Source organism: Arachis hypogaea, chromosome 18 (assembly GCF_003086295.3).
Source record: "Arachis hypogaea cultivar Tifrunner chromosome 18, arahy.Tifrunner.gnm2.J5K5, whole genome shotgun sequence".
Taxonomy (NCBI): Eukaryota; Viridiplantae; Streptophyta; class Magnoliopsida; order Fabales; family Fabaceae; genus Arachis; species Arachis hypogaea.
The window spans coordinates 6,303,055-6,426,613 of NC_092053.1; the positions used below are offsets into that span (position 1 = coordinate 6,303,055).

At 31.2% G+C, this 123,559-nt stretch overlaps 12 protein-coding genes and 2 long non-coding RNA genes across 42 annotated transcripts; 9 read left to right on the top strand and 5 right to left on the bottom strand.

The window, feature by feature from the left end:
• Nucleotides 1-12,167: 12,167 nt before the first annotated feature.
• LOC112771899 (CEN-like protein 2) lies at nt 12,168-13,522 on the bottom strand. Its single transcript, XM_025816737.2, has 4 exons — nt 13,215-13,522; nt 13,048-13,109; nt 12,769-12,809; nt 12,168-12,683 (listed from the first exon to the last, which is right to left on the bottom strand). The coding sequence occupies exons 1-4, from the start codon at nt 13,431-13,433 to the stop codon at nt 12,463-12,465; spliced, it is 543 nt and encodes a 180-aa protein (XP_025672522.1). The 5' UTR covers nt 13,434-13,522; the 3' UTR covers nt 12,168-12,462.
• Nucleotides 13,523-28,618: 15,096 nt separating this feature from the next.
• Nucleotides 28,619-32,052, top strand: LOC112772820 (uncharacterized). The gene is made up of 4 exons (XM_025817827.3): nt 28,619-28,939; nt 29,017-29,228; nt 31,288-31,558; nt 31,645-32,052. Exons 1-4 carry the CDS (start codon nt 28,703-28,705, stop codon nt 31,957-31,959), a joined length of 1,035 nt encoding a protein of 344 aa, XP_025673612.1. The 5' UTR covers nt 28,619-28,702; the 3' UTR covers nt 31,960-32,052.
• A 1,866-nt stretch (nt 32,053-33,918) lies between these two features.
• LOC112772728 (uncharacterized) lies at nt 33,919-36,268 on the top strand. Its single transcript, XM_025817724.3, has 5 exons — nt 33,919-34,569; nt 34,642-34,824; nt 34,945-35,156; nt 35,259-35,520; nt 35,670-36,268. The coding sequence occupies exons 1-5, from the start codon at nt 34,477-34,479 to the stop codon at nt 36,075-36,077; spliced, it is 1,158 nt and encodes a 385-aa protein (XP_025673509.1). The 5' UTR covers nt 33,919-34,476; the 3' UTR covers nt 36,078-36,268.
• A 721-nt stretch (nt 36,269-36,989) lies between these two features.
• LOC112772658 (ABSCISIC ACID-INSENSITIVE 5-like protein 1) lies at nt 36,990-39,370 on the top strand. The gene is made up of 5 exons (XM_025817627.2): nt 36,990-37,125; nt 37,413-38,352; nt 38,589-38,660; nt 38,964-38,993; nt 39,101-39,370. Exons 2-5 carry the CDS (start codon nt 37,471-37,473, stop codon nt 39,185-39,187), a joined length of 1,071 nt encoding a protein of 356 aa, XP_025673412.1. The 5' UTR covers nt 36,990-37,125; nt 37,413-37,470; the 3' UTR covers nt 39,188-39,370.
• A 4,178-nt stretch (nt 39,371-43,548) lies between these two features.
• LOC112772344 (transcription factor TGA9) lies at nt 43,549-50,625 on the bottom strand. 6 transcript variants are annotated; one of them, XM_025817271.3, is made up of 13 exons: nt 50,266-50,625; nt 49,985-50,160; nt 49,811-49,899; nt 49,274-49,356; nt 48,906-49,124; nt 47,969-48,013; nt 47,746-47,805; nt 47,515-47,592; nt 47,348-47,393; nt 46,091-46,362; nt 45,782-46,003; nt 44,122-44,264; nt 43,549-44,028 (listed from the first exon to the last, which is right to left on the bottom strand). In XM_025817271.3, the coding sequence occupies exons 2-13, from the start codon at nt 50,113-50,115 to the stop codon at nt 43,935-43,937; spliced, it is 1,482 nt and encodes a 493-aa protein (XP_025673056.1). In that variant the 5' UTR covers nt 50,116-50,160; nt 50,266-50,625; the 3' UTR covers nt 43,549-43,934. The 6 variants fall into 6 exon arrangements, with proteins under 6 accessions (XP_025673056.1, XP_072082361.1, XP_025673058.1 ...); XM_072226260.1 differs by having other exon boundaries at nt 50,400-50,536; XM_025817273.3 differs by lacking the exon at nt 47,969-48,013 and having other exon boundaries at nt 50,266-50,544.
• A 3,107-nt stretch (nt 50,626-53,732) lies between these two features.
• LOC112771022 (uncharacterized) lies at nt 53,733-57,316 on the bottom strand. Of its 16 annotated transcripts, none has more exons than XM_072226269.1 (8): nt 56,957-57,170; nt 56,788-56,838; nt 56,592-56,643; nt 56,079-56,115; nt 55,228-55,330; nt 54,716-54,812; nt 54,417-54,587; nt 53,733-54,158 (listed from the first exon to the last, which is right to left on the bottom strand). In XM_072226269.1, exons 1-5 carry the CDS (start codon nt 57,029-57,031, stop codon nt 55,279-55,281), a joined length of 267 nt encoding a protein of 88 aa, XP_072082370.1. In that variant the 5' UTR covers nt 57,032-57,170; the 3' UTR covers nt 53,733-54,158; nt 54,417-54,587; nt 54,716-54,812; nt 55,228-55,278. The 16 variants fall into 16 exon arrangements, 13 of the variants coding, with proteins under 13 accessions (XP_072082370.1, XP_072082367.1, XP_072082365.1 ...); XM_072226266.1 differs by having other exon boundaries at nt 56,079-56,237; XR_011876862.1 differs by lacking the exon at nt 55,228-55,330 and having other exon boundaries at nt 56,957-57,171.
• LOC140181737 (uncharacterized) lies at nt 53,911-55,174 on the top strand. Its single transcript, XR_011876866.1, has 2 exons — nt 53,911-54,206; nt 54,297-55,174. It is a non-coding gene; the product is annotated as an uncharacterized lncRNA (long non-coding RNA).
• Nucleotides 57,317-62,997: 5,681 nt separating the features above from the next.
• On the bottom strand, nt 62,998-66,220 carry LOC140181736 (uncharacterized). 2 transcript variants are annotated; one of them, XR_011876865.1, is made up of 2 exons: nt 66,053-66,220; nt 62,998-63,772 (listed from the first exon to the last, which is right to left on the bottom strand). It is a non-coding gene; the product is annotated as an uncharacterized lncRNA (long non-coding RNA). The 2 variants fall into 2 exon arrangements; XR_011876864.1 differs by lacking the exon at nt 66,053-66,220 and adding an exon at nt 64,796-65,389.
• On the top strand, nt 63,402-65,764 carry LOC112771021 (myb-related protein 2). 2 transcript variants are annotated; one of them, XM_025815556.3, is made up of 6 exons: nt 63,402-63,603; nt 63,702-63,778; nt 64,169-64,226; nt 64,315-64,408; nt 64,519-64,591; nt 64,751-65,764. In XM_025815556.3, exons 1-6 carry the CDS (start codon nt 63,402-63,404, stop codon nt 65,510-65,512), a joined length of 1,266 nt encoding a protein of 421 aa, XP_025671341.1. In that variant the 3' UTR covers nt 65,513-65,764. The 2 variants fall into 2 exon arrangements, with proteins under 2 accessions (XP_025671341.1, XP_025671342.1); XM_025815557.3 differs by having other exon boundaries at nt 64,522-64,591.
• A 2,587-nt stretch (nt 66,221-68,807) lies between the features above and the next one.
• Nucleotides 68,808-69,677, top strand: LOC112773274 (protein BIC2). The gene has a single exon (XM_025818350.3). The coding sequence runs from the start codon at nt 69,074-69,076 to the stop codon at nt 69,509-69,511; it is 438 nt and encodes a 145-aa protein (XP_025674135.1). The 5' UTR covers nt 68,808-69,073; the 3' UTR covers nt 69,512-69,677.
• A 14,799-nt stretch (nt 69,678-84,476) lies between these two features.
• On the top strand, nt 84,477-89,424 carry LOC112771348 (glucan endo-1,3-beta-glucosidase 14-like). 4 transcript variants are annotated; one of them, XM_072226272.1, is made up of 5 exons: nt 84,477-84,972; nt 85,327-86,354; nt 86,456-86,597; nt 89,020-89,061; nt 89,155-89,424. In XM_072226272.1, exons 1-3 carry the CDS (start codon nt 84,897-84,899, stop codon nt 86,525-86,527), a joined length of 1,176 nt encoding a protein of 391 aa, XP_072082373.1. In that variant the 5' UTR covers nt 84,477-84,896; the 3' UTR covers nt 86,528-86,597; nt 89,020-89,061; nt 89,155-89,424. The 4 variants fall into 4 exon arrangements, with proteins under 4 accessions (XP_072082373.1, XP_072082372.1, XP_072082375.1 ...); XM_072226274.1 differs by having other exon boundaries at nt 84,678-85,053; XM_072226271.1 differs by having other exon boundaries at nt 89,020-89,424.
• Nucleotides 89,425-90,222: 798 nt separating this feature from the next.
• Nucleotides 90,223-93,085, bottom strand: LOC112771349 (probable calcium-binding protein CML48). Of its 3 annotated transcripts, none has more exons than XM_025816066.3 (5): nt 92,384-93,085; nt 92,254-92,300; nt 91,426-91,601; nt 91,076-91,094; nt 90,223-90,623 (listed from the first exon to the last, which is right to left on the bottom strand). In XM_025816066.3, the coding sequence occupies exons 1-5, from the start codon at nt 92,886-92,888 to the stop codon at nt 90,510-90,512; spliced, it is 861 nt and encodes a 286-aa protein (XP_025671851.1). In that variant the 5' UTR covers nt 92,889-93,085; the 3' UTR covers nt 90,223-90,509. The 3 variants fall into 3 exon arrangements, with proteins under 3 accessions (XP_025671851.1, XP_025671852.1, XP_025671850.1); XM_025816067.3 differs by having other exon boundaries at nt 91,041-91,094; XM_025816065.3 differs by lacking the exon at nt 90,223-90,623 and having other exon boundaries at nt 90,755-91,094.
• A 2,746-nt stretch (nt 93,086-95,831) lies between these two features.
• On the top strand, nt 95,832-98,363 carry LOC112772414 (rho GTPase-activating protein 5). 2 transcript variants are annotated; one of them, XM_025817357.3, is made up of 5 exons: nt 95,832-96,469; nt 96,717-96,837; nt 96,959-97,078; nt 97,192-97,422; nt 97,601-98,363. In XM_025817357.3, exons 1-5 carry the CDS (start codon nt 96,345-96,347, stop codon nt 98,138-98,140), a joined length of 1,137 nt encoding a protein of 378 aa, XP_025673142.1. In that variant the 5' UTR covers nt 95,832-96,344; the 3' UTR covers nt 98,141-98,363. The 2 variants fall into 2 exon arrangements, with proteins under 2 accessions (XP_025673142.1, XP_025673143.1); XM_025817358.3 differs by having other exon boundaries at nt 95,842-96,469; nt 96,664-96,837.
• Nucleotides 98,364-102,200: 3,837 nt separating this feature from the next.
• LOC112772416 (protein FAF-like, chloroplastic) lies at nt 102,201-103,877 on the top strand. Its single transcript, XM_025817359.2, has one exon. It carries the CDS (start codon nt 102,991-102,993, stop codon nt 103,756-103,758), a length of 768 nt encoding a protein of 255 aa, XP_025673144.1. The 5' UTR covers nt 102,201-102,990; the 3' UTR covers nt 103,759-103,877.
• Nucleotides 103,878-123,559: the final 19,682 nt, after the last annotated feature.

Here is a 123,559-nt window from a genome sequence, read left to right on the forward strand (position 1 = left end):
TTAAGCACACCCGGATTTTCTCCAACATTGACCTTAAGCAAGTGATCTCAAATGAGAATATGAAAGCACATAGATGTGCATTTTGGTCAATACCTAAACGGAGAAAAATATTGTAAAATGACGAACAAAAAGTAATTAATTAACAAGGACCTACAGAGAGAATGTTGTCTTATTATATATTTTTTTTTAAAATAATATATGCATCGTGTTGGTTACCTTCAATAAATCAATAATTAAAGGGAAGAAAATGACGCTTAATTGTTGGTTGATTATGGCTGCCGCATCAACCGATATATATACGTGTATATTTCAATTTTTTTTTCCGTAACAACAGGTATATATATTTCATCATCATAGAATCAGATAGAATGAATATCAGATATTAGATGCTAAATAAAATGCAACGTCTTATATATTATGTTTGCCTCATCCTCAACGTGTTCATAAAGTACAAAATTGTCCAGTATTCCCTTTTACCCATAAAAAATTCTCCACTAAATTTAGACAAACAACTTTTTCTTGGGTAACTACATAGTAGTTGAATGGTAATGTTACGTAATCAAAAAATTATAAACAATAAACAAAAATACATATTTTATAATATTTTTATGATTTAATTATTCTATTGGTCCTATAATTTTGTACAATTTTTAATTAGGTTCCTATACTTTTTTTCTTTTTAATTGGTCCTGCACCAAATTTTTTTTTTCAATTAAATCCCTCTTAGTAGTAATTGGCTTAATTTTATAGGAACCCAACTAAAAAAAAAATTAGCACAGGGACCTAAATAAAAGAACAAAAAAGTGTAGAGACTCAATTAAAAAAAATTTGGTGCAAAGACTCAATTAAAAAAAAAAAAAAGTATAGAGACCTAATTGAAAATTTTGTAAAACTATAGGACCAGCAGAGTAATTAAACTTATTTTTATTTATAAGAGAATATAATTCACTTTTTTTACTTAACATAATTAATATTTTTTATAATTATTTTTTATTTAATTACATAAAGAATTATTAATTTTAAATTCTATTAGAATCAAATAAAAATTATATAATCTTTTTTTCAAATAAAAATTCCAAATTTTTATATTATTAAAAAAGATTAAAAAAATTATTGGAAAATATTATTATAAATTCCAAACTGAATTATAATCTATCCATAATAATAATAAAATTAGGATCTAAATTAAACCTTAAAAAAGAAATTAAAAAAAAAAGAGAACAAGAAAAACGTAATGAAGGTCTTAGTTTGTATATGACATACATATATATATACGCACATGAGAATGGGAAATGGTAATCTCTTCGCACCCATCTCATTGTCTTATTATATGTTTTCATGGCTGCACTCGATGACTGAGTTTTGTATTTAAATTAAAACCATATCTTTAATTTAATTTCTCACACAAAATGCTCACATCCGTAGTTTAAATTATTGACTAGAAACTAGTCACATACACATTAATACAGTTTAAGTAAACACATTATTGTTATTCACCAACTTTTAGTGTGAAACTAAAAACAAACTTTTATTTTGTACAATAAAGATCTTTCTAGAGATTTGCTAACCTTTCACCTATATGCATGCACGTCATTTTTTCACAGAGAAAGGTTAAAAAATCTGTACAATTTATTATTTTTAATGAGTAATTAGTTAATAATATTTAAAAATATAGACTAAAAATATATTATTGATGAATTGGTAGACTAAAAAAATTAGACTAATAATTAAAAGTGTTAGCTAAAAATAATAAAAGGATTAGACTAATGGTTGAACTTTTTTCTTTCCTATATTCTCTATCTAGTCTCTAGTTTTTTATTTTTTATTTTTTGTGTGGTCTCTAACTAATTTATTTCTTTGGTTAAAACGTTTTATATTATTGCTTGATTTCTTTGGTTTTTCATCTATTGCTTAATTTCAAACCGTAAATAAATTAAGGTCCAATTCTGTGACTTAGGTACACAAAAGTACGAAATGGTACATAATTATTAATGAATTAGGTATATATGTATGTTGGGAAGTTATAGTAGCTTCGTATCATTGTCGGGTATTAATTTCATTTGTGTATGTAAATCCATTAATAATCTAAGGATTAATTCGCATCAATCAAAATCCCTCACCTCTGTTTTTGTCATTATTTATCTATCTGTATGTACTATCTGTATATTAGCAAACAGTTCTTGTTGTCCCATGAACACATTGACAAATTGAATTTCTAAACAGCCACTAATTAAGGGACACAAATGAATGGGTGGTCACAATCTGATATATCGATTGTCCCGTATTGAAATATAAATAAAAGAGAAGTCATATTTTGACAATCAATTTTATTTTGTGTATATTAAAATCAGTTACTAAAATTAATTATTAGTATAAAATATATATTAAAATATAAAATATTTATTAAAAATAAATTAAACTATGTATATATATAATATAATAACTCATTTTAATGTAGATATGATATTTTTATTTAACAATGCCAAGTTATTAGTATTTAATTTATTGATATGTTCACACTTATTTTATTAGGCTCTATGAAAAGGTAGGTTTCTTGAGTTCTCTTTTTTCTTTTCTATTTATGTTTCCGTTTCTAGATTAAACTCAAGATTTTTAGGTAGCGAAATACCAAAATCAAAATTATTGAAAAAGTTTAGGGAATTAACTCTACTATTATTTGAATAATATTTTAAAGAGTAAAATATATTTTTGACTTTTAAAAATTGGTAAAAATTTTAAAATTATTTTTAAGTTTTATTTTGTTTTAATTGTTATAAAAGTTTTAATTTACATAAAATATATTTTTGGTGGCTAATTTTTCAAATAAAAATTAGAACCAATTCAACAACAATTATATAAGAATAACTTTCAACACAAGTAAATCAAACATAATTGTTATGCATTATTGTTGGATTGATCTTAATTTTTTTTTTTAAATTTAGCTGTTAGAAATATATTTCACTACAAGAAAAACGTTGAATATCGTCGGATTTACCATCAGAAAACGGTTAAAATTCGACGGTATAAACCTCGCTAATAACATATTACCGGCGGATATAGCGACGGAATAAAGTTGAAAGAAAACAAAATCTATTGAACGTTATAGGCAAAAAATTTCCGCCAGTAACATTGGCGCTATATCATACGTCTCCGCGCTATTTTAATCCGATGGTAATACAAACGAATTTTTTTTTTAAATGATTGGGTTGTTATCATTGATATATTCCGATGGTAGTCTTTTTTATTTTTTTAAATAATATTTTTCATTCATCTATAATGTACCCTGATAATTAATAATCGAAACAGTGCTTAAAATAAATGTGAAATATCAAATATATAAAGTAAAAATACAGAATAATGGTAATTGAAATATTTGAAATAATGCTAATTATATTATATTCTTCTCAAAGTTTTATAAAAAAAATACATATCACAAAACTATATTTATATTAATCCTATTCATATTCATCATCTTCTTCCTCTAGTTTACTATCCTTCTCTTTCGAGGTAGTTTCCTGATCATCGTACTCGTCTTCCTCTTCTTCGTCATCATCAACCTCGTCTTCTTCTTGAAGATTGTCGTCTTCACGTGGTAGTGTGTCGTCATATATTCCAATAGGTCAATTATGTCATCATCCATAACAACGCTACCTAAGAATGATCGGCTCACCAGTATTAATCACTATTTTCGAAGGAGTTGGGTCATCAATCTGGTAAGGTTCCTGACCTTCTATCCTATCATCAAACTCGATGCGGCATCTTAGCTTAATCTTAACGACAACCACCCAACTAAACTTGCATGAACTGGGATAAGACAAATAGTATACCTGTCGTGCATTTTGAGGTAGAATAAAAATATTGTGGTGCCTATATTTTCTGGATATATTAACTTCAGTGATATCGTAGACCTTGTGCTTTTGTATTCCTTGTCGTGAACTTGGATCATACCATTCACATTTAAACACGCACACCTTGTACCTATTCAAATTAGAGGCAGACCAGCTGATTCCCTACTCGTCTACTTCTCCATGTTCCGTCCACATCCAATACGCATTCTTGAACCCGTTACGATAGAGGTGAAGCGTTATATTCGCAGGTCCTAACCACTTAGTCAGCCAATACTTTTCACAAGGACACTTAAATACTCCTTTAGACTTAAACGGTTCCATGTTGAATACATGCCCAACAAACACGTCAACCCCCTCAAAGAACTTAGGTTTTAATCCCTCATCCACCGTTATCTCTATCATACATCCATAGACGATGACTTAGAATCATATTGAAATACACACCTTAGAATTCAACGACCAAGACAAATTATTAAAATTTTTAGAAAATTCGGTAGAATGTACCCTATAATTAGAATTTTCTACCAAATACAGTTATCATTTTCTACAAACCAATTAAAGATGTTTTACAACAAATTAAATGAAATTTTGGCAGAACTTTTCCTTAATTCAGAGACATCCAACAAATAAATATAACAGATTTAACAAAGAAAATAGCTGCAAATATAAATTAAAACAAACACGAATTTAATATCCTAACTGTTCTAGTACACAACTCTTTATAACTCTACAATTTTTTTATAAACAAGGGTTTTGAGAAGGCGCCTCTACATGACCTTCTCCCACTTCCATCCTAAAATGCTATCCTAAGAAAAGTAAGTCCAATATAAAACTTAAATAATTGATTATAGTTAGAGATAGAAAACCTATCTAAAACACGGATGCACAGAATATAGAAAAAACAAAATCTAATTGATTTTAGAAAAATAACACCATCCTAATAAGAAAGAAAACTTATTAAACTCACAAGGTAAAACTAATTAATTCAACAAAATAGACAAAGTTTTCCAACAATGTCGAGCACTCTTAATCTCACCATACTTAACCTACCGTAACTTAATTTAATTTATATTTACATTAAATTAACATAAGAAACCCTAATCACAAACTTCATTACCTTAATTTAATCAATGATTTAATAATAAAATATATAACAAAACCGTAAAGTCACAAAAAAATATGAAAAAACTAAAAACCCTAAACCAAACTCTAACCAGTAACTTTAATTTAATCAATAATTTAGTAAAATACTTAACAAAATTCTAAAATTATAAAAAATCTGAAAAACCTTAAAAAAACTATACCAAATCTTAATCACAAATTTCATTACATTAATTTAATCAATAATTTCATAAACTACTTAACAAAAAACTCTAAACTCACATAAAAATTTAGAAAAAATAAAAAAATTATAATAAAATTATCTCTGATAGTGGCTGTAAGATGCTAGAGGCGTGGTGGTAACACAAGGTGGTAGTGACGACGACAACATCACTATCACCGACGGCTTCAGCGGTGACCGACATCTCCAGCAGCTAGAACGTCCAACGGCGACGGCAGCGAAGGCTCCAGCGAGTTGTGGCGACGCCAGCAACTTCTCCCCTGACTAGAGACCATGAGAGGAGAGAGAGAGAGAGAGAAGAGAGAGAGAGAGTGAACTCACAGAAGTGAGTTGAATTTTAACCCAACATTATTATTGGATTTATCGGCGGAATGTTCCGTTGGTAATAAATTGCGTAAACGCAGCATTTCACTAAAGCGAGTTACCGTCGGCAAAGTCTGCCGGTAAAGTTGTGTCACTAAAATAATATTTTACGTCATTTATCACCGTCGAATTTAGAGTCAAGACATAAAATCCGACGATAATCAATTTGTGGAACCATATCTACTTTGCAACCCACGCTAAATCCGACGGTAATGGACGCTGCTAAATCCAACGGTATTCATCGTGTTTCTTGTAGTGTTTGAAGCAAATCGAAAACTTTTAGGACAAAATTAAAACAAAATAAAGTTTAGAGATATTTTTAAAATTTTTGTCAAACTTTAGGGATAAAAAATATACTTTATCCTATTTTAAAAATTCTGATTTTAAAATTCCAAAAACTAAGATTAGATTTAGAAACACGCGCCACCAAACATAAATCCCTAATCTAACCTCCCGCTCTAATCACTCTCCCACTCCGAAGCCGCGACTGTTGTGCCTCCCCTCCACCATGTCATCAGTTGTGCTCCCCACCGAAAACCGTTTATTAATAAATATGATCTGCTAAAAAGGAGCCAGGTGATCTAAAGAAGCTAATATGATTTTTCATAATTACAAAATGAGTATAATGATAGGTAATTGATTTTTTTAGCCAACATCAATAATTTTTTTAAGTTATTTTATTTATCTTAAATTTTAAATTTTAAATCATAAATTCTTCATCCTAAATTTTAAATTACAAACTCAAATTTAAAATTGGCTAATATTAACTAACTAAATTAGTTACTTATCCTTTTTAACTTAACCATTACTCCATTAGACTCATTTAACAAAGCTAGTTATACGAGTTGACAAATTTCCATATTTCATCGAGGTTGGAATAGTACAAAATACTCTTATTAGCCTCCGAAATGGATTTACTTCAATGTTTAAGTATTTTAAAAAATATTAAATGATGTGAATAATGATATATATATTATATTTTTATTTTATCTTAAAATATTATTATTATTTTTTTCATGAAACCTGGTCTTATTAATTTGTCTCTGGCCGAAATTATTGAAGTCCAACTATTTGAATGGAGCACTTACATTTATTTCTCTAGTGAAGATCCAGGAATGAAGCTTCCCCAAAGGAAGCACTGTTGGTGATTGTCTCTTTCTTTGTTAAATTCCTTCCCAAAAAAAAAATGGTAGATAAAAATGGTTTCAGTTCAATTCGTGGTTGATTAAAAAAAGTAGTCCGCAATTGAAGGACTTAGTCTTTGGTAGTGGAGCTTATAAGAGGGATAAAGAAGAGACAAATTACTCAATGTGTTTGTTGCCTGGACTTAAAAATAGTTTGAAAGATGTTTGGGGTCACACATATGATATTAATAATAATAATGATGACTAGAATTCAATATAGGTGTTCCAACTTCTACCCGTCATGATTAAGATCATGATCCGTTTTCAATATAACCCATAAAATCTTTAAAGAATGGGATGTTGCACAAATTGCACCCACTTAGAATTAGTATATAGTGTTTAATTAAATTGAAGCTTACTCTAAAGTCATCCAACAATTACATTTCCGTGTTGAACGTTTGAGTGAGTCAGTAATTATATAGTATTTTTTTCCCTTTTCTGTTTCATGTTGGAGGAAAACGATTAATTTTTTTTTGGGTAATGTTAGGGAGACAAAAAAAACAGCCAGAACTTGCTTTATTTAGCATTTATTAATTGTCGCAACAATTAATGAATGCTAAATAAGACAAATTATGGCTGTTTTTGGCTAATTTTCTTTGATTACCAAATATTTCCGTTTTTTTTTTAATATCGGATGATATTTAGTGTAATGCATTGTGTGTTTTACTCCGATATCAGATATTAGTAAAAATTGCTTTCTGCAATTTTTAGACAGCAGTAAAAAGATAAAAAAAAAAAAACAGAAAATAAGAAAATAAAGGGGACGACTAGAAGTATGGTGTGAGCAATTTAGAAAGGAAATGACAAAATTTGAGACTTATAATTATAGAGGCTCAAATTTTTTTTATCACTCTCACAAATTACCTTACCATACATCAAATTGCCCCACCATACTTTTAGTCACCTCTCCATTTTCTTCTTTTTTGCTATTTTTTGGTTTTCTTATTGTTTTTTACGTACAAATTATATGGAATAATTACTACTAACCTCTAATATCACAGTAAAATATACAACTATATCATAATTACGCATTATACCAACTTAGCCAATATTTAAAAAAAATTACGAGAAAAACTATTTGAATATTTCTCTGATCCAACATTCAAAGTATTGTATAACATCAGAAATGCACTAACACAGGACATAAATATACAAGACATTATTGCACATATAAAATAAAGTATATAACAACTCTATTAAAATTTAAATTATATGATATTTGGTAATTTTATTTTTTTAAAATATGACATTAAAAATTATTAAAAAGTTTACATAATTTGAATATAGATTACTAATCCTGGTATATATAATTAGCTGACGAGTTCAGCTCAATCAAACTAACAAGAATTCTTGTTTGTATTAATTAATAATCTATAAGCAAATTGTAAGAATTTCAAGCTCAACCCACATTATTATCAAAAGTCCAAGTGATGGATATGTTAGTGGAAGTTGACATCATAAACTTGCATCATACATGGTGGCAAGTCTTTCAAGGACAGAAATGAAAGAAACTTAATTAGTGGCATACTTTCAACACATACATTCCAATATATTACATATTTACACAAATTAAAATTCGAGCCTAGCTAGTGATTCATCTTGGTCAAGGTAGAAGTTTATCTAATATCTCTACTATGGTGGCTAACCGGGCCAATTGACCTTGACCTCCTCAATATAATTCTCATGTGAATAATAATGTAGTTCTAATGAATTATAATTTCAATGGAAGATGCCCAAAGAAGTGGAACAAACTTAAAAAGAGTTTAGGCCTATTTTGGCACTCCATTGACTATGGTTTTCCACATTTCTGGTATCTTTCCAAACAAATAAAGGCCCATGACTTCCAAATCTTTAATCATTACTACGAACCCGTCAAGAAACAATTAAATGCTAATTAATGTGTGGAAAACCAAGATAGAAAATAAATTAAACAAGAACATAGGATGTGTTCCTACTTCAATTGGTTTGCATTTTAAAATAGGAACATTCTTTAGTAAACAGTTTAGGCGTGTATGTTCCAACAATTATCCGGTCATAAAAATGTCGTCCTCCAGATGCACTCCCTTATCTCCTCAAGATTTGTTTGGATTGGAGAAAGAATAAACATGAAATTGGAAGGAAGAGTCTCTAATCTACTTCCTTTAAGAATTCTCACGCATTATTTGGTCTCAGACAAATTTTGAATTTGAATGTGATTATTCATGAAACAAATGAATTAACATTACATCGAGATTTCAACCACGAATTATTTTTTTGTTTGAATCACCGTCGTTTTTTCTTTGGGTCTAAATTTGAATATATAAAATCTAATTGTTGGATATTTAAATTGGGCCTAAGCTATTCTATGGTAGTATAAAGCTCAGTCACTGTGGGCCTATGGCCCAATATATGTTGTTGGATTGTATGCTTAATGTCAAGTATTCCATGACAAAAAAAAATGTACTCGTATTTTATTAGTTCTTCTGTGAGGGTTTACTTTTCTATAGCAAATCAATCATAAAAAGGAATTTGATCCTCTAATATGTTGATTAACATAATTAAGTCCTGATATAGACATATGAAATTTGAGAAATGATATTTCATAACCAATTCTGATTGATGATGGTAAAACTAAATAAAGATAAAAGAAAAAGCTATATATAGATAACTAATTAGGATAGCTATCTGTTCAATTTTTAGACATACTGTATTTCTAATATAATAATAAATAAAACTATTTTTTTATATATTATTAATTATTATTTAGTGTTGGCATCATCTACAGTAATCGATTAAGTTGGTGTTCTTTCTTTAATATATACCGTTTCAAATATGGTGGTGAAACATCATTCATATAACAACCCACTATTAGTGCATCTTAAATTAATTTCAACTTTTTTTTTTATTTGCATCATACATTATAATAATCCACTATTGGTGCATGTCAAAAAGCTACTGTCATTATTGTTCTTAATTTAAGAAAATTTTAAAATGATAATTAAACTACTCATAATAATCATACGTGAAGTCTGGCTAAAATTAATTTTTATGCTAATCAAGAAAGATCCTTAGCTCTTTGGGTTTAGAATTACGATTATTATTGTTATGACAACAATAATGAACCTTTGCGTGATTAGTTATGGAATGCAAAATGTTCCTTGAATAAGAGATCAGACATTGTCTTATTAGCTTATTAGATTGTTCACTTGGGTGTAAGTTTTATTCCTTTTTCTACTGAGCAACTCTTCTTTTGGAATAGTGCTATTGCTATCTATGTCCGATGAGCTATATATAGAGCATTGGTGAAAAAGAATCACTGACACCAGAAAAATAGGCATAATATATAATTGATGATTCCTATAATAAAAAGGTTTCATAAGTAAGTTTTTTAGTTTGTATCTATTTGTATTCCATCATCATTATATCATTTTCCATTTCGCTAGTTCAGTTCAATATACTATAACTTGAAGTAGGGTTTTACAAAAGTTGGAAAAAATTTGGTAATATTTTTTATTTAAAAAATATTTTTTATTGTATTAGATAATTTAGTTAAAATGTTAAATTACTCTTTTAACTCTCGTCTTTACACCAAGAATGAAGATTGATATCTTGGTGTGAGAACAAAAAAATCACCTCTTAAAAATATAGTTATTATAAAGAATTTAATTTTAATGCAGTAATATAGTTATATTTTTTTTATGATTATTGAGGTTGTGAATGTAAAAAAGAGTTATTTTTACTGAGTCATGTTAGATAATCTAAGTTGTTTTGATAATTAAGGTTAACAAAGTTAGTTTAATAACTTAAAAATTGATAATAAAATATTTTAGTTGAAGAAAGAAGAAAAAAATATAAGAAGAAAGTCTTGGTTATAAAATAATTTATTCATTTATTATTTATCTATTTTTACTAAAAATACATTAAAATTAAATTTTTATTAGAAATAAAAGTATATACAATCATATTCTTGTCAAAACATTTTTTGAAAAAAAATAAAAGAACTCAACACTTATATAGTGAAGCTCGATACAAAAGAATATATATATAAAAAAAATTGAAGTGTTCATTTCATGTACTCTTGTTGTATTCCTCCTATTTTTAAATGGGCACACCCTTGAATCAAGCCTCATCACTACTAAACTAATTTTTTGAGAATGATCTTCTATTTGATGATAGTTTTCATATCCCTGCTGTATACACAGATTTTGCACGCTTCATGTGATAGATTTTCATTTACATAATAGGCCACTAGCCACTATCATCACAAATATGATACAAAAGAAAGACTTCTTTTCAGACAAGTATATGCATTGTCTGAGGTGCATGATGGTTAAGCAGTGATTTCACAGTTTCTAAGTTGTTCTAACATAAAAAGGATGTGTTACGTTGACGTTCCTTTCTAGTTTTACTACTATACACGCGCAGCTATGTTGGGCCTTACTTTTTGAATTCGTTGCGTCTCATTCTTTTATCTTTCGGTCCATAACATATCACAGAAAATGAACGAGGCATATCTATCTGTATAACAACTTCAGAATCTTCTCAGACCTTAAATAGTGGGATTTTCATGGACTTGCTTTGCACTTGGATAAAAAAAAAAGTAATACAACCATTATCTTTTAAAAAATTTTAAATAGTGAATTGAATATCCCTCGTTAGTGGTTAAGTTGTCAAACTGCATCGCTCAGTGAGGTTTTCGCATGGAACTAGATGGCATTAGTTTAAACTTTGACAGTATCGATTGTTGACACTCAATCTCTCTTCTCTTCATTAATGAGTTGGAACTAAGATAGAGTTAAAATTTTAAATAAAAATATTATATGATTAACAAAATTTATTATATTTAATCAACATTTATTAATACTAAATAATTTATATACTAAATTTTTAAATTCTAATATATTAGTTTAAAATATTGGCTAATATCAATAAAATATATTAATTTTTTAATATTTTTCAATTTTAAAATATTAAATTTGTAATTGAAAAATAAAAATTTTAAGATATTTAATCATTTTAAATACATCAATATATTTTTTTATATTTGAACTCATCAGTAACAAAAATGAAAAGGACAAACTAATTAACACCAAAATTCCTTTGATCAAAGTGTCTTGAATATAAACTCTTAACAAATTGAATTTTTTCTACGAAGATATATCTTTTTTATTTAATATCTTTTCAGTTAAATTCATTGTAAAATAATACATCTAATTTATATTTCATTATAATAATTGATAATTTTTAATTAAAAATATTAAATGATAAATTTTTTGTTTATTATGCATTTTAGTCTATATTATACTAGTTTCTTTTTTTTTTTTGCATTAAAAATATTGACCATGTTATAATATTCCCATTCTTCTTTTAAACTAACGAACCGCTAATATAAAGTAAATTTAGGAATACTTAAATTTAATAGTGAATATATTAAAGAACAATATGTCCACATGCTTAGACAGAAAAGTTAAGGTCTCAAACTTAACTAATTAGAAAATGAAAGTTAAACAAAGCTTAATTAGCAAACTACAATGCAAACTGATAAAACTTACTTACTAGAATAGTTAGTTAATAGTAGGCCAGCTATTTAGGGAATGGATACCCATAACCTTAGCAGTCTTAAACTTATTCTTGGTAGATCCCATACCATATTAGATATAAGTAAAGCACCATAACAGTGCCACTACTACATGAGTTGCACACATTTAAGATAAAAGATTATTTTTTTGTCTTAAAGATCAGCTGATCAGCGCTTCCTACAAGCGGTTTCTCTTTGAGCATTGAAGAAGACAGCAGCCACAGGAGTTCCAAGATCATTTTCAACTACGAATTTCCTTGTGTTGAAGAGGTCCCTTGAATTGGGAACCTTGCTCACTGTTTGCCTCCTCTTCTGCTTGTAAAGCACCAAAACAAATCTATGTATTCCTATGTTTGGCTTTGGCATCTCATACTTTATCACCTCCTTTCCTGTATATGTTTTTAATTACATGAACTTAGGATGCATTCATTATAATACTATGAAAACTAATTAGTAAACTAACTAATATCTTACCAAATGTTGCATCCGTTGTCCCTGGGATATCAGTCACCATCCTATAATAAGTAATTAATATCTAATTATTTTATGCAAATCACATTAACTAACTTGAATGTCTTAAAAATAAAAGTATACAATTTGTTTGTTATTCTGTGCCCCTAAAACAAACATATACAACTATACATCACTTAATAATTCCTAATACTATAACAACTAAATAAGATCCATTGTTTAATTAAGTAGTTGAACAAATTAATCGTATCAAATTAAAGTGCATGCATGTATATAAGGTACCAGTGTAAGTGTTCTCTTAAGTATGGGTCACTAGGACCAGGAACATCTGGATCTGTCATAATCTGGAACAAACAAATACAATTACAAAAAAAAAGTAAAGGTATGATAATCATGAAATAAAGAGTATATAACATATTAAGTAATGAAATCATCAATCATTAATGAACCAGAGTGAAAGAGGATCTCAAGTCGCCTCCATGAATGTGAACCCTAGGCTTAGCGGAAATTGAAGAAGGGAAGAACTCAAAGCCATTGTAGACATGCTTGTTGTTGTAAGTGACTGTCATTTTCACGGTTTCTGTGAAATCATCGACTACATCTCCAATCACCCTCCCTATAGTAAGTGGATCTGATGATGAAAATGCATTTGATGAAGCCATCATCATCAATTATTTTTCTTATTAGTTACTTATTCAATATAAGGTAAAGTTACCTCTTCAATACAAAGATATATAATTGCTCCAATCTATGTATGCATGTGTGAATGTGATGAGCTCTATAGCTACCAATAAAACCCTATATTTATAGCGTATCCTTTCAAGCTTCATATATAGGAGATATTATTATAATAGTAGAAATATAAAATTAGGAAACAAAGGTGCTTTCATGTTAGTGGTATCCTATTATTAATTAATACTTTGTTTATTTTTTTTAATATACAGTCACGTAACATTTAAAATTACTATAATGCATTACATACATCTATGATTTTATTTTTTCTCTATGTCATGTATTCTTAAATCTTTTCCAAATCATATTTATGTATAATTAAAATTATCCAAATCATTAATCACAAAGTAATGAACATACGTACAGTTATCTATCTAAACACTAGGGAGATGGACATTTTGTCAACATTTCAGAAAAAAGTAACATACCTACATTGAAGAATAGTAAAGCTTTTATATATAGGTCTGTAATATTTATATAGAAACCATACTACGCACAAACAAAAAATAGTTACCAAATTATTCATTTATATAGAATATATATTAAAATATAAAATACATATTAAAAATAAATTAAAATAATATATATTTAATTATTTATACACAAATATATATTAACTAATTTAATAATTTATTTTTTGAATGCATATAATATTTTTTAATTTTATATATTATATTTTATATTTGAATAAATAAATATAACAAGTTAATTTCTAATTAATTAATATTAATTAGTCAATTTTGTGAGTACAGATGGTATGTGTAGTATTAAGTTTTGAGTATTTCAGTACTTCTTTTTTTTTTTTTAATTTCTAGCTTGTAATAAGTTCTTACTTTCATTGTATTGATTTTTTTTAAATATTTGTCATTTTTATTATAAAATATAAATTTAATTCAAATGAAACTTTGCATTGATTCTCATCTTCTATTATTTCTTAGGCCAATTTTTTGTATCTTGATGTCATAAAGTATCATTTTTAATAACTAGAAGAGGAATTTAAGGTGCAAAAGGCAAAAGCATCGTTATCTTTAACTGAAAGAAATATATATATATATATATATATATATATATATATATATATTTTAGAGTTTTTGCAATAAGAGTATAAAAAGGTTAAATTCCAATCGTGGGTGTTATTAGAACCTTACTTCTTGTAGTGACGTTGCCAATTATATGGGTAATTAAAGCAAAAGATTAGAAGCATAAAGTTGTTCCACTCACAAAATAAAATGAATAATCATATTAAGAAAAAATAATCTAGTCATAGTGGTTAGGGTTATTTCACAATCACACTAGAGAAAATTCAAAAGGAATAATTAGGGATTGCTTTTAATATTCAAAGAGCAATAATAATTATTCATACCTTAATCCAAAAAATATAATTAGGCTCAAAATAAACAAAAATTTATTTAATAAAGGTGGTCTTATTTATTTTTACTCGATCTCTTAGAGGTCGGGTGCAACAATCACTACTCAACTTTACTTATTTGAATAAGTAACTACTCTTATAATATCTTATATCCATCTAGAAGGGAGATCTAAACAACTTTCGTAGAGAAGGGAAATGACCATCTACCATTTCCCTTTTAGGTAGAACTACTCTAAAAGGTGGTTATCTCTTCTACTATAAACACACCGACAACCTCAGGTATATTTAGAACCTAATCTACTAAAAACCTGCTTTGAACCTTTGCTAACTTAAGGATCAGAGTCCCTTACAGGTACCACCCTCCACCTCCTCACGAGGAACTCGGATGACGGCACATTGGCATCAATACAAGTCGGACGTGGACCTCAAAGGAGTCTAGACCTCACGTTCAGGCCCAAACCATCTGCTTTAGGTAACCCTCGAAACATTGGTGTCGTTGACGAGACTTGGAAATTTACACCCAACCATGGCAGACGAGTAATTTGAAGACGGACACACTGCATCTAAGTCCAAGCCAGAACCTCGTAACGACAACCGAGCCCTTATGATACCCCTATGACAAGAAGGAACAAGTAATCCTAATGGAGAAGGAACGTCATGAAATCCTCAAAACCGACGACTATAGTCAGAGGTACGTCTACCTGAAAATGAAGAACCTCCACACTCAACTGAGATCATGGACTCGTACACGGACATCATGGCTAGTTGGAGCAACTCGAACAAGAGATCGAGCGACAAAGAGAAGCCGAAATAGATATGCGAAGGGAGGTACAACGTAGAAGGGAACTCGAGGAAAAGCTTCTAAAATTAGAAGCTGATCTACGAAATCAGACCAACAACGTTGAACGAGAATAAAGCCATTTTGGGGGAGAAGATCCATTCATAGAAGTGATCATGCGGGTTAGGGTCCCAATAAATTTTAAAAGCCCAACATGGATCTCTATGATGGCACGACCGACCCAAGGCATCATCTCAGCAATTTCAAAAGTAGGATGTATCTGGCTGATGCGTCTGATGTGGCTCATTGCAAAGCTTTCCTGACAACATTAACCAAAGAAGCAATGAAGTGATTTGATAGCTTACCACCGAGGTCGACGATGACTTGTCTTGATGACCTGGCAAGGAAGTTTCTTACCCGATTTTCAATCTAGAAGGACAAAGTCAAACATGCTCCAAGTCTCTTACGGGTAAAACAAGAAGTTGGAGAGACTCTCCGAACTTATATGAAAAGGTTCAATGAAGCCTGCTTAAAAATATAGAATTTGCCTCCCGAAGCAGTAATATGGGGTTAGTTAACGGCCATAGAGAAGGGCCATTTTTTCAATCCATATCAAAGTGGCATCCGACCTCTTTATATGAAGTACAAGAGCGGACAGAGAAGTATATCAACATGGAGGAGAACTCCCGACTTAGAGATCCAGTCTTAAGGCCAAACCCTCCCTACCAAGCTCGGGATAAGGATAAGGAGACAAAGAAAAAAGAGGAATATAACTCGGAAAAGTTTCGGAGATACCACAACTACACCCCACTCTGAGTTTCTCTTGTAGATATCTACAGGGAGATCTGTCATACTGAAAAACTTTCGCCTTCCTGCCCTATTAAACACAAAAAGATCAGAAGTTGGACAGAATACTACAAGTATCACAAACTATATAGACATTCTACTAATGATTGCTATGATCTAAAAAATGTTATAAAAAAGTTGGCCAGAGAAGGTCGGCTAGACAGATACCTCACAGAAAGATCAGACGACCCAGAAAAAAGGAAGAGAGGTGATGAAGATGAAGATCAGGGAGATCGGCCACCACAAACCCTTGATAGGCACATACACATGATAAATGGAGGATTTGCAGAAGGGAGAATTACTAAATCTTCACGCAAAAAGCATCTTAAGGAGATATACCAAGTCGGAAAAAATTGCGAAATTCCGATTTACCAATAATTTCATTCACCAAGGAAGATGCTCAAGGAGTGACACCTAGTCACGATGACCTTGTGGTAATCTCAACGATCCTTGCTAATGTAAACCTCCAAAGAACTTTAGTGGATCAAGGAAGCTCGGCCGACATTTTATTCAAACTCGCTTTTGATAAACTCGAGTTAGAAGAAAAGGAACTGAAGACTTATCCAGACAACTTTTTTGGGTTAGGAGATACGCCGATCCGACCTCTTGGTTTGATTTTGTTACATACGACTTTTGGTAAAGGTATGAAGTCCAGAACCTTAAGCATTGACTACATTGTGGTCGATGTAGCATCAGCCTATAATGCCTTAATAGGTCAGACCACCTTAAACCGACTGACTGCGGTCGTTTCTACACCTCATCTATGCATGAAATTTTCAACTGCAAAAGGAAGTATTAAAATGAAAGTCTCAACTTAAGGGGCAGTACAAGGGATAAGGAAGTCAATATTATTGAACTTGGTATTATCCGAGAACGGAAAGAACTACGTCCACAACTTGAAGGAAAGGTTGAAAAAGTTCAAATCGGAGATCAGACAGAAAAGATAACAAGTATAAGGGCCAACTTGGATGAAAAATTAAAAGCAAATCTGATTGAGCTCTTACAAAGAAACTCTGACATCTTTGCCTGGAAAGCCTCCGATATACCTGGCATAGACCCCAACCTCATGTGTCACAAACTTGCCGTTTATCCAGGCTCCTGACTATTCAACAAAAGCGACGAAAGCTCGGGCCTGAATAAGCACAAGTCGTAGAAGAGCAAGTGCAAGCCTTATTAGAAGTCAGGTTTACAAGGGAAGTAAAATACCCTTTGTGGTTGGCTAACGTGGTCCTTGTGAAAAAGCAAAATGGGAAATAGAGAATGTGTGTTGGTTACACCAACCTCAATAAAGCTTGTCCCAAGGATCTATATCCCCTCCCTAGCATCGACGCTTTGGTCGACTCAGTTTCAGGGTATAGATATCTGTTGTTCATGGATGCATACTTGGGATACAATCAAATTTCGATGTACAAGTCAGATCAAGAGGAGACCCTTTTCATCACTCCATTAAAAGCTAACTATTGTTATGTAGTAATACCTTTTGCATTGAAAAATGATGGGGCCACATATCAATGATTAATGAACAAGGTATTCTCATTTCATCTTGAAAAATTGATGGAAGTATATGTAGATGACATGCTTGTCAAGACTATAGACGACCTAAATCTCTTGTCCGACCTAGTTGAGGTATTCACCGCAATAAGGAAGCATGAAATGAGATTGAATCTTTTAAAGTGTACCTTTGCAGTGGAGGCTAGGAAATTCTTAGGCTTCATGCTCACTCAAAGAAGTATCGAGGCCAACTCAGACAAATGCACATCAATCTTAGAGATGAAAATCCCGACCTGCCTCAAGGAAGTCCAACAACTAAATAGACAGTTAGCAGCTTTATTCAGATTCCTGGTAGGATCAGCAATGAAGTCTCTACCTTTGTTCTCAATACTAAAAAAAAGAACCAATTTGAATGGACTCAAGAATACGAACAAGCCTTTCAAAACGTTAACATTTTTCTGAGCCAACCTCTAATACTTACCTGACCTGTCCCGGGGGAAGAGCCCATCCTCTATATAGTAGTTACAAGCTGGGCTATAGCCTCGGCATTAGTCCGAGAAGATGAACACAAATAACAACCTATCTAATTTGTCAGCAAAGTTTCGTAAGGGCAAAACTAAACTATCGAAAGATATAAAAGTTTTCATATGCCCTTATTATCACTTCCAGAAGGCTTCGACCTTATTTTTAAGCTCAGACAATAAATGTCCGAACTAATCAACCTATGAAGCATATTCTTCAGAAAATGGACATTGCAGGCAGAATGCTACAATGGGCAATAGAACTATCCAAATTCGACTTAAGGTATGAAACTCGGACAGCAATCAAGTCTCAATATCTGGCCGATTTTGTGGCAGAATACACAAAAGCCTAGGAAAATCTAACAACCTGGAGTTTGTATGTAGATGGATCACCAAACAAAGCTGGAAGTAGAGCAAGAATAATTCTGAAAAATGAAAAAGAAACTCGGATTAAACTTCCATTAAAGTTTGAGTTTCCTGCTTCTAACAATCAAACAGAATATGAAGCATTACTTGCTGGCTTGAAGCTGGCTAAAGAAGTCGGGGCATAAAGATTGATCGTATTTAGTAACTCTCAAGTGATAACCTCCCAAGTCAACAAGACTTATCAAGCTAAAAATCCCAACATGAAGAAGTACCTGAAAGAAGAATGTGAATAATTAGCTCAGTTTTCGAAAACAGAGGTCCGACATATAGCTCAGGAATCTATATCTGAGTTGATGCCCTCTCTAAATTAGCCAACACCAAGCCAGGGGTAGCAATAGAAGCCTGATCCAGGAAACTCTCCACGCACCATCAATATTAAAAGGAGATAATAAGTCAGACACAATGACCATATCCAACCAAAACCTAGGATGGATAACCCCCATAATCGAATATCTTAAATTCGATATTATTCTTGGATAAAAAAGGGAAGCAAGGAGGCTCATAAGAGAAGCACAAAACTATACCCTGGTTCATAATGTTCTCTATAAAAGAGGAGTATCCACACCTCTATTGAAGTATGTCCCAACCTCCAAGACTAAGGAGGTCTTAGAAGAAGTTCATAATGGCATTTGTGAAAATTACTTAGGAGCATGGTCACTAGCCAAGAAAGTTATTCGAGCCGGCTTCTTTTGGCCGACCTTTCAAAGGGAGGCGGTCGACTTCGTTAAAAAGTGTCGACCTTGTCAAAAGTATGCCAACTTTCATGTAGCACCTCCAAAAGAACTTATTAGCATCACTTCACCCTGGCCATTTGAAAAATAGGGTCTAGACCTCATTGGTCCATTTTCATAGGCACCCAGGAAGGTAAAGTTACTCATAGTTGGAATTGATTATTTCACCAAGTGGATTGAGGCAGAATCCTTGGCAACTATCACAGCTCAAAAAAGTCAGAAATTTCTCTACAAGAATATTGTTACCCGGTTTGGAGTTCCATACTCCATTACCATGGACAATGAAATTCAGTTTACCGACTCAACCTTCAGAAGCTTGGTTGCAAGCCTCAAAATTAAGCAATGGTTTATGTTGGTAGAACACCCCCAAGCAAATGGACAAGCAGAAGCTGCAAATAAAGTCGTGCTGACCGGGTTGAAGTGTCCACTACAAGACACAAAGGGAGCGTGGGCAGACGAGCTCCCTCAAGTCTTGTGGGCATATCGGACAAATCCCCACCCAACAACTGGGGAATCACCTTTCCAACTCGCTTATGGTGTATAAGCCATGATTCCTATAGAAGTCACTGAATAATCTCCAAGGGTTAGGTTCTATAATGAAGTGGGAAATGTCCAAGCACAAAAGGAAGAACTTGACCTCCTTTGAGAAGTCCGAGAACAAGCTCGGATAAAAGAGGAAGCATTAAAGCAAAGAATGACTTTGAAATACAACAAGAAAGTCATCAAAAGAAGCTTCACCACAAACAACATCACACTAATCCAAAATGACATCGGAGTTCAGAAGTTAGGCGAGGAAAACCTGGTTACAAACCGAAAAGGATCTTATAAGGTTGTCGAAGTCTTGGGAAAATGTTACTATAAAGTGTCTGACCTTAAGAGGAACTAGCTCCCAAGGTCGTGGCACGCATGTAACTTAAAGAGGTACTACAGTTAGAAAGTGCATCTTACTCTCTGGTGTACTCTTTTTTCCGACTTCATGGTTTTCTCCCAAAAAGGATTTTTTTTTAAGAAAATTTTAACGAGGCACCATAGCAAGGGCAAAGGGTAAAAAGAAGAATCCTTAGTAGCAAACATACTTATGTAAATATTTTTCTTTTATTAATGATAATTCATTTTCTACCAATTTTTCCATTCAAACACATTAATTTAAGTTTGAAAATTCGTAAAAATCATTGCCTGACTTGAGTGGTTGGCAAGATGAAGCGACGAGGTACAAATTAGTGTAAGAAGTTACATAAGCAATTTGTAGTACAACCTTAAAAGAGTTAGACCTAAAACAAAATACAAGAGTAACTTAATAAGCCTGACTACTTAAATTTGGAGTTCAAAATGACTTAGAAAAAAAGTTATAAGTGAAGGATCCAAAGATGACCGACTTACTTTACCGACGTCTTTTTCAACTTAATGAAAATCTTATTTAAAGCTACCAAAACAATTGGATAAAGAAAAAACTAAGTCATAAAAGGTTAAAAACTACAACTAAGGGAAAATAAACACTCAATCATGCAAAAAGTCACCACACATCCAAGTAGTGAAAAAATGGTTTTTAGCAGAAAAAAGTAAAGTGTTTAAGCTACGACTATTACAAAATTAAATTATTCACAAAAGACCCACAGGTCGGGCCATTCAAACACTTAGAAAATAAAGCTATAAAGGGGGAGTCTGATCATTTAAAGTCGAGTTTAAAGCATCTTTAAGCTGAGCAGATGAGGTTGGAATAACTTCAGACTGCACGATAGAAGTAGGGAGAGTTTTAGGTGGAGAAGGGAGGGGCTCATAATCCAATTGAGTGGAAAAAATCTGAGAAGCCTATCTAATTTGTGTCTCTGAGGTCTTCGAATTGAGCATAAGAGTGTCCTCCTCATCTTTAAGAGCAGGAATAATCTTTTCATTAACCACAATATTGTCGGGGTTGATAAGGGAGATGTCCTCCTCGGGAGCAACAACCTAGAACCGAGCCTTTAGATTCTCCACCATCTCGTCCAAGCCTTCGGCTATGGTCTCCTCAAGCTCCGCATATTTCTCCCTAGACTTGGCACGACTTCATCTACCAAGTCAAGCTTCTCCCCGAAGACTCCGGTATAACTCTCCTCAACCTTCTTTTTTAAACCCTTCGCCATGGCTAAGGTTGCCTCCACCTGTTTTACTCTCTCCCGAGATTTTTCAAAGTCGGATAAAAGTGACTTCTTCTCGCCCTCCAATACCTTCTATGTTTTCCTTAAGGACGCCACTTCATCTTAAAGGGCAGCTAAAGTAAGCTGAGTGGCGTTAAGGAGAGTCTTTTCCAACTCCTTCAATAGTGAAGCACACACCCCGATCTCACGAATTCCACCTTGGACAAGTACTTGAAGGTGGCTATTCATAGAAACATCATCCATACTAATGAAACTCTTTGAAAGGAAGTACTTTTCGGCCTAAGTCACTACATCAAAGCCCTGCTCATAGACACCCACTGATTCAGTGGTTTTTCATTTTCTAGGCATCGAGTCGGGATTGGGAGGTGAAAGAGGAATTGTTTTTTCTCTGAATTGGAGAGGGCAGGAGTTGGGTCAGAAATAATTTTTATAGAGGCTGAGGCACCCAAGTTAGACTTAGAAGGGGATAAGAGATCGACAGATTCACCGGCCTCTTTTAGTTGTATATTTCGGATGACAACGTGCTTCCTAGCTAGGGTTGGCAATGGGTAGGGTAGGGTAGGGTTTGGACCCTACCCTAACCCTACCCGTGGGTTGAAAATTTTATTAAAACTCTACCCTACCCTACCCGCGGGTTGAGAATCTCTCAACCCTAACCCTACTCGCACCCTAAAATTCTAAACCCTACCCTACCCTACCCTACCCACAGAAATATCAAATTTTTTCAAAGTAAATATAAAATTCAATTATTTCGAATTTTATACGTATTAATAACATAAAAAATAAAAAACTAATACTCTAAATTACTAAATTAACTAAATAGTTTAGTGGTTGTTCACTTATTATAAGTCATTACATAAGAGAGGTTATGGGTTCAACTCTTACTTCCTTCACTATATAGAGAGATTTTTATAAAATATGTGCTATATATGTGGTGCGGGTAGGGTAGGGTACGAGTTTACTAAACCCGTACCCTACCCTACTCGCAGGCATACCCGTACCGTACCCTACCCTACCCGCAGCGGATAGGGTAGCCTACCCTACCCGAACGAGTTAGATCGGGTTGGGTACCCATGGGTAGGGTATGAATTGCCAGCCCTATTCCTAGCTATTCGAAGAGTTTTCATAGCAGCCTTAGGAGCCATCTTATCTGCACGACATGAAAGTTGGGTTACATTAGCCATCTACAAAAAAATCAATAAAAAATTATCTAAAAAAATTAAGTGAAGGCTACCTAGCTCGGATTGAAATTGGCTTGGATTTTCTAAATATCTCTTAGTATCCAGATAAGGAGTTCGTCCCCAACACTTTTGGAACAAAGCTACTACACTCTCTTCGATCTCATCTAAGTCATCCAAGTTATATTTCACTATTACAGGGCTCTCCTCCCAATATAAAGGAAAAATGATTTCATCTTTCTCACTCAGAAAGAAAGGTCGGACACCCTCAACAGCCCGGATCTTGAAGAAGTAATTTTTAAAATCATGAAAAGAATCGTCAAAAATGGCAAAGACCTTCCTCCCCTGAACAGCTCGGAAGAAGATCTAGCCTTGTTTTTTGGAGCTAAAAGATTTGGTGAGAAAGAAAAAATAAAAGAAGACCTTCAAGAAAGGAGGACATCAAGTTCCTGACAAAGAAGCTGATAAATTTTTAAGAAACCCCAAAAATTAGGATGAAGTTGGGAAGGGACGACGTTACAGACCCTAATGACTTCGGATTTAATGTCGAAAAAGGGAAGACTAACAACTAGTTTTGTAAAAAAAAAAAAATCATACATGTAAATGAAGTGACGTTCTTACCTATCAAGTCGGAGAAAGTATACCCTCTCCTCAGGGTCGGCAACTACAATCTCGCAATTTCTCTCATCCTCCCGATTTAGGCATAACCTATGGTGCCTACGGAAGATTTCAGCATAATTATTATCAATAACTAGGATGGGAGTCAGAACATGTATATCTACTCAAGTCAGGTCAGACAGGACTTTAGAATATATGTTGTGAATTACTGATCGAGACATAAAAGGTATACCTACAATACAAGGAAGAAGATTATCACTACAAGTCGGCAGGATAAGGGTAACAACATAAGCATGTACACAATCAAAAAGAGGTCGAGTCGTCATCAACCAAGATCGTCACAATTCTTGCAACCCTTCGTACACACAACAAATACACTACATTTCCATTTGGGAAAATGACGCCATTTTCAGTAAGAAAAATTGCACTATAGAAAGAAGCAACTTTCACAGCAACAACAAAGAAAGAAGCAACTTTCACAATTAATTTTTCAAGCATACAAAGAATTATCGACAAAAAAAATAATAAAAAAACAAAGTAGAAGTGCATCATCCAGAATGTAAAAAATTTCAAAAGATCAAAGGAACCAACCTGGTGAAAATACGAAGTGGAGTTGATGCACAACAACAGTAAAAATACAAACGATCTAAAATCTCCAATATATGAGTATCCAAATAAGAATTCAAGATAAAGAAATCTTGAAAGGAGAATAAGGATTACAAAGAAATTGTGAGAGGAAATAAAAATGAAGCAATTCAGAAGGGGAAATGAAAAAGAAGAAATAGAAAGAGTTTTTTGTATTTATAAAATATTAGGGGCAAAACAATAAATTCACCCCTCATTAATGGGGCACAGTTACTACGGTAATCGTTGAGTAACGTGCAGAATTACGAAAAGACGCAATAGCTCACAATTCTAAATCACGTCAAGCACCCAACCTAGCCTTTAGAAAAGACAGTCTGTCCGACCAGATATCTTACTCTATAGAAACAAATTGGATCTACAAATGCTTAAATCCGAAATAGTAAGGCTCGTACTCAAATAGGGACACTATTCATACCTTAAGCCAAAAAACGTAGCCAGGCCCAAAATGAATAAAAGCCCACCCAATAAATGTGACCCCATCTACTCCTACCCGATCTTATATAGGTCGGGCGCAATGACCACTACTCAATCTTACTTATTTGAATAAATAACTAACCCCTACGATATCTCTTATTCATCTAGAAGGGAATTTTCCTAAAAAAGGGATATGACTATCCACCATCTAAGGTGGAACTACCCTAAAAGGTGGTTATATCTTCTACTATAAATACATTGACAACCTCGGGTATATTCCGAACCCAATCTACTCAAAATTTGTTTTGAACCCTTGCTAACTTAAGCATCGGAGTCTCTTGCAGGTACCACCCCCACTTCCTCACGAAGAACTTGGACGGCGGCACCTCGACATCAATACAAGTCGGACGCAGACCTCAAAGGAGTCTGGACCTAGGGATGGCAAAATTCCCCGAGACGCGGGGATCCCTGCGGGGACTGCCCCGAATGGGGATCCGATTGTGGGGAATTTTCCCCGTGGGGATGGGGATGGGGGGACAAAATTCTCCCGAAGCAGGCGCGGGGACCCGAGCGGGGATCCCCGCCCCGTCCCCACTATTCCCCGAAATTTATTAATTCCTTGAATTATCCTTAATAGTTTATTCTCATATATGTTTTTTAGTCATTTCTCACACATACATATATATATATATATACAGAAACCCAAAACTCCTAATCTTTATTTGCATAATCCTTCTTCAATTCAGAGATCCCTAAGGCTGTCTATACTCCATCCAACCTCTCTGCAGCCACCTCCCTCGTCACCCTCTCACCGCATCGTCACACTTCACCATGCCATCACCCTTACCGCGTCGTAATTTCTATTTGCGGCGTTCCTTTTCGTAACTCTGCCGTCGTGTCCATTCTCCTCTCTATTGCCGCATCTCCCACCTCGTCCACTGCTTTTTTCTTTGACCCGTTCCTTCATTGCATTATTTCGAAAGAAGTCACCATCGTATCATTTAGACTTTTTGTATAAAATCTTGCAGTTTTTGTATAAGATAGATACTTGCAGCTCTATTCATATGGAAATTAATAATTAGTTAGAACTATTATGTAGATGGGGAATGGGGTCCCCGCGGGGAATGGGGCCCTGTGGGGAATGGGGATGGGGAGCAATATTCCCCCACGGTGGGGAATGGGGCGGGGATGGGGAGCAAATCTGAGGGCGGGGATGGGGAGCAGGGAGGCATCCCCCGCCCCCGCCCTGCCCCATTGACATCCCTATCTGGACCTCACGTTCAGGGCCAAACCATCCGTTTCAGGTAACTCTCGAAAGTAATATTTAGAGTAAAGTATTATTTTGGTTTCTAATATTTGGGTCGAATTTTAATTTGGTTTATAACGTTTTAAACATTTTATTTTGCCCCAAAAATTTTTAAATGTCTTATTTTAATAAAAAAAAGTTTAAACGAGTTCAATATTGTCCCACCATTCAATTTGACACAAACAATTCATATATTGACGAGCCAATAGAATTCGATTTCAATGTGTAAATAAAATCAATCCACCAACAATCACTAATATAAACATTTTTCTTTGATTTTAAAGCGTTGATGATTGATTGTTAGGATTTAAAATTTTGTATAAAAAAAATTTGAGGAGATGAAGTGTTACAAGATATGACTTAATTAACTAATAACGTTATTAACGTCCACATCATTTATTTCGTAAATTATTAGTGTCAAATTTAATGGTAGGATAATATTAAATTTATTTAAAATTTTTTAAAATAGAAATAGGACCTTTAATATTAAAAACCAAACTAAAATTTAATCCAAACTTTAACTAAAAACTAAAATAATACTTTAATATATATATATATATAGAATACGCACTAATTAATTGAAAATTCTGTTTGAAGAAAATAAATAAATAAATAATCTAACATTTTTAATTAATTAGTGCGTAGTATTCCAATTCACCACTTTCATTCCCTCCGATTATTGTGCTGTAATCACTTCTTAATAAGTTGTCACTTCAGCAATTATTGTTAATCAGTTTTGTAGAGAATTGCTAACTTATATTATATAATGCAACACCTCTTCTTCCTCCTCTCAGCACATGCATGTCTTCTTTTTTCCGTTGTCCTCTTTTGCATGCCATAAAGAAAAAAATAAATATTTTTTAAAATCAGATTTCTAAATATCATAGAGCATATATAACTTGTTGACTATTTTAGTTACAGATCATTGGTGGATGTAACAAGAAGATAATTTTTAATCAACGGTATCGTATCGTGTTAACAAAATTTTTATTTAATCTAATCCAAAACTCGTAAGTATTTAAATATACAATAAAAACATTTTTAAATATACTAATATACCAATATTTTAATAATTTTTAATCGTTTGATCTTAATTATAAAAAAGATATAATATATATAATTAAAATCAATCATTAAAAATTACTAAACTGATGTAGTGGTATACTTAAAAATTTTTCTATACAATATATTAAAAATTGGTTCAAATCAGATGTCAATCATACCCTAGCTAGTAGTTAGGGAATAACTTAGCTTGATTCTTCATTATAATGGGCATTTAACTACTAAATCTAAACAAGAATATGGTCTGTTTAACTCTATGCATTATGTATATATCCTCATTTTTAAGGTTGGTATAGTACTATAGTATATGGACTATTATAGTACCTAGTGGGGGCCACCTAGCTAGTTCAAGAATCTCATCTAGGGCTATATTACTTATTAGTTCTCTACATCATTATTTTTGGTATTATATCAATAATATGCGAACATAGTACAACTGGAACTTTTTTATGATAAGTTTCATTCATATATATTAATGAAAAATTTTCAAGTGTACCGTACCGGCGTACCGGTGTTTCAGTTATTTTTAACCGTTGATCTTAATTATAAAAAATATATATAATATATACAATTAAGATCAACAGTTAAAAATCACTAATACACCGGTACGATGATATATTTGAAAATCTTTCATAATTAATTACAACTTACGGTACGGAAGTATCTTAGAGAAAGAGGTCTTTTCTCTTTCAGAGGAGACAAAAATTGTAACAAGATAAAGAACATGAAGTATAATTAACTGAAATTTCTTTTTATTTATTTATTTTTTTTGGGCTTTGCAGTCATTACACCTGCCACTTCAACCCAGCACTTCAACAACACGTACAATTTTTAACATTTCAGTATAGTGGGCCTAACAAAAAATGGGCCCAACAAAAGACAGCCCTGTCGCTCCAAAATAGGTCCAAAATGACCAAAAATATCTAATATAACATAACTATATAAGCATAAATCTGCCACTAAAATCAAATAATTTATGTATAAATTTATATGTAGTTTAATTTATTTTTGTGTATTTATATTTTAATATGTATTTTATATTAGTGACTAACTTTAATGACTGATTTTAATGTGCACGTAACATAATCAATATAAAAAATACATCAGCAAAGCAAGGTTTCTCATGTAGGAGGTGTGGGAAAACAAGAGATCAAGCAATTCAGCAGAAGGCAGAAGTAAATCCTAATGTAACCATTTTCAAGGCTAAACTATTGGAACAGGAATACTTAGAGACAAAAGAGCAAATGATTCCAACACTCCAAACAATTTGAAGAGGAGACAGAACAATTAGTAATTGAAACCAAACCAGTTGGTTCACTTACCAACTGAAGTAAGGGTTCGGTTCGAATTTTGTCTATGCATGCAGCAATTTATTGGTCAATAATAAACCTTTAAATAGAGTTCAGGACTATAGAAGATTAATCCTTTGACAGTTCGGTTGAGACTGTTAGATGGGTGTAGTCCTTGCTTTATACATAATTAAATAGTGATCACCTAATGTTCAAGCCAACCAATCTAATGCTTTGCTGAGTCTTCAGTCTCAATCTCAACCCCCACCAAATTATGCTTTATATAGTTCTTCAGGTCTAAAACTATCATTCACACGCAAATAAGATACCATTGAGTAGATTTAATAAAACATCCTCAATTCATTCTTTCTTTGATTCTAGCTAGTCCATTCCATTATGCTGGGAATAGCAGCATGTATGGTGGTAGTGAGTGTTGTAATTTATGCATATAAAAGAATAATGCCTCCTCCACCAAAGGGTCCTCCTGTTATTACTTCACCAAGAATTAAGCTGAGAGATGGTAGACACTTGGCTTATAGCGAGAGGGGGGTCCAGAGAGAAAATGCTACATACAAGGTCATTCTTGTTCATGGCTATGATAGCTCCAAGGATATCTATTTGCCTCTTTCTCAAGTAAGAACTCCATTTGCCTCTCCAAGGATATTTAATTCGAAAAATGATTGCATATAATGAGAGTGACATACATGCAGGAAGTGATGGCAGAGCTGGGTTTGTACATTGTGACATATGACAGAGCAGGGTATGGAGAAAGTGATCCAAATCCAAAGCGCAATGTGAAGAGTGAAGCATTTGATATTCAAGAACTTGCTGAGCAGTTGCACCTGGGTTCTAAATTCTATCTTATTGGGATGTCCATTGGAACATACCCTGTCTGGGCCTGTCTCAAATACATACCCCACAGGCATGCTAATTAATTTGACCGTAAATATTCACAAATAACTTCTCTAAAAATTTTAGGTTTAATTACTCTGTTGGTCCTATAGTTTCATGAAATTTTTAATTAGGTCTCTATACTTTTTTTCTTTTTAATTGGGTCCCTACACCAAACTTTTTTTTCAAAAGTCCCTCTTAGTAGTAATTGGTTTAATTTTATAGGGACCCAACTAAAAAAAAAAATTGGTACAGAAACCTAAATAAAAGGAAAAAAAAAGTGTAGGGACCCAATTAAAAAAAAATTGTGTAAGGACTCAATTAAAAGAAAAAAAAATATAGGGACCTGATGGAAAATTTTGCGAAACTATAGAGACCAGCAGAGTAATTAAACCAAAATTTTATAATAGATTAGATCTTTGAGATAAGAGAATGGTGAAAATTTGCATGTTATTATTTTCGTATAAAATTAATAATTAATAATTATTAGATGAAAATTTAATGAAACATGTAAAATTATTTAATCATTTTCAATTATTAATTTCATATTGAAAAAATATCTGCATATGGTATCAACTGTGGAGAATGATTAACTGCTTGAGGAATGGAGAATAATTACGTATGGTAAAAGTTGTTTTAGAGTTCTCTCCTGTTAATTAGGTGTTGGTTATGTCTGTTTATGTTGTTTTCTATGAGACCAAAATCTTTGTTCCCAGATAATAATACGCCCAAGAAATAACTGATTCTTAGATTGGCTTCTATGGTGATTAGGGCTGTGCTTTTTGTCTGATTATATTTAGTGCGACATAAACTTAAAAGTAGTATTCTAGGCTGTCTTTATATTGGAGAGGTTATGGTTTTTTGGTGATGGTGTTTTAGATATGTAGGTACGGTGTTGCTTAGGCAGTTAGGTCTTTTGGTTAGAGTTTTAGTTTGGGTTTGCTTTTATTATGGTTTTGAATTTTTGTCTTTCTACCACTGTTTAAATAATCAAGAACCACTCTTATGGATTTATTAAAAAAATAAAAATATCTACATATGAGTCTTTATTTAAAAATAATCAATTAAATCTCTAGATTTATAAAGTCGACTTACTTGATATATTTTTTTAGATTTATTAATACTTTTAATCTTAAAGACGCATAATTCTATAATTTCATCTCAAATTTTTTAGAGGTTTATTTTATGAAAAATAATTGATATTTCTAATTTTAAGAAATTATAATTCTATAATTTCATCTCAAAAGTATTTTTAATTTTAAGGACCTATAACTCTATAATTTCATCTCAAATTTTTTAGAGGCCTATTTTGTGAAACTTAATTGATATTTCTAATTCTAAGAAATTATAATTCTATAATTTCATCTCAAAAGTACTTTTAATTTTAAGGACCTATAACTCTATAATTTCATCTCAACATTTTTTAGAAGCGTATTTTGTGAAAAATAATTAATACTTTTAATTTTAAAGACCTATAACTCTATAATCTAAAAAATACTTTTAATTTTTAATGGCCTATAACTCTATAATTTCATTTCAAAATTTTTAGAGGTCTATTTTCTGAAAAGTAGTTGATAGCATTTGATGGTTGGTGCAGAATACTTTTATTAATTTATAAAAAAATAAAAATATTTACATACGAGTCTTTACCTAAAGATAATCAATCAAGTCTTTAGATTTATAAATTCGTCGACTTACTTGATATATTTGCTAGACTTATTAATACTTTTAATTTTAAGAACGTATAACTCTATAATTTCATCTCAAAATTTATTAGAGGCCTATTTTATGAAAAATAATTGATATTTCTAATTCTAAAAAATTATAATTCTATAATTTTATCTCAAAAGTACTTTTCATTTTAAAGACCTACAAGACTACAATTCTATAGTTTCATCTCAAATTTTGTAGGAGTCTATTTTGTGAAAAGTAATTAATTCTTTTTATTTTAAAGATCTATAAATCTATAATTTTATCTAAAACATACTTTTAGTTTCAAGAACCTATAACTCTATAATTTCAACTCAAAATTTGTAGAGATCTATTTTCTGAAAAGCAGTTGATGCTTGATAGCATTGAGGTTGGTGCAGGCTAGCTGGTGTGTCACTAGTAGTTCCTGTGATAAATTTCTGGTGGCCTTATTTTCCTCCAAAATTGGTGAAGCGGGAATTTGAGAAGCAACTTAAAAGGGACCAATGGAAACTGCGGATTGCCCACTATGCCCCTGGATTTGTGCTTTATTGGTGGATGACCCAGAAGTTCTTCCCTCGTGATTCTATATCTGAGAGACACCCTATACTTCTTAACAAACGAGACCTGGAAACTATGCAGCAAATGTCACAAGTACCTATGCCCAATCAGGTCCAATTTCCATTGCTACCTACTCTCTTAGAGTTTAATTTGTTATATTTACATTCAATAATATAGTGAATCAATTGATGTTGCAGCATAAGATACGGCAGCAAGGTGAATATGAATCCTTGTATCGAGATATGATGGTGCATTTTGGAGACTGGGAATTTGACCCTATGGAGCTTCAAAATCCATTCCCACAAAATGATGAGGCTTCTTATGTGTATCTATGGCAGGGTCATGAAGACAAGCTTGTTCCATTTCAGCTACAAAGGTTCCTTGCAAGGCAACTACCTTGGATAAGGTACCATGAAGTTCCGGATGGTGGACATTTCATCATTCATGAAAAGTACTTGTGTGAAGCTATTTTTAGAGAACTTTTGCTTGGAGAACAACCAAAAATTAATTAATCATTGATTTGGCTAATTAATCAGACCAAACAGAACATGTCTTGATGTAATAAATAAAAAGTAAATAGTCAAATTAGTTTTTAAAAAAATTATTTATTTTTTAAATTGGTCTCTAAAAAGTTTTTTTAATTAAATTTATTTTTAAAGATTTTAAGTTAGTCATGTAAAGTCTTTCTGTCACTTTCATTACTAATGGCGTCAGAATTTGCTAATGTAGCATATTATGTGACACATAACACATACTTAGTAGTCTTAATTGATTATTAATATGACCAGTTTATGAAATTAGATTAAATCAATTTCAAATTGAGAGATTTCAATGTCTTAAGTTTTTTCCTTAATTAGGTTTTGATTTGATCTAATTTTATAAATTTATTATGTTAATAGTCAATTAAGACTTTTAGGTGTATGTTATGGTATCACTTAGTGTGTTATATTAACAAATTTTGACACCATCAATAAAAAAAGTGACGGAAAAACTAACGTGATTAACTTAAAATTTTTCAAAGATAAATTTGATTAAAACAATTTCCAAAACCAATTTGAAAAACGAATAATTTTTTGGGGAAGAATTTGCCTATTTACAAAATAAATAAATAACAATGTAATAATGCTATATGTGTTAACCAAAAAACATTGCTTGAATAATAGGCTAATTTTTCCTTATATGATTGACTTGTTTATCACTTTGCGTGGGTATTCATACCGGGTCTAACTATATATTAGTGTATCTTGTACGTAATTAATGAGATTAGGAAGAATTTAACACAGCAGCATAACATACGTAACTCCATCTCCATCTCTCCTATCTGGGAAAAAGAATGTTCTACATTTGATTCCTGCCACAAAATAATCACATCAAAATTTGTCTATATATATCCACGTTATTATTTTAAGGAAAATTTAGTCCCCCAATCCGTGTCTGACTGTCTGTGTTCTAAAATAATTAAATATTGCGTCAGGCGCACTTTTATAGTGGGGTAACACTTGAATTAGTAAATAGTAATTAGTAAATAGTAAATAACTAACATTTTATTAAAATTAAATTCTCCGCAAGAAGCAATTACGAATTGCAAGCAATATTGTATGAGTATAGATAATCTCATATTAATTATTAAATCAAAACTTGCAGGATTAATCAAAATAAAGAAAGGAGCCATAAAACAATAAAAGTGACGGTGACATGCATCCAGCTAAATATATAAAAGAATATTCTTAAAATATCTTGGTATAAACTCCCGCAACCCTCACCACACAAACATTCATCTTCTGCTATGTTTATACGACCTTACCAAACATAGATAGACAGTAATAGAAAATTAGATTATTATTATTATTATTATTATTATTATTATTATTATTATTATTATTATGATAAAGTATATTTTTGTCCCTAAAGTTTGACAAATATTTTAAAAATATTTCTAAGTTTTATTTTGTTTCAATTTTGTCCCAAAAGTTTTCGATTTGTATTATATATACCCGTGACGGCTAATTTTTCAAAAAATTTAAGATCGATTCAACAACAATTTCATAAGAACAACCTTCAACACAAGTAAATCAAGCATAATTTTCTTGCATTATTATTAGATTCGTCTTAATTTTTTTAAAAATTTAGCCGTCGAGTGTATATTTGATGCAAATCGAAAACTTTTGGGACAAAATTGAAACAAAATAAAATTTAGGGGTATTTTTAAAATTTTTGCCAAACATTAAGGACAAAAAGTATACTTTACCCTTATTATTATTATTATTATTATTATTATTATTATTATTATTATTAAATGGAAAGTGTTATCATCACTCTTGGTCTCTAATTACACTTTGCCACTCTGTATGTGATAGTGTGGTCTTAAACCGAAATTTGGACAATTTCACGAGCCAGCAATCCAGCATTATGAGCTGTAGTAATGGACAAAATAAAACTTAGGCATTTCCATTTTCGATAATCATACAAATAAATAAAACAATTTAATATTTTTAGTAATCAATTTTTTTTCTTTAACCATCAATCATCAATACAACTTGCCATTGTTGTTCTAATTTCATCAGGAATTTACTAACATCTAAACTTATGGTGTACGGTTATATTAAAATGCAGAAAAATAAAAATAAAAATTAATCATCCTAGTGAACTAAGTCAACAGAGATTACTTCCAGTAAGAAAATATATCAAATTTCAACAAAATAAACCCATGAAATATGTTAGACTTGTAAATTTCTACATTTGAATAAAGCAGTTCTAAGGATTAAGGAGATAAGTTGAAGTGATATTACTAAAAGATATTTTTCTTTTGAAAAAATAAAAGAAAAAAAGATGCTTCCTTAATGGAACCTTTGTAAAGGATATCCCCCAGAAGCAAAGGAAACAACTTGAGAAAGTCAAATCAAGTACCTCAAAACCTCTCTGATTTAAACAAACCAAATGAACCAAATTCAGTTTTCATTCCATTCATATTTGATGTGCACACAGAAATAAAAAGCATAGGCTTGGATCTACTAAGTCATCAAGAACAGATGAAAAGATTCGGACATCACCTTAAACTATTGTTCAGTGATAAGAAACCATCACAATCTCAGACAAAACAACTCTGCAGAGGTTTCTGTCAGGTAAACACTGATAAGATTTGTTCATTCTTAATGGTTTCAATATTATATATGTTGTTGGTTTTTTTGTTTCAGGGGACTAAGGTTGTTTCTCCAAACCAAGATGATTTTGCTATGATTTCACCAAGAATTAAACTCAGAGATGGGAGGCACCTGGCTTATCTTGAGAGAGGGGTTTCTAAGGATGTGGCAAAGTACAAGATCATCATTGTCCATGGTTTTGGAAGCTCCAAAGAGATGAACTTTCTCGCACCCCAAGTACAATTACTCATTCCCTTTCAACTTAAACAGAATAGTAGTACTATACAATTAAGATATTCATATGCTGAATAAGGTTAGATGACTGAAAACTCAACGTGTATATATACATATATACAGGAACTAATAGATGAACTAGGCATATATCTGCTGCAATATGACCGAGCTGGGTATGGAGAAAGTGATCCAAATCCCAAACGCTCGCTCAAAAGTGAAGCACTTGACATTCAAGAACTTGCTGATCAGTTAGAGTTAGGGCCACAGTTCTATGTCATTGGAGTCTCAATGGGTTCATATGCTACATGGAGTTGCCTTCAGTACTTACCCCACAGGTACAGATGGATATATAGATTGCAAGACAAAATAGTCTATTAGGATTTGTTTGATATATCAGTATGCATAGTTTAAGCAAAGGAGCAATTAATTTTGTGCAGGCTTGCAGGGTTGGCACTGATAGCACCAGTGATCAATTACAAGTGGCCTTCACTTCCCAAGAGTCTAATAAGAGAGGATTATAGAAGGAAACTTGTGCAATGGGCTAGGTGGCTTGCAAGCTATTGTCCTAAGCTATTGCATTGGTGGGTAACTCAAAAGTGGCTGCCTTCAGCTGCTGTCATTGAAAAGAACCCAGCTTTCTTCAACAAGAGTGATATTGATATTCTAAAAACACTCCCTGGCTTCCCAATGCTTACCAAGGTACTACCTATGAAATTGGTATCTTGTATATCTAAGATTATTCAACATTACATATGTTTTAACTCTGATTGTCATCAATTTGGTGTTTCCTTTTCTGTAACAATTAGATATATTTTAACTTTGATTTGAATTTATGTTGCTTGTTACAGGACAGCTTAAGGGAACAAGTTGTATTTGACACACTTAGGCATGATTGGAGGGTTGCTTTTGGAAAATGGGAATTTGACCCTTTAAAGCTCACGAATCCATTCCCTCACAGCACAAGTTCTTCAGTTCACATATGGCAGGGATATGAAGACAAGGTTGTGCCATCTCAACTTCAGAGGTTTGTGTCAGGGAAGCTTCCATGGATACATTATCATGAAGTTCCAGATGGTGGACATTTAATTGTGTACTATAGGGGATTATGTGAGGCCATATTAAGGGCACTCTTACTTGGACAAGAATACATTGCATATAGGCCTAATAAGTCAGCATTATTTGCACTCAATGGGGTTGAGGAGGATCCTACTTGTAGGGATCATTTAACCCTACCTCTTCATACTCCAAAGGACTAGTTTTTACTTGGTAGATATAGAGAGTTCTCCATGAAAATATTTATTTTGGATTGCTTTTTACATTTTCATTATCTGTTTATTGTTTACATTTTTTCTTCCTTTGGGAAAATTATGTCAATTCTGTAAATTATGTTTGTGATTTGTTGGATGAAAAATAGAAATAGAAGGTGCCTTATATGTAAATTACTAAATTATACTTGGCCATCATTTTTTGGAATCATGCATGTGAAAGTGTTCTGTTTTTGACTAAGTGTGTAACTTGTTAGAAAGAAAGGAAGAATACATGAAAAAGATGGTCTTAAACTTACCTAGAATTTTTGGATTATAAACGTTTGGAAACAAAAGGAATAAAACTCTCCATCAGCCTGAGATGTTCTTCTCCAAAACATGATCTCTTTTTTAGATTTCTGTAGAAAGAAAGGTAAAGTTACATATCCTAAATTCTAAATTCTATCCTTAACTCTTAAACCTTTTAAAAAATAAATGTTAAAAATGTAATTTTATAATAAGAGAAAAAAATGGGCTAATATTAATTAATTAAAATTGATTCCATATATTTATTCAAATTAAAAATATAGGAAGTAGATATAATTTTAAAAATCAGAAACTGGTAAGTATAAGTATGAAGAAACTGATTAGAGATTTTTATATTTTAACTTCTTTCTCTGACCTAATTAATATTGTCTTTGTAACTATGTAATGTATATGAAAAAAAATTAAGAAATTAAAAGAATAATGATTTGATCACAGAGGAATTAAAGCAGTGGTCCAAACTGCTGAAATAACCAAAATAACTGGTCAAACAACCCCATTGCCCAAGCGTTACATACATACATACATACATACATACATACATACATACATACATATACATACATAGATACATATGCATTGATGTCGCCAATGGCAGTTGAAGTCTCTTAAGTGTATATATGTGCAGTGTTAACCCCCTTTTCTTGTATTCTATTCTTCAATTCCCTAACTACATTCCTTTCCTCTCTCTAGAATTCATCACATTCTCTCTTGCATGCTCTTCTTTCTTATTCAGGTATTCTTTATCTTATTTTACACATGCATACATCTCTTCCTTTTCCTTCCTTTACTTTACTTTTAATCTTACTCTTTCAAATCCATGATGATATGTGAGTTATGTTACTTGCTTTTGACATAATCTCATTCTTCTGATTGCAACACATTCAGATGTGTCTTTGCATGTTGCATGCAACTGCTTATATCAATTGTATCATATATATGATTTTAATATTTTAGTAAATCACTTTAATTTTGTTAATTTAATTAAGTGGAATGCTGAATGTCTCTTTAATTCTTCATCAGCTTTTCTGGATCTGAGAGTTGAACAGGCCAATAAGGGGGTTTGATTATTGGCCTGTTGATGCAACAAACAACAATGGCAGTTTCTGGAACAAAAACCATTTCTCATGAAACCCTTACACAAGAATTGTTACAATCAGAAGCAGCAGAACCAGTGAGCAAGCAGAACTCAATCCTCTCACTCACACTTGATGAGATCCAATGCAAGAGTGGTAAGAGCTTTGGATCCATGAGCATGGATGAATTCTTAGCCAGCATTTGGAGCTCTGAGGACAACAACAACAACAACAACAACAACACAAATCAAACCCTTCATGATGAACAAGCTTCTCAACACATCATGAAAAGTGCTGGAACAAAAACAGAACAACAACAACAAGGTTCATTCTGTGTCATCCCATCTCCAATTTGCAAGAAAACTGTGGAGGAAGTTTGGTCTGAGATCCACAAAGACCAAGAACCACAACAAAGGGATGAATCTAACAACATTGGAATGAATGAGGCACTTAGAAAGCAACAAACACTTGGGGAAATGACATTGGAGGATTTTCTAATTAAAGCTGGTGTTGTACAAGAATCAAAATTAACATCAAAATCAAGAGTTGCTACTACAACAATAATGCCTTTAGTATTTCAGAATCATGTTAGCAACATTGCAAGTAGTAATAGACCAATGGATCCAAGTTATGCAGTGAGGTCTCCTATGGGAGTAGGATTCCCTAGCCAACAAAATCTTGGGAACCATGGGACTAATAACAATGGACTTGGAACATATCCAATTTTGTTACAGAATAATAATAGCTCCACAAGGCTTCTGGACTCGAGCGTGGGCAGCAGCAGGAAGAGGGTAATTGATGGTCCTCCAGAAGTGGTGGTAGAGCGAAGGCAGCGCAGAATGTTGAAGAATCGAGAATCTGCTGCAAGATCACGGGCGAGAAGACAGGTTTTGTAGTTACACTGTATGCTTATTAGTCAAGTAACCACTTTGAGTTATGCTTCATTGCTTCACATTCAGCAAAAAACTAAGATTTGTTAACACTAGGTACATGGAACTATAATGTCAAGTCATAAACTCATGCCTACATTAAAAAGCCACTAACATTTGGACATGTTTTTGAGATAAAACCATATCTTGAAATGTTATTTTTCTTTCCCTTATGTCAAAGTCTTGTAATGCAGGCATATACGGTTGAGCTAGAAGCAGAGCTGAATGTGCTAAAGGAAGAGAATGAGAATCTAAAACAAATTCTGGTACTCAATTTGTGGGAGAGTTCTCTTCTTAAATTACTTTTGATTTTTTTCTTTTGTAGCAAATTACACTAATCTCTCTGATGTTTGGTAAAATTCAACCTAAGTCTATTCTATTTCTAAAATTATACATTTAGGTAGCAATATAACACTGAACACAACCTATTAAGTATAAACTTAGCACTAACTTCCCTTAAAAGAAGTAATGCTGAATTTTACCAAACCTCAGGGATATCAGTGTAATTAATTATGAATTATGTTTTCTTATGCTTATTATATTGTTGTGTTGTTTTGAATGTGCAATAGGATGAAGCAGAGCTCAAGAGGAAACAAGAGGTAGTGAGTGTTATTCCAAATATAATATGAGTTATATTTGATACATTGCAGGGTTGTGATTTATGAACATAACTTTGTAATTTGTGCTTTTTATTTTATTGAAACAGATTTCACAGAGGAAGCACACAACAAAGGCACAAAAGAGGACAGAAAAATTGAGGGAAATAAGAAGGACTATTAGTGCAGCTTGGTGAACATGTCAACCGGAACCTTTAAAATTTAATGAGAATAAAATAAGGTGTCTCAGTGTGTGTGCTCTGTATCTTCTAAGATATATATCTTAAGAGTCTGCTAAGATCTTATTATCCTCTCTTCTTCACTTCTTGTACATTTGGAAATAAAGGCATAAAAAATAATTCTTTGGCTAGTTCTTAACATTTTAATTGAGTTTAAGTAGTGTTTAACCCACAATTTTAAGGTGAATTAATACATTTACATGCAACATGGCTTCTATTTACTTATCAGAACATAAATCAACATAGATTTGAAAGGGAAAAGAAAAAGAAATTGGATGAACCAAAGATCTTCCATATTACCCCGTTTTTGTAATAAAATGAAAATAAAAATTATTTTCTTTGGGTCATTGTATTTCTTTTCATTGTACCCCTCACTAGGGGTGGCAAGCGGGAAAGCCCGCTCCGCCTAGTGAGGCAGTCCCAAAATTCCAGCTCCCCTCCTAATGGCAGGCGGGCGGGCTAACTTTGCCAAATATCTTTTTTTTTATTTTTTTAACTATTAAATAATATATATAAAGGCATAAAAAAATCTCTTCTGTTTTTTACTTTTAACTATTATAATTTCTAAAAGTATAAACAAATTATAATTTTTATATTCACAAACATTAAAGTTTTTGTAATTATAAATATCTAATAAATATAATTATAAACCAAGTTTTCATTCCAAACATAATTATAAATATTGTTCCCAAAGCAAAATAAACATAATCCAAAACGTAATTATAAATATTGTCTCTAAAACAAAATAAACATAATTCAAAATACTCAATTTTTATCTTCATTCTCTTGTAAATTGGTTTGGGAGAAGTTGGGTTTTGGCAAAAAAAAATTGTAAAAATACCCCTCACCAAAAAATACTAAACCCGGCGGGAAAGCCTGCCCCGTCCCGCCCCGCCAAAGCCCGCGGTTTAAGCGGTGCGGGTTAGGCGGGCTTTTGCTATTTGGCGGTCTCAATTTTTCAGCCCAATCCGCCTTTTTTGGCGGGTTACGCGGGCCGGCCCGACGGGTTTAGGCCCGTTTGCCACCCCTACCCCTCACTCTTAATTCGCCGCGGATCGGAGTTTTTTTATTATACCTATGCTGTCTACTTTCTCCTTTTTTTTTTAGTCACAGTTCTCCTCTATTTCCTATTGGGTCCACGAGGCCACATAGTTGATCCATTTCATTTTAGATCAAAAGCCCAAAATATATACAGGTAGAACAAGACCTGAGCCCAAAGAAAAACCATCTCTCTGGTATAAGACCACAAAAATCACGTCCAAAAAAAGACCAAAAATATTAACCCTCTTTAGTACGTGTGTATTGTATGATATGGTCAGTCTGAACAAAAGTTTTTAGGAAATTTATTAGAAGATTATTCACATAAAAATATTTTTGTATGAAAATATGAGTTAAAAACTGTTAAATTGTTTAATATATGTGATTAATTTATTTAACATAATATGTATTAACATCTAAATTATTATTTTCATATGAAAATAAATTCATAAAATTTTACATAAAGTGAGAGAGAATTTTGAACGGAAAATATTAGAGCAACAAATTAGTAAGTTTTTTTTTTTTTTGGTTATTGAGAATTAGAAGAATATATAGGCGATAGTGGATTAGATTTTATTAGATTAACACATACCTAATCTAGACGCCCTTATGTAACTTGAGCTAAATTGGACGTAGAAAAATAAATCAAGTTGTTAGTAGCATGCAATATCAAATTGGACGGTTAATTAAATAAGCACGCCGACAATGACCTATATCGCTATCTCCCTATTATTTTATTTCTATAGTTCATAATGGATCCTAAAGTAATTAATAATAATCATGCATGATACATGGCCACAAAAGCCAAACTTAGTCTTATAGATACATAATTATTCTTCTTTTTTTCAGGGATTGATTCTTCAAAGATTGTCAATCAAATATTTTTTAGCTAATATTTAATACAATTTTTTTTTATTATTTATCAACGAAGAAAGAAGAATATTTATTTGTATATCAATAGTAGAAACTCAAATAAATAATAATTATTTATCTCTTTCATTACGTACCGATTTAAGTATCATATCCATAAAAGTAACCTGGCAACTCTCCTTTGGAATTGAATAAATTATTACGATTGGATAACTAACATTACAAGGTAAGGATATTAAATTAAAGAAAAGATATAATATTTACCAATAATTTAATTAAGTTTAATTAGGGCATGCAATGTCACCCAACTTCCTAATACACTAAAGTGGACCTTCATTGGCAATTCTTAATGATTGAATATGTGGCTACCAGCAAATTTAAATGTGACGTGGTTAATAATAAACAATATAATAGAATCCCAGCCGTGTAATAATATAGTGCAATAACACTCTAAATTAAAGTGTGTTTTGTCCATATAAGTAATTATTATTTAAAATTAATTTTGATAATATTTAAAATTGTATAAAGACAAAAGAGATAAAACTATTCGTTTAAATAATAAATATAAAAGGTATTAATAAAGTCGTTGAGCTAATGCTTCAATTTTTCGACCTATAGTAATAAATTCATTTAGTTTTAATTTCTTGCTTCTTTAGGCAGCACGCACGTACATAGGTGATGTGTGATGCTTTTACGTTTTGGTTTGATGACGATTTAATAAGATGAATCGACATAATTTCGTTCAACTTCATTTGTTTCTCAAATCCATGCATGTGTGACTACAGTACTAGATATTCATATTCACGATCACGTAACCTATGTATATTATTTGCACGTAAAATTAATTAGCATACTTACTAGTTGAGAATCTCTATATATATCTACCATGTAATGTCTCAACCTTACTACATTTTTGTCCGCAATGCAAGATGGTATTTAATTTGAGAAATAATTCTAGAAATCAGAATCATACCATGCATACATTATTTTATAAAACAATAATACTAACTAGTTTTTTTGTTTTTTTTAAAATTAAATATCTGATACCTCCCCCTATTTACGTGGCATTAATTAGTGATGCATGCATCTGTATCAAAATACACACAACCTTGTGTCTTCAACTCTTCATATTCAACAAATACAAACAAAAATATCAACTGAACATTTACATTTTCAACACCCGCAAACGTAGGCATACAACCAAAATTCATTCCCTCTTCCTTTTCTTTCTCTCTTTCTTCCATTTTTTTCTTTTTTTTTTAAGATTTTCATAAATTAAATTATTATACACTAAAATCAATTAGTAAAATTAATCACTATATATATATATTTATATATATATATATATATATATATATATATATATATATATATTTATTTATATATATATATATAATTTAACTCATCTACTAATAGCTAATTTTAGTAACTGATTTTAATGTTCTCCTAATATAATTGATTAAAATAATACACTCTTTCATAATAGAGTCTCATAGCACTATGATCTAAAAGTCTAAAATTCAATATTTATTAGCTTTAACAGAGAATTTGTCATAAGACCAATAACTAAAAAAAAAAAAAAAAAAAAAAAAACCCTATGCAAAAACTCATGAAAACCCAAAACAACCCCCTTATATGAGAGTACGTGTATATTTGAACATTGCTAACAACATCATTTTTAAGATGATGTATAATTGAAGGTTTTTTTTTCTTTATTAAACACAATACATTTTTTTATGATAGGATCTCATAATATTATATCTAAAGGTCTAGAATTTGATTTTTTTTTTTTTTGTTGATTTTAAAAGAAAGAATTTTTCATAAGGTCAATAACAAAAGAAAAAGAAAAAGAAAACCTATGCAAAAACTAATGCAAACCCAAAACAAACCCTTGTACGAGAGGACGTGTATATTTGAACATTGCTAACAACATCATTTTTAGGATTATGTATAATTGAAGTTTTTTTTTATTAAACACAATACAAAAGCTAAGTATTTAAACAAGACTCATATATAACGACTTCAATTAATTATTGAAGGAAGAAAAAAACAAGAAGAGTGTTCTTTTTAGGTTTTTAGGCTACAGAGGCACCCAAATTATACATAGTAGCCACCACAATAAGACAATTCTCTTTTTCTTTCCCATTGTGTCCTATGCATTATAGAAATATAGAATACTATATATTGATCCACCACTTGCAATCACAGCCACTACTTTTCCATGCAAATGCAACAACCCTCTCTATTTTCTTCCCCCAATTTGTGCCATCCTTAGCTTCCGAGTGTTTGAAAAGCCATTAAATAAGATATGGGTGATACATACGACATATATAGCACATAATAATAATATATTTCATATATTTAATTAATACTAAAAGTTAGAAGAAAAAGGAAGCAACTAGCTATGGATATGAGATAGGATCAATAATACTTTTTAATGGATCCACTTTATGTATATGACCTCAAATTTAAAGCACCTTTTCATTTTCATGAACTTTTTTTTTTCACTCTAATTCTATGTAGCTACTAAAGTTGCTCCCTCATCTTTCACATAAAATAAATAAACTCAGATTTACATTTACATTAAAATTAAAATATAAAGACACAAATGCACGCATGGGCGCAGAAGAGAAGATTGAAAGAGAGAAAAATAAATAAATATTTATATTATATATAGATATATTCTCTTCTAGTAGATGATGATGATGATGATGATGACACGTTCATTCTAAAGCAGCCCTAAAAAGAAATACCCCACTTGTAATTAACAACAGCTTTTAGGCCATGCATGGATCCATTAGAAGCTGGGGAAGTGATTCTGATGATGAGAAGGATGCACCATTTGCAAGTCAGTGGTTGTTTGGCATGAGTTATCATCGCTCATCAACGTCCTGTGATTAAATTATTATCTAACGATTCTTAACTAATAATTTCGCATGAAATTATCTGTACTTAAATTTAGAAGGAAAAAGATGATAACATACTCTCGTGGCCTTGATGCCCAAAGAGAACTAAGGGCGCGAAGGCGTCCATAATATTCTCCAATGACAATAAAACACCGTGCTGCTTGACGAACTGTTAGTAATCGACATAATTGATGAAGTGTTTGCTGTCTCAAATTATCAGCCTTGCACATGTTTAAAAGAAAAAGTTAATTGTGTAGTTAGAAATTAAAATAGGTATGTTCTAGACATAGAAAATATTCGTCTTATTCGATAATATTATTAGTAGAATTTAGATATAATTGCACATGGTTTCAAAGCGGTTGAAAACCGGTAAGATTGTCTTGGCTATTATATAAACTTGCATTGGACGGTTACTAGTCATGGAATAAAATAATATTATATTCTACCTAGGGTTTGTTTATGATGAGATTATGGATATCATATCTAGCCCCATCACTTTCTGAAACCAACTCCCGAGTGATACATTTTAATTAAGATGTTATATTAGAAGCTAATTATAAGCGTAATAAGTATACATCCCAATGGATAATCATAAACCCTAGTAGCCACAACTAGTGAAGGCAATTTGTCAACCTCGTTACCAATTTACACTAAGAAGAAAAACAAAAGAAAGCAACACCTACTGTATGTCATTATTAAGAAAAATGAAGAAGAACAAAAAACAAAAAAAGAGAAAAGGAAATCAATCATATTCTCAAGCAAAACCAAGATGATGAAATGATGGAGAAATGTTAGCTATGTAGTAATAGGTGGTAGGGATAAGGGGCACAAATTTGCGGCGCAAAATGTGCACGGAGCCAATGAATGAGCAGAAAAAAAAATACAAAATAATGGATTAGAAAGTTACGTATCAACTGATGTTATTATCATCTGTTACTGGAAAATGATATTATCAAATGATTTTGTAAAATCTAATGTCACACTATATAAAATTTAAGTCGGAATAAAAAAAAATCCGAAAAAAATCTTATGAAATTATATGGTAGAAATTCGATTTCTATTTACGAGTCATCTAGTTTAATTTTTATATTTTAACAGATTCATTAAAAATTTGTATATTTATCATAAAAACTTTCTCACTTAATATACTCTATCCCTATCAAAAGTGCCATAATAATTGTCTTAATTGTCGAAAAGTCAAATAGAAGAGAAATTAAAGATATAAAAACCCGTTCCCGGCCCCTTTGGCATCCAATTTCATCAACAACTATAGAGTTTATCAACCAATTAACATTTGAAACCTCATATTAGAAGTCACGTATGCATTCAAATCTTGTTTTGAAAATCATTAGTCAAACTAAAAATGGCGACAAAAACAGATGTCACCTGAGGCTTCACTTCACCAAATCTAGTAGTAAAAGATAAATTAATAAATGAAAAATAATCAATAATCAGTAGTTATCAAAATTTATTATTTTTAGATGTAAATTTAGTTTGTTTAGTTTAGTAATATAATGTATTTTTAACCGACAAAACAAAAACAGTTAAAACTTATTTTATTTAATATTTATTAATCGTTACAAATTGTTATTAAAAATTAAATAAGACAAATTCTGACTATTTTTTATTAATATTTTTTTGTTACCAAATGTTTTAGATTTTTAACTCACACTTTTAAATATTAATGGTTCAAAAATAATAAATTGTGCTATTACTTGTAATTAAATTGTTTAATTACCTGGCGAACAAAGCCTTCAAGATTGGCAAGCTTGCCCATGGCAACAACCATCTGTTGGACGCCGTCGACAATGGGGCCGCCGGCGATGGTGTCGACGAGAGACTGCTGGAGCTGGTCAAGGCCTTGAGAGAGAGCGTCCTCCGCTTGCTGTGAGGAATGGCGCAGGCCATACATTCCCATTATCTGTTGCTCCGCCAGTGGCTCCAACTGTTGTATCAACATCTGTTTACCACAATCTCAACATTAATAATCCCAATTTGTAATTAAGAATTTGAACCCTAGCTAGCTTAATTGAAATGCTATATTAACCGTGATGAGGTCGGAGGGCTTGAAACCACCGATCCAGAGGAAGCAGCGTTCAGCTTGGGAGGTCCACATGCCATTGATGAGATGGAAAACATCTGATTTAGCTGCGACACTCTTCAGCCTGAACAGCTCATCGTAATGTGACAAATATCCATCCACTATCCCTCTCATTTCCCCCTCCGACACCGCCGCCTGCACCCCGTTCCGGAGCTCCCCCATCAGCCGCTGCTCTTCCTCCAACCACCTTCCGTATTCCATGTCAAACATCGCACCTCCTGCATGCATATAAGTCCAATAACCACATCTTACATTATTAACCCTAATTCATTCATTCATTCATTATTATTATTATATAGTGCCGGTTCAAATTTGGATTGGTTTTTATTCATTATTATTTAATAATAATGTAGCTATATCTGTATATTATAAGTATTAAAATGTTTGGTTGATTTGGTGACTGGTGCAATGTGGCTACCACTGAAATTGACCCACCACCACCATTTTTATTCCTTCTCATTAAATAAATAATAATGGATTCGTTGTATGATATACTACATACAAGAAATTTAATTTAATTTTAATAGACTTAACATCGTGAGAAAATAATTTATATAATCAACCCAAATATTGTGTTATTTAATTTTATCAGTTTAAATTTCAGAGATAATGTGTTTACTTTTTCTCATTTTTATTTGATAGTTAACTTTTTTTTTAATTTTCTTCTCTAAATAAAGCCTAATAAAAAGTATCATATAAAGAGCACAGTATCATAATGGAATGATTCTGTGAAAAGCTAAAGTATATAAAGTAGACTTTACATATATCATATATGTTAAGAAAAGGTCTTACAGTTCATCAAATATATATATATATATTATATGCATGATCTAATCTATAAATTCTGGCCCACTATTGTTTCTATCATGTAGTTTAGTCTGTCATTATATAATTCAGATTCAAACAGAATTAGCCATAGGTGTTGGTCAAACTCAAGAGACTTGTCTTAAAAAAAATTAGCTTTCAATATCAAAATTTGACTTTTTATTTGGTATTCCAAGAATTTATACTTCACAAGAAAAGAAAAAAGATATATATTACAAGTAAATAAGGATTCACACAGCAACCATAGTTTCTTATTCCTATGTGTCAGCACTGAGTAATAGCTTCAAGTGTAAAAAGAATACTACAAACCAAAGTTTCAAAGAAACTGCACTTCAACATTATTTTTTTTCAAAGAAATAAAAATTGGTAAGAACTCACCAGAGCTTAGATTGCCTCCAACACCACCACAATCCATGAATAGTCCCTATTAAATTGAAGAGAGCTCAAATAGTAAGAACAAACATATACAAAAAGAGAACTTTATAATTTATATAGTATAACATAATAATTGATGAAATATATTTTAATATATATGAGTTTAGAACCTGAGAACGAGCCCTTTGAAGGTCTTGTTCAAGTTGTGTAAGCTTTAATCTACTTGACTCTAATTGCTGCACATAAGCCTGTTCCATAGACAACAAGAAAAATGTACTTATTATTCATTTTTATTAACATCCAATCATTTTTTGTCACCATTTACAATATATGCTATGCTTTAATCTTATCTCTTAACAACTATTTTTGAATTTGTGCAACCATATAATAATAGGACACACCTTTTTCCTTAGACGGCTTTTTCTTGCTGCCTCTCTGTTTTGAGCCAAACGTCTCAATGTCTGATAGCAAAATAATATAGAAAAAATAAATAAATGTAAAAGAAGTTAACATAGCTTCAATAATGCAGAAACTATATTATAAAATATAATAGAGAAGGAGATATAGATACAAAAAAAAAAGGTTTATGGAGAAATAATAATCTATGCTTTCATATTCAAACACCTTTGCATCAAGTGGTTTCTCTGATGTGGAACCAGCTCCCTTCCTCTGCAACTCAAGGGGGAAGAAAAAACTTATTTGAAACAGATTGATTATTTCAGAATAAATAAGAAAAAAAAAACTTATTTGAAACAAAAATTTATTTTTGCTAAAAACAATCAGTGTAGAATTTGGGACTAGAAAATCAGAAGAAAAATGTTTCCATAGCAGAAGCTTCTTGGTATAAAGAGGGAGGGAAATGAATACAAGTTTAGACCATGTTTAGGTAGCTAAGCTATTAAAGGGTGCTACAATTTTTTTCAATCCAAAATGAAAAAGAAAAGAAAAATATGATTATATTTTCTCACAGAATTTCTAGGAAGAGTTTCTGAATGCTGATCAAGTCCCTTAGACCATTTCTCTTGAGGCATGCAATAATCAATATGATAAGGGTAGCAAAAGGGATCATTTTCAGCCATTGTTTTTTGTGGCTTAGAACTTGAGTAGGAGAAGAAGAAGAAGAAGAATGAGAAGAAGAAGAGGATAGTAAACTTGGTAGGACACCGGGTTTAAAATGAGAAAACTTTGATACTTGATAAGTACTGAAAAGATTCTCCCTTTGTTTGTTTGTTTGTTTGTCAGTACTTTGTACACATCCATCCCTCTCTATTTCTCTCTCTCTTTCTCCATCATATTTCATGTCAGAATATATTCATCAGAAAATCCTTCAGGAATCAGGAAAACTCTGAGTTCTTTTGATTTTCCGATACATGTTGGGATCTGTGCTGTTCTATGTGAAGATAAGAGAGAGAGAGAGAGGGACTGATGTGGAACAGTAATAATTGCATCAAGTTTGAACTTTCCCTGAGATTTTGGGATATGGAAAAGAGTGAAACTGAGAGATTAAACAGTTGAGAAACAGTGTTGTTTTTGTGAAGATCAGAGTAAGCTAATAAGCTACCTTTTCATGAGGTGATTTGGCTTGTGATTGATTCTGTGATGATGAAGAAGGGCCTACTATTCTTGAGGCATCATGATGATCATGTTGAAGGTGGTGCTGATGATCTAAAGAAGAAGGTGTTGTTGCCTTTTTACTCATTGGAGATTCTGCTTCCAAGGGTGGCTCAGTTTTTGTTGAAAGTGCTGAATCAGTGCTTTCTCCTCCTGATTTTGAACCTCCCTAATTGCAAAGATTTAATTTTGATGAGCATGATTCAAACCCAACATGATTAATATTAATATTATTATTGTTTGAACTTGTTACTTGTAAGCATAAGAAACTTTATATTAATAATTTTGAATGGTCAAAGATGAGAGTAGTACTAGTACCCTTGAGGTTTGGTGAAATCTGATTGGCCATGAAGGGAACATTTCTAGTGTAGCTGCAGGTCTGGGTGCTGTTGTGAATAAAGCTGCAAGAATCACAAAAGTAAAATCTGAGAGGATCACCAAACCATAAAGGACTGTTGAAGCCTATACCAAAATAAATAATATCATAGAAAAAGAGAAGAGAAATGAGGAACCTAATCCTCCTCCTTTTGCAGCAGTTATGGAGTCAGTAGAAAAAATAAAGAAAGAAAGAAAATCATGCAAGGAGGGTGAGCCTTTCTAAGATTGTAAGCCCACGCCATCATAGCCTATTGCCTCAGAATCATTATGGTATTGGAAATGGTAACACTCTTTTCTCTCTTCACTTCTCTTTCTCTCTTAGCTTCTCTCCCCAATAACTCTGCATTATTATCATTATTTCTTTTCTTTTCTTTTCTTTTAGACACATTCAAACCTTCTTGAATTCTTCTTCTCCTCCTTCTTATGCTTATTATCTAACGTCACAAAAAACAAAACACAGAAAGGGGAAAACATTACGTGCTTTGCCTTCATCATTTCTTGCCTTTACTCCTTGCAGCACTATTGCCTCTTCCAACTCTCCAAAGTTAAAAGCATGTCCTTCATTACTATCAAACAAAAACATCATTATTAAACTAATTATTTCTAATTAACATCAGATCATATTATAGCATAAGGGAGAAGTTTAATTACATTAAGGTTGATGGATTAGCAGAATTAATTCCATGAAGAACACCATAAGAAGGGACATGGTGATGGTGGTGAGTTGAAGGCCCTGCCTCAGATAAACCAAGTCCTCCTCCTATTATTCTCTGGCTCCCCATGCATGCAACAACTCTTTTAGCTTCCTTACTCCATTCTCTTCTTCCCTGAAATAATATTTAGCATCACTCTAGTATGAATAAATATGTAAAAAGAAAAAAAGTGGTACATATTTATATATGGTCTAAACTTATATATATCTATGTGTTTACCTCTCTCCTATACTATAGTCTATAGATGATGATATCTAATATCTAAGTTTGTATTTGTAAGTTGCCTCAATAAGAGGGTCAAGTCTTTGTCTCAGATATGATGATATATCCTCTAACTCATAGCAAGTAGCAACCTTTTTTCCTTTTATCTTTCATGGGCTTGTGTCTTTGTCTCTGTCTCTATCTCTTTCTTTTTTTCCTTTACTACTTCTCTATGAAGAAACCTGGTTCATTATTGATTAATGCTTTGCCACTCTCTCTAACTTGAAATCATATTTCATTTCATTTTTGAAGAAAAAATATTAATTATGTGGTGCTTGCTTAACATACTGTCCCAGCAAACATGTCTCTAGCCCTTGTGGGCCTTCAAAGGTGGCTCAAATAAAAATTATATAAAAAATAAAAATTTTAAAAATTTAATAAAAAAAATGGAAATTGGACATGTGGGTTCTTGTGAAGGAAGGCACTAGAATCAGTGAGTCCTACTCCATTCTCTCTCTCTTGTAACCGCCTGTGTTTTCTTATTGGTTCCCTTTATGTACTTAAAAACAAATATGACTCTTGTATTTTTCAAATGCCTAGTGGGAACACAATAAATTCAGCAATGAGATAGATTAATTAAGTTTGATGAGACTTTGTTTTTTCTTTAGTATTTACTTTCCCATCAAAATATGGCCCCAAAAAAAGGGTGAAAAAGAAAGGTCAATCTTTGATATCCTTTTGAACCTAGGAGGACATTGCATTATTATTTCACTTTTTACAATTTAAGTTTGTGTAAAAAATATATAATTTAAGTTTTTAATATATTTATTAACAGATAAAAAAAAATTTACTAGTAATATATAACAACTTTAACATGTGTTGATAAAGTTGTGGTACTATAATGCCATGCCATTTCATTTCAACCAAAACATTATATTATTAGTATAATCTTTTGTTCATAAGCATATAGCATATTAGCAACCACTTTGTGTATTTAATCCCAGGTCTGAGATGGATTTGTTTGGTGTTATACTTCTTTGTTGATGAGTCAACATCCATTCCCTGTCACCACCTAAAACCATACCTCGTTAAGATTCCTTTCTACTTATAGAAATTGGAAAATCTGTTTCAGACCAATATAGTACTCATTGGTAATCATGAATTACTTGCTGCAACTTCATCTCATTTTTATGTTGTGCTCACAAATCCACCATTTAGATATCTCTACAACTATCTATTTGACTATAATATGAATAAATGGTAAGACAAATTCGTTACTAAAAAATTATCTGTTTTTTAAATTAGTTTTTTTTTTTAAATTTAAATTTAACTTTTAAAAATTTTAAATTAGTCATATTAATTTTTCTATTATTTTCATTGTTCATGACATTAAAGTTTATTAATATAACACATTAAATGATATATAATATTAGTTTAAATTAATATATTTTTTTATTTATTATGATTAGATGTAGTGTGTAAATTCTAGCAATAATATATCAATATAGAATATATTATAGTGATAATTATATTCAAATAATATTATTGGTCAAACTATTGTATAATAACCTTATCTACTAACCTTCGAAATTTAAAAGTACCCTAGAGAGAAGGACGTTATGACTTGAGGGTACATATATACTTATTAGGCAGAAGAGATGCATACTTTAAGTATTTATTTCCACACTTTCATAGTCTATTACTCTATACATATTAAAATGGAATGGGGCCAACATTATTGAGCACATAAATATATTAAGCAATATATGTCTATGTAGATAAAGAAGAGACAAAGAGATAGAGAGAGAGAGATGAGAGAGACTTTTATTGGTAATGGACCCATGAACTATTTTCATAATAAAGAGGGTAAATTTAAAGCATATATTATATCTTGTGCTCATCTAATACCTTTTATGCACTCCTACCAATTATTCCTCTATGATGCCAATCATAGGTCTTAAAAAAAAAGGTGGTTTGGTTCAAAACATAAAAACCCTCCTTGTGGATTAGGTCAATATGTATTTTTAAGTACATACATGGCTTTTGTTCCCAAAATACCTTACAGCTTCTTCATGTGGAAATGTTTATTTTTGACAACTTCTTAAGACAACTATAGATCATTCCATTCCACGAATCTATCACTTCCTTGAGCCGTAATTATTTCAACTCCATTGTAGAAAGGTGATTGGTCCGAATCAAAATCATGTAATTAATTATTATTTTGTTGATTATGTTCGAACTATGTATATTGTATGCTAAGTCCCGTTACTTGTCGTCTAAGCAAGTAACAAAAATAGCATATTTTATTTTTATTATAACATATTGTTGTACCTCCTACCTAGTAGCTAGGGCAATTTGCATCTTGGTCTAAATATGAATCGAGAATAATGTTGAGCAAGACTGTGACCATTGTCTTTCATTCATTGGAGGTGAAATGGCCATTTGCATATATCAACCAGAGATGTCATTTGTGGTGGGAATATATATACATATATATGTCGACAAAAATCATGGCTTACAATGATTGGCAATGGACCCTAGCTAGAGACCATAGAAAATTGTATATTTTGTATTGATCCCTTTTATATATTTGGTAATATGTTAAAATCACTCAATCAAACCTACAAATTTATACGTCACAAAATATGGAGAATAATGAACAAGAAATATTGAACCGGTGACCCCCCAATTAGTGTTCCCTAAATTGCTTAATCTTTTTATATATATATATATATACAATTTTAATTCACTGTGTAAAATAATTTTATACATGTAGTTAATTATATATTGTCACGCTAGAAAAATAATTACTTTTATATTAACTGCGTGAATGATCTTCCAAAAAACGAATATAATTATACAACTGTATAAAACATTTTACACCATCAATATATCAAATGTCATGTCATGGCATGAGAGTTCGGCTATATTTTTATGTTGGTTGCCGAAGACCTAACACAACCCTCCTCCTTTATCCGGACTTGGGACCAACTATGTACCGCAAGTGTAACATAGGCGGAGTTACCGTCAATCTATCAAAATTAAACAAAATTAAACAGCCACTGGTAGTAGTTCAATAACAAGAGACTTAAATAGTATACATCCAATTCTAGTTCAAAATTGCTGTCAATTGCACAGAGAGAAGAACTATACAAAACATAACCCTTTTTTTAAAAAATATATATAATTTGGGTCGTGAAGATGAAGTTTAGTTTGGCTACAAAAATGGTTTACCTAAGAATACCCTACTCTTTTTGTGGTATGGGACATAGAGGTTCAAAGCCCAATAAGATAAAGGCATTATTACACTACTTTAGCAACCGAGCCTATGCAAGGAGAAGCCTTCAGAATCGGCTTGGATCAGAATCTGCCCCATACTCCTTTTTGTTGCTTATCAAAATCTGCTTTAGTTTTTTTCTTCTTTATTTTTTTATTCAAATTTGTTAACAGAGTCCATACCCAAAATAAAAAAAGAAGAGCAAAAATTTGATACCAGAAGGACAGCCAAATTGTACTACTTGGACATAAGCGTTGTAATCTTAAAAGATTAATTAAATTTGTAATTATAAACTCTGAACCCTAACTCCTAAATCAGGAGTTTATGCAAAACAAGAGGAAAATCATGCACAGATAAGACATGTAGTGGTTACCTAAGCTTGAAGGGAAGGAATTTTATATATACACCCAAAAAAACAAAAGAAGGATCTTAGATCCACCACCGGACGACTGGCCAGAGTATGTACATGTGTGGTTCTGTGCGTGCGCATGCACATGCGTGTCTTGGATAGTGAAGGATGATCTTGAATTCTGAATCTTATCATCATCCATCGATGGCGGAGGTAAGGCAGGAGCTCAATATGCTGCATGATAAGATGAGGATGCAAGTTGTGCCTAAGAAGGAGCAGCCCCACCTGCAGTTATGCAACATGATATATATATATATATATATGAACATAAAGGTTATTACTCAATTCTCACAACTACTGTCCAGAACCTAAAGCTTATTATTCAAATCACCAACAATCAAATGTTTCTTCACTTTTGAACAGATATTCTTGTGTTCATGTAAAACTTTCCTTACAAACTCAAATGTGGCTCAACCTTGAACCGATACCAAAGGACTGTGTAAGAATATATAAATCATGCTAAACAACCATCAAGAAAATTACCGGCGAATCCTGCACAGGCAGAAGAGAACACTATCACAGGTGGTGCTTGAATTGCAGAGAGGTCTATGTCAGTACCATGTTATCAACTTCTAACCGGAGTATGAAAGCAAAGGTACAATCCTAGGAATCTTTCTCCACCACATAAGTAAAAGCAGAATGACACTTCAATACCTATGAAAAGTGAATTTTATATACTCCAATGTGCAAATCATGAGAGATAAAAACAATAAGAACCACACTGCAAAATATATCATGCTGCAAAGTGATTGAACAGTTACAAATTGCAAAATCACACTAACAGGAAATGGATCCAGCAAGAGGATAATTTTGGCACGGTCGGAGTTCGCTGTTAATTAAAATGCATGAAGATCTTCCTGGGAAAGCAACCAACGTTATCTACATTCAAACAGAACCGATCCAAATTGGAAACGATAATGATGGTACAAATTAGAAATGATAATAATGGACAAGATTGTGTAGACAGTAGGCAGCATCTTTAGAGGCTCTGAAAACTAAAATAAAAATGCCTCAACAAAAATGTTTCAAAGGTGGTGAGTCAGAAAGCAACTTTTAGAAAGGCTAACTACAGAAAACAACAAAAGCTTAACCCTCCCAACACATTATCCTGTCCCCTCTGCTCTGTGAATATCAAATACCTACCTAATACAAAGACTTAGTCATTGACAAAAGCATTATGTATGCAGTAGTCATGAAAGGAATGAACTGAAACTCACAATAAGTTCTTCTATTTCAAGGTTGATTTATGATTCTCTTGCTAATTAAAAAGAATGATCAAAGTCAACTTACTTACATTTAAAGTGGCAATGTGATTCTATAGGTCAAGGGGAGGAAGCAAGAGCAGCTAGGTCAGCCATTGTTCCATTGATGCCAAAGGAAAGTTTGCAAGGCACCTCCTAAGAATACGGAGGCACCACAATCATGCAAGAATAGTTTAAAATTTAAATACCCCAGAACACTCTCAAGTTAAATTGAATTGAAGTCCCCATTCTAGTTTATAAGATGAGTTCTATGATTCAAAATTGTCTAGACTTGCCCTGAGTTTAGGTGAACTCTCAAGTTTGATTGCTTTTCCCTAAAAGAATTATTTTAGGTAGCTAACAGCTTTGCTTCGTACACTAAGTTGTTAATAAAAAACGAACCACTTTGCCATGATGGGATGAAAATATGAAGAAATCACAGATTCTTAGCGACGATATCTTCATGATTTTGAATTAAGAGAACATGTATCTTTTAATGGTTGTATTTTTTAAGTAGGTCATATGTTGCTCTTAAAACATGCAAAAGAATATTACCAATTGTTTAGGATTCTTAATTTTAAGAGTTCTATAGCCATAGATATAACATCTTCAAAGATTTAGAAACAGGGAAAACCGGAGCCGAACAAAAAGGAAAAGTAAAGAAAAAGTAAATATATAAAAAGAGAACTAAAAAAACCTAAAGATGCATTTGGTTTGTGTTTTCATTTTCTTTTTTTATTTCTAGTATTTTCAAATCCTGTTTTCTGTTTCCACTTTTTATTTTCTCTTTGTTCTTCGCAAAATTCTGAAAACAAAAAATATTAAAAATAAAAATAGAAAATAAAAGCATAAACCAAACGCATGAAAAGGAAACTCGAGTGGAAATAAAAGGTAATGAACTTACACCAATGAGAAAATGCAACCACATAGGTCCGGCAATACTGCATTAGAGAAAAATCAAAGTGCTTTTGATAAATAGAAGCATTTGATACGTGAAACTTGTAATCTTTTTCAGTGGATGGAATGGAACATTTAGCATAATCTTCTGAGAAAATGAGCAAACCTACAAGTTTATTATTTAAAATTAAAACTCTAGCCTATTACTATGAAAATTACAGCTTTCCGAATGGAAGTGGTGATATTTCCATAATTACAAGTAAATCAAACTTTGAGAATCTCTCAACCCCAATCTATGTCCCCACTGAACTTTAAATGTAATGCATCTTAATAGCCACAAAGACCTAAGCATTACACATGCATGTTATTCCATCACAGCCAAGCTCATATATGCAATTCCTCTTTTATGGTTTTTAGGTTAAAAAAAAGGAAGCTAACATGTCTAGTGAGACAAACATACATGCACAATACAGATGTGATCAGAAAAATCAGTCCCCAAAGGATGGGAAAAAAAGCATACCATTGTTGAATCCATAAAATGCACTTGTAGTGGCACCAATAGCATAACCAATCTGCGCAACATTAAAACCCACGAACAAAGATTACAACTTTAAAACACCCATATAATTAAAAATAGTAAAATTCAATTTTGATGGCAGGGGATTGCATCCTACACTACACTCAATATTTCTTCCCATTTTATTTATTTTATTTACCATACAAAAGCTATCCCTGATGAAAGGGAGAACAGTCCAATGAGCAGTTTCCTGAAGAAAACAAAAAGAAGGTGAGAATAAAAAGCACATGCAATGTTTGTTGAAAAAGAAAGAGAAAGTGTTATAAGAATCCTCAATACTGAGTAGCATAATAGGATAAGACATATACAAACGAACGAACGACGTCGTTTGAAAGCGGAGCTGCGCAGTGATGGCGGTAAGATTGGAGGGTGCCATCTGCCATGTCAGCCACAGTGACTGGTGCTGCCTGCTGCGATTTTCGTGTTCGGAATCGGAGGAGACAAATCTAATGTGTGTAGTTTTAGTGTTTTACACTTTACGCTTCTAAGTTCTGACTTTTTTTTTTAATTTTTTTAATCCCCTAATAATTTCTCCAAGTCCAAGGGTATAATTCAACTTTTTTGAGTTACCGTAACAAACAAGATTGGAGGTTTAATCAAGGAAAAAATTGGTATTTATTTTATAGGTTAACGGCTTAAAAAGTAGTGTCTATTTACTAAAAAAAGGTTAAAAATTAATTTTTAATTTAAAAGATATAAAAATAAATTATTCTTAAAAATTCAAAACTTACCACAAAAGGTAAGTTAAGCAAAAGTTAGACAACAATTAATAGACACCAAATCTTGCTATAGAGCCAATAAAATATTTGTACAATGTGTATAATAAGTTATATAATTTAAAAAATGAACATCACCATAGTACAATGGGTTATATAATTTAAAGGGAAAAAGACAAATAGATCTCTGACTTTTCAAATTTTTGACAAATACATCCCTGACAAAATTTAAATACAAAAAAATCCCTGACTTTAACAAACAGAGGACAATTTAGTCCTTCTGTCTATTTGCCTCTCATACACCAAACGGAACTGGCTGATCAGATGTCCGTTACGGTGCCACGCTGGAAGTAGAATAAAGTTCGAATGACAAATAAGTCCTTGACGTCATTTTGCAAATAAAGTTCGAAGGACAAATAGGTCCTTGAGAATTTTTTTTTTCAAAATTAATAAACTCCTTTCCTAAATGCACTAATGCTAATTTAATACATAAATGATGCACAAATGAACTAATGCTAACTTGATGCATAAATGAACTGATACTAACTAATGCCACTGGTATGATGAAAACTGAACTAATGCAATTTACAAATTCTAATATAATACACAAATACACTAAAACTGAACTAATGCAATTTAAGAAAAAAAAAAGTAGAAATAGAACAAACCCAATTTCTACAATTTTAATACAAATAATTTAAATAGTAGAATACAACAAGTTAACTATATTTCAAAATACAAGTATAATTTTATAAACTAAATTCTCATAATAGAAGCATAATGAAAAAAAAAATCTCAATGACCTATTTGTCCTTCGAACTTTATTTCCCTTCCAGTGTGACACCGTAACGGACACCTAGACACCGTTTCAGCCACGTCAGCCAATTCCGTTTAGTGTATGAGAGGCAAATAGACAGAAGGACTAAATTGTCCTCTGTTTGTTAAAGTCGGGGACTTTTTTGTATTTAAATTTTGTCAGAGATGTATTTGTCAAAAATTTGAAAAGTCAGGGACCTATTTGTCTTTTTCCCTAATTTAAAAAATGAACATCACCATATTATTCAGAATAATCGTACTAGGGATAATATAATAAACATCTCATCCCAAAAAGTTTCAACTGATGAGAAAAGATAACACTAATGGTTATATCTCTAATACTTCCCTAAACCTCCATTGTACACATTGTACAAATATTCTATTGGCTCCCTATACTTTCTTATAGGGACCATAGAATTGGCCTAATTTATAATTTAATTTCTATGTGCTATTAAAGGCTAAAAAATTTTACATAGAAAAAAAATTTATATATAATTATTTTTATGTAAAGTTTTTAATTGATAATTATTTAACCATTTTCAAATAACAATTTTAAATATGTAAGTTTTTGTCACCTTACATGGAATATGAGTTAGTGGTGGACAACAATTAATTTTCATGTCATTTATTTTTGAAATTAATTTTTGTCTAATAACAATAAAAATTAAACTCTTTATTATTCTATGAGAAGGGAGATTTTTAAACTAAAAGCTATTTATATGTCACAATTTAAAAAAAAAAACATCAATAATCTAAAGATTTATTACTTCTGCCTTTCAAAGAGAAAGAGAATTAATTAAATTACTTCTTCTGTTATCACAATTAACCATTTTCTAATTGTAGAGACATTATCTATCTAATTTTCTATGATGTCATTCTGATGAGCGTCTTACATTAGTTTCTACTTTTATTTGTTTCTCAAACAAACAGATATATTTTTTCATCCATAATTTAGCTTTGGACTGCCATTGGTGGCACTTTATAACTCATCCTTTAATATAGAATCATATTCTCTTCTCTGTAGGGTATATCTGCATATCATGCATAACATTCAAGCCAGTCTCTATTGAATTAGATATCCAATCAATCAAACATAGTCATATTCAAAGATGACAATGTTCTAAACAGAAATGGAATAGATGATCAAGCTAAATAAAATTAGCTTATAAAAGTAATCATTATAGCAAAATTAAATGGTTAGAAAAGTTGAGAACAGTGCAAATGTCAACCAATTAGCCAATTTTTATTAGGAGAAAAGTTGAAGGGAACATCAACTTCTAATCTTGTTAAACATAAATTACATCTAAACATAGCAACCTGCCACATATGATATCATTATATCAATGCTAATTAGGACTTAACACATTCATAATAATGATATAAAAAAAGAAGCATCTGATTGCAATAAGTATAAAGCTAGGTGGGGGAGTGAGAATCCATTTTTTGTGGCTTTTGGAGAAGAAGAATATAACTACATTCTTTACTTGAGAATATGATTTTATGGGCTTTAATAATCTGGTGAGTTAAGATTCTCATGTTCTCATTCCATAAGAATCTTTGAAAACTTTCATCATTTTCCTTACTTTTTTTTTTCTCCCTCTCTTTTCCCCTCAAGGAATATCATTCCGTGGTCATTTCTCGCTTTGCATTTCTTCAACCAATGCCATCATGCATGTGGCTCAACCAAAGTTCATATTAATCAGTACTAGTAACCGTCTCAATGATGGTTTTTGCTCATGATTGACCATCTAGACTACAATTTGATTCCCACTTGTCAAGTGCTTCTCATTTCAAAGTTTCTTCTTGCACTAACAAGTGAATCTATCTTATTGCAACATGCAGGGGAGAAAAAGCAATGAACTACATTAACTTCCTGTGTAATGTGCATTTAGGCTATAGTTTTAGAGATTTAAATGACAAATCAAAGAGTTAGTATCATTATCATGCATGTGTGTGTAATATCGCCTAGCTAAACTTAAAAGAAGTAAATATATTTTACTGAAAATTAAAAAGAATAAAATTTATGTCCCATGTCTCAAGGTGGGACACCCCACCATGTTGGAAGATAAAGGCAATTTGGATACTCCTAAAAAGAGATAAGTAATCCATTGTTCTGTACAAAACATACTCTTTAAAGATGCCAACGACTTGAGAGTAGTAAAGTTTCCTAGAAGCATGAACATGATATCTATATATATATATATATATATACACCCTCAAACAGAATCAAAAGCATGCATTATGCATGCATGGTTTTGAGCCAAAAAGAATTAAAGAAATGACTTGGACTTGTATCAACAAGGTTATCATTGTATGGTTCTGATTACATTAAAGGCAATTAATCTTCATCATTAAGACAATAACATCTCTAATTGCATGGTCAAAAATGATATAAAATTAATCAGCACTTCATAACTAAGACCTCGAACAACTGGTGGAAGCACAAAAAGAAGCAAGCATAAAGGTCAGTTCTCTTTATTCTCTTCCAGTAACATCCTCGATTTTATGCATCTTTTCTTTTCCAGAGTCACTTGGGAGAAAACATTGAAGAACTCTTATATTTCAGCTATGAAATAATACATTCTATACACAAAAAAGAGTAGAATTTCTTGGGCTGCATATAGAGCTATAATTGTTTCCATTGTTCTTTTTGAACGAATTTTATAAATCATGAAAGACTTGTAGCAATGCCAAAGATGACAACTTTAAAATTCAAATGGATCCTCTAGCCGAGTGGTTATACCAAGTCCATCTAAGGAGCAAGTAAGGTTCCATAAAAGGCAGAAAAAGTGGCAAATAAATCTTCATTGGCCAATTTATTCCAATCCACATGCCAGGAAACTATTTAGAAACTCAGCTTTAACTTTGCTCAAAAGTCTCTCACAGATTCGCTGGCCGCATTATATATTCTCAAAAATCAGAATCAAGAACAAGAACAGGAACATGGAGTAGAAGTGATATGAAGATACTATTCAAGGAATATTTGGCCTTTTTTTTCCTTCTAATTTTAGTGGTTTCTATAAGTTGTCTAAAAAATGTTTTATCTTAGTATGTCTTTAGCACCTGATGAATGGAGTTCAGCATATCATATTCTTTTGATAAATAGCACACTTTTGATAAACAACACTCTCTCCTTCTACAAGTGGTTTTGTGTTTATTTGACATAAAATTTATTCTATATTAGCTGTTAATCATTTAGTTGTTATATTCATGGGATTTTATTAATCACCCCATCTTACACCACTTACTCTTATTGTACAACACTAGGACATCATTATCTTTACAATTGAATAATGCAGATTTTCATGCAGTTGACACATGCATATGCATTGCCTGTGGAATGCACGGTTTTAATTAAAACTGAATCAGATTCTAATGCATTTATTTCTGTTGTTTATAGTGGTTTAGCATGGTATATGCCTTGCATTTACACTTCCTAGCTATATCTCCAGATGTGCCTATCTGTTTTATTTGTATATAAAATTCAATAATTGGCCAACTAATCTACCATTTTCTGTTTCTTAAAGAGTATATCATGTAGGTCTAAATGCATGGCTCTATCCAAAGAGCATCCACTTAATGAAAAAATTCTACGTGGATAAGAACAAGTGTTCACAACACTATAAAGTATAAAGCTGGTTACATCAGGAATGAAAAAAATGCATTGATTCATAAATGAGAATCCACTACATTAACCATGGTACAAGTCAAGGGCAATGTGGAAGGAAAGTAGTCCTATATATATTGTAATAGACTAATAGTACTGCAATTAACCGAATGCAAGTATAAAAGCAAGTACAATTCTGGCTTTCCCTTTTTCTCTTAGGTCCCTTATGCTTAGGATTCTAGAGGATGGGGCCTGTGTTTTTCTGCCAAAGAAAGAATGAGAAGTTCTGGGCCCAATTTTCTCTTATTTTAAACGGTGGGGGATGAATAAGTACCAAACTTATTGAAGGAGACAAAACAGAACGTATTCTTATTCTATTCTTTACCTCCAAACAGTCCCAATAGGAAGCATCTTGCCACAATATATATATATATATATATATATATATATAATTTACTAACCTTCTCTTGTATCCAATGGTGCCTTAGTCAATCTTTCTTATAGTTTCACCAATAAAAACCAATTAAGATATTTATTGATGTCTTTGTCTGCAAACTTTACCGTTGATAATTCAACCACCCTGTATATCATGCTTATAAATAACTATTATCCATAATGTTCATTGAGGACTAATAAAAATGACACCAAGTTCAAGATGTGGAATAAAAAATTTATTAGACTTCTTAACTTCTAAGAATCTTCCTCTACATCAAGATATCAGATTCCCTAGAACTAAGTCATATATATATTAAACAAATTTGGGAATATGATTCCCACCTTTACTTGGAAAAAAAAACGTATAAGAATGCACATTAGGTTAAAATTTGAAGGATCAATTCTGGAACCTAATGCAGTTAGGAAAATGATAGCAGCACATCACTTTCTCTTTATAAAAATTATAATTTATGAGCAATTCCTCCACAGGAAATACAGAATGTACATGGATATAGTCTGTCCAATAAAAAATTTGCAAAATTTTATTTCCAAAGTTGCACTGCATAACTAAACGAAAAATGCTATGAAAAGAATCCAAAATTTTGCTAAAATGACGTGAGATATTTATTTACTCTGAACTAAGAAAGCAAGCCATTATGTATACATCTAGCAAATATTTAAGTTTACCACACAAAGTTTTATGTCATTGTTTTAACTAAAATGTACAGCACCATCTGAGAATGGAAAGTGGAAATAGAGAACTTAGGCCCACAAGTGAACAAAAGTAGGAAGGAATATGATATTTTCATGTCACCACACACAAGCATTTGAGTTTGTTTTTCTATTGGTTCTATCCAAGATTCTATGGGTTACTAACTCCCCACTATTTCTCAGATATAAATACCACCCCTCAGCATGCATTCCCCTAAAGAGAAGTGTGCATGCATTGGAGAAAGAAGAACAAGAACACAGATTTTACACAAAGTCTTCCACTCATTAGAATCAGAAACCAGTAAGAATAGTTGAAAATCGAGCACTATCTAGTTGCATCTTCCAGAGGAAGAAAAGTGATCCAGAGAATAGAAGCCATCAGGTAAAATACTAAATACACAACACAACTGGGCTACACAGTTGTTATTGAATATGTCAAGGTTCTAATACCTGGCCTTTTTAGGTGTGATGTATCATCATCAAGGGAAGAACATGCACTCTTCTTCAAGAATGCCAATCCCCTCTGAGAGGCACATGTTCCTTCAAACAGGAAACGGGTCTGGTGATTCTGGACTTGTTCTCTCAACTGATGCTAAGCCACGATTGAAATGGACGCCGGATCTTCATGCCAGGTTCATAGAAGCAGTGAACCAGTTAGGTGGAGCTGACAGTGAGTATACACATAACATATCCACTTTTGGATAACTAAGTCTTGTGGAATATAGAATTTGAGGTTCACTAATGCATAGTGCAATCTTTTTATTGTAGAGGCAACTCCAAAAACAGTAATGAAACTCATGGGGATTCCAGGTCTTACTTTATATCATCTGAAGAGCCATCTGCAGGTAAAAATCATCAACAATCTGTGTTAGAACAAGACTTTAGTTTCCATCTATTGGTTGTGCAAAGTTTCATTTTCATTAGTCATTGCAAGCAATTTGAATTTCAGTATCATTCATCTAAAGTTGAGAATCAAATATAGTTTTATGTTGAACAAAGTCTCTACCAATAAGATTTATAACTGAATTTTCACTTCGTTGCGTAGTAAATGCTTCTTCATTTAAGAGTTCCACACCATGTGAATCAGAAGGATGTTACAGATTGTGAAGGTTGCGGATTATTTTATTTTATTTGTTCTTTTCATATTCTCCTAAATGAAATTTTGGAATTGCCATAAATATTTTTCATCACTATTTTGGAATTGCACACCTGATCCTGTTTCCTTTTGTCATCAGAAGTACAGATTGAGCAAGAATTTGCATGGACAAACTAACACTGTAACACACAAAATCAGTAAGAGAACAATCTCTTCCATTTCATTGAATCTACTTAGAAACCAGAGAGCCTTTTTTGTTCTGAACAACAAATTTTATCTTACCAGCAACAAATGCGGGGGCAACAACAAGTGAAAGATCACTTTCAGAACCCAGTGGAACTCATATGAACAAGTTAAGCCTTGGCCCACAGGCTAACAAGTAAGAAAAACCAATCCTTTTTTGTCACATGCTTCATGCTTGTGTAATCTAGTTTGTTATAAACATTCTACTACTCAAGGAATTTATGTTAATGATAATTGTCCTTGTAGCAGAGATTTACATATAAGTGAGGCACTGCAGATGCAAATTGAAGTGCAGAGAAGGCTAAATGAACAACTTGAGGTGAGTCGAACGCTTAACCAAAGCAAATTAACTTGGTATAAGAAAATTTTGAGGCACTAAAAACATATTTAAGCCTGTAAAATTTCTTGCACATATTTCTTTGCACGACAACTCTACAAGTTTTATTGAATACTAACAATTCATTCTGGACTGGTTCAGGTACAAAGACACTTGCAGCTTCGGATAGAGGCACAAGGAAAATACCTGCAGTCTGTGCTAGAGAAAGCTCAAGAGACACTTGGTAGACAAAATTTGGGAATGGTAGGACTTGAAGCTGCCAAAGTTCAACTATCAGAGCTGGTGTCCAAGGTCTCCTCCCAGTGCTTGAACTCGGCATTTTCAGAGCTGAAGGAACTACAAGGATTTTGCCCCCAGCAACCACAAACCAACCAGCCAAATGATTGCTCAATAGATAGTTGCCTCACATCTTGTGAAGGGTCACAGAAGGAGCAAGAGATACAGAATGGTGGGATAGGTTTAAGGCACTTGAATGGCCATGGCCATGCATTCATGGAAAGAAAGGGAGGCACAGAAGCTCCTAAATGGAGTAATGAAGTGAAAAACAACACATTTCTAGCTCCATTAGGCAAGAATTCAGAAAGAAGTAGCTATGGTGCAGAGAGAAGCAGTGGAAACTTGTCTATGAGCATTGGACTTGAAAGGGAAACTGAGAATGGAAGCAGCATGTATACTGAGAGTCACACTCACACAGATGGTGAGTTCTGGCACAGAAACAGCAATAGGACAGAACCAAAGAATGAAGCAATGGATGGAGGAAGAGGTTCCCATGATTATAGGTTGCCTCCTCCATACTTTTCAGCAGCAAGATTGGACTTAAACTCACATGGAGATAACAATGAAGCTGCAACAACAACAACAAGCTGTAAACAACTGGATTTGAACAGATTCAGTTGGAGCTGATGAGAGGCCTAACTAACTATGGATAGATACAGAGAAGAATAATGGTTCTTCAAGATTTGATTCAGCATAAGTTGGAGGATTGTAGGAACAGTGTGTTATTATTTTGCAATATCATCTGGTCTATCTTTGAATCCAACAAGTGGCCAAATATATATTTATATGTCTTTGTTAACTGAATGAAATAAGTTGCAACATCAAAGACTAATGATTAGCTTGTAAACAGTAATGATAAAAGAGATAGCTTCAGCAGGATATAGACATATAGTTTTTGTTATTTCTACCAAATTCAAAGACACCATAACATATTTCTTAATGGCAACAACATTTTTATACATGCTACTAATTAAGTGATGTTTTATATTATCATTTCAGCGGAACAACTAAACAGTGCCTCAACCTCCATTAATAAATTAATACGGAAAAGATGGAGTTGCAACAATTATTCGTTATTATCCAATTGCTGTTACAATATCCGCATTTTTTCTCGACTAATTGAATTAAAAAAAAATAAAAAAATAGAGCAAGTTAAAAGGATGTAACCTGCATGAAGGAGATTGAGGAGCTAAGCATGAGTTGCTACCATAACCGGTATCAGGAAATGAAAAAAAGATGATTAATGTCATTTTCAATGTGCCCAAGGACCCAGCGGGATTATACTAATTTGTGGAAAAGTGAACTAACTCGCTCTTAACTAACTCTAGGTCTTGCTAATTGTATAACAGTACACATACACTGATGTCCACTTTTTCCTCAACTTATGAGTCTCATTCTCATAGTTAATGGGCCTTACGCAGCAACTTGTTCTGGCCCAATTATAGCAGAAGGCAAGTTTTCTGTCGGCCTAAAAACAGGGCCTCCATTTGTAACTTGCTTGGCCCTGGCCCAACCTACTAGTAAGATAAATATTTGATGGTTCAAATCCTGCCTTGTGTATGCAACAGTAACGTATTAGTAAGTGACACACTCTTAAATGGAGTTCAGATCCGTGGTGAATTAGTCTTTAGTCTGTCGAGTTGAGAAATATTGTGGGTAACCAAAAAAAATAAATAAATAAATATTTGATTAAGACAAAAACAAAAGGATAAATATTTGATTAGAGAAAAATGAACATTTTGCAGAATATCCAAGAAAAAAAGGATAAATATTTGCAGATGAGGCTAGTTGAACTTGAAATATCAGACCATGGTATTGGTACCTCTTAGGCGGCTCTTATGCACCTGGTGGTATAACTGTATAAGAATCCATAGTTAATGCGTGGTGTGTGTACTGTGTAGGGTCTCTGAGTTTATATATATAATATAATAATACATTTTTTAATAAAGTTGCTATGAATAGTATAGTGGTGTAGGATTTGAATAATATGTATTGAGTTTAATTTACTTCTAAATTTTCGCTATTCAATTTATTTAAAGTAATTCACCTGATTAAACTAAATATAAGTTGGTTTTTTAATTAATTAATTAATAATAATAATAATACACTTCTTTTTATCGAAGATAATAAGAAAAATAAACGAGAATTAAATGCATGACTTCAAATTCAAATAAAATACAGAACACTCAATTATTAAATTGAAGGATCAACGGTAGTCATATTCAAACACTTAATAACAGCCAACACTGTTATTTGGATATATGACTATATGTGGAATAATATGGAGTGTGCTCTACTAACATGCTAACATACTATTATTGTAGTACGATCATAATTAGTGTAACATACTAACATGTAGTTTTTTTTTTGGGTAGACACTAACATGTAGTTCGTTATAGTGATAGATTACTGTTCTTTTAATCGGGGTCTAGAATTCAAATGCTTAAATATAAAAAATAATATTAAAATTTACAGGTAGTTATTAATAAAAATTAAATAAAATTTATTAATAAAAATAATATTAAATAATTTAACATATTTAATTAAATTATTATTTAACAATTCGATTATCAATTTTATATAACTATACGTGAATCTTCAAAAAAAAAAAAATAATAGTATTAAATTTGAAATAGAACAAAAAAAAATTGCAACTATTTTGACGACAAATGACAAAACGGTGATACATGAAGCAAAACGACAATGTCAGAAAGCCATATTATACGGTGTAAGTTTCAAAGTTGCATCCATGGTAACATGGCCAAATTCTGAGGATGGTTTTATGCCAACCTAGCCCCCTCATATTGAGAGAGCAAAATACCATATAAAAGAGAAAAATAATTAAATTAATAAAGAAAAATATCTGGTTGGTTTCAAAGGGCCGCTCTCACTCATGTCCACATCTTTCTCATCAAAATCAATTCCCATTAATGTTATTAATACAATAACCCTAAATCATAAATCAATAATAAAATCCAAAGAAAAATAAATTGCATGATTCGGTCCTCCTCACAAATAAAATAAAAGAAAAATATTATATATATTTTTTAAAAGCATATAAAATTTGTATTATGATTAATTTTTATATATACATAGTATATTCAAATCAAAAAAATAAAAAAAAAATTATGTAATAAAAAGTTTTAAAAAATTATACAAACATCAATTTTTGAAAATAAAACCTATTATACTATAAAAATAGTTGTTAATATTATTATCATATTAAATTACGTGTATATTATATTCTTTAACATATCTTTTTAAATTTGTGTTAAGAGAAATGTTAAGAGGTTGATAGATTTTATAATTTGTAATTATTAATTAATTATTATTAGTGTTTTTAATAGTCTGAGATTACATCTAATAATATAACGTAAATATTTGGTAATTAAAGAAAATCAGCTAAAAACAGCCATAACTTAAAATTAGGTAATGCTAGGTAAATAAAAAACAGTCAGAATTTATTTTATTTAATATTAATTAATTATCACAATAATTAATAAATATTAAATAAGATAAATTATAATTATTTTTAATTAATTTTTTTTAATTATTAAATATTTTTATTTTTTTTAGTTAAATACTGACCAAATTTTAATACGAGATACTTATACTCTGGACTTAGGTGTAAAGTAAAAGAGAAAATGTTTTTGTTTCATGGTATGCTAATATAAGTATACGTACATGAGAAGTAAACCACACAATGGGTTTTGTTGAAGGTGGATACTACCATGAAGATTTTATTATTGTCTTTATATGAAGATGCTTCTTTTTTACCATTAGATGATGAAATGTATGGTTTGATTTTGATGTGTTACAAAAGTGTTATTTTTTTTAAAGTGTGGCTAAACAAACAAAGTACACTTTTAACACAAGAATCTTCATAAAAAGATGTTTTTAACATCTTCATTTGAGTAGTTGCCTTTGTTGAAACCATGAGCGAGACGTAGAAAGCTCAAACGCCATAGAAAAGCATGTAAGTGACGTGTACCCTAAACACCCCACTCGATCCATATTATTTCATCACAATGCTTCTAATTCTTTTATTCACAAATCACCACACATAACACAACCAGCCTTACCTTAACTAACTAACCACCATTTCCATCTCAAGAACGAAGCATCATCATATATATCATCACCACCTTGCTGGATCTCACTACTTATTACCTTTATATTATTGTTTCAATGGAAGAAAACAAGAAATTGTCCCACCACATGCCTACATGGAACACCACAAGGAACCCCACTACTTCACAAATAGTTCTTCCTCCTCCCAACAATTACGATAAGATAATTACCACCACAAGAAGAGCATCTAGGTCTCCCAATTATGACGAGGATGATGAAGAAGACGAGGACGAAGAAGAGCGCGAGGAAACAGGAAGGGAGAGGCTGAAGAGGCACAGAGAAGAAGTGAAGGGAAGGGTTAAGATTCCAGAAGACTGGGGACAAGAGAAGATGATGAAGGAGTGGATCGATTACACCACTTTCGATGCTTTGTTTGCTCCTCACACAATGATTGTCACTGCTCGTGATGCTCTCATTGCCGATTCTCGTAAAACTACTTCTTCCTCATCAACGCCTCCAAGATCGTCTCAGAGATTAAGGATATATTCACAGTAGTTAATTATTAATTACCTTTGCTTCATTCACATTTTTAATTGCATACTATGTGTTTTTCTTCACATACCCTAGTGAATTATTCCACCTTATTTTTAATTGATGGTTATTTTTCACATTTTGTAATTCATTATTGCAGAATAAAGGGAGAAGAAGAACTACTCGTGAATATTCTTTTTCTAGCTATACACCAAATATAAGAAAAGAAAACTCTTTATGTGATTTGCTGCATATATGTATGTAATTATTTCTTTGTATAAAATTATACATAATTTTCTGGCGATGGACGGGGAACACCTTTATGAGGAAATTAAACTTCTTAATTATTAGATTTATATTAATTGGGCGATCATATTTCTTGCTCATTTTCACTTGGTTTAGATCTATCCAAAACTAACTTGGCACCTAATTAATTAAAGGGATATATATATATAATGAAGTAAAAATTAACTTTATCATGGCTTGGATCTTATAATTGCCTGGATTAAATGATCTTCTTTTTTGACATGGTTAATCATGCTGTTTATTATTATAATCTACACATATATTGATCAATTAAGAGTTAAGACTTAAAAGCTAAATTCACATGCATACATTATATGTTATGGTTTACAATTGATTCATATAAATTAAGACGGTGCTTTTAGAGTATATTCTGTGTCTTTTTCTTTTTGCAATTGACTCATATAAATTAATATGGTATTTTTAGAGTATGTTCTTTGCTTTTTTTTTCTGGAATATATAAAATCTAGATTCTGACTTTGGTTTGTTTATCTTGGCTTTAGTTTTTTATGGTATTTTTTAATTTAGTAAGTTAAAAACTAACCTGTTATAGATTTAAATTCAATTTAAAGATATGCTGCTAGTGAAGTCATGTGATGAATAATAAAAAAAAAAAATAGTTTTATTTTTATTTTTATTTTTTTAATGTAACTTTAAATATGAATTTTTAGTATTATAAATTTTTATGAATTTATAGAAAAAAAATAACGTTATTAAAATATAAATGAGAATATTCACTTTCAAAATATCATTATATATTCAACATCTCTTGGAGATGTATATATATTTCTTTGATAATAGTAAGAAGACAAAAACAAATTTCTAACAAAAAGAACTTCTCTACCATTTAGTCATTCACTCTCTTTGATAAATTACATATCTAACAAGAAGTGATGGTTTCCTTTTTAATTAGTTTAGACGCATACGTTGATTAGCCTATCATATTAATTTTTTACATCATGATGACTTAACTACTGTTACTACTTGCTGACAATATGCATTGACTCTAAGGAAGAATTTCTAGCAAAGAAGATTGAAGAAAGGACGATACGAATATCAAATAGACAAACTTCTAATCTATTAAGACCAACAATAATTCAATTCCTTGACATGCACAAGAATCAAATAGGTGCTTGCATTCAAGTTATTGATGTCATTTTATGTTGCCAACAGTTTTAGTTTCGCGTAATCAACATAAGTTGAGATAATGTCATGATTTTAGACCATCCATATATATATATAAGGGGGGTTGAGATTAGTTGCCAAATACTCAAATATGGTAAAAGAGCAAAAAAAAAATTAATATGGTGGATTACACCTAAATAGCAAATGTAAGAGATTAGTTCCACGTCGAGAAAATAAAAATAAAAAAATTTATAAAATAAAAAAATACATAAATTTAATGCTTTAAGATTTTTAGTTAGATATGACTTATTTTATATTTTTTTACTTAGTTTTTCTTCAATTTTTTTTCGATAGGCCAGAACGCCCCATGTCCCCAACATTAAAATAAAGGTTCTATTATTTTACTCATTCCTTCTCTATGTACCTTTAGTTTCTTAATCTAAATCATTGGTTTTTTTTTTTTTTTTAATGAGAGCACCTTTTGTCGAGCATTTAAATTTAATTTTAATAGAAGAAATTCTCCCTATGCACTCTTTTAGTTTTTGTTTGTTTGAGTGAAAAAGAAAAAAAAAAGAAAGAGAAAAAATTAAAAGGAAAATAATTATTTTTTATTATTTGGTTGAAGAAAAAAATTAAATAAAAAAATTGATAGAATTTACTAATTTTTTTTCCAATTTTAAATAAAAAAGTGATAAAAAAACTTGTTATTTTATTCCAATATTACTCTTATTTTTTTAATATATAATAAAAAAATAAAATTATCTTTTTAAAATATTTTTTCTTTCTTATTAATTTTCTTTCATCTAAATATATATAAGAAAAATACAATTTACTCAACTTCTTTCCTTTTTACTTCTTTCTCCTCTATTTCTTTTTTTTTCAACTAAACAAAGCCTTATGGATTATTTAAAATTTCAAGACCTTATGAGAAAGGAGTCATATTAGCCACTTCAAATTGCTTAATATAATTTATTTTGTTACAAATAAGAAACTAAACTGGAGAAAGGGTTTGTGTATTATTGAGTATAATCAAGTTGTCTATTTAAGTTGTCTAGAATGATACAATATAAAGGATATTTATAGGTACTAAAAGAATCGTAATAATAAAGACGTAATCACCTATAATAAATATTCAGATATACTAAATAATACTAATTGATCCTAATTATATTCTAACATCCCCCTCAAACTCAAGTGACAACTTGAGTTTGAAACATATTTAAAACAACGAAATAAATAAATAAATAACTGCATAAATTGATAAAACGGGTGTAGACGGAACTACCGAAAAGAAGCGCAGACGGAACTGTCGCTAGTCTGAAGGAAGCGCAGACGGAACTGCCGCTTGTCTGAAAGAAGCGCAGACGAAACTGCCGCTATCTAAAGGAAGTGCAGACAGAATTGCCAGAAAGAGACGGAACTCCCACAAGAAAACACAGAAGAAATGCAGACGGAACTGCTACAAGAAAACACAGAAGAAATGCAGACGGAACTGCCACGAGAAAACGCAGACAGAACTGCCACGAGAGAACACAAATGGAACTGCCACGAGAGAATGCAGATGGAACTGTCACGAGAGAACGCAGACGGAACTGCCACGAGAGAACGCAGAAAAAACACAACACAGAGAAAATAGGCTTGTCGGTGAGGTAAAAAAGCATCAAAGGAGTGACAAAAGAGAAAGAAGAATGGCATAGAAAAAAAAAATACAAAAACTACGGTAATTTCACCGCAAGGAAAACAACTTATTCTCTTTAAGGAGGATATCATGGCTCTGATACCATGTTAGAAATAAGAAACTAAACTGGAGGAAGGATTTGTGTATTATTGAATATAATCAAGTTGTCTATTCAAATTGTCTAGAATGATACAATATAAATGATATTTATAGGTACTAAGAGAATCGTAATAATAAAAATGTAATCACCTATGATAAATATTCAGATATACTAAATAATACTAATTGATCCTAATTATATTCTAACATATTTCATCTGATGAACATACATTATAAAACAGACCCATTCATAATAGTTAAATTATTGATGAGAGAAATTGTGGATAACTGGATATACCATATACAACAAAATTCTATAAAAATTAGGCCTTCATGAATAATCTGGGATACGGAATTTATCAAATTCTTTTTTCTTTTTTACTGAAAATGGGGTTAGTAACTCTGTAGACCAGCCCAGTTGAGCCCAGCTCATAAGCCCAAAGTTTTATGACGTTTCCCAAAACTAGCCGACATATCATTAGAAAAAAAAATATTTGCGTTGAGAATCGGAAATTGGAAAAGATTCTTTAAAATGAAAAAGAAAAGGGGTAGAGGGGGGGGGGATGGATTAATCATCACTAGATTTATATTTTTTGTTTAATAGAACTAATTTACAGTGAAAATTACTGATCTATATATGGGCGTTCTTTTTTATTTTTCTATTTTTGTAATTTTTTGAAAAAAAGGCAAATGATATATGTAGTATATAAATTAAAGATGTCCTGCCGTGGTGAAAGATTTGAAGTTGAAGATCATACTCTCCGGATATATGATAATATGAACACACAAATAATTTAGTACTAGTCTCTAAAACACGTATGTATGTATGATTAAATAAATATGAACACACAGTTTGAAAGAAGAAAATCAGAGAAAGATATTTTAATAATAATACTGCATGTGTAAGAAAACCATTTTGAATTGTTGTTTCAGGTTCAGAGACGTAACGAAACAAGTCTCACAGTTAACGAATCCTCGCAGACATGCATGCTTTATTCAAATTCAAACATGAGAACCATAATAATGGATTTTCACACAAGGGTCCAAAAAATCTCCCCACTAGAGGAAAATAAAAATATAAAATAGTGAAATTATCATCCTGAATTCATGATCATATAGGTAACCGTTTATTTCTTACGTTACATATAAGACACACACAAGTGGTGAGATTTACGTATACTGTATGATATTGACATTTTGGTTGTATTTATAACAAGTGATGATGCATGGCTCACTCTACACATACATTAATTACAGGAATTAATAATTTTCCCTCAACTTCGTACCCCGCAGCCTTGCAGCTACTTGCTAGCTTCCTTCCAGCTCTGGGAATCAAGTATTTATTAGCAAAATCTTAATTAGAGAAACAACTAAATTAGTAATTATTATTCTTATTAATAATCTATACGAAGAATTGGAGTTGCCGTGTCTGTGTGTCCGATATATTTTAGATACGATACTTATTGATCTTTGCCTGACGTGCGTGTCTAACCGTGTCTTAACAAAAAAATAAAAAAAAAATTTGGACACATTTGGACACACCTAAATACCGTGATGTGTCAACGTGTTCAGCCTTATTCTTAACATGTATTTTTAAAATGAGTTTAGAAATAATATATATTATTATTTATTAAAACAAAAAATATTTTAGATACTTTTATATAGTTATTAAAAGAAAATATTAAAAACAGTTAAAAAATTATTTTATATTTTAATACGAATAAAATATCAAAAATTCATTATAATTTATTTAAAAAATATTTTATATTTTATATATATACCGTGATTTCGTGTCTTATAAGATTTTTAAATTCATGTGTCCACGTGTCTCGTATCGTGTCGTCAGTGGCGGAACTTGAAACAAAATTTTGGGGGGGCCAGATAGAAAATAATTGTCAAAATATTTTTAATATGAACCCCATTTAAGATAAGCTCGTCTAATCTCATCTCTCTGGTTTGGGTGATATTGCCAAATTTAAAGCCGTTTTTCAAGATCTCGTTCCAAAAAGTTAAGGTTAATGACGCCAGGACGTCGCTTGGATCACCAATCTTGGCGAGGTTAACAACCCCACTATGGTGACATAGTTTAGATTCACCAATCTTGGCGAGGTTAGCAACCCCACTATGGTGAAAATAGCCATAAACCCATCTTAGTTGGCCAAGCCAAGGATGCACCTCTTACTCTCAAAGAGCCTAGAGGAAAATAAGCACACAGCTTATTTCATATTCAAAAATCAACTTCAACTCTATTTCATAAATAAAAGGTACATGAGTTATTTATACTAGTGGGAGAAGGAAAAGCCTTCATAACTTGGACGATGTGGGACTAATTCATAACACAAAATTCACTATCTTAAACAATATGGGACTTGTATTCCCTTATTACAATTAACTAATATAATTAACCTACTAACTCTACTATCCACACCAAAAAGATTTCATTGGCGAATCCATGCCAAAAACCTACACCCACAAATCAAATAAAATTCCACTAAAGCAAGGTGAAGGCCACAAGGACCGACCTTGCTCTGATACCAAACTGACGCCGGGACGTTGCTTGGGATACCAATCTTGGCGAGGTTAACGTCGCTTGGAATACCAATCTTAGCGAGGTTAACAACCCCACTATGGTGACATAGTTTAGATTCACCAATCTTGGCGAGGTTAGTAACCCCACTATGGTGAAAATAGCCATAAACTCACATTGGTCGGCCAAGCCAAGGATGCACCTCTTACTCTCAAAGAGTCTAGAGAAAAATAAACACACAGCTTATTTCATATTCGAAAATCAACTTCAACTCAATTTCATAAATAAAAGGTACATGAGTTATTTATACTAGTAGGGGAAGGAAAAGCCTTCATGACTCGGACGATGTGGGACTAAAATATAACACAAAGTTCACTATCCTAAACAATATGGGACTTATATTCCCTTATTACAATTAACTAATATAATTAACCTACTAACTCTACTTGCTCATGCGTCAGTTAAAGTCATCAGATGTAATTTTTTGAACTTTTGAAAGTTATATCTCACTTTCTTTGTGATTTATTAAAGTAGAAGAACTATCTACAGGTGTTGATATTGTAAAAGTTATATGTTCTCCTTCTTAAATATTAGTCTTTCTCTTAAAAAATGTATCAATTCTTTGATTTTTCATTATTATTTTATATAAAAATTTGTAAAATATGTAAAGAAGAAGTTAGAAGGACAAATATTAAAATTTATAATATTTATTGAATTTTTTTTATCAATTTATACAAATACAATAATATTAATACTTATTGAATATTCTATTATTTTTTATTATATAAAAAATTAAATTAAATAAATAGTAAAATATAAAATAATATTAAATTAAATAAATAAAAATATCTATTTTTTATATTTGAACTTAAAGATAGAGAGAGTGTTGTTTATTGAATTTATTAGATACTTTAAGTCATAGTAAAGTATTTAAGTCAATTGAACTATTTTTTATCTTCTGAAAAAGTACTACTAAATTTTTTATAAAAAGTTTGGGGGGGCCATGGCCCCCCCTTGTCTGAACTAAGCTCCGCCACTGCGTGTCGTGTCCAATGTCCGTGTCAATGTCCATGCATCATAGTTAATAATAGACTACATATAATACTATTATGCTTGTTTAATATAAAATATTAATTTAATTTTGATATACTATTTCAAAAAATTATCTAATCATAAATATAGTTAATTTTATTTGTATAATTAAATATATATGTAGGGGTGTTCAAATTCAAATCGGTCCAAATTAAACCGCTCATCCAATCCAATTTAAACCGAAAACCGATTAAAATCGTACTAATTCGAATTTGATTGGATTATATTTTTTACAAACTGTTGGATCGAATCGGATTTTGAATTTAATTTTCATAACCGATCCAATCCAATTCAAACCGTACAATGTGTTATAATATTATTATTTTATTATTATATTTACAATTATACTTATAATATGTTCAATTTTTTATATATTTTTATATTATTCACATATTATTATTATTTAATAAATATTTTATGTTCAAAATGTTATTTATTTATTTATTTTAACTAACTTATAATTTTATTTCTATTGTTATGTTATTGTTGACTTTTTAAGATATTATTGAGACTTGTTATGTTATTGTTGATTATTTAAAATTTGATGTTGAAACTTGTTATATGTATTTAATTTTTTTAATTTATAAAACCGCAAATCCAATCGGATCGGATTTTTTTAAAAAAAGCATCCAATCCAAACCACACCACAAATAAAATCAATGTCCGCATCGAATGAGTTTTTGACTCAAAACCGATCCAAACCGTACTGTGAACACCCTATATATGTGTAAATTTATTTTATATTATCGACACATACATCAAAATAAATTTGTAAAATATATTCAGTCAAGTTATAAACAACACGTTTTATTTAGATAATGTTCTTAAGAACATAAATTGATAATGAAAATTGTTACTGAATTGTAACTATATTATTAGTTAATTAAAATAGAACTTAAAGATCAAATCACACAGAATATTATAGACAAAATAAAATTAGTTATGGTGTATTTGGTCAAAGGGATGGGTAGGGACGAGGGTATACATGTTATGATGTTAATTATTTAGGCTAATTTGATGGTATTTTTTGTTTGGTGTTTAATTTTTGTTTAAATTATTTTTTATAATAATTTAAAAATATTTAAAATTTTTTAATTTTTATACTTTAAAATTTAAAATTAATTATTTAACTTATTTTAACAATTAGACAATATCTTTTAAGTACCATAGCAAACACAATTATTTATAACTGATACATCATCTTTTTCTGCAGGCTTTCCACTTTTTGAATTTCTCTTGTCCCTTCTATGAAACAAAAGTGTGTAGTCTTTTTACCCTTTTTATTCATAATTGTCCTTTGGCAAATCAAAAGTGTATGTATGTGTATTTGTAATTTGTGGTTGCCTTGTTACGTTATCCAACTTTCCATAAACATATATATATATACACATTATTTCATGAACATTGAAAGTAGTCACCTAACAATACTCACAAAATTTCTTTATTTTTCTTGACCGACATCATATAACATTGTTCCAAACTTGGGAATTTGTTGAAAGTTTACATATCCTAAACCTTTCACTTCGAACTTTCAAATTTTAGCTTGTACTTGAACATTAAAGAAATGAAATCTTGGTAGGTAAACATTAAAGAGAATATCCAAATACATACAAGAGGGGACACTACAACTACAACCTTCCTTTAGTTGGAGAATGAAATATTAAATATACTTATTATAATAATAATAAAATTACGTGTCAAAATCGCGAGTTATGTTGATAATGATGAAATAAGATAAGACTCATAAGAGAGGGACTCAATGAATATAGAAATGGAAATTATGTAGTAGGAGCTATTAACTGTAAATAAATAAAGTTTGCATGATTTGCTTCTAATAATTGTTTATAAGAACCTTTTGTCAATATGTGTATAATTTGATATCTGATTCTTTTTATTATGTGTCGATGTGTTATTATATTATTAGGGTTTGAGAATGATGCCACTTACTAGAAAGTGGAGAAGGGGGTCACTTTATTCGCAAGCTAAGTCATATTTTCAATCAAATGCATCTCAGTAATAAAAAGGTGCATAATTAAAATCCTAAATCGCTAATCATCATATTCCTTTTTTTTACGACTTCTTTTCCAAAATATTTATTATAAGAAAACAAGAGTAATTCTTCATAATGATTTCATATTTATCATTATAAAAATTTAAGAAACGAGAGAAAAGAATATGATAATACAAAAACAAATTAATAGTTATAAAATAATATACAATAATAATTTCTTCTTCCACAAAAAATAAAAGAATATCTCAAATACATTTATTTCATCGAGGACCAAATTATGGCCAGCTTTAATGAAACTCTTTTTTAGTATCGTTCAATGTTTTGGGACCCCATAAGGTTAATGTGATGGAATATTACAGGAGAGATCTTAATTATTTCTTTTGTTCCAAATCTCAATGAAACCTTGTATTTTACTCTACTCCACACCCGAAACTTATCTAGTAAGGCTAACTAAGATTCACATTAATTTATTAATTTTTAATAAAAACTTGATATTTTTATTGTTGAACACTGTACCATAAGCTCACTCTTACCCCCAAAATAATTAAAAAAAAATAAATTGTTATTTTTTTATAATATTTTTATTCCAATACAGATTAATCCAACCAGAGATTTTAGTTAAAAATTTTTATTGATTAATTTATTATTGTATATACAAAATAAAATTTAAATTAATTAAAAATAAAAGATTTAATTAATAAGTATTGTTAGAGTACATAATAAATTTATTATTAGTAAATTTTTTTATAAATATAAAATAAATATATTAAAAATTTAATTTTTTTATATTTTTAATAAAATAATTTAATTTGTAATTTTAATATATATTTTTAAGATAAATAATAAATAAATACAAAATAAAATATTTTTATTATGATAAAATTGATGCAGGCACAATTTTCAGAGAAGCAATGGTGATTGATGAGTGCTAAAATCCATCTAAAAGCAGATTTTAAAATAAGTAATAGATAAATACAAAAATAATTTTTTTACTATAAAATTGTTGAGAGACAAAGTGAAACCTGAATTTACTTGCTTCTGCCTAACTCATTCCTCTATACAAAGAAGTTTTAAAATTTGAACCAAGCTTATTTTATAGAATTAATTTTAAAAATAAATTTGTGTTAATATGATTTATATTTGATAATTTTATATTAAAATTAATTTTAATAAAATAAATATTATTTAAATAATATTAATTAAATTATAATATTATTTTTTAAATATATTTAATTTTTTATATTTTTTGTTAGTATATTTTTTATATAATATTATTTTTTTAATGCTTTTAATATTTTTTCAATACATTATAATTTATTATTATTATTTATGATTAATTTTTTGTTTAATAGCAATAATAAATATAATTCATAACAACCACAATCATAAAAATATACAAGATCAAATAAAAGAATTAACAAAAAATTAAAAACAATAAATACAAGAAAAATAAGATTTATATAAAGAAAAATAACAAAAAAATTCATAAATAAAACAATAACATATATAAACGATAGAATTAGTAAAAAAGAAATAAATTTTTAAGATTAATGATTATAAATGTGATTTTGAGTACAAAGATCACATCTGCCGTTCAAGAGTAGACGTCAAACTAAGAATTGAAGCATAAAAAATTTGCAGAGTGCTTTTCATGTTCCAAATGTTAAATCAAATACACCCATAAAATAGGGGTGTAATATTAATCTAATTGAAATTTTTTTAATTTTTAAAAATACCAATGTTTTAATAATTTTTGTTAGAAACAAGAAAGTAATCTAAAGAGTGTATTATTTAAGTTATGTGAAATGATATAATATAGAAGGATATTTATAAGTGCTAAGAGATTTGAAATAATAAAGACATAATATCTTATAATAAATATTCAGATATGCTAAATAATTCTAATGAAAGCTAATTGATTCTAATGTATTTTAACATTCCCCTTCAAACTCAAGTGACAACTTAACTTTGAAATTTATTTAAAATAACCTAATAAAGAAAAAAAAACTGCATAAACTGATGGAACTGGTACAGGCGGAACTAGCGGAAGGAAGTGCAGACGAAACTTCTGAAGCGCAGATAGAATTGTCGGAAGGAAGTACAGACAAAACTATCGGAAGAAAGTGCAAACAAAACTATCGGAAGGAAGCACAGACGGAACTGCCGCAAGGAAAATGTAGACGAAACTACTGCAAGAAAAACACAAATGAAATTGCCAAAAAGATGGCGAACTGTTCAAAAAGTGATAAACTGCAAAAAAAATGGTAAAATGCTAGTAAATGATGAAAAATATTTGCTTTCTCTATGAAAATAGGCAAGCAACAGATGATAGCGGTGTTTGATTCATTAAACTCGGAAAGATATAAGATAGAGAGAATAGGCTAATCGGTGAGGTAATCTCCGGTAATGATCATGTCATCAACATACAAAAGTAGAAGAACAACTCCACGTTCACTTTTACGAATAAAGAGAGCATTCTCATGAGGGATGCAAGTAAAACCGAGATTGCATATAGTGGTGCTGAACTTGTCATCAAACCATTCACGAAGAGCTTGCTTAAGACCATAAAGTGCCTTGCGAAAGTGACAGATTTTGCTAGAAGGACAAGGATAATCCAGCGGTAGTTTCATATAGAGTTTTTTTTTTCAAATCCCATTAAGAAATGCATTCTTCATGTCCATTTGACTAAGAGGCCATTTTTTGACCACAGCAATAGCAAGAAGAGCTCGAACAGATGTGAGACAAGCAACAAGAGCAAAAGTCTCTTCATAGTCAATACCATACTCTTGCGTACAGCCTTGAGCAACCAATCATGCCTTATAACGATCAATAGAACCATCAGAGCGAGTTTTAATCTTGTATATCCATCTACTACCCGACAACTTCCTAATCAGAAGGAGGATCAACCAAATCCCAAATGTGTGCTTTTTCGCCTTTTTCAAGTGGCTAGATTTCTTCCTGTATTGCTTGCCACCAATTTGAATTTTTGGAGGCTTCTCTGAAGGACTTAGGTTCATATTGATGAAAAATAGTAGAAAAATAATAATAATCAAGAAGATGAGGAGGTGGATTCCTTACCTTAGTAGAACGAGTGGAAGGAGGAGGCATGACGGCAAGATTAGGATCATCGGCCAGTCTGGAATAATCAGGAGGTGGAGAAGGCGGAAGAGTAGGAGGCTGTATAGGTTGACTCGAGATAGAACCTGTATAATCATCACTAGGAAAAAGAACATTGGGGTTAATGAAAAAGGGTGACTGAGTAGGAAGAATGGACTCAAAGGAGGAAAATTGAGAAAACATGTGATGCTTCTAGAAGATAACATGACGAGATATACGAATACATCTAGATAGAGGATCCTAACAATGATAACCCTTGTGTTCAGTGCCATAACCAAGGAAACAACATATGCGAGCCCGAGGTTCAAGTTTACTATGTTCATGAGGTTGAAGAAGAACAAAACAGACACAACTGAAAAGTCGAAGAGAACTATAATCTGGAGAGGTATGATAAAGACGCTCAAAGGGAGTAACGTTACCAGGGACAGAAGAAGGAAATCTATTGATAACATGAACAGCAGTAAAAACAACTTCACCCCAAGTACGCTCAGGACACGAAAAAGAAAAAAGTATTGCACGAACAGAGTCAAGAATATGACGGTGTTTGCATTCAGCTCGTCCATTTTATTGAGACGTACTAGGGCAAGAAAACTCAGATAAAGTACTCTGTTTTGCAAGAAAGGTTAAGAGTTTGGAATCACAGTATTCCATAGCATTATATTTATCGCGTCGTAAAACCTTAATGACCTTGGAAAATTGAGTTCTAATCATAGTGGCAAAGTTAATATAAATTTGAGATAGCTCATGGCGATTAGTCATTAAATAAACCCAAGTAAAGCGTGAATAATCATCAATGAAGACGACAAAGTATCGAGCTCCTTCTGTAGAAGCAGTGAGAGCAGGGCCCCAAATATCAGAATGGATAAGATCAAAGGGAGAGCAAGCAAGAGATGAATTATTGTAAAAATATAAAGCATGTTGTTTGGCAGTTTGACAAGAAATGCAATAAAAAAAGTCATTATTAACTTGACTAAAAACACCTTGAGACACAAGAGGACGCAATTTTCTCAAGGAGATGTGGACAAGACAGTGATGCCACAATTAAAGGGTATATGGAGAAGAGCAACACCGAAATTTGGCATAGAAGGAATATGAAGATTCTCGAGTTCAAACAACCTTTTGATCTTACGTCCAGTTCTGATGATTTGTCTCGTCTGACGATTCTGTACACGATAACTAGAAACAGAAAAAGTAACATTAAAACTGAGATTAACAAGTTGACCAATAGAAATAAGATTAAAGTTCAATTTGGGAATATAATAAGTATCAGGGAGATTAAGAGTTGACTGGAAAATAGAACCCTTGTGTGTCGCATGCAAGAGAGAACCATTAGCAGTATTGACAGAAGGTGCATTTGTAGTGGTAGACAAATATGAGAAAAGATGAGGCAAATAAGACATGTGATTAAAGCAACCGGAGTCAAAATACCATTTAAAATTACCTGGAGGAATCGAAAAAACAGCTGGAGTATTACCATAAAAGGAGAGAAGATGCTTAAGAAGAGATGCAATATCAGATAGAGAGACAGAAGACGGGCTGAGAGGAGCATAGGTGGTAGATTTAGTAGTAGCAGGAACAGCAGAAGCAGACATAGCTGAGTTTTTCATAATAGTAGATACAAGAATCAAAGAAAGGAGAGAAAACTGTAAATCCGGAACTGGAAACGAGAAAACAGACGGCAAAATCGGAAAGATCTTACCGAAAAATCTTAGGAAGGGTCCCACTGTCTGCCACGTCACAAGGTAGGACACGTGGCAACGCGTGAAAGGAGGAAGGAGATGCGTCAGCACTGACGCGGACAGGGAGCTGGCACGCGGGTCGAAGAGGCAAGCTGGGTCGGGTTGGACGCGAGCTGGAGTGGATCCACGTGGCTTGCTGGCTTCGACACGTGGATTGACGCGGAACCGTTGACCTGGGGCGCTGATCCAACGGCACTGAAGCATCTAGAGAGAGGAGAATTTGAAGCGGACACCGGTCTTCAGGCGGTGTTGGAATCTTGACAAAGAGACGAACACGATAGTGGTGGCGGTGACGAACCAAAGCGTCGAGAAAAAATCGAAAAACGAAGGCAAAGAGCACTACCGGAAGAGAAAAATAAGGGGGTTATGAACGAATTCTGAAGGGAAAAAAAACCTATGCTCTTGATACCATGTTAGAAACAAGAGAGTAATATGAAGAGTGTATTATTCAGGTTATGTGAAATGATATAATATAAAAAGATATTTATAGGTACTAAGAGAATTGAAATAACAAAGACATAATATCGTATAATAAATATTTAAATACGCTAAATAATTCTAATGAAAGCTAATTGATTCTAATATATTTTAACAATTTTAATCATTATTTTTAATTAATATATTATATATAATTTTTGTAATTGAGACCCATTGTTAAAATTATTAAAACATTGTATTTTATAAACACTTACAATTTTTCCTAATGCATGTGTCAATACTAATACGTATTTGTAGGAGGAATTTATATTTTTTTCTATAGTAAAAATAAACAGGAAATAAGTCCTCTCAATTAATATTTGTATGAATATTAATATTTAAAAATATATATTTCATTCATGATAAATTTTTGGAGAATTATTTTTAAAAAATAAAAATAATACATATCCATTATATTTGTTTTTTATCTTCAGATAACTTGATGTGAAGATAAAAATCAAATAGATATCATCTTAATACCAATGATGAAAAAAGTTTAATAGAAAATGATTGCTAATTAGCATTTAGTAGTATTTTATATCTTTATTTGATTAATCATTAGTAGGACAGAATTTTCTTCTCCCCCACATTATGTGACAAGATTGGATAAGAAGATGGAACGACAGAAGATAGTGTTTGTGAATTGTGATTATTACATTTGCAATATTCTTTTGATTCACCCACTCTTCCACTTCAGATTGGGTGGATTAAACTGAATTAAATCTATAAAGTAAAAGAAGAAATACAAGTAACTCTCGTAGGATATGATCACTTGTAATAAATATATAATGAACAATGGATGAATGATAAGATACACTAATAAGAAAACAGGTATTTTCTTAACTTGTAACTAGTTAACATGAAGGTTTCCATAAATAGTGCCTTCTCTGTAAAAATTAAATTAGTAATTAAAAAAATAAAAACCTCACTATGTCGGTGAATTAGAACAAGGGGAAGAGTTTCAATTTCATACGTGTAACCCAAGTGGTGGATATATAATAATGCCAAATGACAACTAAAATAAACAAGTAGCATTACCCTGTTTTCCACATAAAATAAAAGAACAGAGTTGTTCTGTTTTTTCACATCTGTTCTGTTTTTTCACACGCCATACATACCATACATATGTATCATATTTGTTTCTATATATATATATGATAAGCTTTGGTATGTGACCGACCTTTCGTGCTCTTTGATTTGGTTTCTCATCCTGAAAAGCTTGGTGGTCTTGGTTGGCTTCAATGGCCAATATGAGATCACTCATGTCAAGCTTTTCCTCCTACTTCAAACTGCTTTTGCTGCTTCTCACTATTTCTGGTGTGTAACTTGTATACTTCTGCATGATTCTCTTTTGATTCCACACAAAGTTGATGAAAAAAACTGATTTTGTTATCTGGGGTAATCTTATTCTGTTTCTGTCTATGTTTTCTTGCTAATGGAACATTCTAGTCTAGTTGTTTAGTGATCAAAATGTTATTCCTTCTTAGCTTCATGGAATGAAAGAGAAACTACATTGCATCCTCAGAGGAATAAAAAACCATTAATTAATTTATATATTATTCATTTTAGTTTTATGATTCTATCAATTTGGTTGTGTACTTATTCTTCTTATTCAGCATAGGAATTTAAGCATTTTATTTTTCTGATATTTCAACACTCTGTTTTTCTCAGAGACATTTATACAGACAAGTGGTTCTGATTTTGGAATCAACTATGGACAAATAGCCAACAATCTTCCCTCTCCATCACGCGTTGCTGTTCTTATAAAATCACTGAATGTAAGCAGATTGAAGCTCTATGATGCTGATCCAAATGTTCTATCAGCTTTCTCCAATTCCAATGTGGAATTCATTATAGGACTTGCAAATGAGAATCTTCAAAGCATGAGAGACCCTTCAAAAGCTCAGAGTTGGGTTCAGCAAAATGTTCAACCTTACCTATCACAGACCAAGATCACATGCATCACTGTAGGAAATGAAGTCTTCAATCTAAATGATACTCAGCTCATGATGAATCTCCTTCCAGCAATGCAATCTGTTTATAATGCCCTTGTTAACCTTGGATTATCACAACAAGTTACTGTAACAACAGCACATTCATTCAACATTTTATCTAGTTCATTCCCTCCTTCATCTGGTGCTTTTAGGCAAGATTTGATTCCATATATACAACCACTCCTTAACTTCCATGCTCAAACCAAATCACCTTTTCTTATTAATGCATACCCTTTCTTTGCATACAAGGACAGCCCTGATAAGATTTCATTGAGTTATGTACTATTTCAACCAAATTCTGGCTCAATTGATCCTGTAACCAATCTGCATTATGATAACATGTTGTATGCTCAGATTGATGCTGTCTATGCTGCCATCAAGGCCCTAGGCCATACCGATATCGTGGTTAGGATTTCGGAGACAGGTTGGCCTTCTAAGGGTGACCCAGATGAGGTTGGAGCTACACCAGAGAATGCAGAGATATATAACAGCAATTTGTTGAAGAGAATACAGCAGAAACAAGCAACTCCTGCAAATCCATCAGTTCCAATTGATATCTTTGTATTTGCACTTTTCAATGAGGATTTGAAGCCTGGTCCTGCATCAGAGAGGAACTATGGCCTTTATTATCCTGATGGTTCTCCAGTTTATAACATTGGATTACAAGGTTATCTCCCAGAAATGGTCATAGAATCCAAATCCAATGTAAGTAAACACATTTTACATTTGCAAACTTATTTACATGCCAAAAGTTTCATTGCCTTTTTGCTTCTAATTAACATACTCCTATTGCTGTTTATGTGCAGGTTTTGTCCATCAATTTTCTTATTTATACTATTACATGCTTGGTGTTGTGTTGGGAGCTTACAAGATTGTGATCAGAATAAGTTAGTGATAGAAGTAAAGAAATTCATATAGACCATTCTTTTGCAGCTGAAGTTGTTGAAGGTAAGAAAGTTTTGAATTTGTCACTCAATGTATGTATTATTTGATGGTAGTGTAAACTGTAAAGTTTTATTTCAATTCTTAGGCCACATGCCAATTTCTTCAGCTCTCAAAAGTCTAAAGTATCTAAAAAAATTAGCAATGATCATTGAAATAAGGGATGGATGGAAACTTGTGAAGAAAAAAGTTCAGTCCTATGATCAAAAGGGAAAAGGGTTATTCTTTTTTTTTTTTTTTTAATTATTCCTTGGCTTTCTAACAGTATTGCACTGAATACTAGAGTCTAAAAAATGATATGGTGGGAATATTTTGGTACCATAATGTGGAAATATATCTGCCAAAATGGTATCAATCAAAGCATAACCTGTCAAATGCTGTCAAATTCATGCTTGTGCATGGAACAAGTGGATTCTTGTGACCGAATAAACCCACCCTCCCACAAGAAAACCTTATCTTTTTTTTCTTCATTTTTTAATCAAAGTTTTTGGTAATGTGTCTCTATCTTCCTTAACTATCACTGGCAATCATGCATGTGAATCTCTTTTTGTGTCTGTATAAAATTGTTCTTGTCTTCAGATTTACAAAAGTCCTACATGACTACATCCATATATATATATAATCACAACCTCATGAGTTTTGTCCATGGTTGTGAACCTTATATATATTTCTTTCAGTTATGTTCATAGAGCCAGAATTCTTAAGGATTTAGGGTAGCATTTGGTTTCTTCATACACTTGCTTAAAAATCATTATTGAAATAGTATAAAAATTATCTCTTCAGATTTATTTCACTTTTAGGTGTTTGTTTGCCATGTCTCTGTCTCTTCTATTTTTAAAGAGCAACCAAACTCTACTAAGAAAATTTGTTCATACCTAACACACCATTAATGTAAATTGAAGTGACGAGGGTCAAATTAAGTGTCGGATAATATTGTTGCCTATCACATTCATAATGCAACTTTAGCCAACTTCATAATATGAATGGAGAATATAAATATACAAAAATCCAACCCAGGAGCTTGATTTAGAATTAATCAAAGTTTATAATCAATGTGATTTGGAAGATCCTTCAAATATGAATGTCACAAAAAGTGGGTTGGGGCGGCTAATTAGTAATTAGTCATGATGTATTGATGTGGACATGGTTCATGCCCACTACATTGAATTTAATAGAATTATTTATTATTATTGCATCAGTTTCAAAAAAGTGATAAGATTGACAGATAGATACACCTCCTCCTAAGTCCTAACTCCTAACAATAATATTAGAGCTGGAAAACCTTCCCTTTTCTTTCATTAAAAGATGCTTCTCTTTTCTAAGTATCATATCATATAATACATGCAATCTTTACTTTTCAAGATTTTTTAATACCGAGTTTTAAATGTTTTTTATTATTATTTATAAATAAAATAAATATTTTATTTACCAATATACGTATTATTTAATGTATTTAAAACTATCATTACACATCTCGAATACATAAAATAAAAAATAAATAAGCACACAAATTAAGTATTGTACATCCAAGATATGTAACACTTTTAAAAGAATATATCTCAGTTCACCTAAAACATGTTACATTTGCAGAGATGTACATATTTATGATACTGTGCACTAGGAATAAAACAAAAAAAAATTCATGACAATCTACTTTAGAATATGTTATCGTCTAATTTGATTTTATTTTGATTTTATTTAATTTTATTCAAATAATTTAAAATTATAAAATTTTTAATTTAAAATTTAGACTAATATAATTTTAAATTATTTAAATAATATTAGATGAAATAAAAATATAAAATAAAATCAAATCAAATCGTAATATATCACGAATACATCGAGGTGGATTCTTTTTAGTTTTATTCTAAGTGCACAAAACTTTAAATATGTGCATCTACGTAGATGTAACACTTTTTGTGTGTACTCAGAATATTTTTTTAAAGTATTACACATCTAAAATACATAATACTTAATTTTTATGTTTATTTGTCTTAGATATATAATGACAGGTAAAAATATAAATATTTTATATATTACACCTTTTGCAGTTTAGATTTTTTTTTTTTTAATTTGTGTGTGTACAATGTCACACTCAGCACTAGCTTATGCTGTTATTGTCTCTCATAGGCCATATCAAAGATTATTAGAGTAATTAAAAAAATTTGAAAAATTTAATGCAAATTCAGACCAGACACGTGTTGAACATATTGCCCATATGCTACTTAATAGGTTTATCTAGTGATAGCATGTTAGTTATAAAATAAAATAAAATTCTGCTCCAAACAGTAATGTATGTGGATATAAATAACTATCGAACTAATTCAATTATTGTGTGCATAAGAAATCCTTCTTCCAGCTTTGACAAATATTGTTAGAAATTAACTTTTTGAGTTATTGACTTAATATATTGACGTAATCTTTGCAGGAAGGTTTTTTTGGTGACTTCTTTGCAGGAAGTTTGACAAAGGTAAAAGCAGTACACTTTCTTTTCTCTTTTTTTTTTTTTTTTTTTTTTTCTTTTCCTTTTCTTTGAAGGCAACAAATTCTACGCTTTTGGTAGATAGCTATGGTTGCAAGTTGGAGGCTTAGTTCGTACATATAGCTTTGCTCAAACCATTCATATAGTTATTGATTTGTCAATTCTACAATAACTAAAGGTAGAAGGCTGATGTTGGATTTTGTAATATGGATTAGAGTTTTCTGTTCTTTCTTTTTCTTTTTTTCTTTGTTGGAAAAAGTAGAGTTTTCTTTGGATATAGAGGGGGAAAAAAATAGATTTAGTTGTATATGTAAAGAAAATGTTGGATAATGAGGAAGCTGTTTCGATCCACTTTCTGTACACTTGTAACAAATTTTAATGTTGCCCATTGAATTTGATGTTATTAATATACAACATTGATCTCACATTAAAAACACGTGAAGTGTAGATAAGATAAAAATACAAGTATATAACTATAACTAATAAAATAATTAAGGTAACTGTATAAAAGACTAATCGTGCAAGCAACAATGATCAAAGGTCAAAAAGTATTACTTAAATTCCAAAATTATTCAAACTTTATTCTCACTATTTCTAATTGAATTTTCGTGCAAGCATAACATGTTAATTGCTTTAAGGCTCTTGGTTCTTGCGATGAAGCATTGTTCAGACTCTGGACCTACAACACCGTTTTGGAAAAAGGAAAGAGGAATATGAAGACAACAACAATTAGACTGGTCCCATCATGATAATGAAAGCTTACCAGCAAATTCAATGATTTGTTATCTAATCTAATGTGGTTGTCAATATGTATATGTTGATACACTAATAAGGGAAAGGTAAATTAAGTCATCATGCGGTATCATAATATGTCTATACATATTGAAATACACCACCTAGATATATATTATATAATACAGATGAAAATCAATATTATGGTTAAAACATAAATGGAAAAATAAAGTTAATATTAAAAAAATGATTGATATATTAAAGTCAAAGAAAGATGATAGTCGCATTAATTAACTACTAATCAGTATGCAGCCAAAATAAAGAAACACAAGAAGCAACTCACTTGACAGGCTTGATTGCTTGAGCAAATGCTGCCAAGTGCCAACTAAAACTCCAACCTGTAATTACATAATGAGATTTGTTCGAAAGTCTTGGTCACGAGATGTCTCAATTTCGATTAGAAATGATGTTAATAAGTTAATATTGACTTTGAAACAAATAAAAAATTCGAATATACAAGAGGATTTTACTTATACTTGCGGATTATCTATTATACTATTACAGCTGAAACTAACTTGTTCCGAACAATATCTATATAACAAAGCATTACACCTTTAAGAAATTCCTCGACTATCAAACTTGTAAAACATTCTATTGGAGAAGAAAAACTAACAACTCTTGAAGAGCAGCACATCACAAGCTTCTCAATCATCATATGCTACAAGGAATGGAATGACCATAGCCATAAACTCATCGTATGAAAGTTTGGCTGAACCAATATAACGTTTGTCCTTCTCCTTAAACTTTTCAGTCAGACCCTGAAAATGCAACAAGTAATTAGAATGGTAAAACAAACATGCATGCACACACACATATGAGGAGAAACACTTGGTTCTAAGAAGATGAATTCCATGACAATGCTAATTTTTAAGAACTGAATCGAAATAAATGATGATCTAAAATGCTGCAGTGTTTAGATTTTCCCTCGAGTTGAAGGATCATCAGAATTGAGATGTGAGTTGCATGAGGAACTGTAATTCAAGGATAATGAATGCCTCCCTAGTACTCGTTTCGTACCACATACATAATCAAGTCAATGCATATGAATGTAGAAAGTATCTATGTCCTGATCAACATATATTAAGGAAAACCATGAAGCATGTAAGTTGGACTGGCCTCTATCAATGGAAGGAATTAATAAGAAACGTAAAGGAATAAGTAAAGAAACACCAGACAGGTTCAAAGCTTCAAAAAGCTTGGCGTGTTTTACCTTGACAATTACCCCGCACCTGCACACATTCAAGAGCAGAACATTAGATATATAAATGACATCTTCAAATATAAAAGATGAATTTTCCAAAAAATCAACTTGATTCTCGAAACATTAGAGGATATTGTTATAGTCATCAAACAATTTTTTTATCAAGAAATCAATTTAGTCCCAATAATCAATTACTTTTGGACCATTTTGAATTTAACATCAAAATGTTACCATCGGATGACCACATTGAGCACATTGATGTCACAATCTCTTAAATTTTTAAGGACCAAAATGGAAGTTTACTCTTTTCAAATGAATTGGAGTATATAATAAGCATATGAAAGGTTCAGATGTCATACTCAACAAAACTATCAAATCCGAGTTCAACCCTCTTAACATTTCCATCACCATACTGGGCAAGCAGCAGCTGTAGAACTGTGCCTGGTATTGCATAGCCAATACCATACAGAGCATCTCTTAGCTCTAGTGGATCAATCTTCCCACTTCTATCTTTATCATATCTCTCAAATATGCCCTACAAATGAAGCAACAAAATCAGAGGAATCATATGGAGTGAAGTTCTATTATGCAATGTAACTCTAACAGTCTAACCTCCTCCTTGATAGAATTAACAAACACAAAAGGCATAGAGCCTATCACTACTATATCCAACAAATATGTGTCAGTAACTAGTTATGGTACATGTATGTGACAGGAAAACAAGTGTAATTCAAAATTGATCACCATAAGTGGACTATCTAATGAAATTTTGAGAAATAGTTAAAACCTAAAAGCTCCATACAGATAATGATAAACTTCAGTTATTTAATATCATTGGTCAGACTTCTCTAGTAACAAAGTGAAAATGTCTGCATTGGATTAAATGTAATATGAAATACTTAACAATCTGGGATTAAATGAAAATGATGCAGATATCTATGTATTCATGTAGCATCGCCATATTAACTAGGCACTAAAAACTCTCCCTAAGATGTAAGAGATTTTGTAATGTATGAAACACAAAACTAGAGATGTTTACAAACTGAATAAGGGAAGTCTAGAATAATACAGCATATTATAGGCCTTAGGGTTTTTCAAGAATAGATTCTATGAGAAAAATTACACATGAAGCTAATTTTCTATAGTGTTAGCCATTTTTTTTTTTGTTTATGGGAAAAGTGACTTACTCGCCAATGAGCAATGCAATTCCAGATTTCTGCAAATTCCTTTGGCCCTGTGAGAGAAAAAGAAAAAGAATATAGGGTTTGAGAGCGCAAAGGAAGCAATTATATAGGAGCAATTGAAAATCCCGCATACCAATTCTCGGAGGCTGAGTAGGATCCTTGAAGAGAAACATGAGGAGACGGATAGTTCTAATGTTGAATTTCTGGTATCCAGAAGAAAGAGCCCGCTGCAACTCCGCCTCATCGATGAAGCCGCTTCGATCTGTGTCGGCCATCTGAAAGCTCCTAATGACATCGGGGTGCGTCCCTGGTGGGAAAGCGGAGTAGCCATGTGAAGACGAAGAAGGAGGAGGATACGCAGATGATGGAGCTTGGCCATATGCAGTCCCAGCCCCGTGGTAGGTGGAACCATGATCATAAGCAGTGGCAGCAGCAGCAGTAGCGTTGGTGCCATAGGTGTTGTAGGTTGAAGGTGGCGGAGGTGGAGTAGCGGTGTGAGGGGCATATTGGTAATTTGAAGGAGGAGGAGGAGGAGCAGCGGAAGAAGAAGAAGTGGAATAGGGAGGGTGGTTTTCAGGTAGGGATGGTGCTGAAGGAGCGTAGGGCGAATGGGGATCGTATCTGCCGTAGTTAGACATGGATGTAGAAACCGCTCACAGAATTCACCCCCGTTTAGCTTCTTTCACAAATCATAAACCGACTTTCTTAGCTTCACTTTCCTCTCTCTCTTCGCACACTATTTTGAGTATTTTCTTCTTCATTTCCTCATACGTCATGTGCACTATGCCCACGCGTGCTATACACCATTACACCCAATCAGTCACGGATCAAAAAATTTCAAGTGCAAACATGTAGCATATAAAAATAATAATTTTTTTTATAAATATATTAAAGTATATACAAAAATAAATAATATAAAAATATTAAATAATTATTTATTTATTTATTATCCATATTGATATATTGACGAGTAATAATATAATTATTAATTATTTTTTATAAATTAAACATAAATAATAATATTAATAAATAAAATTAATCGAGATGATAAATAGATTATCTTCTAATGAATAACAAAAGTAAAACATATTTTTTCATGAAATATGTACGATCAATAATATTTTTTAAAAAAATTATCTAAATTTCTCATATTCTTTTTATATATTTTATAGATTATTTAATAATTATTTAATTATTTAATAAAAAATTAATTTCAAATAATAATAATAATAATAATAGAATAGTTAGTTACTTAGATAAATAAAAATATAAAATGTATTATTATTTCAATTGATTTTTACTCCAATTTATATTTGAGAAAGAATGATCAAAATATATATTCAGTACAAATTTTTTTAATTTACTAATCAATATTAAAATTGAGTAAAAATAAGGATATAAACTTTAATTAAATAAATTTATTAGTTAAATAATACTACAATGATATTTTATTTTTTATTAATTAAATTGATTTAATATATTTTTATCTTATACTTTTAGATACAAATTAGAGTTAAATTTTAATATATTGATAGTATAAAATATTTTATATAATTATTTAATTATTTCTATTTTTTTAAATGATTATTTATGTAAATACAATATTTAATATAAAAAATAATTATTTTTTATAATAAAATATTATATAATTGAATACATATGTAAAACTAATTTATATTGATAATATATTAAAATTTAATTTTAAAATTAAAAAATATATATAAAATAAATATTTTGACACAAAATTTAATAAATATTTTTAATATAAAATAAATATAATTTTTCAATAAAAATACATATATATTTGTACATATGTTTTTTTATATTTTTTTAAAATATTAATAGGAGTGCTTGCTCATAAAACTTATAACATACGTCTGTCCCTGCATCCAATTCTCTTAACTTTCAAAATCATATAATATTTGTGTTTATAAGAAAATAAGATTTCATTAGATATTTAGATTCAAATTGTTTCTATTACATTCATGCTGTAATTGATTGTTGTTACTTATAACTTATTAGATAGTTTAATATATTTAGTTAAATTATTTAATATAATAAGAGTCATTATTTAATTATTATTTTATATGAAAATATTGATACATGGTAGTCACCTTATATTATATCAGTTGAGTGATATTTGTTAAATCAATTATGCGATATTTATAAAAAAAATTAGTTATTAAATTAGGAAAATATTTTTATAAAATATATATTAAAAATAAATTAAATATTATCACATATATTTTTATATAAATACATAATAATTAATTTAATAGTTAATTTTTTATACATATAATATATTTTTTTACTACTAAATCAATTATTGAAAATGCTATGTGAATAGTAAACACTAAAACCTTACTTTACTACTAAATCAATTATTTTATATATGGTATATAAAGACATGTATTGTTATATTTATTTTTAAAATATATTTTATACATATAATATATTTTTTATGGATGATCTTCTCATTATTAAAAGAGGAGTGCTAAAAGATTAGCAGATTATGTGATTTATAGTCATCGATTAGTTATTATTAGTATTTTTAATGGCGTGAAATTATATCTAATGATGTGGGATTATTCACTTTTTTTTCTTTATTGATTAAGTGTTTGTTTAGGCGCCGTTAAATTGATAAAAAATATCTTTTATTATTTTTTAGCGTATTTAGTAAATTTCTAATAGTAAAAGTCAAAACACTAGAAAAATAAAAAAAACAATATTTTTTGAAAAGTTACAATTTACATCTTTTTTTAAAAGATTTTTTTCTTAAAAAAATGTTTTTGACATAATAAATAAACAAAAAGATACTTTTATATGGTTATAACAAAACATAATTGATAAATTAAAAGATTTTTTTGCATGAGATATCTAAATATAAAATTACTTTTACTTTTCTATAAGATTTTTTTAAAAAAATAATTTAAAAAAATATTTTTTTTAGAAGCTCACCTAAATAAGCCTTAAATGTTGACCAAATTTTAATAAAAGAGATTTGGATCCTCTAATAAAGTGCTAGTCCTAGACTTTCTCTTATTAAAAATGTATGCTATGTGAATAGTAAACACTAAAACCTTACTATTAATTCAATTATTTTATATAAAGACACGTATTGTTATATTTATTTTTAAAATATATTTTATATAATAAAAGTATTATTTATACATTAAAATTAGCTATTAAAATCGTCACTAATGTATTTGTGTATAAATATATATAGTTTAATTTATTTTTAATATATATTTATATTTTAACATATATTTACTGGTGACTGATTTTAGTGGCTAATTTTAGTATACACGTAGTATAGTTGTTTATATAAATAGGTGATTGATTATCGAGTTATGCTACGTGTACACTAAAATCAGCCACCAAAGTTAGCCACCAGTATAAAATACATGCTAAAATACAAATATATATTGAAAATAAATTAAACCACACATATATTTATACATAAATATATTGATGACTGATTTTAGTGGCTGATTTTGAAGTACAAATAGCAATTTTTTTTTTTTTTTGTTGATTATCAGTGTTGGATTGTTATTACTTAGTAGATATAGTTGAGGAACAAAGCACACATGTGGCTTTACCTCTACTCCTCCTCTATTACTAGAACTGTGATTGCTTGTTCAACGCTCCACAACACGCAACATAGATTATTACATCATATCTTATTAACTATTCAAAAATTAAAAACACGAATTTGAGTTAATGATTCTCACGTTCCACCCCACTATATGATTTTGTTGCAACACTTTTCTTCAACTCAACTCAAGCTCAAGAGTCTTCCTTGTGGTTTGTGTTTGTAAATTTGAAATAAGCAAAAGTCCTTCTCCTGATCATGGCTTTGTTAAATGGCAAAAATCTTTTCTTCTTGTTTTTTATATTCCAAGTAAAGGCCTCTTTCATTGCCAGCCATGACCAAGTTCTACTACTCTCCCCACATTTCCATTTTCAATCTTGCTTCTTCACTAAGGACAACAACAACAACAACTACTTCAACAAATTAAACAAACATAAACCAACAACCTTTTCTTCTTCCCATTCATTGCTCAACCCTCAAGCCTTCCTCTCTCTTGCTCACCATGAACATTGGCTCCCCCACTAACGTGCGCCACGTTGCGCATGTCACCTTTGATCGGTTCAATGGATTCTTGGGTTTGCCTGTTGAGTTCGAACCTGAAGTCCCCAGAAGGCCTCCCAGTGCTAGGTACTTTTATCCAGTTTACAATACATTGATGATTCAACATTTGGATTATTGGAGTGGCATTACCCTTGAATAAATATATATTGAGATAAATAAATCCAATCAGTTATCTGTATAGAATACACATTGATTCAATAAGACATGTATTTTTCCAGATTACAATACTGTCCTTTTGATTCTTTTGGTACATTTGACAGAGTTGATGATTAAACATTCTTGATGATTTATTGTTTGAACTTTGAGGTGGCAGTGCAACGGTTTTTGGAGTTTCAACAGACTCCATGCAGTTATCGTATGACTCAAGAGGGAACAGTGTGCCAACAATTCTGCTGCTGATGCAAAGCCGCTTGTATTCTCAAGGAGGCTTGCAGGTTCATCACCTTTAATTTATTTCTCTCATTTCAAACCAGTTACTACCATTGAATGGAACTTTTCCCGAAAACAAAATAAATAAATGTAGTCAAAAGTCAAAACAATGTTTCTATGATTCAGGCTGAGGGGATTTTCAGAATAAATGCAGACAATAGTCAAGAGGAATATGTTAGGGATCAACTCAATTTGGGTGTGGTCCCAGAAACTGTTGATGTTCATTCCTTGGCTGCATTAATTAAGGTACAAAGACAAACATAATAATTTTGCTCTGCTTTCTCTGTTTATGACTTTGTGATTTAGTTTCCAGATAGGGAACCTGTTACATTTTGATTGATATTGTTGTAATTTGCAAGGCATGGTTTAGAGAACTTCCAACTGGGATTCTGGATTCATTATCTCAAGATCAAGTGCTGAAATGCCAGACTGAAGATGACTGTGTTGAACTAGTGAGGCATCTGCCTCACACTGAAGCTTCACTCTTGGATTGGGCCATCAATCTCATGGCTGATGTTGCTGAGTATGAACATCTCAATAAGATGAATGCACGCAACATTGCTATGGTTTTTGCTCCCAACATGACTCAGGTTGTTAACCTTTCTAATGTCTTAATTGCATTTGAAACCTTTCCACTATTAACTAACATGAACTGATTGGCAAAATCCTAAATTTTATTCTGGGCTAAGTATTTTTTGCATTACATCTTTGATATACCTCATGCTTATTCATATAATCCTAAAGTGTTTGGTGTTTTCTTTCTTGCAGATGGCAGACCCTATCACTGCATTGATGTATGCAGTTCAAGTGATGAACTTCTTGAAGACACTGATATTAAGGACACTGCGGGAGCGAAGGGATTCCGTGGTAGAACCGTCTCCTAGATCGTATTTAGAACCTTCTAGATCATGTTTGGAGCTTCCTGATGAGAATTTGGACCATACCCCTTTGGAGTCTAGCCAGCAAGATACTGCTGCACAAAATGAAGAAGAGGTTCAGAAAAACTCTGCTTCTGAGGAAATTTTCTTAGAATGTTGCCCTGAATCCCCCAAGAACAAGTTAGAAGCTAAAAATTTGGAATGCTTTTCTGAGAATCAAGTTTCCAATGAGAATTTGTACTGTGATTATCCACCAAAAGGAAACACGAAGAGTAACAAGAGTGGCCAATCAAGTAGTTCAAATGCTAGGAAAGGGTCTAAAAAATCCAAAGGCCAGCTAGCTGTGATCCATGAAAATGTTGAGAAAAAGGGAACTAGGAATTTGAACAGCTCAGATTCAAGATCTGAGCAGATTAAACCCTGGAGGTGAAAGAAGCATAATAGTGTGTGTAAATTTGATTATTTTGACATTGGAATTGTATGTTTATGTCTGTGAAGTTATTGCAAAATTGCTAGGTGTAGTTTGTGAAGTTGTCCCTTTATGTTTTTTTCATTGTTTCCTAGTTTGATTAATTTATCTGATCTCATGCATAACACTATGATCATCACACTAATATTGTAATCAAATCTCATTTTCCTGTGTGTTCTATTTACCTCTGTTCATAATCACCCCCTAAACCACATCAATTCATCTGTCAATGTTGTACTAACTAGGTTCCTTGCCAATGTGTGGCTGCTAAAATAGGTTTATCATAACAGTTTAATTGTTATTTACTGATAATGTATTGGTATTTAATTGTGTATATAAGACTCTTAAGTTAGAGAGTAATTGAGTCAAACAATTCTGCTGATATAAAAAAATCTGAGCTTTTTTTATATCCTGATATTGTATTCAAATGAAATCCTTATCATAAACTTTAGTTGCAAATACATGGTAATATGATATGCTACGAGTTTCATTTCAAGTAGAGGCATTTTATCTTCAGTTGGCCCATACTATAGTGGAAGTAAGATTTACCTCAAACTTTTGATGATGAAAATGACATGACTCCATGATTGTGATTTGTGAGGTGATAGGTCCACAAAGAAAGTTTATACAAATGTGGTGGTGTTTCATGAAGGTGGGAAATATCACGAGAAAAGAAAACCACACAATGAATGAAAAGGAAAAATGTCGCATTGCAGAATGCTTCTATATATTTCCATGTATGTGCATTATGATGATAAGGTTGCTAAGTATGAGAGCCAACCACTGCACTTTCCTAGAAGGTAGCATAGATAGCATTAGCAGGCATGTATAAAAGTTTTGAAACCGAATATTCCAAGTGCTCTTTCCACCAGCAATGATAATAGTAAATGAAAATCACATGCATGAGTGATGCATGAATGTTCTTTGGCCTTCCCCTAATCCCAAAAGCAGCATGTGATTGTTATTGTAGAGTTTAACTACTATCAGTCTAGCACATACAGCAGCAGGGTGATTCCAAATTTAACCTCAATGAAATTATTAAGAAATTCTAATAATAAGGTCACATTTGGGACTAGAAGTGAGCTGAGTTAAACCAAAATAGTTCAAACTCAAGTTCGGTTCACGAAAAATTTACGAGATAGTTTAAATAACATGAATATAATCTATAATTTTATCTAAACGGATTTGGATCCTTTAAATTTTAAATTTTACTTTAGAGGGTAAAGTATGATTTCTCACTATTTATTTCATAAGTGGAACCAAGAAAAAATATGAAAGAGAAAACATTTAATTGTAAGAGATCACATTTTATTCTCTAAAGTAAAAATTCAAAATTTAAAGGATCCAAATTCCATATAAACAGCAACTGGTACGGACCTACGCTTGGTAATAGGGCACTTGCCCAACTCTAATTTTATTTTTTTAAACAAAAAAAAAAACATATATAATATACTCCTATTTTAATTTTTAAATGACTTCACTACAAATAAACTAAGCCCAATTATTAAAAGTCTCAAATCCATTTTATCTTTCTATTATAGTGACTATTAGTTTACCTAATTAAATTTAGTCTTCTTCCATTCTCAAATTCCAGCCGTCACTCATTTATTCTTTTAAACCCTCTTCTTAGTTAGTCACCAAAAAAAACCCTCTTCTTATTTTCATATTTTCAACATTTTTTTTCTATTTCTTGTCTAGTGGTCATCTTCTCTTCATCAAAAAGTAAATTTTAAATTCTCTATTTTGTTTTATATAGCTCCATATGACTCTATATATCTTTCAATTTCATTGTTTCTCTTTTTGATATTTTTAATTACAAATTTTAATTCAAACAATTATAATTTAGGTATTAATCTATTTTTTTATTCTCTTCATGAATTTATATATTTTATTTTATTCTCAATTTAGTGATCGTTATTATTTATTTGTTTATCTTTCGTTCTATTCTATTATATGTAATTATGTTGTATATAAATTTTTAAAGTGAATTGATCAATTTGCTAATTTAAAATATATATATTTATTTATTTATTTTTAGAAACAGTAATGGAAAAATATTTCAAAAGAAAATTACCTCTAAAATCTGAAGTCACTCTATTAGTCACTCCATTAGATTTGATGCGAAGAAACTTAGTGGCTAATATAATTTTTGGTTTTTTTTTTGTATTCAAATAATTAATGTGCACTTTTATGTTTTTAAATTTAAATTAATATATCTTTTGATAGTAATGTATATTATTTTTGTCCCCTAACAAAGTTTTTAGGTCCGTCACTACATATAAATTATAAAAAAAAATTATTAATTTTATGTATTATTTATCTATAAATATGTATAATTTATGTTTCGGTAATGTTAAGGAGAGAAAAAAAAGTCAAAACTTATCTTATTTAAAATTCATTAATAAATGCTAAATAAAGTAAGTTATAACGTTTTTGGCTAATATTTTTTTATTACTAAACATTTTTGTTTATGTTTCCTATCAAAATCATATATAAAAAATTACTATTATTATTGGAATCAGTTTACATGCCAATGAATTGAAGTTATCTAAATTTAAATTTGACACATTTAATATATAAACTTAAATCTAAGCTCAAATAATTTGACTCACCAACTTGCAAACTTAATTTATTGAGCTGTTAACAAATTGAGTTTAAATTATGTCATGAGTTGACTTCACTTATTTCCAATTTTAGCTACTAATAAAATTTTTAGTGGTAAATTTTATAAACATTTAATAATATCTTATACTTGAGAGCTAAGAAGTGAACCAACCACCAATTAGTACTTGAGATATTAATTAACCAAAAACGTAGCTTACAAGGGATAGATATAGATAGATTCATATTTTATTCTTGTGAGCAAAGATAATTCCATATGAACTAAGATTTGGTGTAGCCTCATCATCATCATCAGCATCCTATCCAAAAAATTCATGGTTGAACTTTAGCCAATTTGCAAACATGATATAGTATGGTAATTAATAAGTGCTGAATCAGCACCACCAGTCACATGAAAACAGTGCACACAAGCATGCCACGTTGCCTTCCAACATCCAATGGTGTAAAGCCACTTGTGAACATAAAAAGTGGTTAATTTAATTAATGTGCATATGATTTCGAAGATTGGAGTTGAAGCTGTATATATGTGTACAACTAACTAGTCTTGCCGTTCACATCATTGTACTCTGGACGGCACCAAGAAAGGTTCATAACCTTGCTCATCTACACCCTCACAATTAAACCAAGAAAGTTTGTGGTCCTAATTAATAAAGGGAATAGCTAGTGTGAATCCTATCGCCATCACCATGCACTACTACCTCTCTAAGTCATAGCTTTTTAAAGATTAAGAGTACAAGATTAAAGATTATAATTGCATCTTGCAATTTGTGTATCACATACAACACTACTACTCATGACTTGGTCCTTCAAGTTAACAAGATATTACCATGAATGTGGAATAAAGGTAACTTTTAATTTGGATGAGGGTATTCATATAACTTTGTGATTCTAATTCCAAAAGTGTATTAATCCTGGTTACCAGTTTTGCCATTATCTTGATATATGCATTGCATGTGCTGATTGAGGAAATTAAAGATATTTTGGTTTAATATATATAAGTATATAACTAATTCGTTATGAATTACTTCAAACTTTTAACATTTGTTTAAACTAACAGTGAGTTAATAATTTGAGTAAATCCAAATTATTGGTTCTCTTTTTATATTTAAAATACAAAATTAATCTCTCTAAAAATCAATACCATTTAAATTTAAATTTAAAATACAAATCCAATCTAAATAATAATAATTAATTTTAAATTCTAAATTTATATCATTAATTTTAGAAAATTTGGTAAGGCGAGATAAAAATTTAATTCAATTTGAATTGAATGTCACTACTCTAAAAAATTAATTTAGTATTAATTTCTAAATTCAAAAACTGATGAGCTATTTACTTCATATATATCAATCACTATTATTCGGTTTAACCTGCCCCACTTGAATACTCGCATAAACTTAAGAATTTGATTCAGCATACAAGTGTATACACATAGACTAGTAGTAAAGTAAGGTTGTTTTGAGGTATTGGGATAGAAACTGGAAGATTAAGACACAGTATCATGTTTGTTGACACAGAGATTGATACTAAAATTTCAGTATTTCAATACCTCAAAAGAGTAGGGACACAAGGGATTGAAATTTTTAGAGATCGAAACTGAAACTTTAATAACATTTTATACCTAAAATACCCTTATTTCAATTAATTAATTCTAATTTTATCCTTTATGCAAATTAAATTAGAGTTTTATTTTTATTTTAATTTCTGTCTCTTATTTTGCACCAAACAGAATATTAAATTAGAGTTCCAATTTTAAAGTTTATTTCAGTCTCTGTCTCTTAATCTCTATCTTTCAATTTCAGCAGTCTCTGTCTCTCCACCAAACGACTAGCTAAGATAATTCCCAGATGAGACTAATTACTAGGAACGTTTTGTGGCTACCAAATAGTGACCAAGCTGCATAGCATAACCACCCATTAAATTCCAAGCCAATATAATAGAAGAAGAAAAAGGGTAGCAAAAAAATCAGAACTTGCTACCTATATAATAGCAGCTTCAGCTTTGATTTTTTGTTGGGCATTATCATGATATTTCCATGCATCTTTTCTCCTTTTTTATATCTCACTCAACAACCTAAACAAAAGTTGAGTCACCCTTAGCTTCATTCCCTCTACTATACTCTATCTTATTTTGTGGTATTCAGAAACCAATTAAGCATAAAACTAGTGTTTGATTATAGGCATTAGGCCATGGCAGCTTGTGGGAGCCTTCAGCATATATTTGAGAATAAGCTGTTACCAGAAAATCCAACACTCATTGAATCCCTTTCATGGAACCAAATCAAACCAGTAGTAGTGAATCCCTTAGAGCATCAACAGCACTCATTCACTGAGATATTTGGTGAACTCCATTTCAAGGAGACTACTCTAATATCATCGTCATCAAATTACACAAAGCTAAACCAGAATAACAATGAAGATTTTGGTGAATCAAGCAACAATAAAAGCAGGAGGCACAAAAGCAGTGACAGCTTTTCATCTTGGAGTTCTGAAAGCTTGCAGCTTTGCACTGAAGGCCTTGGGTTTGAGAGCTCATATGATGTTGAAGACATGATGAAGAGTCATGAGAGTGGTGAGAAAGAGTACTGTGTGGAAAACCATGCAGCAGCACAAGTTTCAGAAGAATATAATGATTGCTATGGTGGCGGCGGTGGAGAACATTGGAGGAGGTCATCAAGGATGAGTAGTGGTGGAGGGAACTCTTACCCTCCTCCAATTTCAAGCATAGGGAGGAGTGGGAAGCCTGGGGTTTTGTTCAGATCATTCAGGAGTAATGGCAGGTTTGTCTTGGAAGAGATACGGGTACCATCACAGGAGTTCTTACATGCTTCTAGAGAGGATGGAAGGTTGAAGCTCCATTTTATTCATCCTGATGATGATGATGATGATGATGATGATGAGTTTCTAGAAGAAGAAGAAGAAGAAGATGTTGACGAAGAACAAGAAGAAGAAGAGTAGTGAGCAGAAACAAGGGAAATTAAATTAAAAGAGAATGATGGTTGTGTAAGTGTGAATAATGATCATCATGCATGTAAATGAAGAAGAACAGATATGAATGCATATGCTTGTTAATTATATATAGTAGCTAGTATCTTTAGTTTCTTTCTTTTCTTTTCAATTCATTATAGTAGTTAGTATCTTTATTTTGTAGTAAAAAGTTAATTAAAGAACTGCCTCTGACATACATATATACCAAAAGAGGATCTCAATTGTAAACTTTAATGATTGGCTTAAATCTAATTAAGTCTCTAACTATATCCCTTCAATAATCTTGCCATTCATTCTGACCATTTCAGAATTTTTAATGCTTCTAGAAGGAAATAAGTGATGCATAATATTTGAAATAATGTTTTGCTTACAATATTTCTTCAATTTTGTCCTATCAGTCCCATTTCCAAGATCCTTTCATTGTGAACAAAGTCAGATATGATACATAACTTCTTCTACCCAAATTCACGTCATACATGATATATATTAGTTGCTTTAAGTTATAAATAAATTTAGCTAAAAAGGGAAAACTAACTACTTTTACCGATGAAGAAGGTAGACTGGCATGTTCCATTAATTAATCGTCACATATAATTAATTAATGTAATTTTAGGGTAAATAACATAACAAACTAAATAGTCTCTAATATTACACCAATATTCTAAAATAAAATAACTTACATGTATGTTCTAAATATTTTTATATTTTAGATTCAATTATTAATAGTACAATATATACATTCTAAATCGAATCTAATTAATTCGATTTATATAAAACCATTCAGGACATGTATGTAAACTATTTTCAATTATTAATAGCTTAAATGGCATAGTTTTTCCATACTCAATTAAAAAGTTGCGAGTTTGAATCTTCTATTTTTGGTAAAAAAAACTATTTTATTTTAGGACATTGGTATAATATTGGAAAATGGAGACTATTTATTTTGTTTTATGTTATTTAATCTAATTATTTTTTCTTATAAAAAAACTAAAATAGAACGAAAGTAGATATCGAACAGATAATTTAGAATCCAGAAGAGCAGAACCCGAAACGGCAATTGCAATACGAATATAGGATTGTGAAAGGGATAACAGTATAACACATGCAAACAAACATATTTTAGGAAAAAAAGAATAGCAAGTTGGGAGCATGTAATATATATGTGATGTATATTTCATAGAGCACCTTTTACAAGAATAATATCATAATATTTGGCGTTAATACCACATCCTTGCAGCACAAAATTTAAGGAACCCACTTATGACATCGCATACCTTTTCTTTATGGATGAAAACTGAAAAGTATGAGGAATATATATCAGAAAGGAATAATTCACTTATAAAATTAATAATAGAATAATATTAGGGAATTATTTTTTTTAACTAATATTAATTTATTTTTTAAAATTATTTTATTTATTTTAAATTTTAGTTTTTAAATTATAAAATTTTAATTCTAAATTTTAAATTATATTTTTAAAATAAAATTAATTAATGATGATTAACAAAAAATTACTTCTTCGTAGTTTTTCTTAATAACAATAGATTTATTCACTCATTTTATATTATCTACTAAACAAATTAATAGCTCATTGTATCAGTATTATTAAGAGAAAAACTTTTAAACGGCATGATAATTACTTCAAAAAATAATAACAAGGTCTTTAATAAAAAAATATTATTTTTAGTTTTTGATGTTTATTTTTGTGAAATTAATTAGTTTTTTTATTAATATTTTTTTTGTATTAATAAAATAATACCTACATGATATATTAAATTATTAATTTATTCATTAAGAACGAATTAGAATTAATAAATTTTTATTTGTTGGGAGTCTTATTGTGTTTTAGGAGTAATTATCAAAATTATTTAATTTTTTTATTGTTTGTTATTTTTTTTAATTATATTAGCTAAATTTATTATGTAAAACTAAAAAAAAAATATTAATAATTTTTAAATTATTTTTATTTATAAAAATTAAATAAATAATATATTAATAATTAACGTGTCACATAAACATATTTTTTAGAGAGATCATTGACAGGAGAGTTAACTAATCTCACAAAATTAAATATCAAAGATCAAAATATGAAATGTTTTTTTTTTCAAAATCTCATAGTCTTTTAAAAAAATTATCGATATGGGTATTTACCCTATTATTAATGAATTTGATACAACTCTACTCGTAATTAATAAATATGATTATGACATTGTTTAATTTTGGTGTGACTCCACGAATAAATCATACTTTAATTTATCGGATAATAATAATAAAGAGATAAATAATAATCATTCAAATAATTATTCTACATTAATGATAAATTTTAAGAGAAATACGATAAAGTATATTAAAATAATTATTTATAAAATATATATAAAATAATATATATATAAATACCTAAAATTATTTCATCCCAGAACAAATTATTGCAATATATATGGGGGCTGAATTAGGGATGGCAAAATTCTCCGAGACACGGGGATCCCTGCGAGGACTGCCCCGAATGGAGATCCGATTGTGGGGAATTTTTCCCGCGGGGATGGGGATGGGGGACAAAATTCCCCCGAAGCAGGCGCGGGGACCCGAGCGGGGATCCCCGCCCCGTCCCCTCTATTCCCCGAAATTTATGAATTCCTTGAATTATCCTTAATAGTTTATTTCTCATATATGTTTTTTAGACATTTCTCACACACATATATATAGAAACCCAAAACTCCTAATCTTTATTTGCATAACCCTTCTTCAATTCAGAGATTCCTAAGGCAGTCCATACTTCATCCAACCTTTTTGCAGCCACCCCCTCGTCACCCTTCTCACCGCATCGTCACACCTCACCGTGCCATTACCCTTACCGCATCGTAATTTCTTTTTGCAGCGTTCCTTTTCGTAACTCTGCCATCGTGTCCATTCTCCTCTCTGTTGCCGCGTCTCCCACCTCGTCTACTACTTTGTCCTTTGGCTCGTCGTTGCGTCCCCATTGCGTTATTTTGAAAGAAGTCACCATTGTGTCATTTAGACTTTTTGTATAAAATCTTGCAGTTTTTGTATAAGATAGATACTTGCAGCTCTATTCATATGGAAATTAATAATTAGTTAGAACTATTATGTACATGCGGAATGGGGTCCCCGCGGGGAATGGGGTCCGGTGGGGAATGAGGATGGGGAGCAATATTCCCCCATGGCGGGGAATGGGGCGGGGATGGGGAGCAAATCTGAGGGCGGGGATGGGAAGCAGGAAGACATCCCCGCCCCCACCCTGCCCCATTGACATCCCTAGGCTGAATGGCTTATTTATGTTTTTACAGGAAATTAAAGAAACAGCTCTAACGAAACTCTTTTTTAGTATCGTCAATGTTTGGGACACCGTAAGGTTAATGTGATGGAATATTAGTTACAGGGGAGATCTTAATTATTTCACTTGTTCTAAATTTCAATGAAACCTTGTATTCTACTCTACTCTGCACCCGAAACTTATCTAATAAGGCGGCTTAGGATTCGGTGGTTCCAGAACGTTTGGACCATTAAATGGTCACATAATAAAACATGTTTTTTAAATTTTTTTAATAACTGTTAAATAGTCTTTTTTTAAATTTAATTATAAATTAACCCTATATATTTTATTTAATTATAAAAATGATTTTTTATTTTATAAATAATTATTTTATCATAAATCTATCATGTTTATTAACAATCAAGGACAAAAACAATAACGAATTAGATCTTCCATTGATCCTAATAAATTTTTTGGCTATTACAATCGATTAAAAGATTAAATTTGATCCGTTACCTTCGTGAGGAATCATAAAATCGTGTTTCCTTGAAAATCAATCGATTGGACTATCAAACCAATCGATTGAATTATAACTCAATCGATTGGATTACAGTTTACCACTAAACAATCGATTGAAAATTGTTGGGTAGCATGGTTTTCGCAAAAATAAATCGATTGGTCATATTACCCAATCGATTGAACGATGACTAAAAATGTATGTTTCTTACAATTCAATCGATTGAATGCTTCAAAACAACCTGGGTCTCACAATTCAATCGATTGCTTTTGATACCCAATCGATTGAATTCATAAAAACAATATGAACATGGCAAATTCAATCGATTGAAGCGTGCTACCCAATCGATTGAAATGTATAAGAGTACATTCATTATGTTACAGGAGTACATTCATTATCTTATAATTTTAATAATTAATGTAAATTTTAAAAAATTGAATAAATTTATATTTATTTTGATTACATTCAAAAGTGAATTATATGTATTCTTATAATAAAAAAATATACTTAACTTCTTTTATAATAAGTAAGTTTTTAATAATTTAATTTATTAAAAAATTCTCATCTTTTTATTTATCCTACAAAATAAAAATTCATATTAATAGTTTTGAATAAGAGAATTAAAATAAAATATAAAAATAAACCTTGAATAAGAAAAATACAAAATTTTCAATTTAAAAATATAAAAAAATTAAAAGATAAAAAAATTATTTAAATATGATTTTTCAAGACACTCTATGACTTATATGAATAAATATTATTTTTAAAATGAATCATGATAGATTGATACAAAAATTATTGTGTGTAAATTTTTTTAAAAAATAATAAACCTCTCTCGTTAATAATAATATTGGAACATAAATTTAAATACTAATTGATATTATATATTGTGTAGGTACCTAGAGTATATTAGAAAAGTACGTTAATAATTTGAAGAGAAAAATTATTAGTGTAAATTTATTTTTTTTAAAAAATTATCCTTATCGAACTATTTTACTTATATTCCTTCAAAACATATCTTAATAAAAATATTTGTAACAATAATTTACATCTAATAAAAATATCTTAATGAGGTTACTGTGAAAAAATGGGTAAAAATTTTTTTATTTAACGAAATTGACAAAAGAATTTTTTTAATAATAAACCTCTCTTTAAGAGTAATATTGGAATTTAAATTTAGACACTAATTATCATTATATATTGCATATAAGCATCAATAGTATATTATTAAAATAGTATGATAATAATTTAAAGAGAAAAATTATTCTTTGTACATTTAATTAAAAAAAAATTACCTTGTTTAAACTATAGTGTAAGTGGAGCCATTTTTATAATCTTACAATTGAGAGTGAGCAATTTTTTTAAGTGAAGCAGTTACATCATTCTGTCATGGGTTAATGACAAATTTATAGAACGTGAGTACGTGATTGAGTATGTAGTTTTAGATTATAAAAACAGGGGTAAAATAGAAAAAAAATATTGGATACCAAACCCTCTGGATTCCCATTATATATTGTTATAGATAAGTATAGTTTCTTAAAATTTTGGGTATTCAGGCCACTACTCGCCCCCTCTAGATCCGTCCATGACTAATTAATAATAAAAAATAATAACATCTATTTACTTTTTAGTATTTCTCAATGTCTGTGAATTAATAAAAGATAAAAAAAATATTTTTTCCTTACACAATCAATTTCACGAATAAAGTATCGAAACGAATAATTGCTAAATTAGAGATTCTATTCACTGTCCTCAATTTTGTAAGGTTTATTTTTTGAACACTACAATAAAAAACTTGATTGGACCTTTGCTGATTGCTGCAACGGTGATTAACGATGAAGAAATAGTGGATATTAAATAGACGAATAAAAAATAAAAAAAATTGGATATTGAGTAGATGGATGTTCTAAAGAAAAACAATGAATTTTTTTATAATCAAAGAAAATGATACACGATTTCAACGGTGGGATTGAATAATTGGTGATGGATTATTCACTAATTTATAATGTTAATATTAAGGAAAAGATAAGATTAGAATATCTAAATCAAAATAAAATCGCAAAAATTGAAGATAGAATTTTAAAGATAAGATAGATGAATAACAAGATAATTTCTAAAAACGATAACAAGATTGAAATAGGCGTAGTACACATTTCAATCGATTGGGTAACACACTTCAATCGATTGAATTTGACATGTCCATATTGTTTTCATGAATTCAATCGATTGGGTATCAAAAGCAATCGATTGAATTGTGAGACCCAGGTTGTTTTGAAGCATTCAATCAATTGAAAATTCTAAACAATCGATTGAATTGTAAGAAACACACATTTTTAGTCATCGTTCAATCGATTGGGTAATATGACCAATCGATTGATTTTTGCGGAAATCATGATGTCCATCAATTTTCAATCGATTGTTATCGAGTTATAATTCAATCGATTGGTTTGATAATCCAATCGATTGGTTTTCAAGGAAACACGATTTTATGATTCCTCACGAACGTGACGGATCAAATTTAATCTTTTAATCGATTGGAATAGTCAAAAAATTTATTAGGATCAATAAAAGATCTAATTCGTTATTGTTTTTGTTCTTGATTGTTAATAAACATGATAGATTTATGATAAAATAATTATTTATAAAATAAAAAATTATTTTTATAATTAAATAAAATATATGGGATTAATTTGTAATTAAATTTAAAAAATGACTATTTAACAGTTATTAAAAAAATTTAAAAAACATGTTTTGTTATGGGACCATTTAATGGTCCAAACGTTCTTGAACCATCGAATCCGGTGCCTAATAAAGCTAATTAAGGTTCACATTAATTTATTAATTTTTAAGAAAAACTTTATATTTTTATTGTTGACCACTGTACTATAAGCTCACTCTTAAGCTTAGGCCCACAAAATAATTAAAAAGAAAAATAAATTGTTATTTTTTTATAATATTTTTATTTCAATATACTAAAGATTAATCTATGGTAAATCAAAATTTTAGTTAAAAATTTATTGTATTGCATATATAAGATAAAATTTAAATATTTAATATTTATTTAGATAAATTAGTGAATTAATTACTAATCTAACTTAATAAGCTAATCAAAAGTAAAAGATTTAACTAATAAGTATCTTTAAAGTATATAATAAATTTATTGTTAAATGAAAATTTTTAATAAAATATTTTTTAATTTATAATTTTAATATGTATTTTTAAGATAAGTGATAGATAAATTCAAAAATAAAATGTTTTTATTATGATGAAATTGATGCCAAGCACAATTTTCAGAGAAGTGATAATAGGTGAGTGCTGAAATGAAATCCATGTAAATGCAGAAACAATAATATTAATCGATGCTTCTTAATATGTGTCATTTAAGTCTTTACTCGCTTCAAACAAATCCATTCTTTTTTCAATATCTTTTCTTTTCTTTCAACTTTTACTTCTCTGTTTCCAAAACATGAATGTTAGTACAAATTACTTTTAGATTTTGTTGTATCTATGCAAACGAGTTTTAGAATTTTAATTTATAATTTTAATGTGTATTTTTAAGATAAGTAATAGATAAATTAAAAAATAAAATATTTTTATTACCATGAAATTAATGCTAGAAACAATTTCAGAAAAGTAGTGGTGATTAATTAGTGAACACTAAAACCTATGTTAACGCAAAAACAATGCTAGTAGATACTTCTTAATACGTGCCATTTAGGCTTTTACTCGCTTCCAATTCGAGCAAATCCATTTCTCTCTTCGATATATTTTCTTTTCTTTTAACTTTTACTTCTCTTCTTCCAAAACATGAATGTTAGTACAAATTACTTTTAGATTTTGTTGCATCTATGCAAACGAATTTTAGAATTTTAATTTATAATTTTAATATGTATTTTTAAGATAAGAAATAGATAAATTAAAAAATAAAATATTTTTATTACGATGAAATTGATGCCAGACCCAATTTTTAAAGTAGTGATGACTGATGAGCACTAAAATTCATGTGAACGCAAAAACAATGCTAATCGATACTTCTTAATACGTGCCATTTAAGTCTTTACTCGATTCTCTCGAACTCATTCCTCTCTTCAATATCTTTTGTTTGTTCTTTTAACTTTTACTCTTTTTTTTTCCAAAACATGAATGTTAGTACAAATTAAAAGAGCCTAGCAGTGAAAACAACACAAATATCCAATACAAGAACAATATGGAAGCACTCACAACACAATATGGCAGCAACTATAACAAGCGAATATAGCAAGTAAAGCAATAACAAGAACACACCGAGATTTTAACGTGGAAAATCCTCTCAATGTGAGAGGTAAAAACCACGGGTCGTCCAGATCAATGAAATAGCTCCACTATAATCAAATGAGGTATAAGGGAGTCTCAAACAAAGCACAAAAATGTGCATATAACCAGCCAAAACATCAAAGCACCAAAGCTTTCAAATGAGAAACAAGAAGATGAAATATACCCAAAAAAATAGATCTTCTGTCGAAGCCAATTTCTCCCTCTGCAGATCTCTAATTAAAATCTTCACCGTTCAGAATGAAGAACAAGATGTGAAGAATCTACAGTCCAAATTTCACGTTGATCCAACGGTGAAAGAATGAGAAATCGCCATTCAAAGATTACTGCTCTGTGTAAAAACGGAAAACCTAATTTCTCTCTTGCGAAGCCAATTTCTTCCACTGAAAATCTCCAATCAACATCTTCACTGACCAGAATGAAGAACAAGATGAGAGGAATATGCAGTTCATATTTCAAGCCGATCCAACGGTGAACAAATGAGAAACTGACATTTGAAATTTACTGCTTTGGACAAAAATGGGAATTCTATTTTTCCCTCTTCTCTCTCACTTGGTGGCTATTCTCTCTACCTCACAATGACCCCAAAATCTGATTAGGGTTGTGGCACAATGGGTGCAAAGAGATACTCTCAAAATGTTGGGCTTGGGCTCACAAAGGAGAGAAAAAAACCCAACAAATCTCCCCCTTCTCGACTAGGTGGAGGCTCTCGCCATTTCGGCGATCAAACAACATGTTTCAAACTTTTCTCTTGACAATACTTTTGTCATTATATCAGCACCATTGTCATCAGTGTGAACTTTCTCAAGTTTCAACAACTTGGAATCTAACATATCCCGTATCCAGTGATACCTAACATCAATATGTTTAGATCTTGCATGAAAAATAGAATTCTTGGCAAGATGAATAGCACTTTGGCTATCACACAACAACACATAACGGTCTTGCTTGAAACTAAGTGCTGCAAGAAACTTCTTCATCCACAACAGCTCTTTACATGCTTCAGTTGCTGCAATAAACTCTACCTCTGTGGTAGAAAGTGCAACACACTTCTGTAGCCTTGACTGCCATGAAATAGCTTCCCTTGCAAACTTGACCAAATAACCTGAAGTAGACTTTCGAGAATCAGTATCTCCTGCCATGTTTGCATTAGTAAAGACAACTAGCAAAGGTTTCTCACCACCAAAACTCAAACTCAAGTTAGTTGTACCTTTGAGATATCTCATAATCCATTTAACAGCATTCCAATGTTCTTTACCTGGATTAGAGAGGAAACGACTCACAGTACCAACCGCATGAGCAATATTTGGTCTAGTACACCATAGCATACATCAAGCTTCCAACAGCTGAGGCATAAGGAATTTCATCCATTGCTTGTTTCTCCTCATCAGTGGTTGCACACTGCTTGGTGCTCAACTTAAAATGAGGAGCAAAAGAACTAGCAACACATTTGGCATCATTCATGCCAAATCTTTGAAGCACCTTCTTTATGTACTTCTCTTGTGACAAATAAAGCTTTTTGGAATCTCTATAACGAGTAATAGTCATGTCCAAAATTTGTTTGGCAGGACCCAAGTCCTTCATAGCAAAGAACTTGCTCAACTATTTCTTCAACTCATTAATCCTCAAAGCATTCTTGCCCACAATCAAAATATCATCCACATAAAGCAAAAGAATGATAAAATCATCATCAGAAAATTTTTGCACAAATACACAATGATCTGAAGTTGTCTTACGGTAACCATGCTTCCCCATAACAGATCCAAACTTTTTGTACCACTGTCTTGGAGCTTGCTTCAACCCATATAGACTCTTCTTAAGCTTGCACACAAAATCTTCCTTTCCTTTAACAACAAAGTCCTCTGGTTGCTCTATGTAGATCTCCTTGTCTAAATCACCATGAAGAAAAGCTGTCTTCACATCCATTTACTCAATCTCCAAATCAAGAGACGCTGTTAATCCAAGCACAACACGAATGGATGACATCTTCACAACAGGAGAAAAGATCTCCTCATAATCAACACATTTTCTTTGTCTAAAACCTCTAACAACCAATCTAGCCTTATACCGAGGCTTAGAATTGTGTTCTTCATTCTTGATTTTGAATACCCATTAGTTCTTCAAAACTCGCATACCCTTTGGTAGCTTCACCAACTCATAGGTATCATTCTCAAGCAAGGACTTCATTTCTTCTTGCATAGCTTCTAGCCATTGAGATTTGTTTTCATCTTCAACAGCCTCTCCAAAGCATTCAGGTTCTCCCCCATCAGTCAATAAAACAAACTCATGTGGAGAATACCTTGACGAAGGCTTCCTCTCTCGTAGACCTTTTGAGTGCATTTGCAGGAATTTGAAAGCTGGTTCTTCATCTTGATCTTCATCACTAACTTCATCAAGTATCGGATCAACTGTTCCATCTTCACCTGCACTTGTATCATGATCATTATTTTGAGCTTCAACTCTACCATCTTCTACCATAGGCATAGAGGGAGTAATATCCAAGTCAGAAAAATCATAACTAGGCTGAACCATTGGCTTCTCCGTATTATCAACATCCTTCAGTGTTTGGTCTTCAACAAAGACAACATCTCTACTCCGAATCACCTTCTTGCTAACAGGATCAAAAAATCTATAACCAAACTCATCCATGCCATAGCCAATAAAAATACACTACCTAGTCTTTACATCAAGCTTAGATCTCTCATCTTTGGGAATATGAACAAAAGCTTTACATCCAAAGACTCTTAAATGATCATAAGAAACATCTTTACCTGACCATACCTTCTTTGGCACTTCAAATTGCAAGGAAACACATAGTGTCCGATTCAAGACATGAACAACAGTGCTCAAAGCTTCACCCCAAAAAGATTTTGCCAATCCAGACTGTGACAATAAGCACCTAACTCTTTCAACCAATGTTCTGTTCATCCTTTCAGCCAAGCCATTCAATTGAGGAGTCTTTGGAGGAGTCTTCTGATGTCTTATACCATGCTCTTTACAATAAGCATCAAATGGACCTGAGTACTCACCACCATTGTCAGTACGAATGCATTTCAACTTCTTTCCAGTTTCTCTTTCAACAGAAGCTTGAAATTGCTTGAACACATTCAAAACTTGATCTTTGGTCTTCAAAGTGTAAACCCATAATTTTCTAGAATGGTCATCAATAAAGGTTACAAAATAGATAGACCCTCCAAGTGTTATTGTCTTCATCGGCCCACATACATAAGAATGCACCAAGTCAAGTATCTTCGGCTTTCTTGAAGGTGGATGACTCTTAAAAGAAACCCTGTTTTGTTTTCCAGCAAAGCAATGGTTGCACTTTTGTAAAGCAACTTTGCAACCAGATAAAAGATTCCTCTTGGATAATATATTCATACCTTTCTCACTCATATGACATAATCTCTTATGCCATAAATCAGTTTCATCAACAAACTCAGCAGCATTAACAACATCTTTCACAATCTTTGCTTGAGTTAAATAAAGAGTAGAGTGTCGTGTACCTCTAGCAACAACCATGGAACCCTTAGTGAGCTTCCAACTATCACGAGAGAATGAGCTATCCAAGTCTTCATCACACAACTTACCAACAGAAAGTAAGTTCAACCGAATATTTGGAACATGCTTCACACGCTTCAAAGTTAACTTGGTACCGTTGGAGGTTTCTAAACAAACCCGTCCAACACCAACACATTTTGCAACACCTTGATGAGCTATTTTCACATCACCAAAATCACCAGGAGTATAAGATGTAAACAAATTCCTCCTAGATGTAACATGAATAGAAGCACTATTATCAATCACTCAACTAGTGCTATTATCAACAAGGTTAACAGATTCAAACTCCTCAACAACAAGAAAATCATCATGAGTTACATTAACCTTGTCTTCATTGCTACAATCATCTTTATTTGTGCTCTTGTCTTTACTTGCCTTGGCTTTCTCCTTCTTTAGCTGCCAACAAAATTTCTTCACATGTCTCTTTTGACCACAATGATGACACTCAATATTTTTATACTTTTCTCGAGACTTGCTTCTGCTTTAATCTCTACTTTTAGGACCTCGACTTTTGTTTCTCCCCTAGACTCAGAAACAAGAATATCTGAATGTGTAGTCGATGTACCTTGTGACTTTCTTCTCATCTCTTCATTCAAAACACTGCTCTTGGTAAGATCCATAGAGATTACGCCATCAGGAGCAGAATTAGACAATGAAAATCTGAGAATTTTCCACGAGTCTGGTAAGGAGCCAAGAAGTAACAATCCTTGAATCTTTTCATCAAACTTGATACCCATGGAAGATAACTGATTCATAATTCCTTGAAAATTATTCAAGTGATCTGTCATTGATGTCCCATTTGTATACTTCAAAGCCAACAACTGATTGATCAAAAACATCTTGTTATTCCCAGTTTTCCGAGCATACAGTTTAAGCTTAATCCAAAGGGTTCGAGCATGTGTCTTTCCAATAATATGGCTCAACACATTATCGTCAACTAGGGGTGGCAAACGGGCCTAAACCCGCCAGACCGGCCCGCGTAATCCGCTAAAAAAGGCGGGCTGGGCTAGGAAATTAGGACTGCCAAATAGCAAAAGCCCGCCTAACCCGCACCGCTTAAACCGTGGGTTTTGGCGGGACGGGGCGGGCTTCACCGCCGGGCTTAGTATTTTTTTATCAAGGGGTATTTTTACAATTTTTTTTGCCAAAATCCAACTTCCCCCACCCCAACTTACAAGAGAATAAAGATGAAAATTGAGTGTTTTGGATTATGTTTATTTTGTTTTAGAGACTATTTTGTAATTATGTTTTGAATTATGTTTATTTTACTTTGGGAACAATATTTATAATTATGTTTTGGATGAAAACTTGGTTTATAATTATGTTTATTAGATATTTATAATTACAAAGACTTTAATATTTGTGAATATAAAAATTATAATTTGTTTATACTTTTAGAAATTATAATAGTTAAAAGTAAAAAATAGAAGAGATTTTTTTATACTTTTATATATATTATTTAATAGTTAAAAGTAAAAAAAAAAAAAGATATTTGGCGGGCTTAGCCCGCCGGCCCGCCAGCCCGCCGTTAGGCGGGGCGGGCTGGGATTTTGGGACCACCTCACTAGGCGGGGCGGGGCGGGCCAGCTCGCCAAAGGGCGGGCTTCTGGCGGGGCAGGGCGGGGCGGGGCGGGCTTCCCCGCTTGCCACCCCTATCGTCAACCCACTGCCTAATATATCCACAGACTTGTCTATGCAACAAAGTCTAATCATCATCAGATTTATCATTAGGCTTCTATGTACCAAAAAATGGTTGATGAAAATTCTTGACATAAAGCAAATCTTCCATCTTTGACTTCTAAAAATCATAATTAGGACCATTAAGAGTGATCATCCTACTAGTATTAGTATTAGCTTCCATTGTTCACAGAATCACAAGCCCAGAAAAATACCAACAAGCTCTGATACCAGTATAAAAGAGCCTAGCAGCAGAAACAACATAAATATCCATCACAAGAACAATATAGAAGCACTCACAACACAATATGGCAGCAATTATAACAAGCAAATATAGCAAGTAAAGCAATAACAAGAACACACCGAGATTTTAACGTGGAAAACCCTCTCAATCTGAGAGGTAAAAATCATGGGTCGTCCAGACCAATGAAATAGCTCCACTATAATCAAATGAGGTACAAGAGAGTCTCAAACAAAGCATAAAAATATGCATATAACCAGCCAAAACATCAAAGCACCAAAACTTTCAAATGAGAAGCAAGAAGATGAAATATACCCAAAAAAATAGAGTTGCTGTCGAAGCCAATTTCTTCCTCTGCAGACCTCCAATTAAAATCTTCACCATTAAGAATGAAGAACAAGATGTGAAGAATCTATAGTCCAAATTTCACGTCGATCCAACGGTGAAAGAATGAGAAATTGCCGTTCAAAGATTGCTGCTGTGTAAAAATGGAAAACCTAATTTCTCTCTTGCGAAGCTAATTTCTCCCACTGAAAACCTCCATTCAACATCTCCACCGACCAGAATGAAGAACAAGATAAGAGGAACACGCAGTTCAAATTTCAAGCCGATCCAACAGTGAACGAATGAGAACTGACATTTGAAATTTACTACTTTGGATAAAAACAGGAATTCTATTTTTCCCTCTTCTCTCTTACTTGGTGGCTGTTCTCTCTACCTCACAATGACCCAAAAATCTGATTAGAATTGTGGCACAATGGGTGCAAAGAGACACCCTCAAAATGTTGGGCTTGGGCCTCACAAAAGAGAGAAAAAAACCCAACACAAATTACTTTTTAGATTTTGTTGCATCTATACAAACGAGTTTTAGAATTTTAAATTATAATTTTAATATGTATTTTTAAGATAAGTGATAGATAAATTAAAAATAAAATATTTTTATTATGATAAAATTAATGCCAAGTACAATTTTCAAAAAAGTAGTGGTGACTGGTGAGCACTAAAATCCATACGAACACAAAAATAATGCTAGTCGATACTTCTTAATACGTGCTATTTAGGTCTTTACTCGCTTCCAACAAATTCATTCCTCTCTTCAATATTTTTCTTTTCTTTTAACTTTTACTTCTCTTTTCTCAAAACATGAATATTAGTACAAATTACTTTTATATTTTGTTGCATCTATTCAAACGAATTTTAGAATTTTAATTTATAATTTTAATATGTATTTTTAAGATAAGAGATAGATAAATTAAAAAATAAAATATTTTTATTATGATGAAATTGATGCTAGGCACAATTTTTAAAGAAACAATGGTGACTGGTGAGATCTATGTGAAGCAAAAATAATGCTAATTGATACTTTTTAATACGTGCCATTTAAGTCTTTATTAGCTTCTATCGAACCCATTCTTCTTTTCAATATCTTTTTTGTTTTTTTTTTTTAATTTTTACTTCTCTTTTTTCAACGCATGACTGTTAATACAAATTAATTTTAGATTTTGTCGCATCTATGCAAACGAGTATTAAAATTTTAATTTATAATTTTAATATATATATTTTAAGATAAGTGAGAGATAAATTCAAAAATAAAATATTTTTATTAGGATGAAATGGAAGCCAAACATACACAATTTTTAAAGAAGTAATATAGGAGAGTTTTCCATCTCTTTCCATAAAATTTTGAGTGTTGCGTAGAAGCCAGTAAAAACAAAGAGCCTTGCTTTAATTCATATATTTTCTCTTGGAGTTCGACAATACAAAAAAGGTCAGTATATGAAAATTTCTTACGAAGGTGAAAAGAAGAGGCATTAGAGAGATAAATTACACTCTAAATTATGGATGGTAACAAAAAACGAAAGAGCTAGAAGAGAACAAGATTATTATATCTTTTCCAGATAAAGAACAAAGGGTCATCAGAAGAGGGAGAAGAAATTGTGCCTGTAAAGAATCCATATATTTTTGGTAATTATTTTTAGGTTCTTACTTGAAAGTATGTAAAAGGGATTAGTTAGATTTTGAGAGGGGTTGACATCATCCATAATAGGTGAAGGTGAAATACTGAAAGAGCAAAGTTGAATGGTTGGAATTGATTATTTTAATTTTGTATAGCCAACAGAACTACTAGAAACTCAGATATCATAATAAAATTGAGAGAGTATGTAATAAAATCGAAAAAATATGTCAAGATAACTTGTGTATTTTTTATTTAATTGAAAATAAAGAAAAATGACTAATTATATATATACAAAAAAAACAAAATAAACTTACAGAATTTTTAATTTTAAACTTTTTTATAAACTTTTAAGGTGGTTGATTTAATACAAATAACATGCAGTGGCTAAACAGTTTTTATCTATGCCAAATCAAATGGCAGCCGTCATGAAGGGCGAGGCCACCGCAGCTGAAGCGAGACTCCCTAGCCGCCACTGATTGTTAGGCGGCAGACAGTGGCCGAGTCCTTTCTTCAACCAAGTAAGAATAACCGTTATCGTAATTGCATAGATGAAAAATCACATTAATCTCCATTTAGTGAAAAAAACCAACCTTAACAACTCTTCTAACAAAAGGTACATCATCATGAAGTTTATAATAGAAATAACAGTCATCGTTTCATCGAATCACTATCCCTAGCGTATTTGCTCATCTACAAGTAGTTGATCAAGGGACCTATGAAGCATCTCTATCAACCACAATTGATCCTCCCATGGCTGCCGCCGCTGCAGCCGCTGCAGCAAGTACACACGCTTACGAAAACACCATTAAAAATGAACATGGTCAAGGTAATCAACCCTTCCCAAAGAGTGAGAGGGGTGTACTGTCTTAACAACATGGAGTGGTTTAGCCTAACTAGCAAATATCAAACCAAATCCGATTAAATCTACAGCTGTTACCAATCCAAATTCGATCAAATGTGCAGGTAGTTCTGCCTCGAAAAAAATTCTTGTTCATCTGTTCTAATGAATCAACCGAACTACCATCCAAAAAAAAGCTTTCTTTCAGTAGAGGAGAGGAGAAAAAAAAGAAAAAGACGGCCTCAAGGATGAACTCAGGCCTGTAGCTTATTACGGGAATGAATGTAAAAAAGATTACATGCTCTAAGCTATTCAAATTGTAATGTCAGAAAGGATTTAGATATAGAGAAAAATAAATTTTTCTTATTTTAAAAAGAATGAATTTTTTTTTTAAAAAAATATTTATTGAGTTATTAACACTTTATACGTTATGTATTTCTTATGTATTCTCACTCTAAAAATATTATAAAAAATAAGCTTATATCTAATATTGATAAAAAAAATAATCTTAGATAATAATTTATTTTAAAAAAGAATAAGAACTCTTTTAAAAAATATTTGTTGAGTTATTATACTTTATACCTTATGTATTTCTTATATGCTTTTATTATAAAAAAAAAAATTACATCTAGATAAAAAAAATTCAAGTGTTAAGCTCTAAAGAGAAGAAAAGAGAATGAGATCTGAAAAAGAGAGCAATGTGAATTTCATTATGAATGAATGAATATTGCAAATACTAGAATTAATGCAAAATTAGTAGATAATTAATATAAACAAATTTTTAAATATAGAAATAGAATTTATAATAAATATTAGATAATGAGACAAATAAATTTTTAAATATAAAAATAAAATTTATACTAAATATTAGATAATAAATTTATAATTTTATTAAAATAATAAATAATTCTCTAACGTAAAGATTCAAAACAACATGAATAACTAAACTCAGACTTATATTCTTTGAAATTATAATTCACTAATAATACAAAATATTTAAAGTAAAATAAATAATCCTACTCGTATTCGTCTAAATATTCTTCATTATTGTCAAAATAATCTTTTATCTGAAAATGAGAGAGAGAGATTGACATTTTAACATTTCAAACTGATCATTTCCTTGTACTTTATCTTCGGTTCAAAAGATGCATTTCATCAACCAACATGCTAAGTCACTTCCCATAATAAATGAAAATGTACAAGCAAAATACATAACTTTACATTTCATAAAAGTATCTACTAACTACAATACAAACTCAATTATTGAAAATTTTTATTTTCGTTATAAGAAAGGAAGACCTAAATAAGAAGTTGGAGTTATGGAGAGAAGCTCTAGAAGTGTATGGTCTGCGCATAAGCCGTAGCAAGACAGAATATATGGAATGTAAGTTCAATCTAAGAAGAGAAAACCTTAATATAGAGGTGAAGATTGGAGAAAACACCCTACGAAAAGTTAAAAGTTTTAAGTATCTTGGGTGCATCATACAGGACAATGGAGAGATTGAACAGGATGTAAATCATAGGATCCAAGCAGGTTGGTCAAAATGGCGGAGTGCATCTGGTTTTATATGCGACAAAAAAGTGCCTTTAAAACTTAAAGGTAAATTCTATCGCACCGCTATAAGACCGGCTATGCTGTATGGTACGGAGTGTTGGGCGGCTAAAGGGGAGCACGAACATAAGCTGAGTGTGGCAGAGATGAAGATGTTGAGATGGATGAGTAGTCATACGCGATTGGATAAAATAAGGAATGAAGATATAAGGGAGAGAGTTGGAGTAGCACCCATTGTGGAAAAGATGGTTGAATCGCGTCTCAGGTGGTTTGGACATGTGAGAAGAAGACCGATAGAAGATCCAGTCAGGAGGGTGGATGAGATGGAAGATGGACAAAGAGCGAAAGGCAGAGGAAGACCTAAGAAGACTATCCATGAGGTGGTCAAACGAGACCTACATGTAAACGGTCTCTCTGTAGACATGATACATGACAGAGCACAATGGCGTCGTTTGATTCATGTAGCCGACCCCACTTAGTGGGACAAGGCTTTGTTGTTGTTGTTTGTTATAAGAAAGGAAGTAAGATATGGGAGGGTAAAGTTACAAAAACAAACAAGACACACATGACAAGAAGTAACAAGGGTGATTAATAAAACCACCTCCGACCAAGCTCTTAAGCATGAACTGAGAGCATCATAAAAACAAAGGAAGCACCAGAAGTCCGGAACCAAATGACAACAAAAGGAAAAGAAAATAATTTCACATTACCTCTTGAAGCCCAAAAATCACTCAATTCAGTGCACCGTCATCTTGTTCTTTTCTTGTTGGCAAAAAGATGCTCATTCACTATACATAAAAGATGCTGATCTATATCTGGTACATGAATAACAATACACTTTTTTTTTTAATTTTAAAATAAACGGAAATGACAATTTATTCAAAGTTAAGTCCTTGTCTTGGTGGATCGAAGTGGTGCTTTAGCTGGACAAATCTTATTGGATCATTAGCTGATATATCTAAACTTCTAAGCATAGACTAAATTTAGTTACATTAATATATAAAAGCAAATTTAAATATGTATTAGTTACATTAATATATCTAAACTTCCAAGTTTCAGTTGTAATCAACTACGCTAGTACACTAATGTATTCGTTAATGACGAATTCAGTTAGGAAAATGCACTCTAAAGTTTAAACATGCATGCATGATACTAACCCAGTCCACTAAGCTATCATCCATGGCACCTGAGAGATCCACAGGGCGCTTCCCACTTAGGATTTCTAACAGCATCACTCCAAAGGAGAATACAATATGACTTCTCTGTCAATTTTCCACTTGATGCATATTCAGGAGCTAGGTACCTGCGTGCGTGTTAGCATGTGAAGATCAGGACATCAAGCTATATTCATTATTTATAAGAATACCCCTTAATTTGATTAGAAGTTATGTTAGAATTATTTTTTTATTAGCTAATGCAACAGATACCTCAAAAACAATAATAACAAATTAAAATTAAAGTCTTGTCCCACTAAGTAGGTCGGTTATATGAATCAAACGACGCTATTGAGTTCTATATATCATGTTTATAGAAAGACCGTTTACATGTAGATCTCATTTGACCATCTCATGAACGGTATTTTTAAGTTTTTCTCTATTTCTCATCTAACATCTTGACTGAGTGTTCTATCGGTCTTCTTCTCACATGTCCAAACTATCCTGAGATGCGATTCTATCATTTTTTTTGCAATAGGTGTTACTCTAACTCTCTCTCTTATATCTTCATTCCTTATTCTATCCAATCGCATATGACCACTCATCCATCTCAACATTTTCATCTTTGTCACACTTAACTTATATTCGTGCTCCTCTTTGGCCGCCAAACACTGTACCATAAAGCATAGTTGGTT

What these genes read in the sequence shown, in the direction of transcription:
- LOC112771899 (XM_025816737.2), bottom strand. Translation starts at nt 13,433, where the DNA reads ATGATGATGGCTTCATCAAATGCATTTTCATCATCAGATCCACTTACT. An exon ending in TTAAGAGAACACTTACACTG is followed by an intron (nt 12,810 to 13,047) that starts GTACCTTATATA and finishes TACTTATTATAG; the next exon opens with GATGGTGACTGATATCCCAG. An exon ending in GACAACGGATGCAACATTTG is followed by an intron (nt 12,684 to 12,768) that starts GTAAGATATTAG and finishes AAACATATACAG; the next exon opens with GAAAGGAGGTGATAAAGTAT.
- LOC112772820 (XM_025817827.3), top strand. Translation starts at nt 28,703, where the DNA reads ATGCTGGGAATAGCAGCATGTATGGTGGTAGTGAGTGTTGTAATTTAT. An exon ending in TCTATTTGCCTCTTTCTCAA is followed by an intron (nt 28,940 to 29,016) that starts GTAAGAACTCCA and finishes ACATACATGCAG; the next exon opens with GAAGTGATGGCAGAGCTGGG. An exon ending in AAGTACCTATGCCCAATCAG is followed by an intron (nt 31,559 to 31,644) that starts GTCCAATTTCCA and finishes TTGATGTTGCAG; the next exon opens with CATAAGATACGGCAGCAAGG.
- LOC112772728 (XM_025817724.3), top strand. Translation starts at nt 34,477, where the DNA reads ATGAAAAGATTCGGACATCACCTTAAACTATTGTTCAGTGATAAGAAA. An exon ending in TGAACTTTCTCGCACCCCAA is followed by an intron (nt 34,825 to 34,944) that starts GTACAATTACTC and finishes ACATATATACAG; the next exon opens with GAACTAATAGATGAACTAGG. An exon ending in CTTCAGTACTTACCCCACAG is followed by an intron (nt 35,157 to 35,258) that starts GTACAGATGGAT and finishes AATTTTGTGCAG; the next exon opens with GCTTGCAGGGTTGGCACTGA.
- LOC112772658 (XM_025817627.2), top strand. Translation starts at nt 37,471, where the DNA reads ATGCAACAAACAACAATGGCAGTTTCTGGAACAAAAACCATTTCTCAT. An exon ending in AGAATCTAAAACAAATTCTG is followed by an intron (nt 38,661 to 38,963) that starts GTACTCAATTTG and finishes AATGTGCAATAG; the next exon opens with GATGAAGCAGAGCTCAAGAG. An exon ending in AGCTCAAGAGGAAACAAGAG is followed by an intron (nt 38,994 to 39,100) that starts GTAGTGAGTGTT and finishes TTATTGAAACAG; the next exon opens with ATTTCACAGAGGAAGCACAC.
- LOC112772344 (XM_025817271.3), bottom strand. Translation starts at nt 50,115, where the DNA reads ATGGGGAGCCAGAGAATAATAGGAGGAGGACTTGGTTTATCTGAGGCA. An exon ending in AAAGCCGTCTAAGGAAAAAG is followed by an intron (nt 47,593 to 47,745) that starts GTGTGTCCTATT and finishes TCTATGGAACAG; the next exon opens with GCTTATGTGCAGCAATTAGA. An exon ending in TTCAAAGGGCTCGTTCTCAG is followed by an intron (nt 47,394 to 47,514) that starts GTTCTAAACTCA and finishes TCAATTTAATAG; the next exon opens with GGACTATTCATGGATTGTGG.
- LOC112771022 (XM_025815559.3), bottom strand. Translation starts at nt 57,024, where the DNA reads ATGGCACCCTCCAATCTTACCGCCATCACTGCGCAGCTCCGCTTTCAA. An exon ending in TCAGGGATAGCTTTTGTATG is followed by an intron (nt 56,644 to 56,787) that starts GTAAATAAAATA and finishes AATGTTGCGCAG; the next exon opens with ATTGGTTATGCTATTGGTGC. An exon ending in ATTTTATGGATTCAACAATG is followed by an intron (nt 56,238 to 56,591) that starts GTATGCTTTTTT and finishes ATAAACTTGTAG; the next exon opens with GTTTGCTCATTTTCTCAGAA.
- LOC112771021 (XM_025815556.3), top strand. Translation starts at nt 63,402, where the DNA reads ATGTATCATCATCAAGGGAAGAACATGCACTCTTCTTCAAGAATGCCA. An exon ending in CTTGGCCCACAGGCTAACAA is followed by an intron (nt 64,409 to 64,518) that starts GTAAGAAAAACC and finishes TTGTCCTTGTAG; the next exon opens with CAGAGATTTACATATAAGTG. An exon ending in GGCTAAATGAACAACTTGAG is followed by an intron (nt 64,592 to 64,750) that starts GTGAGTCGAACG and finishes GGACTGGTTCAG; the next exon opens with GTACAAAGACACTTGCAGCT.
- LOC112773274 (XM_025818350.3), top strand. Translation starts at nt 69,074, where the DNA reads ATGGAAGAAAACAAGAAATTGTCCCACCACATGCCTACATGGAACACC.
- LOC112771348 (XM_072226271.1), top strand. Translation starts at nt 84,897, where the DNA reads ATGGCCAATATGAGATCACTCATGTCAAGCTTTTCCTCCTACTTCAAA. An exon ending in GCTGCTTCTCACTATTTCTG is followed by an intron (nt 84,973 to 85,326) that starts GTGTGTAACTTG and finishes TGTTTTTCTCAG; the next exon opens with AGACATTTATACAGACAAGT. An exon ending in TCATAGAATCCAAATCCAAT is followed by an intron (nt 86,355 to 86,455) that starts GTAAGTAAACAC and finishes GTTTATGTGCAG; the next exon opens with GTTTTGTCCATCAATTTTCT.
- LOC112771349 (XM_025816065.3), bottom strand. Translation starts at nt 92,888, where the DNA reads ATGTCTAACTACGGCAGATACGATCCCCATTCGCCCTACGCTCCTTCA. An exon ending in TACTCAGCCTCCGAGAATTG is followed by an intron (nt 92,301 to 92,383) that starts GTATGCGGGATT and finishes TTTCTCTCACAG; the next exon opens with GGCCAAAGGAATTTGCAGAA. An exon ending in GGATTTGATAGTTTTGTTGA is followed by an intron (nt 91,095 to 91,425) that starts GTATGACATCTG and finishes GAATGTGTGCAG; the next exon opens with GTGCGGGGTAATTGTCAAGG.
- LOC112772414 (XM_025817357.3), top strand. Translation starts at nt 96,345, where the DNA reads ATGAACATTGGCTCCCCCACTAACGTGCGCCACGTTGCGCATGTCACC. An exon ending in AGAAGGCCTCCCAGTGCTAG is followed by an intron (nt 96,470 to 96,716) that starts GTACTTTTATCC and finishes TTGAGGTGGCAG; the next exon opens with TGCAACGGTTTTTGGAGTTT. An exon ending in TTGCTCCCAACATGACTCAG is followed by an intron (nt 97,423 to 97,600) that starts GTTGTTAACCTT and finishes TCTTTCTTGCAG; the next exon opens with ATGGCAGACCCTATCACTGC.
- LOC112772416 (XM_025817359.2), top strand. Translation starts at nt 102,991, where the DNA reads ATGGCAGCTTGTGGGAGCCTTCAGCATATATTTGAGAATAAGCTGTTA.